Raw genomic sequence first — 133,030 nt, 5'->3', positions numbered from 1 at the left:
ACCTCTATGAATATTATAGGGAAGGTTATGAGTTCACATCCTGGTTGCATTTGACTCGGCTTATGAGTCTCCTCTTAGGATTGATAAACAGAGCACAGGTTTGTGCTGTCAACAGTGGTTCAATCAAGAGCCTGCCTGCCTCCATTGAAACGTGGAATTTCCACAGCTGGCTTGGAGCTATGAGACGCGTAATGCACCGCTCATAGAAATGGGGGAATGGTGTTCATGGCCATGTTGATTTTGGCTCATTTCTGAGAAAAGGGCACAAGTCTGTTTACATCTGGTCTGGATCTTGATAAAAAAAAGATCAAGTTGGCTGTGCATAACTTACACGTCTGTTAATAAAATAAGTAAATTCCGAAATCTATGCGGCCATAACACAATCAATGCAACTAATTATAACACAGCCTAGCGTAAGCACGTTCTGGCGCTTGTTACAAGAGAAGGCCATTGCGCTGTTGTCATGGTCCAACGTTGAAACATTACCTACGAGTTAGTCTCTTGGAATATATACATGAGGAATAATCACGTGCTTGAGTAAAACTAAACAGAAACCCTCCTGAAAAAAAGAGTCATGAGACTCAGTGAGGCGTTCCTTGGTTAAGAAGTGCAATAAATCGCAATCATATTTTTAAGACATTACCCACTGCCTCGATGATGAAGCCCATCAAGTTAAAACATGCGTATTGATAATTGTTTTAAAGCATTACCAATGCTCTGTTCTCAAAACAGAATGCCTGTCATTGGTATCGCAACTGCAAAAAGTCGGCAAACTTTCTGCGGAAGGATACGCTTCGGTAAGTGTGACTACGCGAGTAACTATGAATACAAGCGATAGTGTGTAGTACTCGTTATTGTAAATATCTGTTTCCTTAACACTCGGTGGACTTGCAGCCTGGGTGGCAGGCTGGCGCAGTGGTAACGCTGATGCCTCACAGGAAAAATATATTGAATTCGATTCCCAACTTGGGTGCCTTTCTGCGTGGTGTTTGTATATTCTATCCCTGTTCTGCAGAGTGTGTGTGAGTGAGTGAATGCGAGCGTGTACATGTGTCTAAAAAATAAGAATAGGTTTTACTCTTTCTGGCAATAAAACAGGTGTTTAGTCGTTCCAACACCAAATAAAAACCTTTTGCAAGGGATCAAGTCTGCATTAACCACACGTACTTGTGGTGAACATGCAAACAAAAATACTCTGATAATATATGGCATTTTCTATGGAAATTATTGGCCTACACAAGAGACAGCCTTCTTTAGGGCCTAGTCTCACCAGTATCAGACCAGAGAACGCCAAAAGGCGAACAGTGCAAAGACAATGCACTATCAGAGCATTTATTGCTCGGGGTGAGCAGCTACAAAACATGACCTTTTTGCCAGCATCAAAGTATGAAAAAATAAGATTAGGTTTTACCTTATCTGGTAATAAACCAGGTGTTAAGATGTTGTTTGAACATCTTATTCATATGCTGTGGGTCGGTAAAGTCACATAGATAAGTTCAAAGAAAATAACAAAAACAGCCAAGAATGGTAGCTTGCCATCCTTTTTCACCTCCATGGTGAATTTGATGGCTGGGTGTATGGAATTGATGTGGTTGAGGAATTGGTTCAGAGCTGGTCGGCCATGTGGCCAGATGACGAACGTGTCATCTATGTCCGTCCTTGTGGAAGACGTACACCGCTCTCATGATAGTAGTTCTCTGCAGACGTAGCAAAATCGGAAATCGCTACAATCCTCAAAAACGCCAAGACACCAAATCTGCAACATCAGTAAGGATGAATGTTCCCCCTCTTTTTTCCTCCTGATGATGATCACTTGTGTTATGATCGAAATGTCGTACTTTTTTGTTTACTTATTTATATTAATTTGAAACTATCTATGTGACTTTACCAAAAGACCCAAATAATATGAATTCCTGCAGTGACGAAAGCTTTAAGTCAAGATATTATTCATACTTTTGTAATAAAACACTTCGACGATGATCTTGGATTCGTGTCTGCTTATTTATTTATTTCTTGACGGCTGGATAGCTCCTCGGTTTTTCCACGTAAACACCGCTCGCCCCTTAGTTCGCGGTGTAAGTTGTTGCTGTCCCGCGCACGGCTCGCTCACGCTCCCCGCTCCCGCGCACCGCTGGCAGACGGCACGCAAGGAGTTCCCGAGGCGCGAGACGTGTTCCCGCTTCCAGACTCTACACACTGACCCCGAGCCCCTTTCTGCTTTCCCTTATAACACCTCTCACACGTCACCAAGCCTCGCATATAGCCATGCCCCCTCACAAACTCTTTAGATGGTTACCCAGGAGCCTCCTTGAGCTCTGCCCTTGAACTTTGGCCCAATTGGATATGGTGGGACAATAGCAATGTGTGACCAAAATCAAAATCGTCTTTGCTAAAAACGTCAGCGTAGTCAGACAGCAGCGCCCGTAGTGCGCTACGATGTTCAATGGCCAATGATGAATTTTCCTGGCACAATTTCGCGATCCACCAATTGTCGGATTTAGGACTGTAATAATGCGCCCCAGCCATTTTTTGTGGACGGCCCTCATCGTGATCCGTAAAAGCGGTAGTGGCATGAGCCTAAACTGTGCCGGCCAGGACCAAAATACCTTCCGGACCCCTGTTCAAAACCTGCAAAAATGGGGCCTGACCAGCCCGGACAATCGTCTAAGCACCCACAAGAGCAAGACTCTTGGTAGCAGTGTTTGACGGGGACAACAGAACCCCTGCTGCCGCGTCTACATCGTCGAAACGTTTCTGGTATCATAATGGAACGAGCATTTGGGAGCCCGGAGGAAGCTCCACCGTGACATCCGCAAGCGCCTGCATGGCAACACATGGTGAGGGACTACTCAACAGGGATGGCAAAAAAAAACATCTTACACCCTTCTGGCAACTCCAGACAGCCCTGATTGACAATAATTTTAACCCGCATTCTACGAAGGAAGTCGGTGCCCAACAAGCAGGGCACCACCAAGGACCTGGAAATCAAGACCGTCCCCGACGCGGCCACATTACCAATGGCGACATGGACTTCCACTTGTCCGATAATGCCCATACTTCCCCCATTAGCAGCAATACACGCATCGAAAGCCGGCCGCACACGCGAAGCAGGAATAAACAGGAGGTGGAAGATGACGTCAGAGATAATAATGGCCGACGCACCGGTGTCCACTAATATCCGAACGTCCACCCCCTGTATAGAACCCGGTACCATGGAGGATCCCGCCGCAGCTGCCACAACCCAGCGTGCCAATTTCCTACATTGCGTAATTGTTCGTGGCGAACCCTCAACGGCACCGTGTGAGTCGCGAATCGGTGGAACAATACGCGCGTCGGAAGATGCATGAGGTGTGAATATATGCCGGGTGTCTGATGTGTGCCAACTTGCCTGGCGGGGGTCACGATCTGTCCATGGAATCGACGCCGGAGATGGAGTCCCGGGATGCTGAGGAGGACAGGGATGACTCTGACAGTCACGCGCGAAGTGGCCCAAGTGGCCACACTTGAAGCACGTTGTGCCAGCCCGCCAGGCGGCCCATCGCCATCCCCGTGCGGTGCCGAGGACCCACCCCGACGCACCCCAGGTCTCCGTCGCGGATCCCAGCGAGGCGCAGCGGCGGCCAGGTCACCGGACCCCTAGTTGTCGAGATGGCGCCTATCCAATCGGCTCACCATCCTTAGCAGGGTCTCCCGTCCAGGCGGCCATCTGCGCCCAATGGCGCAAGTTGTCTTGGGCGTCGAGGCACCTGGCGGCCCACCGGGATGTCAGCGGCACATGACCGCACACAGGTAGGGAAACACCCATCTCTTTGGACAACTCCAACATCTTTCCCAAGATGAGAAGATCAAGCACATCAGGTCTGGCGTCGGGGTAAGCCGCCATCGCGAGTGCCAACAGAGTGGCAGTTCATAAACCTCCGCCATCTCGGCAAATGCGCCCTTCAACATCTTTTTTTTCTCAGAGGAAATGGAGCGGAACACCGCTAGTGATACATCGTCGAGGAGAGTAGGCAAGGCATCCAACGCCTCCTACTCCGTCCACCACACTGAATAAAATGCCGACTCGAACCGCCAAGTAAAAGCACTCCAGTCGCCGCCCGCGACAAATTCTTTGATGTGAGGAAGACGATGGCTGCGCCCCGCGCCGCTATCACTGGGTGAAACTGTCCCCGCCGGCCGCGTGCCACGCGGCTCTGGTGAAATTGCGGGCTCCGACTGCGCACCCGCAGCTGCGCCAAAGATGGCGGCTTCGTGCCACGTGGCGGCCGCCGTGGTCATAATGGTGGACGGCCCCTCCGAGGCCGTAATGGCGGCTGATTCTTGCACGAGGGGACCCTCCGAGACCCCCCGAAGGGAGCCCTGCTCGTCTCCACTCGGCAGCGTTTCCTGCGGCCGTCCCGGCGTTGCGGACGACGCGACCAGCGCCATTAGGTTGAGCAGGACCGTGCGGAGAGAATCTATCTGGTCCGCCACACGCCGCCAGCCGTCGTCCGTGCCCAGAGACGAAGACGGCTCCGCTCCGACGTCTTTGCCTGGCGCCGGGTCTGCGGCACCCGGGGTCGATAGGTCTGGATTGAGAGAGTCGTCATCGTCGTTGGAAGACGGCGCAGATGGGTTCTTTTCTTGAGATGCTTGGACATTCTCGCAGCACCTTATTCGCTCGATTTCAAGAATCGAACGATTCTTGAAATCACTGTTACAACGCTGTGTGTGATCACGATATAGTTTTCTCCGATACCAAGGTTCTCTGCAAACGTACCGTTTTTTATTAGAGATTTGTCCACGAGGAAATTCAGATTTACAAACACAGACACAATTTCAACCGAGAGGATGGTTTCAAATTAAGCAATCACTGGAAAGATGTTCTAAATCAAACCAAACATTAAACTAATTTTCAATGGTACAATATATTTTTTTCAAGTAGTGGTATCCCAAACTTTCACAGCTGCTTATTTTCCCTTCACACCAACATTATATAAACTCACCCCCCCCCCCCTCGCCGGTCTGAACATGTGCCCTCTACGTGCATCATGATAATCTCCCAATTACATGCTAATTTTTATGCTAACTCCTTTGTCAAGGCGCTTTGTTTCCTCCCACACAGCTTGAAGGACGCGGTCTGGGCCTAGCTGTGTTCACTCCAGCGCTGTCCTCTGGACAGTCCGGTCCCTTCACCTGATGAAGGCCACTTGTGTTGTGGCCGAAACGTCGTGATTTTTTGTTATTTTATTTTTCACCTACGTGACTTTACCGAATAAAACCAAAAACATAATAAAGGGTGTTTTGGGTTAGATCGCGTAAATATAAATGTGTCATTAAACCTGCCACCACCCGACACAGCCAATTAGTAAGGTGTGTCACATAAACAGAACATGCAAATTTGTTACTAGTAGAGCATACCGGTGTGTTGGAGAGCAAAGCCACAACATTTAGAACCTGAGTACGACGTTTCACCAGTAATTACAACTAGCATCATAAGGCAACAGACAGATTATTGGAGAAATCCTCCTGTTTCGTTCCTTAAATATAGGGGTAGATGTGATGACGTCACGTGTGTGCCTTTCTTGCGCAAAGTGGGGGGGGATTAATGAATGAATATAAATGACAATGGGTAACCATTGCCGTTTGGGTTATTTATATGGTAATCAACTTACATTATGCATGCGCATTATGCGAGCCCATTGCTCTTGTACCTCCTGTCGATTGTGTGCACTAAAACAGCCGCACCAACGGTAATCCTTATTACAGTATGTCGGGTAGTGGTGGGTTTAACGACACATTTATATATTTACGCGATCTAACCCAAAAACACCTGTATTATGGATAACAATGTGAATACGTGTGTAGCGACGCCGACATATGTTCTTGCTTTGCTAAGAGCCTTTATTTTGAACACAACGCTATTCCTAGGCCCAGGCTTCGGTTCTTGATGCTTGAACTTCGTCCTCTCTCCAACTGTCTCTTCCCCTCGTGCTCTCCCCTTTTATATCCTTTCAGCCTCCTTTTCTCAAAGGTTTGCTCACCCCCATTTCCCTCAGCCAATCATCGTCCTCCTTTTCTAATGGTTGTCAACTGTCTCCTCTACAGTCCACCTCTGTTTTCCCACCTTTTACGTTTCTTTCCCGAACCAATCCCATTTGAGGCCTCTCTGCACCAATCAGAGGGTTGACACACCTCCTGACTATCCATTTGTTTATGTACCGTGTCAAGTAAGTCGTCTGTTGTTTTCGGTCTTTACACGTGTATAAGCCCGATCCCGCCATGTGCAATTCATGAACAGCCTTTCCCATCACCAGAGGATCACATTCCAGGCTTCTCCCTGTTACGCGGCCGAGGGGACAGGGCTCGACTACAGTTGAGTGCATGGTCGTGCAGTCGGTGTCATCTAAGAGCTCTCTGTGAATACATACACCCTGTGGAGACTGATCAAGCAGTTTTTTTGAGATTCATCAGCTGTGGCAAGAGTCCTTCACTGAGCCAATTTCACAACTCTAGGTTTTAAACTGGGCCATTTTAAAAACAAAAGTAACAATCCGTCAATATGTCAAAACGTGCATTTCCTGGGTGCAGAAGTGTTAAATAAAAGTAGCAATCACATTTTGGAAAATTGACCCGTTTTACTGGTGGGTTGCTTCTGCAGCTGAAAGCTGAGAGAATGTAGCAGAAAAATTAATATAACAAGATATCTAAGAAAGGGAGATTTGTAGACAAAATTGATAACAAGACGAACAGAAAATCGAGATAGACAGATATGTTAACATTTCTAAACAGTCACAGGGAGAGATACAGAGGCATTATTGGAGTTGAATATGAACAACTCATTAATTAAGTTTGGCTGCACAACCTCTCCCATGGTTTGTCCAAAGCCCCACCTGGTAGCCTTGATGCCAGACCCGTGCGCATTTCATAACTCCACTTGGATGCCGCCTCACCCTGTGATTGGTCACTAGGATGCCGTCTCACCCTGTGATTGGTCAGAGCCACTTTGATATCTGTCTGTTGGATTTGCAGTAAGTGTTCATTACCTCTAAGATGTGAACGGGGGGGGGGGGGGGTAGGGGGGGTGGGGGGGGCAGACTGAGCAGAAATCAACAGTTTTTGCCAAGTGCTTATGAGGATGCAACAAAGAGCGGATGTGTCGCCCAGATGATAGGAATCTGTATGACACAGAAGAGCTCTCTTGGCACTGGAAAACTGCTGGTAGCGTTACACACATGACATATCGGTGCTAGTCCTTTACATTCGCCTATCTTGTGGTCTATGTACGTTGTAAGGAATGTAATAGCGGGGGGATTACAGTCACACCTGGAGGTCGTAACGGTAACGAGCAGCCAAGTGGGATCTGTGTGTGTGTGAGTTACGGCTGTAACCACACGCGGTGTGACTTGTCTCCTCCTGTGCCAGGATGCAGGGGAGGAGCCCCATTACTGCCCACTCCGATGGAAAGGGCACAACTCGGAGGTCTGCAGTTCTCTATCTCACCAGTAATTGGACCGTCTCCGCTTGGACGAGCATAACTTGTCTAATGAAACACGTGCTTTTCATATATTCGAGTCTCTGTAATTCATGTTTGAATATCCAGGAAAATGCAATTGTTATATGATGGCAGTATATCAGGTATAACGAATGAGTTTAGATTTGGTCTCAAGATATTTAGTAATTACACCTAACTGTACAAAAACGTAGATACATGTGACATTTCAACATGCCCCCGTGCTAAGAGTGATGTCCTCGTGCTAATGAAATATGGGAATACAATTGGGGCTACAAGACGAGGGTTACGGGTCATTGGGGCCTACGGCTGTGAAATAGAAGCAGGAAAAACATAGGTCATTATATGGGGCACAGCTACACACCCAGACAAATGGAGCAAAACGCCGTGTTTCCTTTTATGGAAGGCAAGACTTATTTTAAAGGTGGCTTAAAATGCAGAAACAAGCCTACAATACAATTATATGTCAAAAGATTATTCATAACTGATAAATAGCATACATTATTTGATAAATACGGATAATTAGGTAAATTATGTATCCATGGGATAACAATTTAATTTTGTATTGTGGATCATTTTGAGCTTACCAAGTCAACAATATTAGCACTTTGTAAAATATAATCTCATCTTTTGGTCAAAAACTCACAAAGTCGAATTCAACATGGAAGCAATACACTTTGTGAAAAAGATGTTTGCGTCACGGAAGATATCATTTGGTTGCCCAGTGCTCCCGAGTGTTCCCGTTATGCAATTTCCTCTTGGTCATGTGCTTTTGGTTGATTTGTGTGCGTTGTTTGATATAATAAAAATATGGCCTTATCAACTGGTGTTCGTTGCTTGTATTGAATCATAAAGTGTGCTCACTCTGTAAAAATGCATTTTCGTGATTTTGTGTTAAATAGTGTGATTGTGAGCTTGTGTAGATACTCTTAACCGGGGCTCGAAATGGGAATAAATTACTGAGGGAACTCATAAATGATTCCCTCAGATCAAGTAGACCATACACTAGATCTGGGGAGGAGGTGGAGTTTCGCTCCGTGTGTGGATCTCTGTGTGTGTCTGTGGTCCGCCAAAACAATCCCCTGCCTCCTCGTTGGTGCTGGACGGCAACGCTGTGGTGAGCAGTGCCGTGGGAGGAGGGACAATTTCGATTGGCCATTCCCCTCATGGCGTGTGTAGTCATCAGAGGCCAAATGGGAGCTCTGCACGGGTGCGAGGGGCTGGTAACCCCAAATAAATTACCACAATATCATGGAAAAAATATCAAACGAAGCTTTTGCCGGCAGCCCTGGGGGGACAGGCGTCTATGACGTCTGTTGGTCAAACCCCATTTTAGCGGAGACAGGAGACTGACTCCTTACCCTCGGGGTTCCTCCAGTAGCAGCAAAAAGCCACTGCGGGTGGCCACATGGAATGTTCGAATGCTCACTACGGAGGAGAGGCTGCCACTCTGCCGGGAGCTGGACCGGTACCCCCTGGATTTCTATGGTATTCAGGAGGTCCAGTGGACCGGCTCTGACTCCTGCCACCATCAGCAGTGGACAGTCCTCTACTCGGGGCAGGAGGCTGCCAAACAACAGGGAGTGGCTCTTCTTCTGAAAAAAATAATGAAGGGGGCATCGGGGCGTGGCAGTGAGGTGTGGGAAGCTGTAAGCCCTAGACTACTTTGGGCTCGCCTTCCCATCAACCAGAGGTGAGGAGTGGTGGTAATGGTTACTTATGCCCCCACCAAATATGAACATCAGTGGAGGGATGTCACAGGTGCTAGCTAAAGTGCCCCCTCGAGATAGAGTCAACCTGTTGGGTGACTTTAATGCCCGAGTTGGTCATGATGCTGGCACCTGGTCTGGAGTGATTGGAAGGCATGGGCCAGATCAGCTAAATAACAATGGTAGGAGGCTGCTAGACTTTTGTGCAGCCCATGGGCTTGTCTTTACCATCATGCTGTTCCGGCACCGGCCGATCCACGCAACATCATGGATGCATGCTGGGTCCAAGCGCAAACAACTGCTGGACTATATAGTGACGGAACAGCGGATGCGAGCCCATGTCCTTCACACCAGGACCTACCGTGGAGCTGATATGCCCACTGACCATCGATTTGTCATTTGTAAGATGCGCCTGCCATTCTTCCACTCCAGTGGTAGGTGTACACCCAGGACCCCATTCAAACCCATAGTGGCCTGGTTTCAGCTAACTGATGAAAGTTACAAGCGAAAAATTAATCATGGCTTGCAGCTAGTGTTGGCACTTCTCCTGATGTCGAGGGAAAATGGGTGAGGTTTAGGTCTGTGGCTCATGCAACTGCAATGGCTGCCTTGGGTACACGGTCCAGACCTCCCCAGAGACCCTGGCTGACAGAGGAGGTGTTCAGGCTGGCTGAGAAAAAGCGACAGGCCCATTATCATCGTCTAGAGCATCCTACAGAGAATTGAGAGGCTTGCTGCAGCCTTCACTCTGAAGTTCGGAGAGCCGTGAGGTGCAGAAATAATGGGTGGTGGTAGCGGGTTGCTGAGGAGATGGAATCTGCCTCAGTGGCCCGCGATCACAAATCACTCTTTAATTCCATCAAAAAATTAAGTTGTAGTGCCACAACTATCAACATCATTAGGGGAAACAATGGTGATCCAATCTCTGACCTCCAGAAACAGGTTTGCAGATTTGCTGAGCATTTCTGTGAGGTCTTGGGGGAGGGGAAATCCCTCAGCCTAGAAAACATCATGGGGCAACGTGGGGATGACCCTGCTGAAGCTGCGGTGCTTCAAATATTGGAAGAAGTAGTCACCCCCTGTGAGTGGCTGGCTGGGGTGCCATTTGTTGAGGAAGTACTGAAGGCGATCCAGAGTCTGAGACAAGGAAAAGCACCGGGCAGAGATGATCTCCCCAGCGAAATGCTGAAGAAGGGTGGCATTTGTGCACAGACTGCCCTACATGACATAATAACAGTCTGGACCACTGGACCGGTTCTGCAGGATTGGAAGGATGCCCTGGTGGTCCTCCTCTTTAAGAAGACGGACTACACAGATTGTAACAACTCCAGGGGAATCTCACTCCTCAGTGAGCCGGGAAAGGTCCGAGCAAGAATTATTCAACATCGCCTTGCCAGGCACGCTGAGGAGAGGCTTGTGGAGCCCCAATGTGGTTTCAGGAAAGGGCGGTGCTGCATAGATGCCACATTTTCTGTCCATCTGCTACAGCAGAGGTGTAGGGAATTCCAACAGGACCGACATCTCTGCTTCATTGACCTGGTCAAGGCCTATGATACCATAAGAAGGCCTGGGCTCTGGGTTGTTCTTCGTGCTTTCGGAGCCCCAGACTCTCTGCTCACGATCATTAAGGACCTTCATGATGGTGAGCGGGCCTGGGTATAACGACGTGGCGGGGAGTCGGAGCCATTCCTTGTTCACCTTGGAGTGCGACAGGGATGTCCTCTGGATCCCACATTATTTAACATCTATTTCAACCACGCAGTTCGTGAAGCCTTCTATGGCTGTACCAGAGGAATTTCCATCTGGTACAGATACAATGCCCGGGTGCAGTCAAGAGATGGCTCCCTATTGGTCAACCATGTTATGTATGCTGATGATCTGGTAATGGCTGTTCACTCAGAGGAGGAGTTGGAGGCGCTGCTGCTGAACGTGGAGCATGCCACTAAGAGGTGGGGCCTTACTATCAGCCCCACTAAAACTAAGCACCTGCCTGGGTATTTTGTACCATCAGACACTCCACCTCCACAACTCCCAATTGGTGATGGGGTAGTTGTGGAGAGAGTGGGGAGTTTCCTATACAGTGTGCTCATGACCGGTTCCGGTTTGATAGCAGAGGTCTCACTCCGAATCAGTCGAGTGGCATTATCTTTTCATCGGTTGTGTAATGCTGTGTGGAGGCTGCCTGATCTGTCACTCCACACGAGGCTTCGGTTCTTCTAGGCCACAGTCATGCCTTTCCTTCTCTACACCTGCGAAATGTGGACCCCCCTGGTGGAACATCTTCGCCGGTTGGGAACATTTGGGCTGACCTGCCTACGATCCATCCTGGGTTTAACCGGGCTGGATTGTGTGAGGATCTCACAAATCCTTGAAAGATCTGAACAGGGTCCCATCGGTGAGCTCCTCCGGCAGGCAGGGCTGCATTGGCTGGGTCGTGTAGCCCGCATGCCCAGCCACTGCATGCCTAGGCAGCTTTTGCTCGGCCAAATAGAGGGGCTGGGTGGGCATGGCGCAGGCTGGAGAGGAGATGGAGTCATGTATTCCAGGGGAACGTGGAGCTAGGTGGACTTGCCGATGACTGGTGCCAACGGTGTCAGGATCAGCCTCTGTGGAGGAGGCTCGTGAGGAACGCTACTGGGCTGTTGAAGACGGTCACCCTCCAGCAACAGTGGAGGGTGGAGGAGTAACAACGAGCCGAGCGCCGGGTGGCTAAAGCACAGCAGGTTGGCACAGTCAGGGGTACAGGTGGTCCGTCGGCCAGTCATCTCAGTCAGTCGACCCATGGCACCTGGGTCTGCCCCGTGACCTCCTGCCAACGGGCGTTCGACACTTCACGTGGCCTCAACGTGTACATAGCCTGGCACAAGCACCGTAGTGACGTCATCGCCACTTCGTGGTAAATGGTGGTTGTTGTGTCTGTGGGTCAGTGGGGAGCGGCAGTGTAGCAGTTAGCGTGCTGCGTTACTGAGCCAGCAACCCGGATTCAATTCCCGCTCACGGCTAACACCAGTGACGAATATCTGAACCGGTCCCGGTCCTAGGTCTCCCCTAGGTCGACTCAGCCTCAAATGAGTACCTGGTGTGGTGTGTGAATATCGTCACTGGCGAGACAAAGGCGGTCGGGCGTGGTGCTGGCCACCCACTCCCTCATATACCGTGCCGGCCTTCATAGGTGCTCGCTAACAGTACTTGCCCAAACAGTCTCTAAAGGCTATATGGGAGATCTTTGTCTTTGTCCTCCATGTCTGTGTGTCTGCCATACCGCACCGCGACCAATGGAGAGGGGAGGTCAGTTAACCCATCGCACCACCTGGATCTGTCCTGTGACCTCCTGCCCACGGGCGTTCGACACTTCACTTAGCCTCAAAGTGCGCCTCGCCTGGCACAAGCGCCGTTGTGACGTCACCGCGACTGAGTGACGAATGGCGGTTGTTGTGTGTCTGTATCTCTGCGTGTCTGATTTGAAACTAAGAATTGGGCTATTGTAAGTGGTGTCGTTGTTTGATGCAGTTCCCTGCCGTGCCCGGCACGCCGATGCAGCGAAGACTCCCCCTGGCAGTCTGTGGGCTTCTTTGCATGTCTGTGCGTTTTTTCTGTTAGTCTAGAGGACTATCTGGTAGTCAAATGAAAGAAAAAAAGAGACAAATCTTTGATTGCTTTCAGAACGCAGTCACAGGGTTCAAAATTTCACTCACACCACGGCGTTCTGGCCCATTTACACCACTGCTTTTTACATCCCTCTACAGGGTGCTTCAACAAAATGTTAACACTTATATTGGACTGTCGTTTTTAATGGAAAAAGAACGGATAAGTCAAAATGTAACATGAAAACAAATGTATGTTAATAGCCTCAAAAAGTCAAAGCGTTTCCACTTATTCGCCATCATTGTCAACACATGCCTGGGATCTTCTCCAGGTGGCCTCCAGAGCCCAGAGGCACATTTTTCGTGGTATTGTTGCAAATTCTCGGAAGTGTTAACATATTTTTGAAGCGCCCTGTATTTTACTGTGCCCATCTCCCACCTCCCCTCCACGTATACGCTGGCAAAGATCTACAGTATTTGTTGTATTTACTTACCATCATAATGACATTCATAATTGTGTAGAGTAGTAGTTAGTGACGTCATGTCACGCTCGCCCTCTAGTATGATGACGTCACGGATGGTGACGTCATGCACAGGGGGCGGGACGGCGACGTCATGTCCCCCTGGGGAATTTAAGCTGGAACCCGTCACGTGTTCAGGGTCATCTGGAGAGTCCGAGAACGTGAAGAGTGAAAGTCGGGACCCAGGGTAGGGGGAAATTGGCACCAGGCTAGAGTAGCCTGTGAGTGTGCTAGGGACCTCCCCAGTAACCTTCCCCAGGGGGAGCGATGGGACCCAGGTGTAGGGGGAAATTAGCACGAGGCTAGGGTAGCCTGCGGGTGTGCTAGGGACCTCCCCAGTACCCTTCCCCAGGGGGAGCGATGGGACCCCGGGGTAGGGGGAAATTGGCACCAGGCTAGGGTAGACTGCAGGTGTGCTAGGGACCTCCCCAGTAGCTTTCCCCTGGGGTGTGGAGTGTAGGCAGTGAGTGTGCAGTACACGGAGTCGTGTGTAAAGAGAGGTCTTTAATAAAACAACTGGCGCAAGCCCCTACATAAAGATCTGCCTCCGAGTCATCATTTACACCTCAACAATTGTATGAAAATTATAATACTGATACAATTTTTGATCTGGAGCACCTTTTTTCAGGGTGGCTGACCGTTATGTGTAATGAGCAACACAACATGTAGAGGGCTTCTTATTTATTCTCACACTTCAGGTACAATCACTGGGCGACAAATGTACATACATGGCTACGCATAGCCGAAGGGGGCATGGCCAGGCCCCGCCTCTGGCCATGCCCCCTTCTAGAACCTTCGAGCAGGTTCCCGGAGCTTCCCGACTGACCCCGCCTTTTACTTTTAACCCAGTTTCGCCCCTCTTCTAGTTGGTTATTATATAACGGACCCATACTCGTGATTACCACTCCTGGTCAACAGATGGCACCCTGTCATTACATATGTACTGCATGTTGACCTTTTGCACCATACGTAGCCAACTGTGCCAATCGGAGGTGTAGGGGAAGGACAACAAACTAAACACAAAAACACAGTTTTAAAGAAATGAGTTTTACAATCTAGATTTAAAAGTGCACAGGTGGACTGTTGGGGGCGTGCTGTGGCGTGGGCTCGCGTCAAACCGACTCGGGAGACCCGACTCGTAGGGAGGGACGCCAGCTTTTATCTTCGATACTAGCTCAGCCACCCAGTGTGCAGAGCAGCAAATAGCCAGTCCAGGTGGCGACTGCAAAGGTGGTGTACAAATAGAACACCCCTCCCAACTGCCAAACACAAAAAGACTGTCCCTTCTCCACAGCTGAATCCCCACACATCACAGCCTATGGCACACCTTTGATGATATAAACCAGTGGTGGTTCTTAACCAGAGGTGCGCACAGCCCTGGGGATGCGAGATGCCCATTCTGAGGGTGCGAGACATGCCAGATTTCTGAGAAGGTAAAAAATTGAAGAGACAAATTAAGCATAGGCACGTAAGTACAACTACTTTGTTTAATCAAACCTTAAGTATTTTTTTTACATAATTTGTTTAACGATTGAGAACCGAAGGGGTGCAGGCTGCAGTACATTTTAAGAACCACAAATAATATCAAGTATAACGAGTATATAATTGTAAGTCAATTATACATTTACGTTATTTCATATGATTAAATTTTATAAAATACACATCGTATATGTGCTTGTTTTTGCTGCCATTTCAATTTGTTCTGCATACGTTTATTGCTCTACGTATATTTGCTCTTGTTGATAAAAAAAACAACACCACTCAAGAGACAATGGTAATTGCCGTGTTCCATGATAACCACAACGGCATGAAGCATTTTCCACGGCCGTCTTTGGATGATGTTCAGCCCCGCAATGCTTCACCATTGCGCGCGGTGGCTATTCGAATCACCAATGCTCTCTACATATACCATGCGGTACATGGAGGGGGCGGCCGGACGATGGATGAACTGGTTGTCACTGGCTTTGTACAGTCCGAAAGAAGTTCAACTTATGTAGTGAAACACAATCCTTATGTATGAAGACATTGAGAGGCTATATCTATTGTATGATTTACATATATAATTAAAGCCTATCTGTTCCGAATACAAATCCACACCGTTAAAGCTATCGCCACCAAACTTGACAGGATTATATTTTAAAACCCCGCAAAAAATCTGACTTACATGGCGAGCCGACATTTTATATGGGGGGGGGGGGTAGAGCCCCCCAAACGGCACCCCAAACGCTCCCAGTGACGTGACCATCCCTAACCCAGCACACATTCACCTGGCCCCGCACATCTAACCGTCACACAATAACCCCCTCCTCCTCATCAAAGTAATCTCACAATTGCCGTTTATTGCATCACCCAAACCCCCGTTGGTGATTACAATTAATGGGAAACCTCCGTGAGCACCCTAGCCGTCTTCCCGTGGCGGGAAAAACAAAGCGGCATCATTAACGCTTCAAAACAAAGCTTCGCTATATTATTTCGCAACTCCATAGTGGTCACGTTATATTACATTTTATTACAGGCCCCATGGCACAGCAAAATCTTAACAGTTGCTGTAACCCCATGGACCCCCTCCTTCTGAACATAGAGATTGAGCCACTCTACATTCACAAAAGATAGCTGCAAGTACCCGGGCAACGCCGGGTAATTCCTTATAGTATATGATAAATGGAGGTGACACCACAACGCAGAACTGCAGGGATGAGACTCCCGACTCGTGGTTGCTGAACATGGACGGTATGAGCACCACTCAGTGGACAGAGCCCCGCTCCTACAGCTCGTGATTGTTAGATGGAGAGGAATCGGCGGGCAGCTACGAGGCCGTTAGTTGGGGTAGTTAACTGGCAGCCACGAGGCCGTTAGTTGGGGCAGTTAACGGGCAGCCACGAGGCTGTCAGTTGGGGCAGTTAACGGGCTGCCACGAGGCTGTCGGCTGGCGCAGTTAATGGGCAGCCACGAAGCTGTCAGTTGGGGCAGTTAACGGGCTGCCACGAGACTGTCCTTTGGGGCAGTTAACGGGCTGCCACGAGGCTGTCGGCTGGCGCAGTTAATGGGCAGCCACGAAGCTGTCAGTTGGGGCAGTTAACGGGCTGCCACGAGGCTGTCCTTTGGGGCAGTTAACGGGCTGCCACGAGTCTGTCGGCTGGCGCAGTTAACGGGCAGCCACGAGGCTGTCCGTTGGGGCAGTTAACGGGCAGCCACGAGGCTGTCGGCTGGCGCAGTTAACGGACAGCCACAAGGCTGTCAGTTGGGGCAGTTAACGAGCAGCCACGAGGCCGTCAGTTGGGGCAATTAACCGACAGCCACGAGGCCGTTAGTTGGGGGCAGTTAACGGGCAGCCACGAGGTTGTCAGTTGGGGCAGTTAACTGGCAGCCACGAGGCTGTCCGTTGGGGCAGTTAACGGGCAGCCACGAGGCTGTCATTTGGGGTAGTTACCGGGCAGCCACGAGGCCGTCAATTGGGGCAATTAACCGGCAGGCACGAGGCCGTTAGTTGAGGCAGTTAACAGGCAGCCACGAGGTTGTCAGTTGGGGCAGTTAACGGCAGCCACGAGGTTGTCAGTTGGGGTAGTTACCGGGCAGCCACGAGGCCGTCAATTGGGGCAATTAACCGGCAGGCACGAGGCCGTTAGTTGGGGCAGTTAACGGGCAGCCACGAGGTTGTCAGTTGGGGCAGTTAACGGCAGCCACGAGGTTGTCAGTTGGGGTAGTTACCGGGCAGCCAGGAGGCCGTCAATTGGGGCAATTAACCAGCAGGCACGAGGCCGTTAGTTGGGGCAGTTAACGGCAGCCACGAGGTTGTCAGTTGGGGCAGTTAACGGCAGCCACGAGGCTGTCGGTTGGGGCAGTTAACGGACAGCCACAAGGCTGTCAGTTGGGGCAGTTAAAGGGCAGCCACGAGACTGTCACTTGGGGCAATTAACCGGCAGGCACGAGGCTGCCGCTGGGGCAGTTAAATGACGTCACGAAGCAGTCCTTAACGAGCCGCATGTGGCTCCGGAGCCGCAGGTTGCCGACCCCTGCCGCTACATTCATTTAACAATTTAACAATTTTACATTCAGGTGGTCAAGCTAGACAAACCGCGTCAGGAGTAGTGGAGTGTTAATCGCTGTGATGTTTCCTTCGTATTTGCGGATCGGGCATTGCGTCGTTATATGTTGTACAGTCTGTTCTGGATGACCGCAGTCGCACCCTGGGGAGTTTTACGTTTTCCATTTTTGGATCAAATATACGCATCTGCCATGATTTGTGTAGTGGATGCGATTTAGCGTGGACCATAAGCTTTGTAGAAGATAAAATGCAGGGATCTTCTGCGTTGGGTCTTTCACAAGGTGTGTGCTTGTGAGTTCTTTTGAACTCCAGCTCTCCAAGCTTGTGGCTTAAGATCAGTGATGAGGGCAATTTATCTGGAGCACCGCTGGAGTGACCACTGGGGGTGCTACTGGGATTGCTTGTTGCACCAGGCTGGTGCAGCCACCTCCAGCCAGCGACGGAGGCGGTGAGAATACGATGGTGACCAGCAGTGGTCGACTGGAGCCGCTGTGGTACAACTGACTCTCCTGGGGTTAGGCACGCATGGGAATCAGTGTACTACGGTCAGTGATGGGAGGGGGGGGGGGTCTTCCACCTGTCCTTCCCCCATAACTAGTGGCGCAGTGAACGAAATTATCAGCTCAGGGGGTGCGGAAATCGGTCAGCTGGGGCCCTTAATATTTGATTTGCGCAAATTGAGGCCAGACGTTAATTGCTCTAAATGCATAAAATAAAACGTGGAACGTAACTGAAGGCATTTAAAAAAAAATCTCAAATAGAACCGCGTTTTAAATAAGTATTTGTGTTCTCTAACACTGGTGGTTTTTAACCTTTACTGCAGCCTTGCACCTCTTTGGTTCTCAATCATAAAAAATGTATACTAAAGAATTAAAGCTTTCGTGACTGCATAAATTACTCAATGTTTTTTTCGGTAAAGTAATGTATGTGGAAATATCCCAAAATTATATTAAAATAAAACAATCACGACGTTTCGACCGCAATACAAGCGATCCTCATCAGGTGTAAAAAAACGAATCGACATCAACACAACACATAGAGAGCGCCAAACTGTACGGAGGTAAATACAACAAGAAGATGAGAGACGAGAATTCAACAAATAAAAGAAAAGATGTGATTCACAACCACTCAGGCCAACAACACAGTTAGACACTTATCTGGCAGACCACGAATTTCAGAAGAGTGCTAAATTTCGAGTTCACCTCTGGGTTGGACATACCAGCATAGAAAGACACCAAGAGACAAGGAGAAGGAAGACGGACAGAGAAGCAAGGAAAATGAAAGAAGAGCCGGAGTGATGAACAGACAGAGGCCTTAAATACGAAATAGAGGTGGCGGGAAGGGGGAGGGGAGCCGAAGAGATTAGGGCGGCAAGACAGAATTGCAAAGGTAACTTCCCCGTAGAAGTGTGTTAATAAAGAATTAAAGCTTTCGTGATTGCATAAATTACTCAATGGTACGTGTAAATATCCCAAAATTATCTTAAAATAAAACAATCACGACGTTTCGACCGCAATACAAGGCCTCTGTCCCTTCGTGCGGGAGTTCGCCGCTGCTGGCGGTGATTGGGAGGCCTTCCGCCGTCGCTTCTCCGCCGCCTGCAAATTGGCGGGGTGGACGGAGGAGGAGGGGCTGCAGGCTCTCCCTACAGCACTCGATGACGACGCGCTGGCAGCGTTTGATGCTATACTCCACGGCGAAAAGGCGATGCTCACCCAAGCGATCACGCAGATGGGGGAGATTTTTGCCCCTCCGTCAACAAAACGCCACAAGTTTCCTACACATGGGTGAGGGGAGGCCGAAAAGCCCCTTGCTTATCGCATAGCACTCCTGGCTTTGGAAAAATCGGCATTTCCCGGGATAGACCAGGTGGGGAGAGACTCGCTCATCCTGGCAAAGATGCTGCTGCTGGCCCAGGATCTCCAGGTCGTCTTTCCAGCCATGTAGTACCACGACCTGACGTCTCTTCAAGTTGCGTGGTGCCTTGAAGCCCATACTAACACCCGTTGGCATGCCGGCGCGGTCGTGAGCACAAGACCGGCCATGGAGGAGGGAGCACCCACAGCAGAGCAGCTTCTACAGGCCATTGTTTCCCGTCCCGGGGCACAGCGGAAGGTGTCAGAGGAACACCACCTGGGCATACGAGACCGGCCGAGGGGGGGCTTTCCCTTGCCCGAGGGATGGCCCGATCGTGTGTTTCAAATGCAGGCTGCCAGGACATGTGTCCATTGGGTGCCGCGCTCGATGGGGAGCACCCTCCATGCCGACGTCGTTTTCGGATCGTCACCCCTTCTGTCCGCTGGGTCCTCAGGCGAGTTGTGGTGCACCTCACACGCAGCCCTTTGTCTGACCTCAGGCATCTGTTTTGGAGTCGCGGGTCGCGGAGTTGTGTCGTGATGCATCGAGGGCCCATCGGGGTTTTGCGGGCGAGGGTTGGCCACAACACTCCGCTCAATTGCTGGCCCTGACATGCCGTATTGTCGCGGCGGCGGATTCGTCTGTGGTTGTCAGGACCGTTGAGGGTGTTGAGGTACGGGTCCTTGTCGACACCGGCGCGTCTGCGACCATCATTTCAGAATTGATTTTCGAGTGCTTACCGCCAAAATTGCGGGCCATTATGCCCGTTTCGATTCCCTGTTTTTGCCGCGAATGGACAGCCATTGGGAATTATTGGGAAGATTTCAGCTACAATTTGCGTAGGTGACATTCGTTTGACGGGGCCGGTGCTCGTTTCGCAATCCCTAGCCATACCCTGCCTGTTAGGGACGAATTTTCTAGGTAGATCAGGGCTGCATTGAGTTACCGTCGGACCGCCGAATGGCGTTATCATTGCTGACTCTGTTCCGCACAACGAATGTTTAGGTCCCTGCGATGGCCAACAAATGGTCAAAATTCCTCCCGGTGCGCACAAGCTAAATCCCTTGCATCTGAGGAAACATCTTGATCTCCAATCATTTCTGCAAGGTTTGTTGCTGGTCCCCTCCACCAGGGCGATTCGCACCCAAAATTTAATCTACGCACAGACGTTGGTGGCAAGCGATCGACAACCTTTAATTCAGGTTATGAACGTCGGTCCGGGTGCGTCAGTGATCCAGGAGGGCACTGTCTTGGCTCATGCGTTGGCTGCATATTGCGAGGGGGAAAACGGCGGGAATATGGGTGTTGCAGCGGCTGCGGGGCAGGGTGAGGACTGTGACAAAGCATGGTTGGATTCGCTCTGTTCCGAGAGCAGAGATTTGTCAATGGCACAGAGGCTCGATCTGCATGCACTCTTAACGGAATTCTCTGATGTCTTTAGCAAATCCAAATTCGATATTGGCTGCACGCCTCTGTTGCGCCATCACATTTATATGGGTGATTCCGCCCCTATGCGTCAAAACCCTTATCGCCTGAGTCCCAAGGAAAAGGACCATGTGCACCAGACGGTTGACGAGATGTTGGCTGCCGACATTATCTCTCCTTCCAACACTCCATGGGGGCGCCTATCGTCCTTGTTAAAAAACCAAGATGACAGTTTGAGTTTCTGCGTAGATTTCCGCAGACTCAACAAGGTTTCCGTGGCAGATGCGTACCCACTCCAGCAAATAGACAACTCATTGGACACTCTGTCGGGGGTGTGGTTCTTCTCCACTGTTGATTTACTGTCGGGATTTTGGCAGTTGCCTTTAGATGATGCACGCCCCAGGGCCTTTTTGAGTTCAACCGGCTTCCGATGGGACTTCACTCAGCCCCGGCCACATTCCAACAGCTGATGGAGCTGATGTTGGCAGGCCTACAATGGGACGCTTGTTTGATTTATCTCGACGACGTCGTCGTGTTTGGACGTACGTTCGAGGAGCACCTGCAGAGGTTGTGGTCTGTTTTCCTCAAAATGCGAGCTGCTAAATTGAAGTTTAAACCTTTTGCAGAGATCGGTCAAGTACCTAGGACACATCATAGGCGAATCCGGGATATCCACGGACCCTGACAAAACTACGTCAGGTTAAGCTCTTATCAACGTTTCGTCCCCGGGTTCGCCACGATCGCTAAACCGTTCCACATCCTCACGGCCAAGGGTCATAAATTTCGGTGGGGGGAGGAGGCTGCATTTGCTGCGCTGCATGATGGCCTGGTCAACGCACCTCCCCTTCATGACCCCGATTTCACTTTGCCTTTCATCCTTGATACAGACGCTAGCAATACGGGTATAAGCACCATTTTGTCCCAGGTTGTAGAGCGGTGGTTGCGTACGGGAGTAGAGTGCTATCTCCGGTGCAGCAACGCTACTGCGTTACACGTTGTGAGTTGCTAGTGATTGTTTCTTTCATCCAGCAGTACCAGCCGTACCTCTATGGGTGCAAGTTCGAGGTGTGCTCGGATCACGCGGCCCTGCAGTACGCGCTGCGTGTTGGACAGCCGTCCGGCCAGCTGTCTCATTGGCTTGAGGTCCTTCAGTACTTGCGTTCATAGTTTCTTATAAGAAAGGTGTCCGCCACATGAATGCTGACGTATTGTCACGTTTACCACCCGGTGACAAGTGCGTGCGCATTTCGGGCGTGGGATGGTGCAGGCCCGCTGATTCAGTTCTGCCCCGTACGGTTGTAGCTGCAGCCGATGTCGCGCACACGGACGCAGCTAACATGCATGACCACATGCTCGGTCTCACACACACACACACGGCACCATTAGGTGCCGTGTGTGTGTGTGTTTGTGACTCCGCGGATGACGAGAGCCGACGGGCGTTGTCCACAGTGATCCTGCGAGGGGGCCTCCTAATGCAATGGGACACTGAATAATTAAAGTACAACGTGGTTTTTCCCGCCATCCTGCAGCAGAAAGTGGATTTGGGCAACGCACAAACGCGTTAAGCATTTAGGGATCAAAAAGACCCTGTCTACCCTTCGCCTTAACTTTTTCTGGCCTGGCATGGTTGCTGACGTTCAGAATGTGCTGCGAGGGTGCTGTTGTATATATAGGTCTTTTCCCATTTTTGTATTTGATATTAATAATGATTTTGCCAATATATATTTTATATATAATCACTCGCGGGGTCGCTGGGAGCACAAACAAATGAAACCAACCCCCGCCCCCCCCTTTTCGAGCAGCTGTCTTGTCACTCTCGCAAAGATAATGACACCCTCCCCTCCCACCAACGGAAAGGGTCACTCATAAAGTCAAATAAAAAAACCACACACATACGCCCCCCCCCCCCCCCAGACGAAGGATAACAAACAGGCATTTAGTTTTGGTTAACTTTTTCATGCTTCTGCTAACAAATGGTAAAAATTCCAAAACTTAGTGACCAAAAATAAAGCTAACATTATCGATCCTCACACTCACTCCAATTAAAAACCAGGCCACAATCTACATCAGTGTATCATGACTCATTTATTAATTCAATACTAATGCTATTTTCGCCTTTAATAATTTTCTACACGACCTGACCGAAGCATCAAAAATAATTCTCTAACCTCGGGATATCAGATAATGACAATAACTCGAGAACAAACAGCACAAACCCAGGATACAGGCAGTGGAACGAAAATTAATACACCCTAAGAAATACGTGGTGATGATAATGTTAAATCACAAATCTTGGGAAACATAAACCAAATAATAATTATGCAGTATTAAACTAAGTGTTATCCAGAAGAGATGAGGCAAACCAACCAAGATAAACTGTATCCCATAGGAAAAGAGCCTCCCAACCGTCTTTGTCTTCCCACAGCACGGGATAGCAAAGAATGTAACGCCCAGAGTGAGGAAAATTACTCTTACAGAGAGCTTTTATTGCAGGTGGGGCATCCGTGTTCCACGGATGAAAAAAATGCTTGAGGAGGGCAACAGTAATCAAGCCAGGGAGAGACACAGATGGCTTAATAAATGACACACGCACACACACGGACACAGGTAGAAACCCCCCCCCCCCCCCCCCCCCCCCCACACAACACAGCATGAGATCAAAGGAAGTTCCGGTCCTTTGTGAGAAGGCGAGCAGAGAAATACATTTTGGCATAAAAAGAGAGACACAGGCCATACACAATCGCAGCTACCAGCGGCAGAAGACAGCGACCATCAGCTCGACAAGAAGACACACAGCAGCTCAGAAGAGGACAGCAATCCAGCTCCGGGGCATGGCCTCGAGATCAACAATGCGTGTGATGCATTGCAGAGAAGAGGGGCGAGGTGATGCTCTGTGCTGAGTTCGGCATTGACCGACAGAGTATCGCTGAAAGTTATTCTCAGCGTCACAGCAATCATCCTCGAGAAAGGGCAGAGAGGGCCAAGCATTGACCAAGCCAGCATTGCAGAAAACCAGCTGCATGCGCAATTGGCACCGCCGGAGAGAGATGGAGCAAAAGTGAGTGCGCACCAGCGCCACCAGCGCCACCAAGCAAGGGTGCCAGCTGCCAGCGGACAAGAGTTGTGCCGACTCGGCTCATCCAGCAGGGGAAAGAGCCTGACCAGCCGCCTGTGAGCAAGAGTGTCAGCGCCAGCGAGAGCGCCGTGGGTTCGACCCACACACACACCGACCAGCACTAGCTGTGAACCAAGACAAGAGAGAGGGAACCAGCTGTCGTTCGTATACCCTTCCCCACACTCAGAAACCCACGACGCTCCCGGCGTCTGCTCACACAAGAATTTACGAAGAGACAATCCAAGCATCCACACAATAAGAAGACTAATTATAAAGTGCATGAACCATCAGCTGGCCGTGAAGGCATCGCGGCTCATCGAGTGATAAGAATACGTCGTTTATAAGTACATTAATTTTTTTTCTAATTTTGTTTTATGTGATTTTACTTCCAATCGCATAAATTACCAATAGATTCATCGATACAAACTAAACTTTTGAAACCTTCGTCACGAATCTACATGCTCACAGAGAGAATATTGTGTCAAACCTGTTTCTTTATCATGTAATTTTGTCCACGAATTAAAACTTAGCCAAAGATAAGAATCTCCCGTAGGAGGGCACGCACCCCGTCGCACACCCTTATTCCAAGACATTTTGCTAATTATATAATCTTGCCGATGAATCTATTGACGTATACTCTTGCCTTTGGGGTATAATTATTTGCTTTTATTGCCTTTCGTATGAATATCGTTGCATGAATTTTTAAGGACTTTTTCCTCTCGCCGTGTATGCTCGCGTACTCTGAGGAAGTAATCAATTATAGTAATAGGTTTTACCCTTTTAACTGGCACAAAAACTGACACCTTTATTCAAGGCATCATGTTTGCAATAACCACAACACAAGCAGTCAAAATGCAAACAAAAGAGACAACTCTGATAATAATATGCACTGTCCTTGAATTTGATTGGTCCACACCCGAGACGGCTTTTCTTAGAGCCTAGTCTCCACTGGTGTTGGACCAGATGACACCTTTTTTATCAAGTACATGAGGGAGCAAGATCTGCCTATTGATGTCCAGCTGAATCTGGATCTGGCTCGAAAGAAAATGCCCAATCCTGTACGTTTTACCCTCCAGCACTTGTCAGAGGATAGGGAGGCCTCCTGAGTAAATTCGGGAGGCCGAGAGCGGTGGGTGGGGACCTGGGAAATGGGGACCAAGTGGGCTGTCGGGAATATGGCGTGGCTTCACTTCTCAGGGTGGACAGCCTCTTCTTTCTCCACCTCGGGAGGGGCAGCGGCCGTGCGGCAACTGTCAACCCAGCGCGGGATCCTCCGAGGAGGCCTCCCTCACCCCGTCCGGGGGCCCAGCGACGAGGACCCGCTCAAGAACTGTGCGGCTCAAGTGACTCGTTTCAGCACGGGATACTGTCCAATTCCACCTGCCTGGTTGCGGGGTTTGCATGGGCGTGTTCAGTGCCCCATGTGTGGTGACTGGTCCCCCCCCCCCCACCCCGTGTATTTGCAGCTGCATTGTTCTTCGTTGCCGTTAATATCGCCGTTGGTTGTCACTTGCGGGGAGGGGTTCGTGATCTACCACCACTGGGTGGGCACGTTCGACGTGCCAACAGGTCGCTGGGAGCACAAACAAATGAAACCCCCCCCCCCCCCTTTTCGAGCAGCTGTCTTGTCACTCTCGCAAAGATAATGACACCCTCCCCTCCCACCAACGGAAAGGGTCACTCATAAAGTCAACTAAAAAAAACACACACATACGCCCCCCCCCCCCCCCCCCCCAGACGAAGGATAACAAACAGGCATTTAGTTTTGGTTAACTTTTTCATGCTTCTGCTAACAAATGGTAAAAATTCCAAAACTTAGTGACCAAAGATAAAGCTAACATTATCGATCCTCACACTCACTCCAATTAAAAACCAGGCCACAATCTACATCAGTGGATCATTACTCATTTATTAATTCAATACTAATGCTATTTTCGCCTTTAATAATTTTCTACACGACCTGACCGAAGCATCAAAAATAATTCTCTAACCTCGGGATATCAGATAATGACAATAACTCGAGAACAAACAGCACAAACCCAGGATACAGGCAGTGGAACGAAAATTAATAAACCCTAAGAAATACGTGGTGATGATAATGTTAAATCACAAATCTTGGGAAACATAAACCAAATAATAATTATGCAGTATTAAACTAAGTGTTATCCAGAAGAGATGAGGCAAACCAACCAAGATAAACTGTATCCCATAGGAAAAGAGCCTCCCAACCGCCTTTGTCTTCCCACAGCACGGGATAGCAAAGAATGTAACGCCCAGAGTGAGGAAAATTACTCTTACAGAGAGCTTTTATTGCAGGTGGGGCATCTGTGTTCCACGGATGAAAAGATTGCTTGAGGAGGGCGACAGTAATCAAGCCAGGGAGAGACACAGGTGGCTTAATAAATGACACACGCACACACACGGACACACGTACAACCCCCCCCCCCCCCCTCACAGCATGAGATCAAAGGAAGATCCGGTCCTTTGTGAGAAGGCAAGCAGAGAATTACATTTTGGCATAAAAAGAGAGACACAGGCCATACACAATCGCAGCTACCAGCGGCAGAAGACAGCGACCATCAGCTCGACAAAAAGACACACAGCAGCTCAGAAGAGGACAGCAATCCAGCTCCGGGGCATGGCCTCGAGATCAACAATGCGTGTGATGCATTGCAGAGAAGAGGGGCGAGGTGATGCTCTGTGCTGAGTTCGGCATTGACCGACAGAGTATCGCTGAAAGTTATTCTCAGCGTCACAGCAATCAACCTCGAGAAAGGGCAGAGAGGGCCAAGCATTGACCAAGCCAGCATTGCAGAAAACCAGCTGCATGCGCAATCGGCTCCGCCAGAGAGAGATGGAGCAAAAGTGAGTGCGCACCAGCGCCACCAGCGCCACCAAGCAAGGGTGCCAGCTGCCAGCGGACAAGGGTTGTGCCGACTCGGCTCATCCAGCAGGGGAAGAGCCTGACCAGCCGCCTGTGAGCAAGAGTGTCAGCGCCAGCGAGAGCGCCGTGGGTTCGACCCACACGCACACCGACCAGCACCAGCTGTGAACCAAGACAAGAGAGAGGGAACCAGCAGTCGTTCGTATACCCTCCCCCACACTCAGAAACCCACGACGATCCCGGCGTCTGCTCACACAAGAATTTACGAAGAGACAATCCAAGCATCCACACAATAAGAAGACTAATTATAATGTGCATGAGCCATCAGCTGGCCGTGAAGGCATCGCGGCTCATCGAGTGATAAGAATACGTCGTTTATAAGTACATTAATTTTTTTTCTAATTTTGTTTTACGTGATTTTACTTCCAATCGCAAAAATTACCAATAGATTAATCGATACAAACTAAACTTTTGAAACCTTTGTCACAAATCTACATGCTCACAGAGAGAATATTGTGTCAAACCTGTTTCTTTATCATCTAATCTTGTCCACGAATTAAAACTTAGCCAAAGATAAGAATCTCCCGTAGGAGGGCACGGACCCCGTCGCACACCCTTATTCCAAGACATTTTGCTAATTATATAATCTTGCCGATGAATCTATTGACGTATACTCTTGCCTTTGGGGTATAATAATTTGCTTTTATTGCCTTTCGTATGCATATCGTTGCATTCATTTTAAGGACTTTTTCCTCTCGCCGTGTATGCTCGCGTACTCTGAGGAAGTAATCAATTACAGTAATAGGTTTTACCCTTTTAACTGGCACAAAAACTGACACCTTTATTCAAGGCATCATGTTTGCAATAACCACAACACAAGCAGTCAAAATGCAAACAAAAGAGACAACTCTGATAATAATTTGCACTGTCCTTGAATTTGATTGGTCCACACCCGAGACGGCTTTTCTTAGAGCCTAGTCTCCACTGGTGTTGGACCAGATGACGCATTTTTTATCAAGTACATGAGGGAGCAAGATCTGCCTATTGATGTCCAGCTGAATCTGGATCTGGCTCGAAAGAAAATGCCCAATCCTGTACGTTTTACCCTCCAGCGCTTGTCAGAGGCTAGGGAGGCCTCCTGAGTAAATTCGGGAGGCCGAGAGCGGTGGGTGGGGACCTGGGAAATGGGGACCAAGTGGGCTGTCGGGAATAGGGCGTGGCTTCACTTCTCAGGGTGGACAGCCTCCTCTTTCTCCACCCCGGGAGGGGCAGCGGCCGTGCGGCAACTGTCAACCCGGCGCGGGATCCTCCGAGGAGGCCTCCCTCACCCCGTCCGGGGGCCCAGCGACGAGGACCCGCTCAAGAACTGTGCAGCTCAAGTGACTCGTTTCAGCACGGGATACTGTCCAATTCCACCTGCCTGGTTGCGGGGTTTGCATGGGCGTGTTCAGTGCCTCATGCGTGGTGACTGGTCCCACCCCCCCCCCCCCCCCGTGTATTTGCGGCTGCATTGTTCTTCGTTGCCGTTGATATCGCCGTTGGTTGTCACTTGCGGGGAGGGGTTCACGGTCTACCACCACTGGGTGGGCACGTTCGACGTGCCAACAGGTAATTTGGGTTTTTTTTAGTTGGTGCTCTCGTCGCGCCTTGTGTTTATTGGCACGCTCGCAGTGCCTGGTTATCGCCCCTTTCAACGTTTTGGTGGGCGACGCCACAATAGGCATTTGGCGCTCTTAAAGTGCCAGGCTTTACAGCCCCCACCAACCCCCTTTCACAGCCTGGTATGTTCAGCTGGGCTGGCTGTCCACAAAATTGAGTTTTTTTCTTGACAATTTTTTCTCCTCTGCTATAACCTAGGGAGTTTTTTTTGGTGAATTTTTCTCCTCTCCACCTCGAATATCCGGATTTTCCAGCAGGGTCAGCTGAATTTTTATAAAGGGGGGGGGGTAGTTTAGTGACATACACTGTCACTAGACTGTAGCACCGGGTACTGGAGGGACACGTGACCGAGCGCCGAGAGCCCTGCCCTCATACAGTAGGGGGCAGGGCCAAGGGCGGGGCGAAGTCATGGCCAGGCAGATCGGGGCTCGTTCTGCGGGATTCAACTGGAAGCTCTTCGCTCTTCGTTATTCACTCCTCGTTCTTTCTGAAGCCTGGACTGGGATTCGTGGGTCAAGCAGCATGTGTGCTGCTGACCCGTTCGTTTAGTTAACGCGCACGCACATAGCGATAGAAAGCCACACCTAGCAAGTGGACTCAGAGTGTTCATAGACGTTTATTAAACGTGTTGCCTCCAACTTATAGTGTGTGCACCTTCGTGTATGTCACACACTACACATGTATAATGACATGGTGACACCTGCTGGCTGGGAAAGGGAAGCACGGGTACGGGCATCGCTTAGACAACATCGAATCTGAAAGGGAGCGGTATCTGGGGCAAAGGTAACAGGAGGGGTTAGCCGAGATGCTCCGGGAACCTGCTCGAAGATTCCACGATAGGGCGTGGCCTGGAGGCGGAGCCTAGCCGCGCCTGGGGAGATAAAAGGGCGAGCGGACCCAGGGCTCGGGGTTCGTGGGTGGATTCTTGGTTGCGGACTGCGTCGCTGCTCGCCGTCATCACTCTCTGTCGTCCGGCCACGTTGGAAGATCTCCTGCGGGGTTTCGACCGCCATCCTCGTCACGCCGCCAGCCAGTGGCGTAGCCGAGTGAGGGCGGTGGGACCACGCCGAGTGATCAGCCGTGTGTAGCCAGTAGAGGCGTTAATATCTAAGTGTTGTGCTCAGAGTAAGATGGATAAGGTTGGCCTGTGTTATGCCCGTGTGAAAAATAAAAGAAGAAGTACCCTCTCCACGACGTGTCGTGGAAGTCGCTCATTACACATGCAAGTGGTAAAACTACTTGAAGATGGACTTATATGGAGAAGAGCCTTTTTGTTTATTGTAGGTGTTTGGACCATACCTCGAATAATGAATTACTACATTTTGACTTAAAACTTTCGTGACTGCAGGAATTCATATTCTTTGGTTCTTTCGGTAAAGTCACGTAGATAGAGAAAATAATAAAAGTAAATAAAACTACGACATTCCGATCACAACACAAGCGATCGTCTTCCTCTATCTACGTGAACCAAAGAATATTAATTACTACATTACTACATTTAAATTCACATTCCCGCTTCTACAAACCCGATCATCAATGGGGTCAGGCCAATCGTCAATTCTTCCAACTTTGTAAACTGGCTCTTCAAATTGTTCACAATCCCACGGTAAAAAAGGAAGGTGACAGTAGCATTGAAAGAGTGATGTAACCTCCCTATCATCATGTGGCGGCCACTCATTAAAGGGAGGCTGCAGGCAACATCACAGACAAGATGCAGTCACATTAGGAGGCAGCATCCTATCTGCTGTGGACAAATATAGCTGGGAAGAGCCATTCATCTTACTCGTGGAGATTCACAAGATGCAAGTTTGCTGGTTAATCTATTACGTTATATGGGTAATAAGAGGATAAACGTGGAGCAGAATATATGGGTACAAATAGGAGTTCCTTTACTACAAAGTCACACAATGTGCATTCCTCAAGTTATCATCAGACACACATTCCTGCGATGCATCAATACATCTAACATTATTTAAGATGTCACAGAAAGAATTTGGAGAACAATGATTATATAGGGATATTATTTGGGTTTTTCGGTAAAGTCACGTAGATACGTAGGTTGAAAGAAAATAACAAAAAACTACGACGTTTCGATAGCAATGCAAGCGGTCGTCAAGAATATTTTTTCCTCCTGATGATGGCCGCTTGCGTTGCGATCGAAAAGTCGTAGTTTTTTGTTTTTATTTCAACCTATCTACGTGACTTCACCGAAAGACCCAAAGAATATGCATTCCTGCAGTCACGAAAGCTTTAAGTCATGATTACATAGGGACTTCACAAATGGGAACTCAGAGAAAAAGAGACAACTTCAACCGAGAAGATGGGTTTAAGCTGAGCAACCACTGGAAGGACGTGATTAACCAGTGCAGCGACCAGCTCCGCAAGCCTGGTCTGACCAGTCTTCCTCTCGCAGCGCAGCAGCCGGCACCGCAGTAGCAGCAAGCACCGTGGCAGCCAGCTCCGCAACAGCGAATCTCCGTAGCGACGAGCTCCACAACCTAACGCGTTAGCACGGCCATCTGTTGGATCGCTAACATGGCTGCTTTTATCACACATGTGTAGTGGGTTCGCATTAGGTGCACACACACACACAGCTTGGAGGCAACACTATTTATTAGAACGTTAATATAACACTGTACATAAGGTGGTGACCACCTTCCTCAACTCACTAACACTCTGGAACACTATACAGCGTGACCCAGGCAGGAAACGGGCTGCCTGGTCCCAGACGATGACCCGGGACTTGAGGACCGATGATGTCGTCTTCACTTCGGGGTTCAACAGCCTCGCTCTGCATTCACACACCGCTTATAACCGCTCCGGCGTGGCCGGCTCTGCCCAGGCCATGCCTCCCTTCCCCCACCTCTGGGAATGTCCGGGTCCTCCACCACATGACCCCCCAGGCACCCCCTTGGGGCCCCCTGCCCTCGTACGGGCCGACACAGTAGTAACATCCTATGTCACTACACATGGACATGCAACCACCGGCATGATTGCATCGACTTGCTCATCTCTCATTGCCTTTAACATGATATTCTCATTGCCTTCGCTCATGTACTTTGACATGCTTTTCTCTTTAACTTTAACATGTTATTATTACTCTTTGGTTCTTTCGGTAAAGTCACGTAGGTTTAAAATAAATTAAATCACGACGTTTCGGACGCAACACAAGCGTCCGTCAGCAGGTGTGACAACCACAGCAGGAAACAATTGCTGAAGTGGGAAAAAGGGGTGCTTGTATCAAGATGCTATTTAGGTAAGAGGGGGGGGGGGGGTGGAGCCAGGGAGAGAGATAGAGAGGGTGGGGGGTGTGGGGTAGGGGGAATGGGGTGCTGCAAGACGTGAATGCCGGGGCTGGGAAGTAAGCGGGGCTGGTTGAAAAAAAATGGAGATGCGGATATGAAGGCAAACTATAAGGAAGTTAAGGTTTTACCTGGTTAATAACATCCTTCCAATGATTGCTCAATTTGTATCCATCTTCTCGGTTGAAGTTATGTCTGTGTTTATATATCTGGATGGCTTCATGATAGTAGCCAGAAGGTTTGCAGAGCCCCTTGGTCTCGGAAAAAACAATATCACGAGAGCCCACAGCATTATAGCGTTGGTCAGCTACGCGGAGGTATTATTCCTGCCGTGTTTCAGATCTGCCTTGTGCTCGCGAACACGGTCCGGCACATGCCGTTTCGTTTCCCCAATGTAATAATCACCACAGGAGCAACTTAGTTTGTAGACTCCCGGATATTGCATGTCAGGAAAGACATCCTTCACAGATGGGATTAGATCACGGATTTTGCATACTGTACTGAATCGGACCTGGATCTTGTGTTTGTTTAAGATTTTGGCAATCTTTTTGGTAACGCCTGCTATGTATGGCAACGTGATGCTATTCTTGGTTACACATAGGCTGACATCCACTTGCTCATCTCTCATTGACTTTAACATGATATTCTCATTAACTTCGCTCATTGACTTTGACATGCTTTTCTCATCAACTTTAACATGCTATTATGAATTATTATGAATTATGAATGCTATTCTTGGTTACACATAGACTGACATTAACTTGCTAATTTTTTCATTAACTTTTGCATGCTCCTCTCATCCAAATACATATGCTAATCCTACATGCTAATCTGAGCTCTTATGCGCTATGGAAGCTCATTAACATTGCACTATAATCCATCATGCTAATCTAAGTTCATTTCCTTTAACATGGCACGCTATTTATTACCTTTACACTATAATACCCCATTAACACTACTTCGGCTACCTTTGTTCTCAAAAACTTATGTAAACTCTTGCTGGTAACAGCTTCTCTTCACAAGGCAGCAGACATCGTGCTGCTCACAGCAGACATCGCGGCTGTCGCAATTTTCACCTGAAGACGACGGCTTGTGTTGCTATCGAAACGTCGTGATTTATTTTGTTTAATTTCTACCTACGTGATTTTACTGAAAGAACCAAAGAGTAAAGATTTAACCTTAACGTATTACAGAAAATATTAAAATTAGTAGCAGAGTTGTATGCAGATCGCCTATAGCAAGAAAATAAGATCCAAATAATTAAATCGGTTTTTTTTTAGGTGAAGAGTAGGAGGTCACACTTGAAGAAGTAAACTCTGCCCGGATGTAATATATAATAAACGATGTGAGTGATGATGGTAATTATCATGATGATTAGGATTACTGTAAGCGCAAGAATGATGATGCTAATTGTAGACATTTTATGTAGATCTGTCATCATCTGTCAAGGTCTATCCCCTGCTAGACAAAGGCCTCCCAAAGTCACTGTCATCTCTCATGATCCTGCCATGTAAGAATCCACCTAGCAACTGCGCACAAACTGATGTCATCGCTCTATCTGAACAGAAGACGGCCTCTTGGACGCGTTCTATTCCTTGGCTGCCACTCCATCCTGAGTCTTGACCATCATCCATCATCCCTTCGGGTGACATATCCGGCCTGAGCCCGCTTACATTTATAAATACTGCTGTGTGAATGCCACCATTGCTCGTTTGAGTAGTGGGGCATACAGAGGGAATGTGTTTGTGAAGAAGTTGAATAAATTACTCATATAATCATGATTTAAACAATTAGGATGACGATGTAGATCACGTTCGGAATATAAAGTACTAGATATCACGTGGTAGGAACATGACAACTAAGAGGTGTTCAGAGCAAATTGGAATGAACAAAATATAACCATTAAACCAGGGCGTTGGGAAGGAGTGGGACTCCACGTGGATAAGACGAATTTCTCTGTGCTGATACCCAGTCGGGAAACTGCTCTCGGCTTGACTGGGGAAAATATATTTTAGCTTTAAATGTTAAAGTACGAGTCTGTTTCTCACATATTTCAACAAAATGTAATTGATACAGAGCAATGCATGTGTAAATAACTTCTGTATTATAAATGTATGTTCCCATCATCATAATTACTGTTCATGGCTAAAGCTAAACTAAAAAAATCAAGGAGTCCATCACTAACCAAATTAATTTACACACGTTCTTCAAATCAATTCCTATAATGGTGTAATGCTAAGCTTACAAAACAAAACTTTTAAGTCTTATAATATATTTTGACAAACAGGGCTGTTTTGGATTTGAATTATACGTTTACTTTGCCTTGTTCATCATAGCTGGGGCCATGGCCATTTGTTTAAAGGAGGAAACATTCCATAAGAGAATGGGTCAGTGGGTAGCATCATGTCATATCACGTGAACATTCCCATTAAGGCGTCAACAGTGTTACTGATAGGACCACACCTAGCACTCCTCTTCCTTCCTTCTGCTAGATCTGGAAAATGTTGCAAAGTCAGAACCCCACCTCAAAAATCTGCTCTTACAATATCCCACAATTTGGCTTCAGAGTATAGCTTCTTGCCATATTTGAATAAGACAACATTCTGAGATGTCGAAAAGCATTTGTCCCACGAGGTGGGTCTATTTTACAAAAATAAATATTTGCATTTTTCAGTGAATACGTGTTACTTTGGAGAATGGTGTGTGCCATGAACTGTGTAGTACATGAGCTTTGTTCATTGGGCCAAGTATATGCCCATCCCCCGAAGAACACAAGCTGAAGTGCATGCAGAAAATAACTTTGAGAGACGCATGCTTGGAATTACATTAAGAGACAGAAAGAGGAACACATGGATTACATAACATATGCATGTTTTTGACATCATTCAAACTGTGAAGAAAAGTAAGTGGGCTGGGACAAGATTCGTCGCTTTAAGGGATGATGGCTGATGGTCAAGAGGAATGATGGAGTGGCTTTTAAGAAATAGGACGCATCTGTGATGACCTACAATAAGGTGGCCACCTATCCAGGGGATGGGCATCTGTGTTTTGATTTCTACCACGATCTGGTGGTAATGTCTTGAACTTCATTACAGTGTATGCAATATTAACCTATATACTTTATCTATTTTTCGTATTATTTGTTTTGCCTTCCTTTCCTAAACAGCTAGTCCCCGATTAACGCGAGTCCGTTCAAGCACGAATCCGTTTTTTATACGATGTACAAAGTGGGGGACAGACACCGATTAACGCGCTCGATTTCACGCGATTTCAGTGGAATATTCCAGAAGCGAAATTTTCTGCCACGGTCCCACGTAGAGCAACAGTGCCCAAGCGTTAGAAGGCAGCACGAGCACCGTGGGCAGTGGGCAGCAGCAGCAGTGGGCAGCAGCAGCAGCAGCGAGCCACCTCACTCAGTCTTTGTTCCGCCTCGTGCTAGCTCAGACGCGTTGCGCGTTTAATCTCACAAGTATATACCTTTGCACTTTAATATAAAAAAAATTGTATATTCATAATTCGTGGTATGGATAAGAAGCATGGTGGTGATGCTTCTAGCGGTGGTCCAAGTAAGGAAAGTCGTAACATTAGAGCAAACATTTGATGTGATTAAGCGCTATGAGAACGAGTGCACACGTGATATTGTCCGTGCTTGAACATTCTAAATGTGTTATTTATGTAAAAAAAAAGTGTTAGAAGTTGTTGAAAGTGTAAGAAAATCGTATCGGTGAAATCCACCCCCTCTGCACTTATCCATTTTCTAAACATTTATTATCTCTGTCTCTCCACTGCACCCATTACAGCTCATATACGCAGACTGCAGTATTGTTTCCTTTAGGTTACCTTTATAATTGTTTATTTTATTTTTAAATGTTATTCATGCATGACATATACATTAAAAGGCAACAATAAAAAGCATTAACCAAAATATAGTCCGATTAAATGCGTAATAATTATACATTTCTCGATCGAGTTGGCAGTTTGGAATGCAACCCCACCCATTTACATTATTTCTTACGGGAAATTTGTGTTAGATTTACACGATTTCACCTTTCACGAAGATTTTCAAGAATGCATCTCACATGTCAATCAGGGACTATCTTTACTTTGCATTCGGATTGTTTTTTGTATTGTTTGTTGTTGTAACTTTTTAACCCTCCCCAACTGAACATCGGTGAAAAAGAGCTTCACAACTCATCAGGTTTCTCCAACATAAAGATTATGATGTATGCTAGTATACCACACAGTTGTGATAGACTGAGGCCAACTGAGAAATGTGTCCACGTTTGGTCTGTGGAATAGGTGGTAAATATAACCTACACCGAGAAGATGTACACCAGCTGATAGCATCAGCTGGTGTACAGGAGCTAAGTGTATTTATTATACATGGCAGGACCATGATAGCGTGGGAATAACTTCATCTAATCGTGGATTGGCCAAGGTTGATGATGTCGAATTCGAACCTCTGCCACATTTGGTTTCCTGGATGCTAATGTTGGAGCCGTCATTGAGTGCACCTCGCTGAGTGCACCTCACTGATCGACCAGGACCTCATCTCTATCCAGCAGATGAAGGGGATATCTTCTTTTAATCAAGGTTACTAAGCACAGGAGGCACAAAGGCCCAAAATGCCAAACAGCCTGGAACAAGCAGCACTATAGGTGTAAAATAGATAAGAGGTAACGCATTTCTTGAGTTGATCAAGGTTAACATAAGAGCTTCAGAAATAGACAAAATGACAAAAAAACTCAATAGTTGTCAATAACATTGCCTTCAAAATAAAGTCTTATTTCATGTGATCACTTTTTTGTTGTTTTGCACTTTCTGCTTTTGTACCATTTCTTAATTTGTTAATAATTTTAGATTTTGCTTGGTAGTAGTAGGGTTTTTATTTGATTGGTAGTGGCTCTATATGGGATTTGGTCCTTTTACTGTATATAATTAATCTATGGCGTTATGGGATTGCATTAGCATGAATGACGCTATATAAAATAAAGTATTATTATATAAAATCATTGTAGGGTGAGCTAAATGAAACGGAGACCAATGAAATTTGGTGAGAGTTCATTGCTGTGCACTTTTTGGCTTGAGATTGAACGGTTAGGCTATTATATTGTTGCCAAAATAATAATGTGTCATGCATTTTATATATAGTTTTGTATAGAACTAGGACCCATATTTAACAGAGACGGTACTTGCCTATGAACATCTGTCAATTCACCAGCATTGGTTTAAGCAAGCCTGATTGATTTATCTATGGTTTTAACATCCATTCATCATTTTGTCTCTTAGAACGTTCATCTATTGCTACAATAAGTCTCCTTCATCAACTATATTACAAAATATATATATCAATATAAAATGTGTGTAAAACAAGTATGGCAAACTAAATAAAATATTTTGCGAGAGACGACTACGAACACTTGAGAAAATGTACTCCGAGGGCAACTAACGAAGGTGGATTGGGATACAAATTATGAAACGAGCGAACAAAAGCAGAATGAAATGCTTTTGGGAAAACTGAATTTGATCGAAAAAACAACAGCACAGTGCCTGAACCAAGGTTTCATTCAGCGCACAATACAGACGATGACATGGGTTAGAAGCAAGGGCATTTCTAAATAAGAGGGAGCTAAAGCTGAATAGTGGGCATAAAGTGATGCATGCTGGGAATTGCACGAGATGGAAAATGGAACGTGGGGTCATAAAAAGACAAATTCGAGACGCCACGTCGACTGTTAAGTCAGTGGGCTGGAACAATTCAGATCACTCGAAGGGACGATGGCTGATGGACGAGACTGGTTATGGAATGGCAGTCAAAGGGGACACACGCGCACAAAACAATGGCTACAATTGAAGGTGGAGCAAGGAGACAGGTTCATGTGCAGGAGTGAAGTGGATTGCGGCATCACAGGATCATGAGGGATGATGATTGTGTCAGTCGGCCTTCATCCATCCGTTGATAGAGCATGGGTGACGATGACTGTGATGTACGCTTACGTATGAAGATGCTTAACGGTGAAAAGGTAAATGGACGTATTGGTGGTACACCGGTCCCTATAAAAAAAGTATAAAATCTAAATTGTAATCAGCAAATCTGTTTTATCAGTGTTTAACTGACTCTGTCGCCAAGTTTGATGCGATTCAAAGGTTTATTCAGTTTACTAAGACTTAAAAAGGTGAACATTAACCATTGATTTTGGATCCGTTGAATCGAGGAATCGTCCAACCAAGTCAAGGGCACGAAGAGTCAAATCTGTCCTTGCAAAACGGAGCCAGCCAATCTTCATCAGGTTGGGTGCTGCTCCACGGCAGCAGACTGTGAAGCTTCGTGTTCAGCCGCTCATAACATTCGTCTTCCGACTGCTTCGACATCACGAGAACTGATTTTCACGCACCACCTGGCAAGATTTCCTGACCGGAGTTGCGAATATCAGGAAAATAAAAAAAATAAAGAATGCTTGCAAAAACGTTTATATATACCGTGCACTGGTGTACTGCCAATACGTTCAAATGTACATTTTAAGTAGTCGAAATGTGTTAATGCATTGACAAAAAACGAAGTGCGCAAAATCCTGACATTGAGCCAGTTAAAACACTCTTCAATCACAGTTATTTGACATTCTTCATGTTTATTTTTAAATAAAATGTTACTGAAATTAAAACTGTGCAACACTGGAAAGTTTGAATCACAAAATGGAAAAAAAAGACTGCGGTTAGCTTTATCAAAGTTTCCATGGGCTTATAAAATGCCACACGAATTAGCATCAGTCGCTTTATCTCGAGTCAACAACGGCCACCTGCCGGGCTGGATGCGAGCGGTGCCGAGTTTGGGGGGGGGGGGGGGTCCACGTGTGGAGGAGTCGTGAGCCGCGCTGCTCGCAAGCAGATAACAGAAGCTGCCGTTGTTCTCACTTCGTCTCGGCTCCTCCAAGCTGAGAGCCTCGCCACTTACCCCGTTCCCTCCTCTTGACGTTGACCGTCGTCAACGCACTCGTTTGTTGTTATTGTGCTTTCATCGCGTCGACGATTGCAAGTAGGAGGTGAGCTTTGTGAATTGTGTTGTCGCGGTGTTTGCTTGCTCTTGTTAAACTATGCATTTTGGCTGCACAGTACGATACCACAGGTTTGGTGGTATCGTGAATGCTTAAAAGCCCTTCATATGTCGCCTTATCCAAGCCGTGTAACATAGATATATTAATTTGTACAGCAGAATATTGCGGTGAGATTAGTTGGTGAGGATTGTAGTTGGCAAGAGGGATAGAGTCAGTGGTGGGGGAGGGAGGGGGAAGGAGAGTTTGGGTAAGCGAGGGATAATCATATTCTTGGTTCTTTCGGTAAAGTCACGTAGAAGGGAAACAGTAAAATAATACAAATATAAAACAATAAAATTCTCACGACGTTTCGACTGCAACACAAGCAATCATCATCAGGTGTGAAAACCACAGCAAGAAAATTTGAAAAAAGTGGCGGTTATTTTTAACGTTAGCACCACGGAGAGCGATTTGACAGTTTGTTCAGATGGACGAGTCCATCTATGTTCGGCGGTCTGAAAGCCACCGTAAGCGTGAACAATCAATTAAGACCCGAAATGGTTTATCAAATCCTTCCAATGATTGCTAAGCCAGAATCCATCTTCTCGGTTGAAATTGTCTCTGTGTTTGTATATGTGGATAGCCTCATGAACGAATCTCTCATGGTAGCCAGATGGCTTGCAAAGAACCTCTGTCTTGGAGAAGTCAATGTCATGTGAGCCTACTGAATTGATCTGCCACGGCCGAGGTGTTGGTCCTACCGTGTTTTAGGTCTGCTTTGTGTTCACGAATGCGGTCCGAGGGATAATCAGTGAGGGATTTAAGGGAAGAATGATTGATTCGTGAGTGAGGCTGATTGTTTGACGTGGAGGGGCAGTTTCAGTTTAATATATTTGGTATAGCCTTGTGAGCCATTCGGCTCTTGAATCGGGTCCAACCGCAACAAACAAAAACATGAACAAGAAACATCTTAAAGTGACTACGTGCAACAGAAAAAATCCAAGAAAAAACAGCAAAGTCTTCTAGAAAAAGCATCAAATGTCAATGCTGTGTGCAAAAATCCCAGTGGGATGCAAGTAAAACAATAACAACCATGAGACAGGAATGTGAAGCTGGTAAATGAGCGAAGACCTGAGGTCACATTTGATCTTCGAAACAGTGAGGAGATCCAGCAGGTAGTTTTGGGATTTTTTTGTAAGTACATCGTGAATAAATAAGATCTGATGCACAAGCCGTCGATCATTAAGAGATGTTAAGTTTGACCCAATAAAGAGATCACAGTGATGGGTCCTATATGGGCAGTTCAATGCAAATCTTAAGGCCAAGTGATAAATTGAGTCAAGCTTCTTCAGTACAGTACTGGGGCTGATTTATACACGATGTCACAGTAATCAAGTAAGGGCAGTATGGTAGCTTTTATCAATTCCAAACGGAAAACAGGGGGGGAAGCAGTGCTTGTGTCGATACAAAAACAATTTTAATTTTTGTCTTTTTACCAATATAATCAATGTTTGTTCCAGTGTAATGATGACGATCGTTTGTGTTGTGATCGAAACGTCATAGTTTTTTGTTTCTTTTATATTTATTACTTTTATTAAGTTGTACCTATCTGTGACTTTGCCGAAAGACCCAAAGAATATGAAAGGGAATGATTATTGGGCACAGGGAGGAGGGGGAACAGAGACAGCTGGGATTGTGAACGGAGAGGGCGAGGGGTGTCGAATGAAATGAGGGAAGCGAGATACGCTGGGGCGAGACCATGGAGAGATTTGTAAAATCGGGCGAAGAATTTGAAAAGGCAACGATAACAGACGGGAAGCCAGTGTAGCTGGACGAGGAGAGGTGATCTACTGGGACTCTATGAAAAAAATAGCTTCATAGCTCATCGGATTCCTCCAGGATAAATAAAGATTCTGATTCTGATGTGTGGGAGTGGTAGGGGAGATTAAAGATGATCCGGGCAGCGGAATTTTAAATTTGTTGATGTGGTTTAACTGTGTTGGAAGGACGACCGAGCATGACGGAGTTGCAGTAATCGAGTCGAGTGAAGATGAGGCAGTGGATTATAAGTTGTGTCGTCGTAGTTGAGATGAGGGGGCGGACTTTGCGATAGTTTTACAGGTGAAAGCTGCAGGAACGGGTAGTGGCAAATAATGTGATCGGATAGATAGAGAGAGAAAGAGAGGAGTCAAAGATGACGCCAAAATTACGGCCAGACGATACAGGGGTAAGGGAGACAAGATGAAAGGAGATAGTAGGACAGGGAAGCAGGGAAGAAAATTATTTAGGTTTTGGAAGGATTGATGGAGAGAAAGTGCTGGGACATTCAAGACTGGATCAGGCAGGTAGAAATGTGAGAACCAAGGGCGGGAATGACAGATGGCAAGGCTGAAAAAAATATTAACGTCATCAGCAAATTAATGATGGCGAAGGTTGAATGATGAGAGGAGGGATTCGAGTGGAGAGTCGTAGAGACAGAAAAGGTAGCAGACCACCTTGGTGGACACCAACAGTAACGGGGGGGCGGGGGGGGGTTGGGGAGAGGTGACGTGGTTTGATGACATTGGTTGAGGTGCGTCAGGGGAGATAATAATGAAACCAGAAAGAGGGATACACTAGATACCGAGAGAGGTCAGGGTAGAGGAGAGAGGGGGATGGTCAACTGTAGAATGAGAATAGAAGACTGACATGAGCAGAGTTTTGACAAATGGTTCTGACAAATATCGCAAGTAGGACCATGTCCAGGGACAGAACCTGGATTTGAATTGTGGGTATAGAGAGTAAAAATAAATGTACTGAGTGAGGCGGGAATGGACCAGGCATTCAAGAAGTTTAGCAAAGAAAGGGAGAAGGGGAAAAGGCCGATCGTTCTCAGGGCGAGAAGTATCCAGAGATAGTTTTTTTTAAGAGAGGAGCAATGATGGCATTTTTGATGTCTACAGGGAAAGGGAGAGGTCGGGGAGAATCAGAGGGAGATGGGGTATGAGGGAGAAGCAGGTAGGGCCGAGTGGACAGGAAGTTGGGTGGGCTTTAGAGATTATGGAGGATAGTTCAGAAGTGATGGTTGGAGTAAAATACGATAAAGTAGAGTCGGATTGAGGTGCATGGGGGGAAAAAGATTGAAAGGATACGCCAGTGGGGGAGGGAGACGGAAAAGAGGAACGATGGAGTCGATTTTGGAAGTGAAAAAGTTATCAAAATCAATTGCGGAAGGGACAGACGATACGGGAGGTAGAACAGGAGAGTGGTGAAGGTTGACGTGGATGGGAAGCGAGAAAAGAGATGAGGGCTCTAAAATAATGTTATTTGGCTTGTTGAGGGCTAGGAAATAATCGTATCTGGTTTGTTGCAAGTCGGATAAAACGTGGGATAGGAGCGAATGATACGAAGCCATGTTGTTGGATAAGCGAGACGATTTCAGAATCCTTTCTGCTTTGTGCAAGAGCCGTCGTTTTCACTGGGGGAGGGGAGCAATTGATTTAGGGTTGACGAGGCTTGCGTGGAAAGGGGACCGAGGGAAAATGGGAGCCAGGGAATCAGGGAGCAAGACAATGCATAGGAGAGGGTGGTGGATGCTGAGTTTGGATGAAAGGAACTGAAACCAGATATAACGAACAGGAGAGAAGAAACGCTAGAGATTAGAGAACTTGTTGAGAGGCAGTGGGGATTACGAGAAGGCTGGGGGGGGGTTAATATGGGGGGGGGGGCAAAGGGAAGCGAGATGGTGAGATAAAGGTAGAAGTGAACGGAAGAGGGACAAGGGGATGCCGTGGTAGGGAATGCTTGACAACCGGAGGTGAAAATGAGGTCAAGAACATTACCAGAGGAATGAGTAGGGGTAGATGAAAGGTGGAGATTGAGTGAATTGACAAGAGGGAGGAAGGAAGCAATAAGGAGAGTGCTGAGATTAGGATTAAAATCACCCAGAAGAGTGAATGGGTGGGGTAGGTGGGGGAAGGAGGAAAAATGCATTCGAGATTATCAATGAACAAAGAAGATGGACCAGGAAGATGATAGATGATAAGCAGAGAGATGGAATGAGGGAAACGAATGAAGGGAACTGGGCTTCGAAAAATGGAAGGGGAGGAGGTGGAAAGGGGGGGGGGGGTGGAGGAGCCAAGTAGGACGAGTGAGGAGACCAATACCATCCGCCTTTTGCAGCTAACCGAGGTGTGTGGACAAAGGTGGAGGTGGTTAGAGCGGCAGGAGTGGCAAGGTTGAGTGGAAATATCCAAGTTTCGCTGAGTGCAAGAGCGTCGAGGTGGAGAGACCGAAAGGCGTCGAGGGTCGTGGCGGATTTATTACAGATAGAACGGCCATTCCACAGTCCGATTTCGATATGACAGTTAGGACGGTCTGGGTGGGAGGCGCCATGAAGGTGGCGAGTGGGGGAGAATTTGGTTGTAGGTGAGATGTACAGTAGATGACATTGGGGTAGGTGGGTTTAGAGTGCTTAACTGGCGTCGAGTAGGAGAGTGGGCAGGTGAGGGAGGGGATGGGATAGACAGGTAGGGGAATGGAAGGTGAAGCGGTCGTTGACTCGTGGCTCGTGGATGAGGTGTTTATGGTGGAGATGGTACATTGGAAATGCGAAGTGGTGATGATGACACTCCAGGAACGACTTCTGCATCCACGCGGACGAGGTCTGCGGTGGGGAAGGGACGAATAAGGATGCGCTATGCTTTTGACTGATAGTGGCTTCAGCCTCGAAGCGTCGAATGCATTTGTGTGTCAAGGCGGATAAGTTTGGGCTAAACAGGTAAAGGTGCAGTCCTACAATTGCTCGCTCAAGCCACTGCGCTGGGAAGGGCATCCCACTAGGAGATCTAGAGAGTATTTGGCCTACTCTTCCACGCTGACCACACGCGTTGGAAGAGGTTGGCGTATCCAAAATTTACCCCACCACACGCAACCTGTCAATCACTGACTGTCGTGTGTCCATTCATACTGCTAGATAGACAGAGGCGTCACGGTGGTGAGATGTTAACTACCTCGCTTGACCCTGACACCTGCTCAATATTTGGAGATTGCGTGTCTCTCTCCCAGTGTTCGCATAGATTTTTCTCCGGGTCCTCCGGGTTTTCCCTCCACATTTAGAAAGATGCTTTTAGATGATTTGGCTGCTATAAATGTCCACGTGATAAGCCAGTTCGTTGAGCTATAATTCGTGGCCGGGTCGCTTCTAAAAATCAGATATAGAGCTCAGTGGGCCTTACCTGCTAAATAGCAAAATAGTATCGTTTAAAGTTCCACCCCGAGAGATGGAATCGAACCAGCGACCGCTAGGATCGCAAGTCCAGTGCGCTCTCTACTGCAGCTACCTCGTGGCTAGCGGACTTCGTCATTGACATTTAGCTCGTGAACAAATTGCCATCATGCCCAAGAATAGAAGAGAGTGCTGACCACGACACCACTGTGGCAGCTCCGAGCCAGGGACCCTTCGCGATATTAAACCTTGCCGTCTGGATAAGAGCAGCTCCTGGAGGCATTTGCAGGAATACAAAGAAAAAAAACTCTAAAGTAAATTCATAATTGTTCGTTTATAATCATATATGATAACTTTAAATGTGTATGATAAATGTTTGTTGTAATATTCATTACATGTCAAGGTACTGTTTATTGCAATACTGTATTAACGTAATGTGCGCTACTGCTGCTACCATGCGTTTAGAGTATGTGGCTACTATAAATGCCCACATGATAAGCCACTTCGTGGAGCTATAATTTGTGGCCAGGTCGCTTTCCCAAATAAGAGCTATAGAGCTTAGTGGGACTTACCTGGTTAAATAAAAAAACAATTGTTGAATTTTAAATAGTTGTGTTATTTGAATTTAACTAACGTGCGTTTCTACTGTTTTCCGTACGTTAATTAATTAAATGAACAACATTTGTGCTGACGTTATTTTCAAAACGTCACTTGATTTATTTTCAGATTCATGAAATATGTTGTTCCTGGGATATGCTGCACTTGTGGCGTTTGTGTTCATTTCAAAAGGTAAGTTGTGCTTCCATACTTGCGTTTTAAGTTGGATGGTATTTAAAATGAATGCGTAATATCTAATGGATGACAGCGCGTGGATCGTTGCAAATAATTTAATTGCACGTGCAACAGCATTAATGTGTGTGTGTTGTCTGTGTCCTGGCGTGGTCTAGCTTTGAGTTTGACCTGCGTCACCTCCCATGTAGATGTCCTTCTCAAGGCATTGTGGCTCCTCTTGCAAGAGATGCAGAGCCACTTCAGGACTTGTCATTGTACAGAGTGACTTGAGATTCAATGGTACTGGACATCGTTATTGATTAGGACATCGCCATTGGCTAAATCAAGGATGCACAACTAAATCATCACTCGATCCATTTTCGTCATCGTAGTCTTGAACATTGTCTTCATTATTTCCTGGTGTCATATTTGCAGAAAAGGGAAATCTCCTGGACCGGATGGAATAACTTGACGCCATCAAAGAAGCAGCGAAATTAGCAGAGACCTGCTTACGAGAGATTTCCAGGCAGTCCTCGACTTACGAACTGGTTCTGTTCCTGAGACCCGTTCGTAAGTCGTAACACAATAATGTACTGTATTTAAATACACACACGGCCAGTTATAAAATGCGATATGGTTCAACAAAAAAGGGAAGCATTGTTAAACGCATAAATAATTTGTACATTTCCATGTAATGCTGTAAAAAATATGTATAGCAAATTAAATGTTAAATAAAATCACCGTGAGTCCTGATGCTGACTTGCTTGTCGGAAGGGGAGCAATAAGTCACCGCACGCGCGCACACCCAACAAAGATCCCATGTGTAGCCTTCACAGGTTGTTGGGGCAAGTGCTGTTAGCGAGCAGCGCCTATGAAGGCCCAGTGGCGATGTTTACACACCGCACCAGGTACTCGTTTGACGCTGAGTCGACCTAGGGGAGGCCCAGGACCCATTCAAATAATCGTCACTGGGGTTGGTTGTGAGAGCGGGAATCGAACTCGGGTAGCCGGGTTGGTAGTGCAGCGTGAAAACCATTGCACTACCGCTCCACACACAAGCATGAGGTAAGGGGGACACGCACAAAAAAAGACAAAGCTCCCCCTTATAGCCTTTACAGACTGTTGGGGCAAGTGCTGTTAGCGAGCACCTATGAAGGCCGGCACGGCACACGAGGGGGTCGGTGGCTAACTCCACGCCCGACCGCCTTTGTCTCCTCAACGGCGATGTTTTTACACACCACGTACTCATTTAATGCTGAGTCGACCTAGGGGAGGCCCAGGACCGGTTCCGATAATCGTCACTGGTGTTCGTGGCCGTGAGCGGGAATCGAACTCGGGTAGCCGGGTTCGTAGCGTAGTGCGCTAATTGCTACGCTACCGCTCTCCACACATGCGCACGCGCACACACACACACACAACCACACACACAACCACACACACACAACCACACACGCACACAACCACACACACACAACCACACACACACAACCACACACACAACCACACACACACATGTGCGTGCACGCAAACACACACACTGCGCGAGGCTGACTCATTACATCTCATGGAGGATCGGTCCGCTGGACAAGTCCGATTTCGCGTTTTAAGTCGATGTTACGGAACCTGGTTCGTAAGTGCGGAAGTACGTAAGGCAGGGTATTCGTAAGTCGAATACTGCCTGTACACATAAATGTAATGCCTCAAGAATAGAATGATGCCCAAATTATTATTCCATTTAGAAATGGAGAGAGAAAAATGTATTGATGAATTACAGGCCCAGGGTCGTCCTCGCACACACGTGAAAATTGTTCACCAATATCATGGGGAACACAATAATGGACAACGTTGAGGCCAACCAATCACTGGAGCAATCCAATTAGGGAAACCTGTTTCTACTCTCGATCACATACATCCTGGCAATCGGATTCCGTGAAAGACTTGGATATCAAAAAACACAATGCCTGGCCTTCACAGATTGCGAAAAGGCAATCGGTGCAGTGTAAATTGATGCATTCATCACAAACCAAGGCCTCAATAAGAAATGTTTAGAAATGCTAAAAGTAATTTAGAAGGATGGCGGTTGTTGTCAGACGAATTGGAACCTGAATGGTCACCGTCATGCGCTGGATAGGATTATGTCATGAAAGGACTGCTGAAACGGTGGCAATGTACAACTATGAATGTAATAATGATGGCGTTGTTTAACATTTGAATTGCCACAAAAAAGAAAACACGTGCAAAGCCAATTTTTACTCCAGCGATGGAGATTTTAATCACCATAAACCCTACTGGATATCTACATTGATTTCTCTTACACATCTATTTGCTTTTAAGCCTTTCAACAAAACTCTTGATAAGCACTCTCCCTGGAATGATTGATGAACGCATCCCTTTAAAGCAGCACGACGCCGATGCCCCCTTTGCTTTACGACGACATTTCCCTACTCGGCAACATTGTTAAGCAGTTCCTCTAACGCAGTGCTTCTTAACCTTTATTGCAGCCTTGCACCCCTTTGGGTCTCAATCGTGAACTATATATGTAACGTTAATACACACATAGGTTTTATGGTACAAGGTAGTTATACTTACGTGCCCGTGCTTAATTTGTGCTTTCGATTATTTACCTTCTTAAAAAGATCTGGCCATGTCTCGCACCCCCAGAAAGGGCATCTCGCACCCCCAGGCGGTGCGTGCACCCCAGGTTAAGAAGAACCACTACACTCACGTCTGTCAAACCTCTACACTAAATATATCACAGGTTTTTACTGTCCTTTATATTTTATTTGAAAATAACTTTACCACCGATGCCCGATATATTCTCAACGGCAAAGGGTCAACAAGTCGCAGACACAGCCTCCTCCGCCTAGATAATAACATGATAGATTGGTAATCACGCTATTCTTATAGCGGCAAGGCTATCACGAAGGAAGGTGCTATGTTTCACAGACATAGCAGTCGTTTGGCTGCAACGGGCGATGTCGCTATGTGTCATCCCAATTGAGTGACCTGCGGGTAACTTTTCGAAATTGACAACATTTGAACGATGATGCCGGCACACAATATGCCTCATCTCGAATGACGTCACGCGTCTCCCGACTCCCTTTGCAGTCGGGGTGGTGGTGCTCACTTCTTTCTGGCTGCCCCGAGCCACTGGTATAAATTACACATTCCCATGGCAGGGCCCCCAGTATATCCGGAGACGAAGCCCCAGTGAGGACATAACACGAAATCGCGCAGTAACCTTAAATATTCTCGCCGTAGTTGTACAAATCGATAACATCGCACGGCGTGGGCCTCTACTCTTAAGTTACTTTTTTTCCTGCATATAGCCCGCATACGCATATAACCCGCAGACGCATATACCCCACAAAAATAGCGTTTTGTGTAAAACAAATTTCAGATAGCCCGCACCTCCATATACCCCGCATGCATTCATATATTTGACGTCATTACCGCAGCTTAATTCCGTCATATCAATACGAAGTTTAAATTTGTAATACATTCCACTATAAATTTTGAACGTTAAAATCATAACGTGCACAAAGAAAACAAACTAACCGGAAACGAGTGAACTTAAAACAGCAAATAAGTAACAAAAGTAAATATACAGTAAATAAGTAACACATAACTGGTATATAAGTACAGTTTTATCACTGGTAGATTGCGCACTGTGCAATGGCACTACGGTAACGCCATTGCCCCCCCACCTCTCTCTCCCCCCAGCTGCCCCACCCCCCAACCCCCACCTCTCTCTCCCCCCAGCTGCCCCACCCCCCAACCCCCACCTCTCTCTCCCCCCAGCTGCCCCACCCCCCAACCGCCACCTCTCTCTCCCCCCAGCTGCCCCACCCCCCAACCCCCACCTCTCTCCCCCCAGCTGCCCCACCCCCCAACCCCCACCTCTCTCTCCCCCCAGCTGCCCCACCCCCCAACCCCCACCTCTCTCCCCCCCAGCTGCCCCACCCCCCACCCCCCACCTCTCTCTCCCCCCAGCTGCCCCACCCCCCAACCCCCACCTCTCTCTCCCCCCAGCTGCCCCACCCCCCAACCCCCACCTCTCTCCCCCCCAGCTGCCCCACCCCCCAACCGCCACCTCTCTCTCCCCCCCAGCTGCCCCACCCCCCCACCTCTCTCTCCCCCCAGCTGCCTCACCCCCCAACCCCCACCTCTCTCCCCCCAGCTCTCCCGTCGCCAGTAAACAGTGCGTGCACTTCAAACATTGTCGTTTCATTGTACAAACAATTCGAATAATTTAAAACGTGATAACATGTGCAATTTTAGTGTGAGTGGTTTATTCAGCAGAGCTTTAGTCAAAGGTAAGTGTTGCATAGTGGATAGTCCTATCATGACATTTTTTAACGAGTTATGACATGTCACACGTGTCAAATATTTTCGGGATAGCCCGCACCTCCATATACCCCGCAGGGTCTTGTTTTGTTTGTAAAAAGTGGTATACCCCGCGGGTAATATGCGGGAAAATACGGTACTTCCTGCCATCAAGAATGTTTGAATAACCAGGATCAATACCACACAATAAGTGTGTCGCAGCACGCAAATGAGCAGCCCTTTTGAGACCTGGTGCAGCCAGGGTTGTACTGCACGGCACCGAAATTGAGAATGACGTTTAGTAAAATAATTTGCCGACATTATTGTGGCACTGTGAGTCCACTCGTATTGCAAATGTCACGTGCAACTTGTATTATTTAACTGTCAAGTCTGGTTAATAATATCGCGTAATTACAGTTCTACTGATAATATTAATATGCACATCAGTTGCGTTTGTAATCGCATAAGCTGGAAATGTTACGGTGATTTCACATTGGACTCTCAATCACTCCATACGATGCCGTTTATCGCGAAAATGGAGCTAATAATTGCGTATTTGATTTGTCTTCGGACAAAGCACTAAATAAATAAATGTACACGTGTACATTTAGAAAAATGTACTATGTTAAAAAACAATTATATAAGCTTAAACATCAGCATGGTTCAAATATGGCTCACAAAACTTCCTAATGGTAGAGTGGTCTCAATATGGTAAGCTTTTAGAGCCCTACATTAATAATATATGCTAAATGTATGTTCTCTGCTAACCATCAATAAAATACCAGTTTTCGATCGCCACCCATTCGATCCACAACTGATATCCGCGCGTTGACTCGATGCTGTCAAGATAATGAATGTGGTTGTTATTGTGTTCCCCAACCCTTGCTGCCCCCAACTGTCCCCTTATCTATCTCTCCACCCCCTGTCCCGCCACTCCTAGGCACCGCAAACGAAACCCGGGACATATTGGTGACTGAAGGAGATCAGGTTGTGCTGCCCTGTGGTGTTGATGATGGCTCCTTGGAGAGGTGACGCGGAGGAGAGTCGTGGTGTACGATACACGGACGGTGACACGGAGCAAAAACAACTTCAGAGCGATTGCATAGACACCGGAGAATGCGCTTTTGGATATTTGGTGGAGAGCGTCTGGGTGAGACCGCGGGATCCTCGATTGCATGGCCAACACCTTTCTCGCTGCTGATACCCACGATACTCGCGGAAGATGCTGGGATATACTTCTGCCTGGTAGATAGTAACCACCTCCAACTCATGCAAAAACTAGAATTTCAACTCATCATAAGGGAAAAAGGTAAACAACAGTAGTAACCGGTCTAGCAAATACTAAAATAAGTTTTAACAATGGCTAATTATTTACCGTAATTGCGAATAATGTTGTCTCTATTGCATTGAAAAAAGCATTCGGCGCATGTGCCGCTGACAATAGACATTGCGTTACACGATGCAAGTAATTCGAATGTATTTTTTATATATATACTGTAGAATACTCATGTATACAGGAGTGTAAATGTGTAGTTAAAAAAATCATAAATATGAAGATTCAATTATTAAAATGTAACTATTTTCTAGATTTGTTTTTGATACGAAACGTTTCACGAGAGTTTACACATACAATATTTAAAACGAGTGACATATGTTCAGTTGGCCAAAGCCCTTCATAACTTTTATTCACATGACAATACACTTTAAACTCATCAGTGCCTCATCTGTTGACTTAGAATGATGAGGGTGGTGTGGAGTCACACGATCAGGCGGCCTTCATTGTTCCTAGTTCAGTGGTGTCATTAATGTTGTGACGAACGCTCACAGGGACCGAACCAGTTGGAAATGTCACCACGAATCCATCAAGATGCATCTCAGAGGTGGCCAGCTCAGGTCCTTCTGGCTGTGAGAACTCAAACACAACTCAAGGCACTGACCCTGGCAACATATTGAAGCAATACAAGATGCTATTTTTCATCTCTCTTGCAATGATGGCTGTTTTGATAACAGTGTTGGTCGTGGTAATCTTCCAACTGTTTAAGAAAAAATATGGTAAGAAAACTATTACATTGGCATCTCTATAAGTAGTCAATGGTTGGTGAATATATATATACATCATATACACATTGTAGGATTATTATGCACGTAAAATGTATGGCATAGGTAGTAGCGTGATAATAATGCTTGACAGAGAGACGAGTGTTGTGGGGATGGGATCCAGGATGATGGAGCACTTTTATTAATGTGGAAATGATGCTCGTGAAGTACGACATTCGGGGAGACTGGTGAGAGAATTGGGAAGACAAGTAGCAGAGATTTAGCAGAGATAAATTTCCATCTTCAATGTATAACCCAATTCCGTCCCAGTGTGCGGGCTTATCTTTTACTACAATCGTAAATTCTCCTTTGTTCAAGGTTGCTCTGACCAGCTCTATGGCACCGTAATGCCACCAAAGTGATCATTTATTGTGCGCATCGGCAATAACACAAGTGTTGGGGAATGCACATTAATATAATTACTTTTTAAAAAAAGAAAAATCACACACACCCTAAAAAAGTAACTTTTTACCAAAATATTGCTTTCAATTTGTAGTACTGAAACATGACAAAAATAAATGTCTGTTGCCCAAGCACACTAGAACCCTCTGCTTGGTTTAGATATGTGGATGACATCTTTGTGGTCTGGCCACACGACAAAGATACACTTAACGAATTTCTAAATAATCTCAAGTCGCAAAATCCATCCATCCAGTTCACCATGGAAGTGGAAGCTGACATAACTCTACCATTTCTGGATATTCTGCTCGGACGGGATCGAAATGGTAAAATAACACACAGTGTTTACCGAAAGAAAACGCATACTGACACCTATCTGAATGCAGAGTCACACCATCACCCCACACAAAAATCTGCTCTTATCAAGACGCTCATTCATCGAGCTAAGAAAGTGTCAGATTGTGACAGTCTGAGAAGTGAAATTCGACATGTTAAAGAAGCGCTGCAAATGAACGGTTATAATGATGCACAAATCAACAGGGCATGGAATGCCAAAACCAAATCAAATAACACGAGCATTGGACTGCCCAAGTAATTAAAACGATCAATAAACTAGTCAGATGTTTGGGAAAACAAAACATCCGAGTCAGATTTGGCACGGTACATAAAATACCGAAATTAATATCTGGTACAAAAAATGTATTACCGAAGCTATCAACAGAAGGTGTGCACTGCATTAACTGCACGTGTGGTAAATGTTATGTTGGGCAAACAGGACGAATGATCAGCACGAGTCTAAAAGAACATCAGAGAAATATTAAATTCTCCCAAAAACAACTGTCAGCAGTAGCAGCACACACGTGCCAACAAGGACATTCAATTGAATTTGATAATGTTGCAGTTCTGTGCAAGACTAGCTACTAATGGCCAATACTAATTAGAGAATCTATCGAAATTGAAAGAAATTAAAATAACATTAACCGTTCGGATAGCTACCGCCTTAGTGCTGCGTGGAAGCGAATAATCAAATAATACATTGTTTAAATGCATGCCTACAAAGGGCAGCGTACTTCAATAGGGATTACCGTTGGTAGGGCTATTTTAATAATAAACACAATAGACAGGAAGGACAAGTTCAAAGGGCACAAGAGCGCAAAAGCGTGGTCACCACATCTACGCCTCTATATAAGGAACGAAACAGTAAGACTTCTCCACAAATCTGGCTGTCGCCTGATGAAGCTAGTTGTAATTTCTGGCGAAACGTCGTACTCAGATTGTAAATGTTGTGGCTTGGCTCTCCAACACACCGGTGTGCTGTACTAGTGACGAATTGGCACGTTCTGTTTACGTGACAACCCTTACTATTTGGCTGTGTCGGGTGGTGACGGGTTTTAACGACACTTTTATATATTTACGCGATCTCACCCACAAAACCCTCTATTATGAGCTCTACAAGATGCTATTTATCATTGCCGTTGCAACGGTGGCTGTTGCTACCCGTGTTCGCATTGTTAATCTGCAAGCTGGTAAAGGTCAAGAAAGGCGAGGAAACGCAGAACGATGGCCATCCCTACAAGTGTTCAATTGTTCGAGGGTTCACGTGTACACTGTATGTAGAGGGGTAAAGGCGCAGCCCTGCAACTGCTCGCGCATGCCACCGCTAGCCGAGGGACCCTCCAATCTAGGGAGCTCTAGAGAGCAGCTACAGAGAGGTTGTGTGTCTCCTCTTCCGTGCCCCTCTAAACGATGGTACTCTAACCACTCGCGGTGACATAACCAGAGGTTAGAGGACCCACATTGTGTCCCACCACGCGCGTGACCTGTCGATCCACTCACTGTGGGGTCGTACCCATTTATATTGCTGGGTGGGCACAAGGTGGAGGGGCGCGATTTTAGGAAACTTTCCTCGTTGTTTCAACTGCCCACCCCTGGGAGGTGGAACCAGCGGCCTCTGAGTCACAAATCCATACACTGACCAACTACACCATGGCAGCAAACACATATATAAATACTGTGGCGTAATTATGCAAATACTGCAATAGTTATGGCACATATGTAATGTGTGATCAAGCCTTTGGGCCTTCTCCGAACATGTATGTAAAGCAACGATTAGTAAACAAAAACATCTCAATTAGCAAATGACATGCGTTTAAAAGGAAATTTTACCTCAAACAGAAGGTTATGAGTTCAAGTGCTGTTTGAAGTTGATTCGTTCTACCGGTCCCCTGAGCACCGGTCTGTAGTGTTAACAGTGGTTCTATCAAGCGCCTCACCACCTCCATATGAACGTGGGATTACCACAGCTGGCTTGGAGAGAGGATAAGCGTAGTGCGCAGCTCGTAGGGATTCGTGGCCAGTTTGCTTTTGGCCAACTTCTGAGAAAAGGGGCAAATTCTGTTTATATCTGGTGTGGCTTGTTGGATTCTTGATAAAATATACAGTTGACTCTGCATAATGACACATCGATTACAAAAATAATTTAAATTCACGAATCGACAAGGCCATGGAACTTATTATTAAAGCATCATCATCCACTGCCTGCATGACGGAAAAAAACTCTGCACGTTTAATTGTTCAGAGAAAACCAAAAGTAATTAACATTACTCTGAATGTTCTCAAAACAGAATGCCTGTCATTGGTATCGAAACTACAAGGACTCGGCAATCTCTCTGCACAGGGACACGCTTCGGTGAGTGCGACTTCTGCCCTGAATACAGATGCTGACCACAGGCCCAGAGGCCACCACGGCCGCAGAATCGCATTCCATGCCGCTCTGCACCGCACAAACCCAGGGGACAGATGCACCTGGGGGCCCGCCCCAACATTCCCAAGTAACTTCCATCTGCGCCCTGTCAATTCCCCTTCATCACCGTGTACCTCTGTCTCAACCTTAACAGGTTCCATACATGTCCTATCAATGGCTCTCTTGCCTTACCTCTAGCAGATCCCCCAATGATGCCATAGTGGAGAGGCGTCACAATCGATGAGCACTCTGCGCCATGCCTAAGATGTAAGTGTGTGGCAGAATTCATTCATTCACTCATTGTTCTGTCCGTAGACAGGTCTAAGGCACAATTATGTCCTCTATGTTCCTCTATCTTATGCTGATGTCTGTATCTGTCCGTACGTCCTTCCTTCTTAAACATTTTTCAAGCATCCCGCTTTGCTCCTTTCGGTAAGGTCACGTGTAGAAAGGAAGTAAATTAAATAGAGTACGACGTTTCGATTGCAACACAACCAGTCGTCATCAGGTAGAACTAAATTTGAGAGAGAGACAAAACACAGACACGGAGACACACAGGCAGACACACAAGCAGAGAGAGACAACACAGCTACACAAAGAGATAGACACAACATAGACACACAGAGACCCAATGCCTCTGTGTCGTGGCCTTAAATAGAGAGAGAGAGGTGGGTCTGCTGGAGCAGAGAAATTAGCATGTCAATGAGAGAGCTGTGTGGAAATCCACCCCGTGGCGGCAGGGGGAGAGAAAGACCCAGCGAGTCTGATATTGAGACACAAACTGAGCAAATTTTTGTAAATGTAATGCAATGCATCGCAGAGAGTTAACGCATAGCCTGGCTGATTACGTTCTCCAAAGCATCCTCATTATTTTCATTTCTCTTTGTTTTTTTCCCAAAGACTTTTCCCTCTTTATCTCGGCGGAATGACGCCAGCCGAACCTCTAATTAGCTGACGGAGGAGATGACGGAGATGGCATTCATATCGTACCCGGTGGAATTGACGCATATATCTCGAACACACTCGTATACGCTGTAGGTACATGCGTGTATGCGCCCAAGCGTTTACAAAGATGCAGCAAAGAAGCGGCTGGGTTATTGAATCACCCAGACAACAGGATTCACGAATAAGGGGAAGATCGAAAAAAGTTTGACTGGCAATGGGAAACTACAGATAAAATTACAAGTATTGGTGCTAGTGCTTTACATTCGCCTATCTTGTGGTACGTTGTAAGGAATGTAATAGCGGAGGGACTGCAGTCACAACTGCTGTCGTAACGGTTTCTAGCAGCCAAGTGAGGTCTGTGTGTGTGTGTGAGTGACGGCTGTCACCACACGCGGTGTGACTTGTCTCCTCCTGTGCCAGGATGCAGTGGAGGAGCCCCATTACTGCCCACTCCAGGGAAAAGGGGACAACCCTGAGCTCTACACTCATCTGGCTGGGCAATCATAATGCGCTTACACACACACATACTTATAATCTATATCATCATCATTATTAGGACGCTTTTTATGCTGGAAAGCCTCACTGCGTCCCAGGACTATTGTTCAGGAGGATTCTGCCAAGCTTACGAAGTAGGGGGCAAATTTTGTTTATGTGGGTTATTTGTAGGCCATTCTTCAGCATTGGGATGTTTGCCCAAAACAAGTTTAATTGCGTGCCTTCAGCTATTGGCAGGAAACCCACGCAGAACAGGGGGAGAACGGACCAACTCCACACAGAAATGTGCCCGAGATGGGAATCGAACCGAGACCCTTCTTGCTGTTAGACACAAGTGTGCGTAACACCCTGCCACCCAAAAATTAATTAAAGTAGAATTTTTGTACAATGTTACTTAAGTGTAGCGGGTATAACACGATTCCAAATCTTGTCTTAAAATGTGTAGTGTTTGCAATGAGCTACTGTTAGACAACTTTAATAAGTGCAACTTATAATTGCAGTACAGTATATGCATACTGTGTCCTTGACATGTGCTTTTGACAACACCGTCAACATCCATTTTGGAGGCTTTTATGTCGAAAACGTCTCTGGCATGCATTGCGAGCTTGCACATTGGAGGATAACCGTCGGATATCCGACTCCTTGGGGGCTCAGGTTCAGACGGATTGTGTGTAAAGGTGGGATTTGCAAGCATCTACAGAAAGGGACAATTTATCATCGTTCACAGATACATGCGCTTCATTGCTATAAGCTCACAAACAAATGCATCTGCCGTGATCACTCTGATTGTATCACGTTGTTTGATCTGGGGCATCTGTTGTAAATGTATGCATGTTGAACTTCTTTTGCATCGTACGTAGCCGACCGTGTAATTATACGTTTCAAACATTGCATACTCTGACTTCCACTTTACTAAATAAACATTGCATTTGTGCTTATTTTGGTGCCGTTTTCTTTTAATTGTTTTACACAAGTTGATTGGTCTATAGGTTGTGTTGTTTTATTTATATAGAACTATTTAATAAAACATGGATAATGTCTGTGTTCCGTGATGACCACGACTGAATCGAGCAATTCAATGAAATCACAGACAGAGCCACCATGCACTCTGCCCAGTCACTGTACGCATAAATCATAGCTGCTGTGAAGGAGACATCGTCACAGCGATGATGATTCACCACTCCGCTACTCCTGATGCAATCAGAACCAGAATCTGTATTTACATTGGAGAAATTCGATTAGCTATACGGTTCTTGTTCAGAGTTATTTTTTTAGGAGCAGGTCAGAACGTTATAACAACAAACAGTAAAAAAAACACGATAGGAGTGCAAAATTTAGGAAAGATAAACTAATCACATTAAAAACAATATACAAATAAAGGTAAACTATGTTTTATCTTACCAGCTAAAGCCCACTGAGCTTTTAGCTTCTTTTTCAGAAGGGGCATGGCCACAAATGATATGACAACGAAGCGGTTTAATAATAGGGGTTTTCCCCTTTTTTCTGGCAACAAAACTGAAGGATTAATGTTGCTGCATTAACCACAATACCTGCAGTCAAAATGCAAACAGAAAACATACTATGATAATATATGCATTGTCCTTGAAACTGATTGGTCCACACCAATCCTTGTAAAAAAAAGGTTTCAGTTTTGTTGCCAGAAAAAAGGGGAAAACCCTATTATTACATTTTGGTACTGGCAAAGGAGGTCTAATAACGAAGCGGTTTATTATGTGGACATCCATAGCAGCAAAATAATCGTGCTGGCTCATCAACCACCTCGATGTACAATCACAGCTGTTGCTCTCCATCAACATCAGCCACGCGGAGGAGAAGCACAATGGCAACTATGGTGGTTGTAGAGAAGCAGCCACGGCCCGAGCCCGCTGAGCCTGTGGGTCCTCAGAAAGTGCAACGAGAGCCGTGAGTGACGCGTGTCTGGCAACAGCTGAGCGGCCACAGCCGCTCTCGCATCGAGTGGCACAGCCATCTACCCTGCAGGGGTGGGGGCAGATTTGGCACAGCCGAGCGACAGCCAACACCAATTTAAGGCACTTTAGCTGAAGTAGGCGATTCAATAGCCACACACAAATCACGCGCAGGCCAAACACGTGATGTTAAAAAATAAAGGGCTCATTCGACACCCAAATATCGCAACATCTCCTAGCTTTGATTTTCCTCCTGGAAGACGCCGGTGGAACCATCAACAACATCAGTGTGCACTTCCCCTTTATGAACAGGACATTAAAGACAAGCCACGGTCGTGCAATTGCGGGGTCCATAGTTTGGGTATACAACCCAAACTATGGACCATATAGTAAACCCATAGATACTCATAAAGATAGAAGGAGACGCATAGAGAGACACAGAGATACATTAAAGGTAACCCACAATAGTGCCAATTGTGGCCATGTACACCATCCTACAGTAAACCCCACTGTAGGCCGCGCTCCTTCAACGGAGAATGAGAAACAGTAAAATTACACGGACTCTCTCCTGAAGCCCTCTCGTCGTGGCCAGCAGACCTCGACATTGGCATCTAGCTCCTGAGCATATTGCTGCTGCCATCATACGCAAGAACGTAATATGTGAAACGGTGTATGTATGAAACAGCAAACACAAGAGCAATCTCAGCATCGTTTGAATGTCGTGGTGACTTGATTATTTGCGTGCATGTTCTGCACATAGCCGTATAACAACTACTATATTTAAAAAAAAAATTACATTTTTTTGACAAACATTCCACCTGAAACAAATTCAGAATAAAGGGTGATTGTCAAACCATGATTTGATCCAAAGATTTAGGAATTTATTAAAACTAGAGATATAGCCTGGAATAATGCAAAAACAACAAACATCTCCGATTGGAGTACCTATACACCACTAAGAAATAGATGTACTCGCCAAATAAGAAACGCCAAATGTTCATTTTATCATAAAACTATTCTCAATTCACAAACAAATCCAAGACTCTTCGGGCAAACGTTTATTTAAGAAAACTAAAATGTTCTACAAAAAAAGCTCTGACCTAATGGCAAAGAACTGCTCACAAACAAGTCATTGTGAATTGATTTAATGCTCGTTTAGGATCAGCATGACATATCTTTGACAAACTCACATCAGAGTAAAAAGTCTACAAATACACAACCGTTCACATCACTCACTTCTTCCTCCTCCCCTAAGCACCAACGCTAAACATGTCAGTGAAAGTCTTCGGTTCTACTTCTAGTTTAGTCCCATATCTGCACTGGATGTACCGCATACGCTTGTGTAGTGTTGTAAGGACGAGCAGACTTCTTTAGGAGGCACACTCTGTTTATTGTATTATTTCCTTATACAACGCTTAACACACACAGAGGGATATTCGGTCCCCTCACCCGATACCCTAGGGAGGTACAGCCTCCGGACCTGGCGGGACTCTCACGTCTACCGCTAACCTCCTTGATACCTAAGCAGGTACAACCTCCGGACTTGGCGGGACTCACACGTCTACCGCTATCCTAGTCCTCCGGCTAGGACCTAGGGGAGGCTATCTGACCCACCGCTGGCCCGGTGGGTCCTGACCACTGGGTATGCCGAGCCTTAGCCCTTAGAAGGGCTGAAAGGCTGGTCCAGGGTCCTATCTAGGCTTCAGCCCAGTCTTCTGTCTTCGTGCAGGGAGAGAACTCCCCGAGGTCCGTTGGGTCACCCGTCTTATACCCCTTCGTGGCCAGGTAGAACCAATCATACATTCCCACGTGGAACCGTCTGATTGGTTCGCACCAAACCCTGGCCACGATCCGTTTCACCTCGACTGACCCCAACCGTTGTACCCAGGGGTAATGCTGCACTGCCCTGGTGGCAACGCAGGTTATGCAACAGCGCGTAGTTAACACCTCTACACTTGCATCAATTACGACATCGTCATCCACGGGAGAAGATGATTTACCTGCATTTGTATTTGCGGCTGTGGCAGATCTCCCCTCGCACACATTTTCAACCTCTCACTCACTGACGGTATATTCCCACTAATTGAATTCGCTATTATTCATCCAGTATATAAAATGGCTCCAAAGAAGATCCTAATAATTATAGACCAATCTCTATCCTTTCACCAATTACTAAAATATTTGAAAAAATGACAAAACTCACAAATAAACTGCTACCTCAAAAGTCACAATCTCATTCACAGAGAAAATTACTGCACCACCACAGCTATGATGGATTTATGAGATTTTCTGTTCAGTAACCTTGATAGAGGCCACTACTGCTGTGCCCTATTATTTGACTTGTCAAAAGCCTTTGACACTATTAACAATTATATTCAATTCACAAGACATAACGATAACATCTCGTCCACAAATAATAAAATAACAAAGGGTCTTCCACAAGGTTCTGTGCTGAGTTCAATTATGTTCTCCTTACATTTAAACAATCTTGGACTAACCTTAAATCATTGGGAATTACCAGTAAATACCTTTGCTGATGACACTGTCATGCTTGTGTTGGGTACATCTCCAAACGAAGTCAAACAGAATCTCCAACACGATTTTTACTTAATTCGTTGATTGTTATCACTAAAACTGCTCCAAAATCCCCAAAAAGCGAAGATCATGCTATTTTCTTCAAACAATAATCTAGTTTCATTCCCTTTACTTATTACAGATATCAGAACATCATGATTAAAAATTTAGATTACAACCCCATATCCATCATATTGATCATATCTTAAAGAAAATGAAATAAAACAGGGTATTTATACAGAACATTAATTTCCCATTCGATTGCGCTTGCAAATTGTTGAAGTTATAATTCTACCACTTTTTGACTGCTCGAAGACTATCTTCGTGACTTTATCGAAAGAACCAAAGTGTATGAATTCCTGCTGTCATGAAAGCTTCAAATCAAGAATGCTCTAAGACTGTTTATAGATCAGCTACTAATAAAACACTAAACAGACTAACCCACTTCATCATTCTACTCTTCGATTTGCACTAGATGTACCATACAGGACCCACCATTGTGATATCTTCTTAAAATTCAATCGCACGTGACTTGATGCAAGAAATCTACATCGGGCCCTGTTTATCTATAACATCTTTATTGGCAAATCTGTGCTATACTTAGTTCATTAACCCTATTGTCAAGGACAATAAACTTAAGATGTTCATCTAATTGCCTTTAAAATATCCCAAGAACAAGAATTGGAATAGATTACAATTAATTTGCCATTGCAATACCAACGTTTTGAAACGACCTCGTTTCCTCTCTTTACAACGTAAATCTTCCTTTTAAAATCCTGAAGCAATTTAGTGCTAGATACAAATCGAATGTGCAAATGTGATTTGTAACTTTGATCCATACCCATGTATCGACAGTTCAATGTTAATATGCAATTTCGAGGGACTGTGTTGTTGTCTTGGTGTGGTCTGGCACTGTTCTTGCTGTTGTTTAGCTGCTTTGCCCAAGCTTGGGAATCGGTGTACTTATGAAATTTGAACGTATATACTTTATATATTTATATTTATTTTAGTGATTTGCTTACGATTCCTATACTTTGCACGCCTATCGTTTTTTGTATTGTTTGTTGTTGTAACTTTCTCACCCACCCCTACTACATATCTGAGAAAAAGAGCTTCATAGCTCATCGGATTTCTCCATGATAAATACAGATTCTGATTCTGCGATCTCGAAAGAGCTGACAACATTCTGCCCATTTTCTTTATTTAGGCAGCACAAAGGGGAAAAAACAAACAAAAAAACATGCGTGGACTTGTGACCCGTTCCCAATGTCTCGTTCTTCTTGGCCGGTGAACATCAAGGACACAGGGGTGGTCATTAATGATTGCATGTCAAAAGCATTGACAGTACTCATGCGTTGTCTGTTTGTTTCTGCTCTGCGATCCTCTATTGTCTAATGCAGTGGGTCTTATAACCTTTTAATGCAGCCTTGCACCCCTTTGGTTCTCAATCGTAAAAAAATATATGTTAATAAATACATAGGTTTGATGAAACAAAGTAGTTGTACTTATGTGCCCGTGCTTAATTTATGTTTGTGATGATTTACCTTTTAAAAAGTGTCTGGCATTTCTCGCACCCCAGAAAGGGCATCTCGCACCCCAGGTTAAGAACCACTGCTCTATTGTCTAATGACTGTGTTAGGGTCGGCGGCCCCCGGGATCTCTCCCGCCTGCGACCCTGTCCGCGAAGGACCGACGCTCCCAGACTCCCCACAAGTGTGGGGGCTGCCGCTGCTGCACTCCTCACCGGGCGGGGAAAGGTCGCTGCGCTCCTGTTCCCCCCCCTGTGCTGTCCCCCCCCGAGTCCGGGTTTCCTGCCGGTGAGGCATCACCCTCAACCGCCCTGGGACCCGCTAGCGCTTCGCCGGCACCCGAATGCGACGCTCCCCGCCCGCGCAGTCCCACGCACCAATCACACGCGGGTAACAGGGGGTTAAAGGTCGGAGGGTAAGCGACGTCGTTCGTACTCACTCCGGCGATTGGGGGGATTGGATTAAACGGGTTTAAAGGGCTATGCGATGGGCATGCGTGCGAGATGGGTATCCGCTCGCAACGTGGGAGTCCGCAGCCGACGGTTTGTAGCGCACACACTTCACGCGGCGCCGCTCCACACACGCGGCGACCACCGCGACAGCAAGCGCACCCACGCTTCCACTCTCTTTCCACACCCTCGCAAAAACCACACCAGTCCGTTATGTAATCGCCGACGATTTATTCCACCAGGTCGGCGAGCCCTTATTTAACCGAGTCAGTCGGGATCAGCGGGGCAGGACCAATCTATCTCTCGATAGTCGGCACTACACTCTACCTGTCCTTCTCCCCTTTACCCTCTCCGGTTTTCCTCTTAAGCTGAGTCCCAACTCCCTCTTTCTCTCCCTCTCTTACTCACGGTTCGTCGTCACTGCCGGCTGGTCCTCGCGGCGCGTCGATACGTCCCACGGACGTTCGCGCGGCTGGACTCGGGAGTTGACGGGCCTGGGGTTGACTCGAGTAGCCAGAGACCCTTTTTCCCTCGCCCTGACTCGCTTTATTCTTTCTACATCAAAAGAGCTACCTGGTGCCGACTCGCGGGCCAATCAGCTCGCTGGGATCACCCGCCAATCGGTAGGCCCATCTGTATCCCAGCATCCCCCGGGTCGTTGCTTTCAGCGACGTCCGCATCTAAATTTACCTGCTCAGCGGCCATCCACCCAGAGGGCGACCCTGCTTTCCCGCCGCTCGTGGCTCTGCCCTCCTCCCTACCTGCCCTGCTGACCCGTGTGCGTGAGGTGCGTACTAACCACGGTGGCGGGGCAGCCCCGCCGTGAACATGTCATTTCTACTCAAGTCACGGCGCCACGGTGTGTGTTAGCGTCGGAGGAGACCGTCCAATTCCCTGGCCGCAGGAAACCGTGAAGATTATCCCTTTACGAGGGCTTCTGGGTGAAAATCTGTCGGCCAGGGTGTCTCCCCACGCGCTCTAATGGTGGGGGGAGTGCGTGCGTGTGTGTTCCGGTGGGGGGGGGTGGGGAGGTGGTGGGGTGGAGCAATGTCGGCCTCGTCGCTCGGGGCGGCGAGATTGCAGGTGGGCCACCCGCCGATCGGCTCCGTGGCGGCGGCATCAAATAGCCCCCCGAGGTGCCAGTCCCCGTCCCGGGTTGACTGGAGCACCTCGCCTGGGCCGCGCCCACGAGGTAGCGCTGCGGGGTCCGGGGGATCCGCCCGGACCTCGTGGCTGGCCTCGGGGGAGGTGGCTCCGTCCTCGGGGTTTCCTGCGGCGGTCTCCTTCTCCACTCCAGTGGCTCCTTCTGTCCCTCGGCACCTGGGGGCCGGGGGACAAACTCCGCGGCAGCGGGGTTTAAGGGGCGGCGTCCCCGCCGTCCTCTGGTGGGGCCGGGACGCCTCGGGGCTGGGGGCCCGGCGGGGCCCATGTAGTGCGCGAGGCCCCCGAGCACGGGTGGCGCAGGGGCACCGGGATTTCGCGGTACTCGGGCGGCGAGGTTCTCCCCCGCCGGGGCTGCCCTCCATGGTTTTAAGCGGCGGACGTTAACCACCGTTTCTCGGCCCCTCTCTCCACCCTGGATTAATACCGTCCAGGGAGAGATCTGCCGTACCACGGTCCAGGGTCCCCGCCAGTAGGTGGTCAGCTTCCCCACCTGTCCGGCCCCGACGCGAGGGGTGTGTAGCCACACCTTGGTGCCTGTCAAGAAAAGGGGGGGCTCCACGCGGGGGTCGGGTGCTCTGCTCCTGTCGCCGATGCACGGCCTCCCCTTGCGGGTAGGCCCGGTCCCGGGCCCCTCGTAGGGTCTCCATCAGATGCTCCACGGGGCGACTCCCTTCCTCCGTTTGGGGTGGAGGAATGCCAAACAGCAAGTCTGCGGGTAGACGAGACTCACGACCAAACATCATTAGGAACGGGGTTTGTCCCGTCGATGTGTGCACCGTGGTGGCGTAGGCGAACAGGGCGTAGGGGAGGTGTTCGTCCCAATCCCGTTGGTTTGCGGCCGCCATACGCTTAAGCTTTCCGGCCAGAGTTTGATTCATACGCTCAACCATACCGTTCGCCTGGGGATGGTACGCCGTGGTTCGGTCTTTCTGGATTCCGAACTCCCGGCACAGCGCCTGAAACAACTCGGCCTCGAACTCGCTACCCTGGTCGGTAAGGACTCGCTCCGGGATCCCGTGCTTAAGTACATAGTGCTCCACGAACGCCCGGGCCACTACCAGGGCCGTTTTATCGGGGATGGCCACCGCCACGGGGTAGCGGGTGAAGTATTCCACCGCTACGAGGATATAGCGGTTGCCCCGGTGGGATCGTGGAAACGGCCCCTGGAGATCGGTGCCGACCAGCTGGTTCGTCCGACTGACACGGAACGGCCTTAGGGGTACCTGGTATCGTGCCGGTTTGGGTCCGCACTGCTGACAAGCGCGGCAGCCCTGTACCCAGGCGGCCACATCTTGCGTCAATTTGGGCCAGAGATACTGGCGACGCAGAGTCTCCCGAGTGCGCCGTTCCCCGTCATGGCCCCCAAGCGGGTGGTCGTGTACCAGCCGTAGCAGCTGGGGTCGCCCCTGGGCGGGAACACAGATGCACCCCGGCTGGCCGGCCTCGGTTAACTCCCGTACCACCCCGTTCTGCACACACAACCGGGCATACAAACTGCTCCAGGGCCCTGGTAGGGTGCTTTTCTCCTCCCGCAGGGCCGCTTCCACCGCCGCCAGATCCGGATCCCGCTGCTGGGTCTGCCTCAGCTGCTCGTCGTTCAGGCCTGGGAAGGCGCAGCCGACGTCCTCCTGGATCCGTCCGATCGGGGCGGGGTGGTCCGCTGGGTCCCGAGTCGTGGGCCCTGCGCTCGCCGGGCGGTCGACTGGGTCCGCGCCTCCACCTGTGGGGGTCTCTGTGGCGCATACCGCACTCTCTCTCGCCGGGGGGGGGTTAGGTTCAGCGGGTTCCCGGGGGTCCGTTGCCTGTCGGCAATGTCCCCCCGTGAAGCACGGGCAGGCCTCCTCCGCCCTCGTCTCAGCACACACCGCGGGTCGCCGTGATAATGCGTCCGCGTTTGCATGCGTCCGCCCCGCCCGGTACGCAATCTGCAGGTTGTACTCCTGCAGCTGCGCCAGCCATCGGGCCATCTGCCCCCGCGGTTCCTTGAAGGTGAGGAGGAACTGCAGAGCATAATGGTCCGTGCGCACCCGACATTTCCTGCCGTACAAATACGGCCGAAACTGTTTACACGCGAAGATCACCGCGTACAATTCCTGACGGGTCACACAGTAGTTCAGCTCGGCCCCGCTCAGGGTCCGGCTGGCGTACGCAATCACCCGTTCCATTCCTTCCTGCACCTGCGACAACACCGCACCCAGCCCGCTGCTGCAGGCGTCGGTGTCCAAAATAAAGTCGGTGGTAAAATCGGGGAAAGCCAGTGTGGGGGTGTGTGTGAGGTGGTCTTTGAGGGTGGTGAAGGCCGTCTGGCAGGCCTCCGTCCACTGATAGGGGTTCTTGGGGGAAGTGAGTTGGGTGAGGGGGCGTGCAATCTCGCTGAATCCCTTTACAAATCGACGATAATAGGTGGCGAGCCCCAAAAATGATCTTATCTCCGTCAGGTTTCTTGGCTGTGGCCAATCCACTACGGCGCGTACCTTGTCCGGATCGGTGCGCACCCCCGCCTCGCTGACGCGATGTCCGAGGTACCCCACCTCGCGCTGTGCGATGTAACACTTACGCGGCTTGAGCTTGAGATGAGCCGCTCGCAGTCGCTGGAACACCTCCCGTAACCTGGATCAGTGCTCAGACAGAGATCTACTGAACACTATCACATCATCCAGGTAAATCAGGCATTGCTCCCACTGCAAGCCCCGCATCACCAACTCCATCAGCCGCTGGAACGTCACGGGCGCGTTGGTGAGCCCGAACGGGAGTACTCGAAACTCGAATAGTCCCATCGGGGTGGTGAATGCGGTTTTTGGCCGATCCTCCTCTGTCATCTCCACCTGCCAGTACCCGGACGCGAGATCGAGGGTGGAAAAATACCGCGCTCCGGCGAGGCTGTCAAAGGTGTCGTCGATACGCGGTATGGGAAAGGCGTCGCCGAGGGTGACTGCGTTTAGTTTGCGGTAATCGACGCAAAAACGGGTTGACCCGTCCTTTTTCGTTACTAGTACCACCGGGGCAGACCAGGGGCTCGCCGAGGGCTGAATTATGTTATCGCGGAGCATGTCCCTGACCGCCTCTTTGATCTGGGCGCGTTCGGGTGCGCCCACGCGGTACGCGGGGAGCTTTATGGGTCGGGCGGCCCCGGCGTCGATTTGGTGCTTAACGAGATCTGTGCGACCCACGTCTGAATCGTGTTCGCTGAACACGTCGGTGTACTCCCGCAGTAACCCGCGTAGCTGATCGGCCTCTCCCTTGGGGAAATCTGCCCAAGGTACGTGTACCGCGTCAAGAAGGGGGACGACCTCGGCGTGGGGAGTCGGGCCGACTCGCCAGGCCAGGTCCTGGTGGTCCTCGGGGCGACCGGGGTCCTCCGCCCAGAGTGCGAATACCGAGTCGCTGGAGTGGCGCGCGTGTAGGGGGTGCACGGTGGCTACTGTGGTGCGCCGTCGTAGTATTGCTGGGGTGCCGTGGGGGTTAAACACACGCATAAACAATCGGCCCCCATCGGCGTTTACCAATGTAGCTGACCCCACAACCCCGTATCGTTTTGCCAACTCCGGGTGAGGAGTTAGCATTACCTCCCCCGATGGTCGGTGCGCGGGGTCGGTCGAGGGTGTCGCCACAGGCACCAGCATCTCGGCGAGCGGCCCGATGGTGACGGCCGTCGTCAGGGTAGCGGCCACGGGTGTGAAGCGGGGGCGATTCGGCTCCCGTCCCAGGAATGGAATCCGTTCCCCGCTGCCTTCCACGGTGGCGCACCGCTGTCGGGGCTGCACGTTGAGCCCCAGCTTTTCCAGGAGGTCGGTACCTGCGATACACTCGTGGCACAGCACACTCGAGACGTAGAACTCCTGAGTGCACACCTGGTTTCCGAGACGGACCTCGAGGGAGATCCTTCCCAGCAACCCCATCCCGGCTCCGCTCGCTGTGTGCAGCGCGCAATCCGGGGCCTGCAGGCGGCTCACGTCAACCCCGAGCACGCTGCAGTGCGGGGCGCTCACGAGTGAGGCTACGGCCCCCGTGTCCAGTAGGATCCGGGTGCGCTGCCCGTTCACCTGTCCTTCCACCAGTGACGTGGCCCCCGTGATTCCTGCCACCAGCTCCCGTAGCCAGTCGCCCGTCCTCACCGCGTCCTTGGGTGTTGTGGCCGGGACCTGTGTGGGTGTCACTTGCTTACCATTATTATTATCGTCGTTTTGTTTCGGGACCTCGTTGATTGCACCCCTAGGTGGTCCACCCTCTAGGGGGCGTTGGCGTTTAACCCCGGCGCCTTTCTAGCGCGGGCGATCTGGGGACAGTCCCTCACCAGGTGCCCTCGCTGGTCGCACAGGTAGCATGCTCGGGGAAGGGCGGCGGCCCCGTAGGAGCCTCCCCGCCCGCTCCCTCTTTCCCCTCCCGTACGCCGCTGCCCAGACTCCGCCTCTAGTCGGGCTACCCTCCCGGCCAGCCCTCCCAACTCGGTCTGAACCGTCTCTACCGTAGTCTGCAGCGTAGTCATATGTGCCCGTACTTGGGTTACCTTCTTGTCCACTTGGGTTACTCTCTCACCCACTTGGGTTACTCTCTCACCCACTTGGGTTACCTTGTTGTCGATCCCCCCGATGCCCGCCTGTATCCCCGCTACCCATCCCGGGGTGGTCTCGCGGGATACCGGAGGCCCCCTTTCCCGACCCCCTACCGTCCTGGCGAGCTCCTGTTCCTCCTCTTCCTCCTCGGTGGACAGACTTTCGATGGTGCGCTCCCGTCCCAGTCCTCGGAGCTGTGTGCGTTCGCTATAAATTCTTTCACATTTGCGCGCACGCTCGACAAGGGCATCAAAGGGGAGGCGCGTACAGTTCACGTCTGGCTGCCACCACGCCGTGCGCGTTAAGTATCGCTGGATTTTCTCTGCGGCCAGCTCCTCAATCGCTTCCGTGGTGTACCTCGGGCGTGCGATCTTTGTTAGCTCACGCACATCCTCGGCATAATCACGTAGGTCCTCGCCGGGTTGGCGACGGCGTGCCTCTAAGGCCGCTTTTGCCTCCTCCTCATCGCGCGTACCGAAACGCAGATCAAGTCGGCGCATCAGCTCCTCTAGCTGTGTCTGCGCGCTTGTGGGTAGGGCTTCCACAAAATCGGCTGCCCGCCCATCCAGATTCATATTAAGTTGACGTAGCGTCTGCGCGTCCGTCCACCCATTAATTTCCTTAGCCCCTAGGACGTTGCGGGCAAATGCTTTCCACGAAGGTGTACCCCGGCCAGTGAATATATGCCTGATTTTCGCGTGGGGTAACGCGGGGGTTCGTACCGCTTCTGACGCCAAATTGTTAGGGTCGCCGGCCCCCGGGATCTCTCCCGCCTGCGACCCTGTCCGCGAAGGACCGACGCTCCCAGACTCCCCACAAGTGTGGGAGCTGCCGCCGCTGCACTCCTCACCGGGCGGGGAAAGGTCGCCACGCTCCTGTTCCCCCCCCCTGTGCTGTCCCCCCCCGAGTCCGGGTTTCCTGCCGGTGAGGCATCACCCTCAACCGCCCTGGGACCCGCTAGCGCTTCGCCGGCACCCGAACGCGACGCTCCCCGCCCGCGCAGTCCCACGCACCAATCACACGCGGGTAACAGGGGGTTAAAGGTCGGAGGGTAAGCGACGTCGTTCGTACTCACTCCGGCGATTGGGGGGATTGAATTAAACGGGTTAAAGGGCTATGCGATGGGCATGCGTGCGAGATGGGTATCCGCTCGCAACGTGGGAGTCCGCAGCCGACGGTTTGTAGCGCACACACTCCACGCGGCGCCGCTCCACACACGCGGCGACCACCGCGACAGCAAGCGCACCCACGCTTCCACTCTCTTTCCACACCCTCGCAAAAACCACACCAGTCCGTTATGTAATCGCCAACGATTTATTCCACCGGGTCGGCGAGCCCTTATTTAACCGAGTCAGTCGGGATCAGCGGGGCAGGACCAATCTATCTCTCAATAGTCGGCACTACACTCTACCTGTCCTTCTCCCCTTTACCCTCTCCGGTTTTCCTCTTAAGCTGAGTCCCAACTCCCTCTTTCTCTCCCTCTCTTACTCACGGTTCGTCGTCACTGCCGGCTGGTCCTCGCGGCGCGTCGATACGTCCCACGGACGTTCGCGCGGCTGGACTCGGGAGTTGACGGGCCTGGGGTTGACTCGAGTAGCCAGAGACCCTTTTTCCCTCGCCCTGACTCGCTTTATTCTTTCTACATCAAAAGGGCTACCTGGTGCCGACTCGCGGGCCAATCAGCTCGCTGGGATCACCCGCCAATCGGTAGGCCCATCTGTATCCCAGCATCCCCCGGGCCGTTGCTTTCAGCGACGTCCGCATCTAAATTTACCTGCTCAGCGGCCATCCAGCCAGAGGGCGACCCTGCTTTCCCGCCGCTCGTGGCTCTGCCCTCCTCCCTACCTGCCCTGCCGACCCGTGTGCGTGAGGTGCGTACTAACCGCGGTGGTGGGGCAGCCCCGCCGTGAACATGTCATTTCTACTCAAGTCACGGCGCCACGGTGTGTGTTAGCGTCGGAGGAGACCGTCCAATTCCCTGGCCGCAGGAAACCGTGAAGATTATCCCTTTACGAGGGCTTCTGGGTGAAAATCTGTCGGCCAGGGTGTCTCCCCACGCGCTCTAATGGTGGGGGGAGTGCGTGCGTGTGTGTTCCGGTGGGGGGGGGTGGGGAGGTGGTGGGGTGGAGCAATGTCGGCCTCGTCGCTCGGGGCGGCGAGATTGCAGGTGGGCCACCCGCCGATCGGCTCCGTGGCGGCGGCATCACAACTGCGACACAACTCGATCAACTTGCTCTCACACCGGCCACTGCACAAGGATCCAAAATTGCGCCTGTTTATTCAGACAGCTCCCAAGCACCCACACACCGGTACGCCAACAGACCTGCAGCGCGCTCCGCCTTGGCCACGCCCCCTTTCTGGAACCTACTAGCGGGTTCCCGGGGGTCCCCGATGGGCCCCTTCTGTGACCTTTCCCCTAAATGTCCCCCTCTTGTATATCATGGCCTGCTGACGCGAGTACTGCCATACAGTTTCCCTTTTCTGGCAGCAGCCAGCGCTCTACCACTACATCACCCCATACCCCCCGTGAAAAAAAAATAACAGCTATCTCGGCTGACAGCAATCACGTAACAAGAGCGGGAAAGGGCTTACAAGAATTTGTGCTAACACAATTAGCATAACAGGGAGGGTAAGCAGACATCAGTAAAAAAACCCTGTAACTATTAACCCCGAACCGCGAGGGTAGCGTAAAAATTCCCAACGTCCGCTGGCGCGCCGCAGCCCACGAGCATCAGAAAAGACCCCAGGTCAACCGGAAACCATAGCCCGGCTCGTGGCGATGGCTATCCGCCCGACGACGTCGGAACACAATTGAACGATGAAAAGGGAGCGGTTCTGCGGAAAGAAGCGCTCTTGGAGCAAGTCCTCAATGCCGGTCCCCCATCTCGAGCAGGAACCTGCGTGCTGGGGACCACCGGGACATCACAAAAACGGCCTAAAGGGCGCGGCCCCTCCTTGGGCTTCCACACACAGTCCATCACACGGATTGCACTGTCGGGGGATCTCCGGACTTCAGGTGCTGGGGTCCTGCGGGTGGCATAACGCAATCCTTCCGTAGCGCAACTTCCGGGCTCATTCGCCCCGGCTCGTCGGACACATCAGACACCCGCCGCCATGGAGATGGAGATGAACTGTCTGCATAGGGTGGAACATAGGGTTTTAACCATGACGGGTGCGCAAGCCAGTGATGGAAACCGACCTGCATACGCACGCGCTGCGGCCTCTTGAGCTCGATGAGCTCAATAGGGCCCTGCCACGGCCGGTGTAGTTTAGGGGACGTACCCAGGGGCACCGGGGGACAATGCAGCCACGCCTTGTCCCCAGTGGTCCATGGGGTCCCGGACTCCCGTTGTCCCACAAGCTTCTCATTTGCGGCCTGCCGTTGGGCCGAATTCCGCCGCGACGCCTCCCGCGCCTCCGTCAAACGTCTGTGACCTGCATGGGCATGGCGGCTCTTTTCTTTCGCAAATCGATGCCCAAGCTGAGCTTCCATGGGGGGATCACTCTCCCTCCCATACATGAGGTAAAACGGGGAGAATCCTGTTGATGCATGAGGGGCCATCCTATATGCGGCTGGGACACTGGGAATGTGCAAATCCCAGTCTGACTGCGCCTGATTAACTCGTTGGCACAACATGGACATAAGGGTCCTGTGCAAGTGTTACACCATCCCAGCAGCCAGCGCTATACCACTACACATGCATAGTACGGTTGGCTACGTACGGTGCGAAAGAAGTTCAACACACATACATAGCTGAGTGGGCTACGTACAGTGCAAAAAAGTTCAACACACATACATAGCACTGTTGACTATTTAGGGTGCGAAATAAGTTAAACACACATACATAGCACGGTTGGCTACATAAGGTGCGAAAGAAGTTGAACACACATTCATAAAACGGTTCACTATGTGCGGTGCGAAAGAAGTTCAACAAACATACATCGCACTGTTAACTAAGTAAGGTGCAAATAAATGTAACACACACACATAGCACGGTTGGCTACATACAGTGCGAAACAAGTTCAATACGAATACATAGCACGGGTGGCTACGTATGGTGTGAAAGAAGTTCAACACACATTCATAGCATGGTTGGCCATGTAGGGTGCGAAAGTAATTCCACACACATACATAGCACGGTTGGCTACGTATGGAGCAAAACAAGTTCAACACGAATACATTTTTACGGATGGCTATGTACTGTGCGAAAGAAGTTCAACACACACACAAAGCACGGTGGCTTACGTACGGTGCGAAATAAGTTCAACACATACATAGCACGGTTGGCTACGTGCGGTGGAAAAAAAGTTCAACACGCATACATAGCATGGTTAGAAATCTAAGGTGCGAAAGAAGTTCTACACCCATACATAGCATGGTGGGCTATGTAGGGTGCATAAGAAGTTCAACACACAAACATATGTAGTGACATAGCGCTGACTGTTATACAGCAGTTGCAACTGCAAGTGGGCACTTAGCGCACACACCGTTGAGCATATACACGGGTGTGATAGCAGGGCGGAGAAACTGGGGCAAGGGTCACGGTATACCTCGTGGGAAAGCCCCTGGAACCCTCTGGTGGGTTCAAGAAGGGAGGCACGGCTAGGGCGGGGGTGACCGGCGCCATGCACAGGATCACGTGAGCTTTGTCTCAGAATGGGGGGATTCTCCCTTGCACTGAGAGGGGATCTGAGGTTGAAGGGGTGTTGGGGATAATGGCCTGGGTTAAGGGTGAAGGGGTGTTGGGGATAATGGCCTGGGTTAAAGGGAGATTGAGGTGGTATGTTGGTTGCGGGGGGGTGCCGCTTTGTGTATGGGGTGTCACCGATTAGAGTGTTGGTTTGCTATCGAGGGGGGGCACCGGGGATGAGTGGAATGGTGGAATGTGTTGTTGATTGCAGGGGATGCCGCAGTTGTGACGGGATTGTGGGGAAGTTGGTTTTTGTCGTTGGTGTTCCTCGAGTTGGGGAAGTTGCCCTGCCTACTTGCCGGTTGCAACTGCAGGTGGGCACTTAGCGCACACGCCGTTGAGCGTATACACGGGCGTGCCGGCAGGGCGGAGGAACCGGGGCAAGAGTCACGGTAGACTTCGTGGGGAAGCCCCTGGAACCCCCTGGTGGGATCGAGAAGGGAGGCGTGACTCGGACCGAGCCAAGCCGCGCCGAGGGGAATAAAAGCAGTGGAGAGTGAGAGCTCCGGGCTGCCGGTTCTGGGATTGGACTCGTCTTGTCGTGGCTGTCGTCGTTGCCGCCCTCATCGCTGCCGCCTTCGCCCGATCATTGCACGGCCAGAGGGTACTTGGCTGTCCCGGTCGATGCCGTTGGTGTGAATATATGCACTGTTTATTGCAAACAAAACCACACTCGTTACGCACTCTTACACATGCGTACGCACGTCACAAAACACTACGTTAATGCGGCAACTGAACGTCCATTCCATCAATGCTTCTGGTAACAACAGTACAAGAGACATTCAAATTCAAGAGTGTGGACAGGACGTGTTCAGGGCCAATGTTATCCAACCATCAATACGCCCTTGGGATGCTCTCATGGTCTTGAGTACTGGACTTGAAATCGCAGGAGGGAGTACGCGGTTTTGAATTGGCTATAGCTACTTAAATAAATGCCCACAGGCGGACGCAAGCCACCCCCCTGAATTTATTGATGTGTTTTATGTCAGAAGCCATCATGTCAGTGCTATGCACGTTTTGAGTGGACACTTGCAGCTGAAACTTAATGAAGAGGTCACGACCCTAAACGGCATCAGAAAACGATTCTCACAAATTGGTTGTTAGGGGTTGTTGTTCATCACAGCGGTGAGCTGAAACACCAATTGGCGTGTTTTAACCGCTCGTACTGTGACAATTTAATTTTTGTGGCGATAATCAGGTGGCAGAAGGTTTTAAATCACAATTTGAGCAGATAATTAAGTAGCTCAGCACAAAGATCAATTATGAATCGAGGCGTGAATGCATGGCCTGGAGGAACACGTGTGGCAATATCGAGTGCTGAATGGGTGCTTGCGAGCGTTTCTCTCATCGTAAGCAGCTGCGATCAATTTTTATTTCGCGTTTTAATGACATTGTGGTTATACATATTCTCTATTGCCCATCCCCTTTCTCTTCCCTGCCCTCGCCCCTCCACTCCTTCCTGGCTCTCCCCTGCCCTTCCGTGACCCCTAAGTGCCCTGTGTTGTGGTCACTCGCTCATTGGCCCTTGCACGCCCCTGCCGCCTAAATCACTCTATTTGTGTTACGTTTTTTTAAACTTTGCCTTGAGATTATGCGCTCTATAAGGTTTGAACATCCCGGAACCCTTGAACAGGGCAGATTGGGGAAACAAAAATATATTTAAACCTGACAGCTGTGGAATATCTGACAAGGTGGCCGCAATCATGACTTCTGGCGGGGGCACGTCTTCGACAAGAGCGCCCTGGAGAAGCTGTCGATAGATCAGGGGGGTGGCGGGCACTTGGAATCTCTCGCGTTGCCACAGCTTCTTCTGGATGTTGCTAATGCGTGGGCATAAAGCATGCCCCCCCCCCCCCCCTAATGCGTGGGCATAAAACATGTTTAAAGCTTTCGTGACTGCAGGGATTCATATTCTTGGTTCTTTCGGTAAAGTCACGTAGAAGGGAAACAATAAAATAATACAATTTTTTTTATTTTTATTATTTTATTGTTTCCCTTCTACGTAACTTTACCGAAAGAACCAAGAATATAAAATATTTTTTTATGAAAACAAAAATGTTACCTCAACAAATGATTGTTCAATAGCGTGTCACTATGTACGAATCCAAAAGAGATTCAGGTAATAATCAAGCTATGCTTTAAATTGATGCGATGTGTCCGTTTAGCCCTGCCTGCTGAACGGTATCGTGCTTCTGGTCTCGTTACCACCGTCATAAATCAACACACGGCACTCCTGGGGCCGCTGAAGTTGCGAGTTCTGCCCGGTGGGATGGCAAAAGATGTTGGGAAAATCTGTCTTCAAGGCATGAAAATAATAACACACGTTATAAAAAGACACCCATATTATCATGATTCCCCCTGGAATGTTAACCTATTGATTGTTAGATGATACTCTTTGGTTTTATTCGGTAAAGTCACGTAGATAAAAGAAAACAAAATAAAAGAAAACAATTAAATCACGACGTTTCGGAGGCAACACAAGCTTAATGAAAATGTTGATATAAGTTATCAAAAACAGTAATTCTTTAAAAAAAACTCACTAATTGGCTTTGTCGGGTGGTGGTGTGTTCACGACACATTTAAATTCACGCGATCTAACCCAAAAAACGTATTGTAAACAATATTGATCGCAAAAGCCCACGTGTGAAAACAACCGTTGTTGGATCACAACTGGAAAAGACAGCAGAATATGCATGCCGAGAGTAGCGATTGAGCATGTTGGGGTGCTTTTCGAAAACTGCATTTGTGATCGTGAACACAGCCTGCAGCAGCGGTCAATTGAGTGAAGGTTACCTGCGATGACTTGGGTCAGCACCAAGGACACTTCGAAAGAATTGGGAGCTAAAGCTGAAGAATGATCGTTGAGTGATGCATGCTGGGAATTACACGTGATGTAAACAAAAAGGAACGCGGGGTCAGGAAAAGGCCAATGAGAAACGCCTCATGGAATGGGAAGGAGAGGAAGTGGACCGGACACATCACGAGGCAGAGGTGGACGAGACTGGTGATGGAATGGCAGCCAAAGGAGAGGACGACCCAGCGTGAGAGGTGGAGAGAATCTCTCCAATCGATTCAGATGAGACCGTTCTTGAGGAGATGGATTGTGTCACTGCAGGATTGTGAGGGCTGGCTGGCACTTTGGGTGGGGAAGGCTTCATCCAGCAGTTGACAGATAATATAATGAGCACGGCGATGTATGCTTTGATATATTGGCGGATCTACGGGTGGGGGGATGAGGGCGTTCTTGAGATGCTGAATATTTGGTATTGATATTTACATAGAAAATGTAAGTGTATTATTAATATAGGGCCCTATTTAAATTATTTAATTTGGGGGTCGCCCCCCTTTCCTACCTCCAACTTGGGAAGCTCACAGATCACGTTCAATAATTTAAAATGTATAAATATATGTAATGTTCAACTTATTCAAAGTTTTTTTTGCTAAGAGCGTGCGGTTCCTTGCTTTAGAGCCACGGAACGTTCATCTGAATTCCGATCATTGCTGCGCTGCAAAAAAAAACGTTGCCCATTATCCCATAATGTTGTTGAATTGCAATGGAAACTATGGAGCGCTGGAAAAATTCCACCACACTGGGCGGGGGTGTGTGGAGGTGGGGGAATGGAAAACGTGCGGGCAACTTATCGACATTTCCACGAGATGTTTAAATACAACCGAAACACCACACGAATGAGCACCCCTCTCACTTTATCATGGGTTCAACCACAGCACACCTGCTCGGCGGTGGTGGCGGCGGTGGTGGCGAGCGGTGCAGAATAAGCCTTGGTAGCGCCGCGCGTGAAAGGAGTCGTGGGCGCGCTGCTGCTGGCACGCGGACTCGCATCAGCTGCCGTTGTTCTCACTTCGCCGTCGGCTCCGCCAACGGTGAGAGGCTCGCCACTTCCCCCGTTCACCCCCTCGTGACGCCGACCGTCGTCAACGCAGCCGTTTGTTGTCGTCGTTGTGTTCTGCTGAGCGTGTTCGGCGATTACAGGTAGCAGGTGAGCTTCGTGTTGTCGCGGTATTTGCTCGCTCTTTGCTAAGCTATACATTTTGCCGACACCAATCCTGTACCGCATTTCACACACTCAGATTTGGTGGTAATCATGTAATGCTGAAAAAACCCTTGAGCAAAGTGGAAAACATGCTTTAACAACGCAGGATTCCGACAAATCGTGAAACGATGTGGATTACTGTCCCAAACACACCGGTTATTCAGAAGTACTAATAGCTAGACACGTTTGCTCATCAGCGTGACAACTTTATTTTAATTGGCTGCGACGATATTACCCAAACGTCAATTAGGAATCGGTAAAGATTCACTGGCAGCGAGATAGCGCTCCCGTTGGAGGTGTGTGTGTGTGTTTCGCTGTGCCACAGGATGTGCTGCCGTACGTTTGGCAACACATTGCAGCAAAATGTCTCCAAAGACTCAGTCCACAAAATACCAGCCTCAATTTCTCCTCGAATTAGATTAATTTCATGACATTTCTTTTTTATATATATAATATTTTAAACGATATCACGCATTATGGTTTTTTTTTTGCACTGGGCAGGTCCCTACCGTGTTACTGCAGCTTCCTCTCTGTAACATCTGGCGGTCGGGTGGTATTATTTTGTTCAATGAGCCAGGTTTTTGTTGATAACACCCAGGTGGGGTAGAAACTTGTCCAACATGTGTGTACCTTAATGCCGCTGGATAATCACTGCAGTCCTGAAGGCTGATCGGCTGATGGACCAAACAAATGCTGATGTACAAGAGCAATGAGCAGTTCAAACTAGATTCGAAGCTTTCGTGACAGCAGGAATTACTATTTGGTTCTTTCGGTAAAGTCACGTAGAAAGAAATTAAATTATATAACAATAGAATACGACGTTTCGATTGCAACACAAGCAGCCACCATCAGGTACAAATGAATGAGAAAATAAACATAGTAAACTTGGAAATATAATGCAATCTTTGGAAGAACGTAATCAACCAGGCTATGCGTTAACTGTGTGCTAACCGACTCTCTGTGTTGTATTGCATTACACTGCTTAATTTTACTAAATTTGTTTTCTACCGTGCTTGTTTATGGGTCCATTCTCTCCTCCGGCCGCTATGGGGGCAGGAATTTCACACAACGCTCCGTGTGTATTTGTTTAGATGTCCAGTGTCCAGCTCGTCCGTCCCCTATGGGCAGGAATTCCACACAACTCCCCCTCTGTCGACCTCCTTCTCTCTATTTAAGCCCTCGACACAGAGACGTCTTTCTGTTTGTCTCTGTGTGAGTCTCTCTCTGCTTGTGTGTCTGCCTGTGTGACTCCGTGTCTATGTTTTGTCTCTCTCTCAAATTTAGCAATCTTTGGTAGAACGTAATCAACCAGGTGGGGTGTTCACTGTTTTGTTGGCCGACTCTCTGTGTTGAATTGCATTATATTTCCAAGTATACTAGGTTTGTTTTCTTATTAATTTGTACCTGATGATGGTTGCTTGTGTTGCAATCGAAAACGTCGTATTCTATTATTATTTTACTTAATTTCTTTCTACGTGACTTTACCGAAAGAACCAAAGAGCAATGAGCAGTTGTTTATTCAAGTCTATAGTTGTACCTTCCCTGGAAATCCACATGTTATCACAACCACCGATGTTGATGCCAGCACACCTGTCCGTTCCATGGCCAGTGTCCAGCCAGCAGGATAAATCGATGCGCCACAGTGAGTCAATCAATGGGTCGCGTGAGAAGATGTAAAGTGTGGGTACTCTTGGCTTATTTTTACAAAATGTCTGGCCATAGTGGAAGAGTATGCCAAATACCCTCTGGAGAAGATCTATTGAGATCCCCCTAATGGAGAACAGTTTACCAGCAGTGGCGATAGCAAGTAGTATCGGCGCTGCGCCTTTACCTTACATGTCCACTGTTGTAAACTAGACACCGTTGTTTTTGGAGTGTGTGAAAGTGCGTCCATATATTAATTAATAAAAGATCAAACTGTCATGTTGATTTTAACAAAATGACTTTATTTATTTTCAGATTCATGAACAAAAATGCTTTTCCTGGGATATTCAATTGTGGCATTCATGGTATTTTCACACGGTAAGTGGTGCTGTCATGTTTACGACTCAAGTTGGATAGTAGTCAGTGAAGCGAGTTGATGGTCTCAGGCTGGTCATCAATGACCAGCGCATTCAATTAGACACTGCACTTAATTTGGTAAAATTCCACCTGAGAATTCAAATCGTGGCTTGACAGCCATGGCGCGAATCTCACTCTCGAATGTCCAGCGAGTAGGACCAGAGCGTCACCTGAGGAGGATCTCAGAGCTAGCTCTGTGATATCCACGTCTGTGGACCATTCTCTGAAAGTGTGGGTTATGCACTTCTCTGTGAGATTTCCGTCGGGAGGCTTTGACTTATGACGTGACGCTTATAGGACAATCTCTATACAATTTGGGAAATTAAAAAATGTTTATTTGCAGTTAGATGGTATTCATAATTAATTAAAAATACATACACACATTTAGATCTTAACCACGGTGTATGCAGTACAATCAAATTGTATATATCTTCCATCGGAATGAAATGCAATCCAATTAATACAACAGTGATTGTGTAACGTTATTCACTTGACATTATTTACGTAATTGCGTAACGTTATTCACGTTACATAATTAACGTTATTCAAGTTACACAAAGTGCTTGCCACAAATTAACCACAATACATACTCTTTGGTTCTTTCGGTAAAATCACGTAGGTAAAAAAATAAAAAAAAATTGAATCACGACGTTTCGGACACAACACAAGCGTCCGTCATCAGGTGGGACAACCACAGCAAAAAGCAGTTGCTGAAGTAGGCACAATACCACAATAGTAACCACAATACCTTGCTGATCTCGTCAAGGAATATTCACCACCACGCAAACTCCGGTCATCCTCTCAGCAGCTTTTGGATAGCCATCGAACATTGATGGTCACTGCATTGTGCACTTTCAGATGCGCTTCAGCGGCCGTCTGGAACACTCTTCCTTGCGATATGCGATATGCACTTTTAAATCCGGATTGAAAACTAATTTCTTTAGAACTGCGTTTTGTATTTAGTTTGTTGTCCTTGCCCCGTACTTTTAATTGGCTCTGTTGGCTACGTACAGTACGAAATAGTTTCAAGATACAGTCACAAATCGCGAGTGAAGGGCAACGGCACGGTGAGAGAATCGGCAGACGGCAGAGTTGACGCGAAGGCCGCTCTGACCAGGGAGGACTGCGGTCAGCGTTTGGTGGATGCGCCTTCTGCTGTAGCCTCACACTGCACACTTTGGTGGTGCACCTCACCGTAGGGCGAGCGATCCTTGTACTGCAACTGTAACCCGTGTAGCAAACGTTGCTGATTCACAGTCGCCCAGATGCAGTCGTTGGCTTTGCGTTACCCGTCACGATTGGACGCCACATGAAGGGGAGCCGCGGTGGCGAGATGTTAACTACCTCGCCTGGTATGCAAAAGGTCGTCGGTTCGATCCCGACCCTGACGCCTGCTATATATTTCGAGTTTGCATGTTATCCCCGTGGTGACATGGATTTTTCTCCAGGTCCTCCGATGTTTCCCTTCACTTTTCGAAACATGCGTTTAGAGTATTTGGCTGTTAAAGTATTAAAGCTTTCGTGACTGCATAAAATTACTCATTGGTTTTTTCGGTAAAGTCACGTATGTAGAAATACAATAAAATTATATTTTTAAAAACAATCACGATGTTTCAATCACAACGCCAGCGATCTTCATCAGGTGTCAAGAACAAATCACGGAGGTAAATACAACAAAAAGATGAGAGAAGAGAATTCAACAAACCTGAAAAAACATTATGTCAAGCACATCCAGTCAGGCCAACAACACAGTTAGACACTTCATGGCAGACCACGAATTTCAGAAGAGTGTTAAATTTCGTGTTCAACCTTTGGATTGCACATACCAGCATAGATATAATGAAAAATGCGAGATACACGGTCAGTAGAAATACATATACAAGTCCACCAAGAGGTAAGGAGGGAGGAAAGACGGACAGGGAGGCAGAGAGAGAGGGGGGGGGGCAGAGGGATGAACAGAAGCTTAAATAGGAAATACGGTTGGAGGGGGGGAGGGGCCAGAGCGAGAGCGGCAGCTCAAACACGCACATCTTACACATACAAAACGGCAGCTCAAAAAGGACCACCTCTTGTAAATACAAAACGGCAGCTCAAAAAATGACCACCTCTTGTAAATACAAAACGGCAGCTCAAAAAAGGGCACATCTTACACATAATTACAACGGTAACTTCCCCGTAGAAGTGTGATAATAAAGTATTAAAGCTTTCGTGACTGCATAAAATTACTCATTGTTTTTTTCGGTAAAGTCATGTATGTAGAAATACAATAAAATTTTATTTAAAAAAAACAATCACGACGTTTCGATCACAACGCAAGCGATCATCAACAGGTATCAAGAACAAATCACGGAGGTTTAATATAATTTTATTGTATTTCTACATATGTGACTTTACCGAAAAAAACAATGAGTAATTTTATGCAGTCACGAAAGCTTTAATACTTTATTATCACACTTCTACGGGGAAGTTACCGTTGTAATTATGTGTAAGATGTGCCCTTTTTGAGCTGCCATTTTGTATGTGTAAGATGTGCGTGTTTGAACTGCCGCTCTCGCTCTGGCCCCTCCCCCCCTCCAACCGTATTTCCTATTTAAGCTTCTGTTCATCCATCCGCCCCCCGCCCCTCTCTCTGCCTCCCTGTCCGTCTTTCCTCCCTCCTTACCTCTTGGTGGACTTGTATATGTATTTCTACTGACCGTGTACCTCGTATTTTTTCATTCTATCTATGCTGGTATGTGCAATCCAAAGGTTGAACACGAAATTTAACACTCTTCTGAAATTCGTGGTCCGCCAGGAAGTGTCTAACTGTGTTGTTGGCCTGACTGGATGTGCTTGACATAATGTTTTTTCAGGTTTGTTGAATTCTCGTCTCTCATCTTTTTGTTGTATTTACCTCCGTGATTTGTTCTTGACACCTGATGAAGATCACTTGCGTTGTGATAGAAACATCGTGACTGTTTTTTTATATATATAATTTTATTGTATTTCTACATACGTGACTTTACCGAAAAAACCAATGAGTATTTGGCTGTTGTAAATTTCCACATGATAAGGCACTTCATTGGGCTGTTATTTGTGGCCAGGTCGCTTCTGAAAAAGAGCTATAGAGCTCAGGGGGCCTTACCTGGTAAAATATTTATATTAGTATTAAGAAGCTCGTTTCATGAATGTGTGCAGGCTGCCTGCCTGCTTAGTGGCAATTTTCCCAAGAAACTAACTCTTATTTGTCGAAAAGACTCACTTCTCATATCCCATGTCTTTCTGTAGTTGTGCTTTACTAACATTTATAACATCACACAAGTACAATTCTGCATACGTCTACTATTAAATTACATTGTGGTGTTAAGGATCATTACTAATAGTTATGCTCAAACTTTACATGAGTTTCTGATTCGAAAAACCCTATCTGACCAAATCTGGATGTTTATTGCTCGAGTTTACAAACCATAAAAATTAAACAAATAAGAATGTGCACTCATTTATTATATTGCTGATTTAAGAGGGTCGTCATGAAGCTGCGCCACCCCTCCTGTCCTCACCCACCCCTGCTGTGCACAACCCCCACCACCAGGTAAATGAGCCTGACCCTGAGTCCTGAGAGTCAGGGCCAAAACAGACAGAGTTGGGGCATAAATCAGAAGGGGCGGGTTCTAAAAGGGAAAGACACGTGTTCTATAAAGTCGAAATAGTAAGGGGTGGGGCCTAATTGGGAAGAGGTGGGGCCTTAGAAGTAATAAACAGGAAGGAGGTGGCCCTAAAGAGGAAGGTGCAGGGCCTACAGAGGATGAATATCCCTTTTGGTTTAAAGCAGGGGTCGTAAACCAAAATAACAATAAGAGACTGAATATATTATGAGCAACAACGCATGTGAATAATGTGGCAAAGCAGTCCTTAAAGAGCCGCATGCGACCCCGGAGCCGCAGGTTGTCGACCCCTCGTTTAAGGTAATAAAGGCTTAAAAACAAATACGTACAGCAGGCAGAATGTATTTAGTGCTGCAGATGCGAGTTTATTTACGTTATGATAATTCGACTAACAACCGTGAGTAAGAATTGCAACTGCACGTGCGACTACTGAGGGGTGGCCTTGGTGTGGCTCAGGTGCAATGTTACTTTTCGTATTCAAGAGTGGGATTGGAACCCAGGAGCAGGAATCTCAGAGTATTGTCCTGACTACTAATTGATCAATCTAAACAGTTTTCGTTGAAACCTTCTGCTGCCAGGCCACCAAGATTATACGGCTTACCAAAAATACATAAAGTAGATACATCCCTTCGTCCCATCGTCTCTACTATCAACTCCCCCACCTACAAACTGGCTCGTTTTTTGTCTGAAATCCTGCGTCCTTTCACTGGAAAAACCACCTCTGTGGTACAAAATTCTACTCACCTGGTATCGACAATCAAGGGTATTTCCTTGTCCCCAGACGACCTGCTTGTCAGTTTTGATGTAGTTTCCTTATTCACCAAGGTTCCTGTACCTGACACCATCGCAATCATTGAAGACTTGGTTCATCAAGGACTAAACACTGAGGTACCCCCCCTGGTGAGACACTGTTTAACCAATGCATACTTCACTTGGAATGGAACTTTCTACAAACAAACTGAGGGCACCCCAATGGGCTCCCACCTATCTCCGGTTATAGCTAACATTTTCATTTTCACTCTGCGCCCAACCTTATGGAAGAGGTACGTGGATGACACTTTCGTCATCTGGCCACATGGCCGGCCTGACCAATTCATCGACCACATCAATTCCATACACCCAGCCATCAGATTTACCATGGAAGTCGAAAAAGATGGCAAGCTACCTTTTTTGGATGTCCTAATAAAAAAGAGACCTGATGGTTCAATGAGCCACTCTGTCTACAGGAAAGCTACCCATACGGATGCTTATCTGAAACCGGATTCCCACCACCATCCATCACAGAAGAATTATCTCATCAAGACTCTGTACCATAGAGCCCAATGCATATCCGACCAGGAACACATAGGCAGTGAACTCAAGCACGTACACCAAGCTCTTAAGGCTAATGGTTGCTCCGACTATACAATCCGCAAAGCTATCACTCAAACCATGAAGAAGGACCCTCTTGAGGAGCCTTTCAAAACCATCACTTTACCCTACATTGCAGGGATCCCAAAAAAGATCTCCAAAATCTTGAATAAACACAAGATCCAGGTCGGTTTCAACACATTACATAAAATCTGTGATCTGGTTCCGTCTGTCAAAGATGTGATTCCGGACATACAATACCCTGGTGTCTACAAACTAAGTTGCCTCTGTGGTAGTAGTTACATTGGAGAAACCAAACGCCATGTCTTGGACCGCATTCGTGAACACAAAGCAGACCTTAAACACGGTAGGACCAACACCTCGGGCGTGGCAGATCATTGTTATAATTCGGTAGGCTCACATGACATTGACTTTTCCAAGACAGAGGTTCTTTGTAAGCCATCTGGCTACCATGAGAGATTCGTTCATGAGCACAGAGACAATTTCAACCGAAAAGATGGATTCTGACTTAGCAATCATTGGAAAAACTTGATAAACCATTTCAGGTCTTAATTGATTGTTCACGCTTATATTGGCTTTCAGACAGCATACATTAATTTTTCGTCTCCCCCCTCCTCTTTTCAGAACATAGATGGACTAGTCCTTCTAAATAAACTGCCAAATCGCTGCGCGTGGCACTGACGTTTTTTTATAAATAAATACACCGTTTAAAAATAAATAAATTAATGCAAACCGACACACCTGATGACGACCGTTTGTGTTATGGTCGAAACGTCGTGAGACTTTTTATTGTTTTATATATATTTTATTATTTTATTGTTTCCCTTCAACGTGCCTTTACCGAAAGAGCTAAGAATATGAATTACTGCAGTCACGAAAGCTTTAAATCAAAATTTAATGGTAACTGCTGTTAACCCTCACGCCGTGGCAGCTGTGTTCAACTCTCACAACATAGTAACTGTTAACTCTCACACCATGGTAACTGTTAACTCTCACACCATGGTAACTCTGTTTAACTCTAACATTGTCATTACTGTTAACTATTACACCAAGGTGACCGTGATTAATTTGGGCACCATAGCAATGGTGTTTAACGCTCACACAATGGTAACTGTTAAATCTCACTATGGTAACTGTACTTTACTCTCATACCATGGCAACTGGTTTAATTCTTACACCATGGTACCTATTCTTTGGTTATTTCGGTAAAGTCACGTAGATAGCAAATAAAATAAAACAATAATAAAAATTTAAATGAAAACCAAAAACTCACGACGTTTCGATCGCAACACAAGCGGTCATCAGTCATCAGCAGGCGGAGAGAAAAGGGTGGTCAAGCCTCTAAATGAAACTGTTTATATAGGTTTAAAATGGGCGTAGCCCAAGTGTCAGAAGGAGTGGGGGACAAGAGCGTGGAGCAGCATGACTGGACAAGCTAAAGTTGTGAGTGGGCGGGGCATAAGAGCGGCGGAGCAGCATGAACGTACGAGCTAGAGCTGAGCGGCGTAGTCCAAATGTGTCAGCAGCATGGGCGGGGCAGCTAATGTTAATGTAGGAGAAGACAACGGGGGAGAGAGAAGGGGTTGAGATAGGGGGAGAGAGAGGGGGTAGAGATAGGGAGAGAGAGAGGGGGTAGAGATGGGGGGCATTGCACCTCGCTTCACACATCCACACGGTGGAGGTTGACAAGAAATCACAAATAAAATCATGACCCAAAGTGGTTGATGGAATCTTTCCAATGATTGCTGCGTTACATTGGGGAAACTAAGCGACATGTCTCGGACCGTGTTCGTGAACATAAGGCAGATTTGAAACACGGTAGGACCAATACTTCTGCCGTAGCTGATCATTATTTTAATGTGGCTGGCTCACACGAAATTGATTTCTCTAAGACGATGCTACTTTGCAAGCCTAATGGCTATCAACAAAGATTCGTTCATGAAGCCATCCATATATACAGACACGGACACAATTTCAACTGAGAAAACGGTTATAAACTAAGCAATCATTGGAAAGATGTCACCAACCACTTTGGGTCATGACTTGATTTGAAATTTCTTGTCAACCTCCACCGTCAGCAGTGTGGATGTGTGGAGTGAGGTACAATGCCCCATATCTCTACCCCCTCTCTCTCCCCCTATCTCTACCCCTATCTCTCCCCCTATCTCTACCCCCTCCCACTCCCCCTATCTCTACCCCCCTTCTCTCTCCCCCTATCTCTACCCCCTCTCTCTCCCCCCTCTCTCTCCCCCTATCTCTACGCCCTCTCTCCCTATCTTTACCCCTTCTCTCTCCCCCTATCTCTACCCCCTTTCTCTCCCCCTATCTCTACGCCCTCTCTCTCCCTATCTCTACCCCTTCTCTCTTCCCCTATCTCTACCCCCTCTCTCTCCCCCCTATCTCTCCCCCTATCTCTGCGCCCTCTCTCCCTATCTTTACCCCTTCTCTCTCCCCCTATCTCTACCCCCTCTCTCTCCCCCCCATCTCTACGCCCTCTCTCTCCCTATCTCTACCCCTTCTCTCTCCCCCTATCTCTACCCCCTCTCTCTCCCCCCTATCTCTCCCCCTATCTCTGCGCCCTCTCTCCCTATCTTTACCCCTTCTCTCTCCCCCTATCTCTACCCCCTCTCTCTCCCCCCCATCTCTACGCCCTCTCTCTCCCTATCTCTACCCCTTCTCTCTCCCCCTATCTCTACCCCCTCTCTCTCCCCCGTTGTCTCCTACATTAACATTAGCTGCCCCGCCCATGCTGCTGACACACTTTGACGCTGATGCTCGCCGCTCAGCTCTAGCTCCGTGGCTCTTGGTCTCTTTTTGATTTTGACATCCAAGAAAGGTAGCATGCCATCATTTTCTACCTCGATGGTGAATTTTATGGCTGGGTGTATGGAATTTATGTGGTTGAGGAATTGGTTCAGAGCCGGTCGGCCATGTGGCCAAATGACAAACGTGTCATCCACGTACCTCTTCCACAAGGACGGGCGTAGAGTGGATGCCTGGATGGCGTCCATCTCAAATTTTCCCATGAAAATGTAAGCTACAACCGGAGATAAGGGAGAACCCATTTAGGTGCCTCCAGGTTTCTTGTAGAATGTTACATTCCAGGTGAGGTATGTATTGGTGAGGCAGTGTCTCACCAGGGCTGATACATCAGGATTCAATCTTTGATAAGCTGCTGTCGCAGTCGTATCTGTGGCAGCAGTTACATTGGAGAAACTAAGTGACATGTCTCGGATCGTGTTAGTGAACATAAGGCAGATTTGAAACACGGTAGGACCAATACTTCTGCCGTAGCTGATCATTATTTTTATGCGGCTGGCTCACACGAAATTTATTTTTCTAAGACGATGCTACTTTGCAAGCCTACTGGCTATCAACAAAGATTCGTTCATGAACCCATCCATATATGCAGACACAGACAATTTCAACTGAGAAGACGGTTATAAACTAAGCAATCATTGGAAAGATGTCACCAACCACTTTGGGTCATGACTTGATTTGAAATTTCTTGTCAACCTCCACCCTCAGCAGTGTGGGTGTGTGGAGTGAGGTGCAATGCCCCATATCTCTACCCCCTCTCTCTCCCCCTATCTCTACCCCTATCTCTCCCCCTATCTCTACCCCCTCCCACTCCCCCTATCTCTACCCCCCTTCTCTCTCCCCCTATCTCTACCCCCTCTCTCTCCCCCCTCTCTCTCCCCCTATCTCTACGCCCTCTCTCCCTATCTTTACCCCTTCTCTCTCCCCCTATCTCTACCCCCTTTCTCTCCCCCTATCTCTACGCCCTCTCTCTCCCTATCTCTACCCCCTCTCTCTCCCCCCTATCTCTCCCCCTATCTCTGCGCCCTCTCTCCCTATCTTTACCCCTTCTCTCTCCCCCTATCTCTACCCCCTCTCTCTCCCCCCCATCTCTACGCCCTCTCTCTTCCTATCTCTACCCCTTCTCTCTCCCCCTATCTCTACCCCCTCTCTCTCCCCCGTTGTCTCCTACATTAACATTAGCTGCCCCGCCCATGCTGCTGACACACTTTGACGCTGATGCTCGCTGCTCAGCTCTAGCTCCGTGGCTCTTGGTCTCTTTTTTATTTTGACATCCAAGAAAGGTAGCATGCCATCATTTTCTACCTCGATGGTGAATTTTATGGCTGGGTGTATGGAATTTATGTGGTTGAGGAATTGGTTCAGAGCCGGTCGGCCATGTGGCCAAATGACAAACGTGTCATCCACGTACCTCTTCCACAAGGACGGGCGTAGAGTGGATGCCTGGATGGCGTCCATCTCAAATTTTCCCATGAAAATGTAAGCTACAACCGGAGATAAGGGAGAACCCATTTAGGTGCCTCCAGGTTTCTTGTAGAATGTTACATTCCAGGTGAGGTATGTATTGGTGAGGCAGTGTCTCACCAGGGCTGATACATCAGGATTCAATCTTTGATAAGCTGCTGTCGCAGTCGTATCTGTGGCAGCAGTTACATTGGAGAAACTAAGTGACATGTCTCGGATCGTGTTAGTGAACATAAGGCAGATTTGAAACACGGTAGGACCAATACTTCTGCCGTAGCTGATCATTATTTTTATGCGGCTGGCTCACACGAAATTTATTTTTCTAAGACGATGCTACTTTGCAAGCCTACTGGCTATCAACAAAGATTCGTTCATGAACCCATCCATATATGCAGACACAGACAATTTCAACTGAGAAGACGGTTATAAACTAAGCAATCATTGGAAAGATGTCACCAACCACTTTGGGTCATGACTTGATTTGTAATTTCTTGTCAACCTCCACCGTCAGCAGTGTGGATGTGTGGAGCGAGGTGCAATGCCCCACATCTCTACCCCCTCTCTCTCCCCCTATCTCTACCCCCTATCTCTCCCCCTATCTCCACTTCCTCCCTCTCCCCCTATCTCTACCCCCCTTCTCTCTCCCCCTATCTCCACCCCCTCCCTCTCCCCCTATCTCTACCCCCCTTCTCTCTCCCCCTATCTCTACCCCCTCTCTCTCCCCCTATCTCTACCCCCTCTCTCTCCCCCGTTGTCTCCTACATTAACATTAGCTGCCCCGCCCATGCTGCTGACACACTTTGTCTCTGCTGCTCGCCGCTCAGCTCTAGCTCCGTGGCTCTTGATCTCTTTTTGATTTTGACATCCAAGAAAGGTAGCATGCCATCCTTTTCTACCTCCATGGTGAATTTTATGGCTGGGTGTATGATGTCACCAACCACTTTGGGTCATGACTTGATTTGTAATTTCTCGTCAACCTCCACCGTCAGCAGTGTGGATGTGTGGAGCGAGGTGCAATTCCCCCCATCTCTACCCCCTCTCTCTTCCCCTATCTCTACCTCCTCTCTCCCCCCTTTCTCTCTCCCCTATCTCTACCCTCCCTCTCCCCCTATCTCTACCCCCCTTCTCTCTCTCCCTATCTCTACCCCTTCTCTCTCCCCCTCTCTCTCCCCCTATCTCTACCCCCTCTCTCTCCACCGCTTGTGTGTTGCGATCGAAATGTTGTGGGGTTTTATTTATTTTTATTTTACTTTCTATCTACGTGAATTTACCGACAGAACCAAAGAATATGAATTCCTGCAGTCACGAAAGTTTTAAGTCAAAATTTAACCATGGTACCTGTTAGACCTAATTTCATGCTAACTGTTTAACTCTCACACCATGGTAGCTGTGTTAACTCTCACAATGGAAACTCTGTTTAACGCTCACACCATGGTAGCTGTGTTAACTCTCACAATGGAAACTCTTTTGATTTAAAGCTTTCGTGACTGCAGTAATTCATATTCTTAGTTTTTTCGGTAAAGTCACGTTGAAGAGAACAACAAAATAACAAAATATATATAAAACAATAAAAAATTCTCACGACGTTTCGACCATAACTCAAACGGTCATCATCAGGTGTGTCGGTTTGCATAAATTTATTTAGAAAACGGCATATTTATTTATTTATATAAAAATAACGTTTGCGTCACGCGCAACGATTGGCTGTTTGCCAGGACTAGTCCATCTATTTTTTGAAAAGAGGAGGGGGGAGACGAAATTTGTTTTTATGTATGCTGTCTGAAAGCCACTGTAAGCGTGAACAATCAATCAAGAACTGAAATGATTTATCAAATCTTTCCAATGATTGCTAAGATAGAATCCATCTTCTCGGTTGAAATTGTCTCTGTGTTTGTATATGTGGATAGCCTCATGAACGAATCTCTCATGGAAGCCAGATGGCTTACAAAGAACCTCCGTCTTGGAAAAGTCAATGGCATGTGAGCCTACTGAATTAGAACAATGATCTGCTACGGCCGAGGTGTTGGTCCTACCGTGTTTAAGGTCTGCTTTATGTTCACGAATGCGGTCCGAGATATGGCGTTTGGTTTCTCCAATGTAACTACTACCACAGAGGCAACTTAGTTTGTAGACACCAGGGTATTGTATGTCCGGAATCACATCTTTTACAGACGGAACCAGATCACGGATTTTATGTAATGTGTTGAAACGGACCTGGATCTTGTGTTTATTCAAGATTTTGGAGATCTTTTTTGTGATCCCAGCAATGTAGGGTAAAGTGATGGTTTTGAAAGGCTCCTCAAGAGGGTTCTTCTTCATGGTTTGAGTGATAGCTTTGCGGATTGTATAGTCGGAGTAACCATTAGCCCTAAGAGCTTGGTGTACGTGCTTGAGTTCACTGCTTATGTGTTCCTGGTCGGATATGCATTGGGCTCTATGATACAGAGTCTTGATGAGAGAATTCTTCTGTGATGGATGGTGGTGGGAATCCGGTTTCAGATAAGCATCCGTATGGGTAGCTTTCCTGTAGACAGAGTGGCTCATTGAACCATCAGGTCTCTTTTTAATTAGGACATCCAAAAAAGGTATCTTGCCATCTATTTCGACTTCCATGGTAAATCTGATGGCTGGGTGTATGGAATTGATGTGGTCGAAGAATTGGTCTAGAGCAGGCCGGCCATGTGGCCAGATGACAAAAGTGTCATCCACGTACCTCTTCCATAAAGTTGGGCGCAGAGTGGCAGTCTGGATGGCGTCAGTCTCAAATTTCTCCATGAAAATGTTAGCTATAACTGGAGAAAGGGGGGAGCCCATTGGGGTGCCCTCAGTTTGTTTGTAGAAAGTTCCATTCCAAGTGAAGTATGTATTGGTTAAACAGTGTCTCACCAGGGGGGGTACCTCAGTGTTTAGTCCTTGATGAACCAAGTCTTCAATGATTGCAATGGTGTCAGGTACAGGAACCTTGGTGAATAAGGAAACTACATCAAAACTGACAAGCAGGTCGTCTGGGGACAGGGAAATACCCTTGATTGTTGATACCAGGTGAGTAGAATTTTGTACCGCAGAGGTGGTCTTTCCAGTGAAAGGACGCAGGATTTCAGACAAAAAAAACGAGCTAGTTTGTAGGTGGGGGAGCTGATAGTAGAGACTATGGGACGAAGAGGTGTATCAACTTTATGTATTTTTGGTAAGCCGTATAATCTTGGTGGCCTGGCAGCAGAAGGTTTCAATGAAAACTGTTTAGATTGATCAATTAATGCGGTTGAATCAGAAATTATTTTGTTGGTTTGTGTGACGAGGCTGTTGGTGGGATCTCTTTTTATTTTTGTATAACTACCATCGTCGAGTAATTCTTTAATTTTGTTGTTGTATTCTATTTTATCCATGATAACAGTAGCATTGCCTTTGTCAGCTGAGAGAACTACAATATCATTCCTCTTTTTTAATTTATATAATTCAAAACGCTCATTTTTGCTGAGGTTGCTAGCTGGCATCTTAGCGTTTTTGAGGGTTGCAGCGATTTCAGATCTTGCTACGTCTGCAGCGATGTGACCCAGGCCCCTGAGAGCAACGTCTACTTGGGCAATTATATCATTAACTGGTATATGTTTAGGTGTGACTGCAAAGTTTAGACCTTTAGCTAAAACGGATTTCAGACCATCGGAAATAGAACTGTTACTGCGATTAATTACGACTTTATTAACGTCTAACTTTTTGGTGTGTGGGTCCGGTCTTTTGTTGAATAGGAGGTTAAATTTGGAAATCAGGTTTTCCTTACATTTGGTCGACATAGTAGCAGCTGAAGAGGCAGTCATATTGTCTACATGTTCCCAATCCGATGTGGACATTATTGCCGTCAATGATAAGTGTGATTTGTAGAGTGTCTTGTCTAACTGATCTAGTTCTGTGCGTATAAGTCTGATTTTTTCTGAGATAAGAGCTAAGCTAGTTTTGAAAAGAATTCGTTTCGCATTAGAAGAAGTTACAGTAGCAGAGGTGAGTGTAAATGCGATTGGTATTACCCCAGAGTCGCGGCATCTCTTCAGGAAGGTGAGAGACTCGATCAGCTGAGCTTTCTTATCCCGGAGTTTGTTGAAGGATCTTAAAGTTATGTGAAAACCCTCCCCGTAGAGGCGATTAAATTTTGATTTAAAGCTTTCGTGACTGCAGTAATTCATATTCTTAGTTTTTTCGGTAAAGTCACGTTGAAGAGAACAACAAAATAACAAAATATATATAAAACAATAAAAAATTCTCACGACGTTTCGACCATAACTCAAACGGTCATCATCAGGTGTGTCGGTTTGCATAAATTTATTTAGAAAACGGCATATTTATTTATTTATATAAAAATAACGTTTGCGTCACGCGCAACGATTGGCTGTTTGCCAGGACTAGTCCATCTATTTTTTGAAAAGAGGAGGGGGGAGACGAAATTTGTTTTTATGTATGCTGTCTGAAAGCCACTGTAAGCGTGAACAATCAATCAAGAACTGAAATGATTTATCAAATCTTTCCAATGATTGCTAAGATAGAATCCATCTTCTCGGTTGAAATTGTCTCTGTGTTTGTATATGTGGATAGCCTCATGAACGAATCTCTCATGGAAGCCAGATGGCTTACAAAGAACCTCCGTCTTGGAAAAGTCAATGGCATGTGAGCCTACTGAATTAGAACAATGATCTGCTACGGCCGAGGTGTTGGTCCTACCGTGTTTAAGGTCTGCTTTATGTTCACGAATGCGGTCCGAGATATGGCGTTTGGTTTCTCCAATGTAACTACTACCACAGAGGCAACTTAGTTTGTAGACACCAGGGTATTGTATGTCCGGAATCACATCTTTTACAGACGGAACCAGATCACGGATTTTATGTAATGTGTTGAAACGGACCTGGATCTTGTGTTTATTCAAGATTTTGGAGATCTTTTTTGTGATCCCAGCAATGTAGGGTAAAGTGATGGTTTTGAAAGGCTCCTCAAGAGGGTTCTTCTTCATGGTTTGAGTGATAGCTTTGCGGATTGTATAGTCGGAGTAACCATTAGCCCTAAGAGCTTGGTGTACGTGCTTGAGTTCACTGCTTATGTGTTCCTGGTCGGATATGCATTGGGCTCTATGATACAGAGTCTTGATGAGAGAATTCTTCTGTGATGGATGGTGGTGGGAATCCGGTTTCAGATAAGCATCCGTATGGGTAGCTTTCCTGTAGACAGAGTGGCTCATTGAACCATCAGGTCTCTTTTTAATTAGGACATCCAAAAAAGGTATCTTGCCATCTATTTCGACTTCCATGGTAAATCTGATGGCTGGGTGTATGGAATTGATGTGGTCGAAGAATTGGTCTAGAGCAGGCCGGCCATGTGGCCAGATGACAAAAGTGTCATCCACGTACCTCTTCCATAAGGTTGGGCGCAGAGTGGCAGTCTGGATGGTGTCAGTCTCAAATTTCTCCATGAAAATGTTAGCTATAACTGGAGAAAGGGGGGAGCCCATTGGGGTGCCCTCAGTTTGTTTGTAGAAAGTTCCATTCCAAGTGAAGTATGTATTGGTTAAACAGTGTCTCACCAGGGGGGGTACCTCAGTGTTTAGTCCTTGATGAACCAAGTCTTCAATGATTGCAATGGTGTCAGGTACAGGAACCTTGGTGAATAAGGAAACTACATCAAAACTGACAAGCAGGTCGTCTGGGGACAGGGAAATACCCTTGATTGTTGATACCAGGTGAGTAGAATTTTGTACCGCAGAGGTGGTCTTTCCAGTGAAAGGACGCAGGATTTCAGACAAAAAAAACGAGCTAGTTTGTAGGTGGGGGAGCTGATAGTAGAGACTATGGGACGAAGAGGTGTATCAACTTTATGTATTTTTGGTAAGCCGTATAATCTTGGTGGCCTGGCAGCAGAAGGTTTCAATGAAAACTGTTTAGATTGATCAATTAATGCGGTTGAATCAGAAATTATTTTGTTGGTTTGTGTGACGAGGCTGTTGGTGGGATCTCTTTTTATTTTTGTATAACTACCATCGTCGAGTAATTCTTTAATTTTGTTGTTGTATTCTATTTTATCCATGATAACAGTAGCATTGCCTTTGTCAGCTGAGAGAACTACAATATCATTCCTCTTTTTTAATTTATATAATTCTTGAATAAACACAAGATCCAGGTCCGTTTCAACACATTACATAAAATCCGTGATCTGGTTCCGTCTGTAAAAGATGTGATTCCGGACATACAATACCCTGGTGTCTACAAACTAAGTTGCCTCTGTGGTAGTAGTTACATTGGAGAAACCAAACGCCATATCTCGGACCGCATTCGTGAACATAAAGCAGACCTTAAACACGGTAGGACCAACACCTCGGCCGTAGCAGATCATTGTTCTAATTCAGTAGGCTCACATGCCATTGACTTTTCCAAGACGGAGGTTCTTTGTAAGCCATCTGGCTTCCATGAGAGATTCGTTCATGAGGCTATCCACATATACAAACACAGAGACAATTTCAACCGAGAAGATGGATTCTATCTTAGCAATCATTGGAAAGATTTGATAAATCATTTCAGTTCTTGATTGATTGTTCACGCTTACAGTGGCTTTCAGACAGCATACATAAAAACAAATTTCGTCTCCCCCCTCCTCTTTTCAAAAAATAGATGGACTAGTCCTGGCAAACAGCCAATCGTTGCGCGTGACGCAAACGTTATTTTTATATAAATAAATAAATATGCCGTTTTCTAAATAAATTTATGCAAACCGACACACCTGATGATGACCGTTTGAGTTATGGTCGAAACGTCGTGAGAATTTTTTATTGTTTTATATATATTTTGTTATTTTGTTGTTCTCTTCAACGTGACTTTACCGAAAAAACTAAGAATATAATGGAAACTCTGTTTAACTCTCACACCATGGTAGCTGTGTTAACTCTCACAATGGAAACTATGTTTAACTCTCACACCATGGTAGCTGTGTTAACTCTCACAATGGAAACTCTGTTTAACTCTCACACCATGGTAGCTGTGTTAACTCTCACAATGGAAACTCTGTTTAACTCTCACACCATGGTAGCTGTGTTAACTCTCACAATGGAAACTCTGTTTAACTCTCACACCATGGTAGCTGTGTTAACTCTCACAATGGAAACTGTGTTTAACTCTCACACCATGGTAGCTGTTGACTCCCCCACCATATTAACCGATGTTACCTCTCACACCATGGTAAATTTTCACTCTGATATCATGACAACTATAACCTCTGACACCACAGTAATTGTTTTCAAGCCTCACACCATAGTAACTGTCACCATGGTAATTGCAATATGACTATTCATTAACCCAAAAGTAGCAGAGGATTAAATGCATCGCTACAATTAACTCGCTGGCTGCCATTCTGTCATTGGCCTTGACCATCCGCCTTCATCCCGGGCAGCAGCATGACCTCTCCAAGCCAACCTATTAGCCTTAACGGTCAATAAGATGTCTCTCACGTGAACTGAGATCCATATTTATACGGAGTAAAAACTATTGCAGCGCAATATAATTTACAATTATTTATTAGGTTGGATTGCGTAAGTAGATTGCCAAATGGTACCAATTAGTTCTCCTCCACCCTTTACACCCTTCCACCCAACACAGCTATCTCACCCAAACACCAATGAATAATGATACAAGTAATCTATTATAATAGCAACACCAATAACAATCTTTATTTTCAGAGGGCCTTTCATACCACAAGATTCAAGGCCACTCCACACAATTTAAGATGAAACAAAACCTTTACAAAGACATATGTTCTCAAAGAAGGCGCTCGTAAAACAATAAAAACAGATAATGAAAAGAGAAATTATTAAAACAGTAAAATAATCACAAGATACCATGATACAGTCAGAAAGCAAAATCATACAAATTGGCCTGAAGCCTTGATTTAAATGTAGCCACTATGGTAGAATTGGGAGTTTCCCGGTCGCAAACACCTACCTGCGTGTTCGCTCAGGCCTGCATTAATTACATATCGCGATTTGACATGATTTTTTCCAACTTGCTTATCACTATTATACATTATTTACGTTACAATACAAAATACTTGTTCATTCCATTCATACACATGCATGTCTATCATCATCAGCCATGATCAATCCACTGCTGGATGAAGGCCTCCCCAAGCTATCACTACCTTGAACGATCCTACGATGCAATAATCCACCCAGCACCTGCGCATGAACTAACCTTATCACTCCATCTCCTCGGTTGACGTCCTCTCTTCAAATCATATACGTACGCAACATTTATGAATTTTGTTCGCTTAAATAAAACCACACGTGGTAAAATGTGCGTGTTGATTTGATGTTGTTGTGTGTCCCAATGCTTGCTCTCTCTCTCCCTGACTTCCCCCATCCCGCCATTCCTAGGTGCGGCGAATGAAACCCGGGCATTAACAGCGATTTCAGGAGATCAGGTGGTGCTGTCCTGTGGTATTGCTGATGGCTCCGTAAAGAGGTGACACGGAGGAGAATCATGGTGCACAGAACACGGACGCTGGCACGGAGCAACTCCAAATTGCACGGCAAAGTAGAGAATGCAACGTGGGTTTTGGATATTTTGGGTTGTTAACATGAGGATGGGAATTGCGTGTCGTCAATCATTGGCGTGGCACGAACCCCTTCCTCTCTGCTGATACCTGCAGCGCGTGCGGAGGATAAAGCAACGTACCGCTGCCTATTCGGCATTCATGCAAACAAACTTGTGCAGAAGCTCGAATATCAACTGACCGTGATCGAGAGAGAAAGAGGTAACCACCAATGGGCATGCGTATGGCCGAGAGCACAAGCCTCCTGTTTCAGACTGGCTTCGCGTCACGTGTTAATTTTAATCCAAACCTTTTTTTAATTACTACTAAATTGTAAAACGTCTGCTGTATTTAAATGAGTCATATATGTTCAGTTGGACAACATCTTTCATCGCTTTTGTTGAATAATTAAATACAATTTCGACTTGTCAGCGTGTTAGGTGTTCAGTGCTACAGGTGTTCATTTTAATGCAACATTTTTTTTATTAATACGAAATTGTGAAACGTGTGCTGTATTTAAATGAGTGATATATGTTCAGTTGAACAACATCTTTCATCGCTTTTGTTGGATAATTAAAATACAATTTAGACTTGCCGGCGTCTCATCTGGCAAATGAGAATGGTTAGCGTCGTGCGGAGTAGTGGTGATATGAGCGAAATATTTATCGGTCTTGGCAGAGCAGTGCGACTGGTGTTGTGGCTGATATTCACAGGGGAAGAAACTGACGGAATCGTTCTCCCAAAAGGATGCATCTCAGGGTTGGCCACCCCCAGTACCCATGGCTGTCAGAACTCAAGTGCGGTTCAGGAATCTCAGGCCAACAAATTACCAGACAGGCCCTACGAGACGCTGTTTTTCATCGCCGTCGTAACGGTGGCTGTGCTGCTGCCAGTGTCCATGTTGTTAATATACAAACTGGTGAAGGTGAAAGAAGGTAAGGGCGGTAAATATAGCATTGGCATTCTGGTAAAAATGTTCAGTGGTTTGTGGATTTACATGTTGTATAATATCTCTTCCATCTACGTTTCTGCCTGTTACTGATTACGCCGAAGTTTTTTACACATCTGCTTCCGGCTTAGCGTTGGACAATTTTAATTCCAATTTTCATTACGCCTTACAATTTCATCCTTGACACGAACTACTCTATTCTCTATTCTAAGTTTAGTCTTCGGCCTATCTCCAGACAGGAGGAGAAAGCATTGGGCCAATTTTGTCTTCAACGCATTCACAAATAAATAAGTTAATCTTACAGCTGTGATTTCGCTTTCCAGATCCAACTCTTTGGAGCCTAAGACATACCTAGTGTGAATATAAGGTTGTGTCTGGCATCAATTCTCGAAACTAAACTATACATTTAAAAAAATGTATTTTATCATGTAAGGCCAATTGAGCTATTATATAGCTCTTTTTCAGAAGCGACCTGGCATTCCATTCTACAATCACTCCCAACTCCATGTTAATACAATTTCAACCAAAGCAGAGTATGAATAAAAACTATGAAATTGTTTTGATAAAACCTCTGTGAATGTGTTTGATTGGACCGCAGTTATTTTAATGTTTGCCGGCTGCTCGTACCCATTTTTTTATATGTTATCACAAATTGTACAATTTTATCCATTGCATATATTTGCATAATATAATAATTTTCATTTCCAGAAATTGTATATTTTTGGTATATGAACACTTTCAAGTACAATGTACTTGCTTTAGGTACTTTTTGTATGTATCCTTATTCACTTTTTTATGCAATCATTGTTAAATGTAGTCTACATTTATTGCAAAATGTAGTCCATATTTTCTTTCGGTTGTTTTTTGGACGTGGGCAAAATCTGGTCTGAATCAATTCATGATGACATTTTCGGTCTGAATTCTTCATAAAAAGGGTAAAGTTGGCAGTCCATCCTCACACATCGACTCATAAAACACAAAGCCAACACTCGCGCCGACGTAGAGAATACAAGTAACAACATAAGGAAGCAGACAACACGCCTGCTTTGCATATCCGTCCCTCCACGTAAAAATCCATAACTTTACTTTATACACATCCCATTAGCCACACGGCACACTATTATGTTTTAAGTGGGGGGACGGATATATGAAGGAGACTCCACGGGCTCCTTATTTACTTGGCAAATTCATAGAATAAGTAAATTTAGAAAGCGACGCGGCTGAAACGCGATCATGCATGGAACTTGTTTTTTTATTAAAGCAACGTCACTGACTGCCTCTGTGATGAAGCCCATCAGCTTAAAACGCATTCGTTGATAATTATTGTTTGAAAACAACCAAATTAATACATGTTTTTTATGTTCTCAAAACAGAATGCCTGTCATTGAAATCAAAATTGCAAGGACTTGGCACACTTGCTGCGCAAGGACACGCTTCGGTAAGTGTGACTTTTACACTTTAAAATTAACAGGAAACTATAAACACGAACGATTGTGTGCCGCGTTGTATATCGTAAATATCTTGCTTATTTACCGCTCGGTGAACCTTCAGATTATGTTGGCCCGAACCTTCCATTCATATTTCGCTCAAGAGTCGAGAAGGGACCATTGGAGAGAGCACAGAGGTGAAAACGGATTATTGGACAGAAAAATACATCGAAAATCTATCGATATGGAAGAATAGAGAGATTTCAAGCATTGTTAGGGAGGGAGAGAGAAAGAGAGACACGCAGCACGACCATGGCCTATTTTTGGCTGCACAATCTCTCCCATGGATTGTCCAAAGCCCCACCAGGCAGCCTTGACCCGTGCCGATTTCATGACACCACTGGGATGCTTCCTCACCCTGTGATTGGTCAGAGCCACGTTTACATCTGTCTGGTGGATTTGCGCACTTCGGAGGCGTGGAAACTCATTTCTTTAGAACTGCTTTTTGTTTTAGTTTGTTATCCTTCCCCCGCACCTCCGATTAGCATGTCTGGTTACGTAAGGTGCGAAAGAATTTCAAGATACGTACATATAGGTGTGAACAGCGGGGAGCAGACTTAGCAGAAATCAACACAGTTTTGTCAAGCTTTATGAAGATGCAGCAAAGAGCGGCTGCATTATTAAGTCACCCAGACAACATGATTCACGAATAAAGGAGATAGAACAAAAACTCGACTGGCATGTGAAACTGTTGATAGCATTACACACATGATACGTATTGCTTTACATTCGCCTATCTTGTGGTCGATGTACGTTGTAAGAGGCCGTCCATAAATGACGTCACGTGATTTTGGACGATTTTTGACCCCCCCCCCCCTCCTTCGTCACACGGCGTCACAAATAGTCAGACCCCCCTTCAAATATGACGTCACAAAGCTCTGCCCCCCCCCCCCAAAACAAAAACATTCTTCAAATCGCCTTAAACTATTGTCATTGTAGTGCGTATTTAATGTGGCGCTGCACTTTGATGTTGTAGGAGAAACATTTATTTAAAAGTCTATTTAATTAAGTAGAACGTATTGTCTATATTTATTTAAAGTTGCGCATTTTGACGTGACGTCAGATTTATCAACCCCCCCCCCCTCGTCACACATCGTCACAAATGTCTGACCCCTCCCCCGCCTAGGTGCGTGACGTCATTCATGGACGGCCTCTAAGGAATGTAATAGCGGGGGGACTGCGGTCACAACTGCTGTCGTAACGGTTTCCAGCAGCCAAGTGGGATCTGTGTGTGTGTGTGAGTGACGGCTGTCACCGCACGCGGTGTGACTTGTCTCCTCCTGTGCCAGGATGCAGTGGAGGAGCCCTATTACTGTCCACTCCGGGGGAAAGGGGGCAACTCCGAGATCTACACTCATCTGCCTGGACAAACATAATGCACCTACACCTTCATTCGACACGCATGCTCTAGGTCAGGGAAAAGCTAAAGGCTGACCTAGAATTCCCAGGTTATTGCCATGCATTGTGATAGCAAAATAAAAACTACGAAACTATCAACTATTTTTATTTTACCAGGTAAGGCCCACTGAGCTATATAGCCCTTTTTCAGAAGCGACCTGCCCACAAATGATAGCTCAACAAAGTGGCTTATCACGGGAATTTTTTTTAGCAGCCAAATAATCGAAAAGAATGTTTCTAAATGAGGAGAGAAAACCCGGAGGACCCGGAGAAAAATCCACGTGGGGAAATATGTAAACTCCAAATATACGGGCATCATGAGGGTCCGGGGCCGAATCCACGACCCCCTGTATACTAGTCAAGGTAGTTAATATCTCGCCACCGTGGTGCCCCAAATATCAGAGACCGAACCATGAATTTCCCAAGGAGGACGGGGGAGTTGGTCTGAAAGCGCGCAATGCAGTGACCACCGTCGTTATTCGATGGCCATACAAAAGCTTCTGCGATGATGGCCAGAATTTGCGTGGCGATGTATGCTCCTTGACGAGAAATCGAGCTTGGATAAACCTGGAATGTGTATTTTTAATTTATTAAGTGCAGTGAAACTGTATGGACGTTTTAATTTCGTGGATTTTACATGGAAATAAAATATGCTTAACACCCATTTCTCAAAGAAGTTGACGCTTAATATGAGCTGGCAATGAAATGTATTTGCTGCGATTATTCTCATGCTATATGTAGTTGTGTGTACATAATAAGACTCGTACATTTCTGTTCTCGTGCACCTTTTATTGACCATATGCGGTGTAAATACTGGCTAAAATCCAATTATACGTTTCAAACTCTGCATATTATCAGTTCCATTATATAAAATAAACATTGTATTTGTTTCAACGTTTCAAGTTTCATTTATTAGGTATAGCCCTGTGAGCCATGTGGCTCTTAAGTCGGGTGCAACCACAACAAACAAAATATGAACAGAGAACATCTGAAAGCGACGACGCGCAACAGACACATCCTGGATAAACCAGCAAATCTTCCCCCCAAAAAACCACCATATTACAACGCTGTGTGCAAAAATCCCAGTGGGATGCAAGTCAAACAATAACAACCATAAGACTTAAATTTCTACAAACAAACTGAGGGCACCCCAATGGGCTCCCCACTATCTCCGGTTGTAGCCAACGTATTCATGGAAAAATTTGAAACTGACGCCATCCAGACTGCCACTCTACGCCCGACCTTATGGAAGAGGTACGTTGATGACACCTTTGTCATCTGGCCACATGGCCAGCCTGCTCTAGACCAATTCCGCGACCACATCAATTCCATACACCCAGCCATCAGATTTGCCATGGAGGTCGAAAAAGATGGCAAACTACCCTTTTTGGATGTCTTAATTAAAAGGAGACATGATGGTTCAATGAGCCACTCTGTCTACAGGAAAGCTACCCATACAGATGCTTACTTGAAACCGGATTCCCACCACCATCCATCCCAGAAGAACTCCCTCATCAAGACTCTATACCATAGAGCCCAATGCATTTCCGACCAGGAACACATTACCAGTGAACTCAAGCATGTACACCAGGCTCTCAGGGCTAATGGTTACTCCGACTACACAATCCGCAAAGCCATCACTCCAGTCGTGAAGAAGGATCCTCTTGTGGAGCCACTCAAAACCATCACCTTACCCTACATTGCAGGGGTCACTAAAAAGATCTCCAAAATCCTGAATAAACACAAGATCCAGGTCCGATTCAACACAGTATATAAAATCCGTGATTTAGTTCCATCTGTAAAATATGCTGTTCCAGACATACAGTACCCGGGCGTTTACAAACTAAAGTGCCTCTGTGGTAGTAGCTACATTGGAGAAACCAAACGACATATCTCGGACCGCATCCGCGAACATAAAGCAGACTTGAAACACGGTAGAACGAACTCCTCTGCCGTGGCAGATCACTGTCATAATTCAGTGGGCTCACATGACATTGACTTCTCCAAGACGGAGGTTCTTTGCAAACCCACCGGCTACCATGAGAGATTCGTTCATGAGGCCATTCACATATACAAGCACAGAGACAATTTCAACCGAGAAGATGGATTCTGGCTTAGTAACCATTGGAAAGATGGTTTAAACCATTTCTGTTCTTAATTAATTGTATTTTACGATGACCTTCAGACCGCAGCTCTTTTGCCAGCATTGACTCTTAATACCTCTCACACCACAGTTAATGGTATGGTTTACAACATGGAGTATAATAGCGCCTCGGAGCTGTCTCTCTCCCCCTCCTCTGTTCCGACCATGGATGAACTCGTCCGTCTGAACGGGGCCCGTAGCTATCCGTGTTGCTAAAGTTGAGGGTAAGAATCCACCCATTTTTTCGCCATATAGCATTGTGATATATAACGACTTATTGTTGGTAGCTTAGCTGATTGGAGAATATAGAGTTTATTGATAACATTAAGGTAATTTATATTTTAGTTTTTTATTGGTTCACTATATAGTACTGTGAACAGCTCAGATGTGTAGGCCTTGACTTCAACATAGCCATTTCTGTGACCAGTCACTAGCTAATCACTCAGTTATTTCAATGCTAAATTCGCCTAGTTATTTCAATGCTAAATTCTCCTGTTTGATTTGTACTAAGTGCCTCGGTGAATGTGTATGCTCTGACTTTAACATAGCTATTTCTGTGACCAGTTACAAGCTAATCACTCAGCTATTTCAATGCTAAATTCTATGCTAATTCCTTTGTCAAGGGGTGCCTCTGCGGATGTGTATGCTTTAACTTAGCTATTTCAATGCTAAATTCTATGCTAATTCCTTTGTCAAGGGGTGCCTCTGCGGATGTGTATGCTTTAACTTTTAACATAGCCATTTCTGTGACCAGTCACAAGCTAATCACTCAGCCATTTCAATGCTAAACTATATGCTAATTCCTTTGTCAAGGCGCTTTGTTTCCTCTCACACAGCTTAAAGGTCGTGATCTGAACGTGGCTTTTTCACTCCAGCGCTGTCCTACCAGACAGTCTCGTCCCTTCACCTGATGAAGGCCGCTTGTGTTGTGGCCGAAACGTCGTGAGAATATTATTGTGTTATTTTATTTTATCAATTTATTATTTTATTCTCATTCTACGTGACTTTACCGAAAGAACCAAAGAAGATGAACCATAAGACTATTTAGATTAAGGTTACCAGGCCAACTCCGCACTTCCGCAAGAAACATGGCTTAACCATATGTTTTTGAAATCACCAAAATAAAGCTATAAAAGCAATGTAACAACAGTAATCATAAGAACTATGATTCAAATTTAACAATAAACGATATACATAACATGTCCAATCAAACTTGCAGTCATAGCTGGCAGCATAACACTCCCAGTGTATGATGTGTGAGTGAGTCAGTGGTAGTGTGAGTGAGTGTATGATGTGTGAGTCTGCGTATGATGAGGGAGTCCGTGTATGATGTGTGAGTGAGTCAGTGATAATGTGAGTGAGTGTATGATGTGTGAGTGAGTCAGCGTATGATGAGTGCGTGTATAATGAGTGAATCAGTGTATGATAAGTGAATAGATCAGTGGTCATGGGTCAGTGGTTGTGTGAGTGAGTGTGTTTAGTCGGTTGCTTTTTCATTCGTTTAATTGTTTCACGTAAGTTCTATTGGCCTATGTATGGTATTTTATATGATATAAAGAACACCACTAAATAAACACACTGAATAACTGCTGTTTTCCTTTATAACCACAACAGCGTCAAGTTATGAAACGTAACCACACACTGGGCCCCTCCCCCATGCACTCTGCCCACAGCCCTCAAATTCACGGCAGTTGTCGCGGCAGTTGAAGAGAAGCTGCCTTGGTTGGTGGCACCGAGCCTCCTTCGGCGCAATCTTGTGGCAACTGTTGATGTTAACCCTGCCCTAGGTAAGGGCCTCTACACCCCTACCTGGTGACCTTTTTGAGAATATTTTGGGAGTCACCCCTGCTCATGCAATTTCCTACACCCCTGTCCAAACATTAAACGAATATAGTTTCCAGCCTATCCACGAAAGTAATGTTCTGAAACAACTGTCCTACCTCAAAGGGTCCTCCTCTACCAGAGCGGATAGTATTCCCGTCTTTGCTCTGCTAACTGTTGGTCACCTAATAGATAAACCTATAGCCCATATTTTCAACCTGTCCATCAAGGAAGTATCAGTACCTCTAGAATGGAAACATTCCTATGTTCGTCCACTTCATAAAGGAGGCCCTAAAGATGATCCAAATAACTACCGACCTATCTCAATTTTGTCCCCGTTGATGATTTTTTTAAAAAAATTATTGAACTACCAAATTAGCAGTATCCTGTCCGACAACAATCTATTACATCGAAACCAATCTGGGTTCCGAAAAAAAGTACAGCACCACATCTTCTGCATTAGACTTTCTGAATCACATTTACAGTAGCCTTGATAATCAGCAGTACTGCACCAGTCTTTTTCTTGACTTGTCCAAAGCCTTTGATACAGTCGACCACAACACCCTGCTTCGTAAACTAAATTGCCTCCGTTTCTCCAAGCATGCAGTAGAATGGTTATAAAATTACCTCTCTTCTCGCACCCAAACTGTATTCATAGATGGTTGGAGGTCAAACAGTGTCAAGATAACAAAAGGGGTTCCACAGGGTTCCATCCTCGGTCCCCTCTTGTTCTCTCTTTATGTCAATGACTTGGGCACTGACCTGAATCATTCCAGGGTAAATATGTTTGCAGATGACACGATACTGATTACTGCTGGCCGCTCGCCAGATGACGTGATTGCTAAGCTCCAGCGTGATTTCAACAAATTACAACATCAGGTTATTTTTTTTCCGAAATTATATTCCTTAAATAATCATCACATAGAGCAAGTCAAGATCTATAAGTATCTTGGGGTCATCTTTAATTCAAAACTGAATTTTCAAGATCACATTGATTATATTGGTAAAAAGACAAAATAAAAATTGGTTTTCTGTATCGACACAAGCACTGCTTCCCCCCAATGTTCCGTTTGGAATTGATAAAAGCTACCATACTGCCTCTACTTGACTACTGTGACATCGTGTATAAATCAGCCCCAAGTACTGTACTGAAGAAGCTTGATTCCATATTTCACTCGGCCTTAAGATTTACATTGAAGTGCCCATATAGGACTCACCACTGTGATCTCTACATTGGGTCAAACTTAACATCTCTTAATGTTCGACGGCTTGTGCACCAGATCTTATTTATTCACGATGTACTTACAAAAAAAATCCGCAGACTACCTGCTGGATCTCCTCACTGTTTCGAAGATCAAATGTGACCTCAGGTCTTCGCTCATTTACCAGCTTCACATTCCTTATTGCCATACAAATACTGGAGGAAGGGCCTTTGCTATTTTGGCCCCCAGGGTCTGCAATGCTATCGCCAATAAACTGCAAATTGGATCACTACCTGTGAGATCTTCACTCAAAACTGCTCTCGAGGAGTTGTACACCCCTAGCTGCCACTGCTATTCAGAATGGCCTGAAATCAAATGTATCGTTCCGGATGACTACTGCAAAGTATGATCTTTAGTTTTGATTATAGTGTGGTGATCTTTAAAGGTGTATTGGAAATTTTTGATACTCCTACTGATACTCCTGCTGCTATGGAGTGACTCATGCAGCCAGCTATGGCTGCAAAGTTTGGTCGTACATGTTATGAATATCGTTTATTGTTAAATTTGAATCACAGTTCCTATCATCACTGTTACATTGTTTTATTAGCTTTATTTTGTTGATTTTGAAAACGTTTTGGTTAAGCCATGTTTGTTTGTTGTAGTACAGAGTTAGTCTGATAACTTTAATCTAAATTGTCTTATGGTTAAATTTCGATTTAAAGCTTTCGTGACTGCAATGATTCATCTTCTTTGGTTCTTTCGGTAAAGTCACGTAGAATGAGAATAAAATAATAAATTGATAAAATAAAATAACACAATAATATTCTCAAGTGAGAATTCTCAAGTGAGAATATTATTGTGTTATTTTATTTTATCAATTTATTATTTTATTCTCATTCTACGTGACTTTACCGAAAGAACCAAAGAAGATGTCTTATGGTTGTTATTGTTTGACTTGCATCCCACTGGGATTTTTGCACACAGTGTTGAAATACGGTGTTTTTTCTGGAAGACTTTGCTGTTTTTTCCTGGATTTTTCTGTTGCGTGTAGTCACTTTAAGATGTTTCTTGTTCACGTTTTTGTTTGTTGCGGTTGCACCCGAGTCAAGAGCCGCATGGCTCAAAGGGTTATACCTAATAAATGAAACTGAAAACCTGGTGCCACGGTGGCGAGATGTTAACTACCTCGCCTGGTATACAGGAGGTCATAGGTTCGATCCCGACCCTGACGTTCGATACAGACCCTTGTATATTTGAAGTTTGTGTGTTCCCCGTGTGGATTCTTCTCCGGGTCCTCTGGTGTTTCCCTCCACATTTAGAAACATGCATTTGGAATATTTGGCTGCTATACATTTCCACACGATAAGCTATGTCGTTGCGCTTTCATTTGTGGCCAGGTCACTGATTAAAAAAAGCTATATAGCTCTTACAAGGTATAAAAATGTAGTTTAGGATAGTTTAGTTTACTGATGACAGCAGCCAAAACGATTCCACCTGACCATTCCTGGAACCACGGACAAAACAGCCAGTAGTACCAGTCTGGCTCATGACATAGGAATGGCAGCCTTTTCTCCTCAGCGAGCGTTCAGACATTGCATGTGGCCAAACGTAGAAATTGCGTGTTATCTCTGTAGAGCGGTGTTTCTCAAAATTTTTGGCCAGCAAACCACTCAGCCGAGGCGAACATTTCCACAGACCACCCAGCCCCTCAGCCCCGATGACAAAACGCATTCACTTATCTCTCAATACCAGGCATAGAGAATGATTCACAACAGAACCACTTCTGTAGACTGTCCAGGGGGAAACGGAGCTTTAGTCTCTGGGCTATTGTGAAGTTTGCCCACGAAACGACATGGAAACCCGTTCCTATGGAGCCTTCAGCATCGTACTTAATTTTAAACTGTGTGGAAGTGAGAATTTACGGTGACAGGGTTTCCAGCCGCTCACACCGCCCAGGGCCTCTACTTTGCCACTGTGGTGGATGTTGTCAACCCGTGAGGGTAATCAGTTCACAATCGGAAGCCTTTTCCCTCCAAAAGGCATTGCTAACCTCACCAGCACCAGTACCACCACACCACAGTGTTGCTATCTGGTGCCACAGAGAAAGGTAGGGGGGGGGGGTTATAAATCATTAAATAATTTTCCCATATGGAGCCTTTCGAAATCTAAGATATATATGAATGCCACGGAAGCTGTTGGTCATGACCAGGCGTCGGTAACCTGCATGCGGATTTCTAAAGACTGCTCCTCGACGTTATTCATTAAGGACCAATGTCTCATATTCAAACGCATTGCTGCTCTTAGACTATTGAGGTTTTTACCAAATTTGAAAAGAAATAAGCTCTTATTATATTATTTTGGTTGCCAACCCGTGGTCGTGGCTGACGATGGTGGCAGCTATGTATATGTATTATATCACAGAAGATGCATGACCGTATTAATAATAGAGGCGACGCATTTATTATAACGCACTACAGCAACAGACCTTCGTATGCTGACTAGGGACTCAGTCTACGTCTAGCGTGTCTGACACCGGCTACGCTCTCAGGTCCTCCGGCTACGCATTACCTAGGGGAGGCTATCTTACCCGACCCAGCGAAGGTGCGGGTCTAGACCACTGGCTTCCTCGGACCTGGCCCTTACAAGGACGTCAGGCCGGGAGTCCCAGGGTCTCACCACTGGCCCGCACAGAGCCCCGGCCCTTACAAGGACAGCGGGGCTAGGGGGTCCAGGGTCCTAAGCTGGCTGGTCTTCTGGCTTCTGTCTTGGACTAGCCCCGAACCTCTGGAGAGGTCCGCTTATATACACCTTCCCCACCGAGGGGCGGGGCTGCGTGGGATCCTGGAACACCCCGCAGCCCCCTCCCGTGAGGAGGGGCAGCGGGGGATCCCAGAACACCCCGCAGCCCCTCCTGCCTTTGGGCTGGGCAATGCAGCAACTCCCCTGCCGGTACGAGGTACCGCCCTTGATGGGCTCTGTCGTCCACTGCAGGTAAGTGTGGCCCATCTCCGACGCTACATATATATTATATCACAGAAGTTGCATGACTGTATTAATAAATCACTCAATTGTGCACTATTTATGACAATATTCAAACTTTACATGTGTAAGGACAGTACGGGGTGATGTAAGGACAATACGGGGTGATGTAAGGACAGTACGACTCCCCGTGACCATGGTTACTAATTAACGTGACGGGAACAGACAGGGTCACGTAAGGGTAATATGGGACCTAAGTAGTCGTTAATAATGAGTGATGCAACGGGCACTGACAGGGTCGCGTGAGGATAAGCTTGGGACCTAAATGGTCGTAAATAGGAATTGGGACAGAGACAGACAGGGACAGGTGCGGTGAGAGAGTTCAGGAAAAGGGGCGTGGCCGGGTCGTGAGGGGGATAAAAGCCGGCATGGAACAGGGCTCTGGGCTGCTGTTATGGGGGAACCAAGGAGCTGTCGTCGTCATCTTGAAGTGGGTCATCTTTATTGTCTTGCAGTGGGAACCTTGTAGGCTTGGAAGGCTAGAGTTATATTGATTTGAACCTTTCGTGACTGCAGGAATCCATACTCTTTGGTTCTTTCGGTAAAGTCACGTAGGTAGAATTTTTTTTCTAAAACATTCAATCTATTTGTTTTTTTGTATATACCTACGTGACTTTACCGAAAGAACCAAAGAGTATAGCGTTATATTGTCTCCGTGAATACTGCGTGTCCGCTCCTGTGTAGCCAGCCAACAACACAGTGAGCGTAGCGTAGAGTCACAGAAGTTACCGGGTGTATATAGTCACTCGCGGTTACTTGTTAAGTCATCAGTGAGTTGGTGGACTTTATGCACAATAAACATACATTTCACAGAACAAGACGGTGTCTCTGAGAGCTACATTACACAGGTAAAACAGCATTACTACTGTACTTGAAAGAAACTGTTAAAGCAGCAAAAGCTTCTGCATTGCCTTGTAATCTTTTCCTTTGAAGCGACAATGCTCTATAGAAATATCCATTTTATTACGGAACTTTATCTATATGTATATATAAACTTGCATGTCTAATCTGAAGCAAAATTTACTTCAAGGGCACACATTTTTGCGATAATTGGTGTGGTCTTGGATTGTTGTTGTTGTTTTGCGGCCTTGCCCACATTCGCATTTGTTGATGCTTTACTGCATCAAAACTACTTTATATTGATTTACGTATTTATTTTAGTTACTTTCTTAACCTTCATCTATCTTACTTTCGTATCGTCTCTTGTATTTGTTTTATTGTTGATGTAACTTAATGGTCCACCCCTACCGAACATCTTTGAAAAAGAGTTTATAGCTCATCGGATCCATCCAGATTAAATGAAAGATTCCGATTATGATTATGACTTCAATTAACACTGCCCTCGAGTGCATTGCCAAATTGGTAGCACAAGACTATGGCAACGCTGTGCAAGCTGGCACCAGCAGCCATCTGCTCGGTCCCTACTTTCTCTCTGCCATCCCTTACCTCCCCTAACTTTCTCCTTCTCTCTTCCTCTTCTTCTTCCCGTCCGCCACCACTACTACTTGTTTTATTTACTTTTTTGGCAACGCCCTTGTTTTTGGAGGCGCTGCTCCCCTCCCGCGTCTCCTGCCTGCTCCCGCGCCCATTGGGCGTTCTCTTGGTGGCCCGGCGGCTGGCGGTTGCCCTCCGAGCCACGCCGATGCCGTGCGACTTCCATGCCATCCAAGCCACGTGGCCCCCGAGGCATCGGAAGCCCCAGGACATTGGTGCTTAGTGCGGTCCCAAGGATGGGAGGTCGAGCTCCTGCTGGGGGAGTCTTTACCATATCAGCATGCCGGGCATGGAGGTTACGCATTCGTCCTCATCATGGGCCTGGCTGGGACTCCTCTGCTGCACTGCATGGACGTTGCCGATGTCGTTGGTGGTGCGGGGGACTCTATCGCGGTGGCCCCCTTCTCCCTCCTGGCTCCAGCCCCTCCCCGCCCCGCTTTGTCTTCCCAATGCAATGTTGCCTGATTACCTTTAAGCCGCCCAGCTTTCTGTCGCCCCCCAACTACGACCAGGCCTATCCCAACGCCTCCTCATCAATCCATCCTGATTTACCACATCAAAACTACACCACGTAAAATAACCCAATTCATTTCAAATTATTATCATGCTATGTACAATTGTACAATTGCTGTAAAGCGCCTTGGTAAAGACGCTATATAAATCTCATTAAGATTAAGAATTGGCACCAAAATGTACGGCGCAACACGCACGAAGTAGAACACGCGTGCAGTTTTTCCTGCGTGCTCCACTCGGGAAACTGATTGGGCGCATGCTAATGATCTCGTTATGACATCACGGGGTCACTGATCCATGCTCTGCAGATTCCAAAGATATGGAAAAGCGTTTTTTATTCGCAAAAGCAGCGCAAGTGATGTTTTTTTTTTTGGCGAGCGAACGGAAGTGTTGCTCAAAAAAAGAGCGAAAAAAGGTGAATGATAATTATTTTTGTGTGTGTGTGTGTGACATTACGCCCTACATACCATGTGCACCTAGTCTGGCACAGCAACTGTGGTAACTTCAACCAACATTAAAACAAATATATTTTTTTTATTTTAGCAGGTAAGGCTCTCTGAGCTATATAGTTTTTTTTCATAAGGGACGTGGCCACAAATGATAGTTCAACAAAGTGGCTTATCACGTCGAATTTTTGTTAGCAGCCAAATAATTTTAAAGCCTGTTTCTTAATGTGGAGGGAAAACCGGAGGAAAATTCACACGGGGAAACATGTAAACTCTAGCTATACCGGCATCGTGAGGGTTGGGATAGATCCCACGACCTCCTGTATAATGGGCAAGGTAGTTAATAGCTCGCCACCGTGGCGCCCCAAATATCAGAGGCAGATCGAGGGATTTTCCAAGGAGGACGGGGGAAGCGGGTTGTCCTGAAACGTTAAGCTTGTAATTACAGCCCGACATTCCTAATGATAACATTCCATGTATTTTCTGAAAAATGTCAATAAATACTCTACCAATGTTTGGGATCTCAAGGAGGGAGGGTTGCCCCATTGCTCATCCCCCGGACCCCCGCCCCCTTGGATCCACTATGGATATAGATACAGTATACTCTACTGTATTTAACATTTGTTTTTGGTGGCTTTGTCTGAATTATGTATGTATATTGAACTTGTTTTCCCACCGTACACAGCCAACAGTGCTAATTGTAAGCACAGGGGAAGGACAACAAACTGAACACAAAAATACGTTCTAAAGAAATTGAGTTTTCAACCAAGATTTTAAAGTGCATAGCTCTAGTGGCTTCCAAATATCGGAAGGAAGAGCGTTCCAGACGGCCGCCGAAGCGCATCTGAAAGCTCGCGATACTAGTGACCGTCTTTGTTTGATGGTTAGCGAAAAGCTGCTGCGAGGATTGCCAGAATTTGCGTGACGATTTTTGCTCCTTGACGAGAAATCAAGCTTGGACAAACCTGGAATGCGTATTTTTAATCATTAAGTGCAGTGAAACTGTATTAATGTTTTAATTTCGTGGATTTTACGTGGAAATAAAATATGCTTAACACCCATTTCTCAAAGAAGTTGACCCTTAATATGAGCTGGAAATGAAATGTATTTGCTGCGATTATTCTCATGCTATATGTGGTTGTGTGTACATAATAAGACTCGCACATTTATGATCTCGTGCACGTTTTATTGACCATACACGGTGTAAAGACGGGATAATGTGGTAAGTCCAATTATACGTTTCTAACGCTGCATATTATCAGTTCCATTATATAAAAGAAACATTGTATTTGTGTTTAGTCTGTTGCCTTTTTCATTTGTTTAATTGTTTCACATAAGTTCTATTGGCCTATGTATGGTATTTTATATGATATAAAAAACACCACTGAATAAACACACTGAATAACTGCTGTTTCCTTGATAACCACAACAGCGTTAAGTAATGAACCGTAACCACACACTGGGCCCCTCCCTCATGCACCTTGCCCACAGCCCTCAGCCCTCAAATCCACGGCAGCTGTCGCGGCATTTGTAGAGAAGCTGCCTTGGTCGGTGCCACCAAGCCTCCTTTGGCGCCATCTTGTGGCAACTGTTGATGTAGGTAGGGGCCTCGACACCCCGACCTGGTGCCACGGTGGCGAGATGCTAACTACCTTGCCTGGTATACAGGAGGTCAAATGTTCGATCCCGACCCTGACGCCTGTTGAATATTTGGAGTTTGTGTGTTCCCCCGTGTGGATTCTTCTCCGAGTCCCCCGGTGTTTCCCTCCACATTTAGAAACATGCATTTCGAATATTTGGCTGCTATACATTTCCACACGATAAGCTACTTTAATTGCGCTATCATTTGCGGCCAGGTCGCTTATTAAAAAAACTATATAGCTCAGTGGACCTTACCGGGTAAAAAAATATAGTTTAGGATCGTTTAGTTTACTGATTACAGCAGCCAAAACGATTCCACCTGACCATTCCTGTAACCACGGACAAAACAGCCAGTAGTACCAGTCTGGCTCATGACATAGGAATGGCAGCCTCTTCTCTTCAGCGAGCGTTCAGACATTGCATGTGGCCAAACGTAGAAATTGTGTGTTATCTCTGTAGAGCAGTGTTTCTCAAACTTTTTGGTCAGCAGACCACTCTGCCGAGGCAAACATTTTCACAGACCACCCAGCCCTCTCACCCCCGATGACAAAACGCATTCACTTCTCTCTCTCTAAATACCAGGCATAGAGACTGATTCATATTACCACAACATAATCACTTCTTTTACACAGCAATAAGGGTATTTTTTAGGTGGGGGAATTTTGATCTTAGGGTTAGAGGAGTTAATCAGGGTAGTTTACGTAACTTCATTTTTTAAATTAAATATACGTAAAATATTAATTAATGTCTCAAACAATTGGAAAAAACATAGGAATTATTGTCCGGATTAACCTGCGTTTTGCATCACGGCCCCGCACTCTGAGAACCACTTCTGTAGACTGTCCAGGGGGGAACGGAGCTTTAGTCTACGGGCTATTGTGAAGTTTGCCCGTGAAATGCCATGGAAACCCGTTCATATGGAGCCTTCAGCATCGTACTTAATTTGAACCTGTGTGGAAGTGAGAATTTACGGTTACAGGGTTTCCAGCCGCTCACACCGCCCAGGGCCTCTACTTTGCCACTGTGGTGGATGTGGTCAAACCGTGAGGGTTATCAGTTCACAATCGGAAGCCTTTTTCCTCCAAAAGGCATTGCTAACCTCACCAGCACCAGCACCACCACACCACAGTGTTGCTATCTGGTGCCACAGAGAAAGGCGGGGGGGTCGTTAGAAATAATTTAAAACATTTGCCATATGGAGCCTTTCGAAATCTTAGATATATATGCTACGGAAGCAATTTGTCATGACCAGGGGTCGGCAATCTGCGTTCGGATTTCGAAAGACCGCTCCTCGATGTTATTCATTAAGGACCAATGTCTCGTATTCAAATGCATTGCTGCTCTTAGACTATTGAGGATTTTACCAAATTCGAAAAGAAATTGGCTCTTATTATTATTTTGGTTGCTAACCCGTGGTCATGGCTGACGATGGTGGCAGCTATGCATACGTAGTCACTCGCGGTTACTCGTTAAGTCATCAGTGAGTCGGTGGACTTTATGCACAATAAATATACATTTCACAGAACAAGACGGTGTCTCTGAGAGCTACATTACACATGTAAAACAGCATTACTACTGTACTTGAAAAAAACTGTTATTGCCTTGTAATCTTTTTTTTTACCTCCCCTAACTCTTTCTCCTTCTCTCTTCATCTTCTTCTTCCCGTCGCCCACCACTGATATTTGTTTTTTTTACTATTTTGGCGACGCTCTTGTTTTTGGAGGCGCCGCTCCCCTCCCACGTCTCCTGCCTGCTCCTGCGCCCATTGGGCGTTCTCTTGGTGGCCCGGCGGCTGGCGGTTGCCCTCCGAGCCACGCAGGTGCCGTGCGACTTCCATGCCATCCAAGCCACGTGGCCGCCGAGGCATCGGAAGCCCCAGGATATTGGGGCTTAGTGCGGTCCCAAGAATGGGAGGTAGAGCTCCTGCCTGGGGATTCTTCACCGTATCAGCATACCGGGCAAGCGAGCCGAGCCGAGGCTGCGCATTCGTCCTCATCATCGGCCTGACCGGGATTCCGCTGCTGCACTGCACGGACGTTGCGAACGTCGTTGGTGTTGCAGGTAACTCAATCGTGGTGGCCCCCTTCTCCCTCCTGGCTCCAGCCCCTCGCCGCCCCGCTTTATCTTCCCAATGCAATGTTGACAAAGAAATGATCAGTCTATAATTTTAATGGGAGGTTTATTTGAACAGTGAAAGACAGAATAACAACAACAAAATCCAGAAAAACGCATGTCAAAAATGTTATAAATTGATTTACATTTTAATGAGGGAAATAAGTATTTGACCCCTCTGCAAAACATGACTTAGTACTTGGTGGCAAAACCCTTGTTGGCAATCACAGAGGTCAGACGTTTCTTGTAGTTGGCCACCAGGTTTACACACATCTCAGAAGGGATTTTGTCACACTCCTCTTTGCAGATCTTCTCCAAGTCATTAAGGTTTCGAGGCTGACGTTTGGCAACTCGAACCTTCAGCTCCCTCCACAGATTTTCTATGGGATTAAGGTCTGGAGACTGGCTAGGCCACTCCAGGACCTTAATGTGTTTCTTCTTGAGCCACTCCTTTGTTGCCTTGACCGTGTGTTTTGGGTCATTGTCATTCTGGAATACCCATCCACGACCCATTTTCAATGCCCTGGCTGAGGGAAGGAGGTTTTCACCCAAGATTTGGCGGTACATGGCCCCGTCCATCGTCCCTTTGATGCGGTGAAGTTGTCCTGTCCCCTTAGCAAAAAAACACCCCCAAAGCATAATGTTTCCACCTCCATGTTTGACGGTGGGGATGGTGTTCTTGGGGTCATAGGCAGCATTCCTCCTCCTCCAAACACGGCGAGTTGAGTTGATGCCAAAGAGCTCCATTTTGGTCTCATCTGACCACAACACTTTCACCCAGTTGTCCTCTGAATCATTCAGATGTTCATTGGCAAACTTCAGACGGGCATGTATATGTGCTTTCTTGAGCAGGGGGACCTTGCGGGCGCTGCAGGATTTCAGTCCTTCACGGCATAGTGTGTTACCAATTGTTTTCTTGGTGACTATGGTCCCAGCTGCCTTGAAATCATTGACAAGATCCTCCCCTGTAGTTCTGGGCTGATTCTACACCGTTTTCATGATCATTACAACTCCACGAGGTGAGATCTTGCATGGAGCCCCAGGCCGAGGGAGATTGACAGTTCTTTTGTGTTTCTTCCATTTGCGAATAATCGCACCAACTGTTGACACCTTCTCACCAAGCTGCTTGACAATGGTCTTGTAGCCTATTCCAGCCTTGTGTAGGTCTACAATCTTGTCCCTGACATCCTTGGAGAGCTCTTTCGTCTTGGCCATGGGGGAGAGTTTGAAATCTGATTGATTGATTGCTTCTGTGGACAGGTGTCTTTTATACAGGTAACAAGCTGAGATTAGGAGCACTCCCTTTAAGAGTGTGCTCCTAATCTCAGCTCGTTACCTGTATAAAAGACACCTGGGAGCCAGAAATCTTTCTGATTAAGAGGGGGTCAAATACTTATTTCCCTCATTAAAATACAAATCAATTTATAACATTTTTGACATGCGTTTTTTTGGATTTTTGTTGTTGTTAGTCTGTCTCTCACTGTTCAAATAAACCTACCATTAAAAATATAGACTGATCATTTCTTTGTCAGTGGGCAAACGTACAAAATCAGTAGGGGATCAAATACTTTTTTCCTCAGACTATATATGCTAGGTGCACCTAGTCTGGCACAGGAACCTTGTTAACTTCTCCAACATAAAAAACACTTTTTTTATTTGACCAGGTAAGGCTCACTGAGCTATATAGCTCCTTTTCAGAAGCGATCTGGCCAGAAATCATAGCTCAACGAAGTGGCTTATCATTTGGAAATGTATAGCAGCCAAATACTCTAAACGCATGTTTCTAAATGTGGAGGAAAACACTGAAGAACCCGGAGAAGAATATACACTGGGGGAACATACAAACGCCAAATATACAACAGGCATCAGGGTCGGGATCGGGATCGGGATCGAACCCATGACCTCCTGTATACCAGGCGAGGAAGTTACCATCTCACCACCGTAGCGCCAGGAGGAGTGCACAGGCTTCTACCTAGGGCAGGGTTAACATCAACAGTTGCCACAAGATGGCGCCGAAGGAGGAGGAAAATCCACTCGACCACGGAGAGAATATGCAAACTCCAATATACAGGGTCATTTAGTGGCGAATGCCAGCTGTTGTTGTATATGCCAGGGTGTCTCAAAGCTCTTCACGTCACACCTCATCTCAACACGTTTGAAAATGCTAACGATAATCTCCCAGGAGGACGTCAGGGATGCCAGGTATCGTCCCAATAAAGTAATTTGCGGATAATTTCCGCATTTCACAAATTTGGATCCGAACGCAAGCACACAATGGCCTCCTCTTGCAAACGAAGTCAGGGGACTTTTTAAGTTCACGGTAAAGCAAACAACGTGTAGTATTTTGATCACATCTGCAGTATTAACCAGGACGAACGATTGATTGGAACCGTGAACCTATGCAACTATTGGCGAACATTTATCTTGGAAATGTAGCTTCCGTTAGTTTGACAGAGTATATTTGTCGTCCATAATATAAGTTTTTTTGGGTTAGATCGTGTAAATATGTCGTTAAACCCACCACCACCCGATACAGCTAAATAGTAAGGGTTGTCCCGTAAACAGAACGTGCCTATTCGTCACTAGCACAGCACACCGGTGTGTTGGAGAGCCAAGCCACAACATTTACAATCTGAGTACGACATTTCGCCAGTAATTACAACTATAGCTTCAACAGGTGACAGCCAGATTTGTGGAGAAGTCCACCTGTTTTGTTCCTTATATAGAGGTGTAGATGTGGTTACCAGATTTGTGCGCTCTTCTTGCTCAAAATGGGGGGGGGGGGGGGGGGGTTAATGAGTCAATGTACATTATGCATGCGAATTATGCGAGACCATTGGTCTTGTCCTTCTTGTGCATTGTGTGTACTAAAATATCCCTACCAATGGTAATCCCTATTGAAGTATGGTGGCCTGTATAGGCATGCATTTAAACAATGTATTATTTGATTATTAGCTTCAACGCAGCACTAAGCCTGTAGGTATCTGAACGGTTAAAATGATGCAAACATTTCTTGCAATTTCGATAGATTCTCTACTTAGTCTTGGCCAGTAGTAACTAAATTTTGATTTAAAGCTTTCGTGACTGCAGTAATTCATATTCTTAGTTTTTTCAGTAAAGTCACGTTGAAGAGAAACAACAAAATAATAAAAAATATATAAAACAATAAAAAATTCTCACGACGTTTCGACCATAACTCAAACGGTCATCTTCAGGTGTGTTGGTTTGCATAAATTTATTTTTAAACGGCGCATTTATTTATTTATAAAAAACGTTAGCGCCACGCGCAGCGATTTGGCAGTTTACCCAGGACTAGTCCATCTATATTTTGGAAAGAGGAGGGGGGAGACGAAAGTTTTTATAATGTATGCTGTCTGAAAGCCACTGTAAGCGTGAACAATCAATTAAGAACTGAAATGGTCTATCAAATCTTTCCAATGATTGCTAAGATAGAATCCATCTTCTCGGTTGAAATTGTCTCTGTGCTTGTATATGTGGATAGCCTCATGAACGAATCTCTCATGGAAGCCAGATGGCTTACAAAGAACCTCTGTCTTGGAAAAGTCAATGGCATGTGAGCCTACTGAATTATAACAGTGATCTGCCACGGCCGAGGTGTTGGTCCTACCATGTTAAGGTCTGCTTTGTGTTCATGCATGCGGTCCGAGACATGTCGTTTCGTTTCTCCAATGTAACTACTACCACATAGACAACTTAGTTTGTAGACGCCAGGGTACTGTATGTCCGGAATCACATCTTTTACACACAGAACCAGATCACGGATTTTATGTAATGTGTTGAATCGGACCTGGATCTAGAGTTTATTCAAGATTTTGGAGATATTTTTTGTGATCTCCGCAATGTAGGGTAAAGTGATGGTTTTGAAAGGCTCCTCAAGAGGGTCCTTCTTCATGGTTGGAGTGATAGCTTTGCGGATTGTGTAGTCGGAGAAACCATTAGCCTTAAGAGCTTGGTGTACGTGCTTGAGTTCACTGGCTATGTATTCCTGGTCGGATATGGATTGGGCTCTATGGTGCAGAGTCTTGATGAGGGAATTCTTCTGGGATGGATGGTGGTGGGAATCCGGTTTCAGGTAAGCATCAGTATGGGTAGCTTTCCTGTAGACAGAGTGGCTCATTGAACCATCAGGTCTCTTTTTTATTAGGACATCCAAAAAAGGTAGCTTGCCATCTTTTTCGACTTCCATGGTAAATCTGATGGCTGGGTGTATGGAATGGATGTGGTCGAGGAATTGGACTAGAGCAGGCCGGCCATGTGGCCAGATGACAAAAGTGTCATCCACATACCTCTTCCATAAGGTTGGGCGCAGAGTGGCAGGCGTCAGTTTCAAGTTTTTCCATGAACACGTTGGCTACAACCGGAAATAGGGGGGATCCCATTGGGGTGCCCTCAGTTTGTTTGTAGAAAGTTCCATTCCAAGTGACATATGTCTATGTTAAGCAGTGTCTCACCAGGGGGGGTACCTCAGTGTTTAGTCCTTGATGAACCAAGTCTTCAATGATTGCGATGGTGTCAGGTACAGGAACTTTGGTGAATAAGGAAACTACATCAAAACTGACAAGCAGGTCGTCTGGGGACAGGGAAATACCCGTGATTGTCGATACCAGGTGAGTAGAATCTTGTACCGCAGAGGTGGTTTTTCCAGTGAAAGGCCGCAGGATTTCAGATAGAAAACGAGCTAGTTTGTAGGTGGGGGAGTTGATAGTAGAGACCATGGGACGAAGGGGGTGTATCTAGTTAATGTATTTTTGGTAAGCCGTTTAATGTTGGTGGCCTGGCAGCAGAAGGTTTCAACGAGAACTGTTTGGTTTGATCAATTAATGCGGTTGAATCAGAAATGATTTTGTTGGTTTGTATGACGAGGCTGTTGGTGAGATATCTTTTTATATTTGTATAGACCAACACCTCGGCCGTGGCAGATCACTGTTATAATTCAGTAGGCTCACATGACATTGACTTCTCCAAGACAGAGGTTATTTGCAAGCCATCTGGCTACCATGAAAGATTCGTTCATGAGGCTATCCACATATACAAACACAGAGACAATTTCAACCGAGAAGATGAATTCTGGCTTAGCAATCATTGGAAGGATTTGATAAACCATTTCGGGTCTTAATTGATTCCATACACCCAGCCATCAGATTTACATGGAAGTCGAAAAAGATGGCAAGCTACCTATTTTGGATGTCCTAAGAAAAAAGAGACCTGATGGTTCAATGAGCCACTGTATACAGGAAAGCTACCCATACGGATGCTTATCTGAAACCGGATTCCCATCACCATCCATCCCAGAAGAATTCCCTCATCAAGACTCTGCACCATAGAGCCCAATGCATATCCGACCAGGAGCACATAGCCAGTGAACTCAAGCACGTACACCAAGCTCTTAAGGCTAATGGTTACTCCGACTACACAATCTGCAAAGCTATCACTCCAACCATGAAGAAGTACCCTCTTGAGGTGCCTTTCAAAACCATCACTTTACCCTACATTGCGGGGATTACAAAAAAGATCTCCAAAATCTGGAATAAACACAAGATCCAGGTCCGATTCAACACATTACATAAAATCCGTGATCTGGTTCTGTGTGTAAAAGATGTGATTCCGGACATACAGTACCCTGACGTCTACAAACTAAGTTGCCTCTGTTGTAGTAGTTACATTGGATAAACGAAACAACATGTCTCGGGCCGCATTCGTGAACACAAAGCAGACCTAAAACACGGTAGGACCAACACCTCGGCCGTTGCAGATCACTGTTATAATTCAGTAGGCTCACATGAGATTGACTTCTCCAAGACAGAGGTTCTTTGCAAGCCATCTAGCTACCATGAAAGATTCGTTCATGAGGCTATCCACATTTACAAACACACAGACAATTTAAACCGAGAAGATGGATTCTGGCTTAGCAATCATTGGAAGGATTTGATAAACCATTTCGGGTTTTAATTGATTGTTCATCTGACGGTGACTTTCAGACCGCATCCATTATTTTCGTCTCCCCCCTCCTCTTTTTCGAACATAGATTGATTCGTCCATCTGAATAACTGCCAAATCGCTCTCCGTGGTGCTAATGTGAAAAAAACGCCACTTTTTCAAATTTGCTTGCAGTGGTTTTCACACCTGATGATGATTGCTTGTGTTTCAATCGAAACGTCGTGATAATTTTATTGTTTTATATTTTTATTATTTTATTGTTTCCCTTCTACGTGACTTTACCGAAAGAACCAAGACTACTACTGTCGTGTCGGTAGATACCACTTCAGCCAGTAGATACTACAATACAGTCAATAGTTACAACTATAGAGTCCATAGATACTACTATAGAGTCCATAAATACTACTGTAGCGTCAGTAGATACTACTATAGAGTCAGTAGATAGTACTATAGAGTCAGTAGATACTACTACAGTCCGTAGATACTACTGTAGCCTCAGTAGATACTACTGTGGCCTCAGTAGATACTACTATAGAGTAAATAAATACTACTGTAGCCTCAGTAGATACTACTATAGAGTTAATAAATACTACTGTAGCCTCAGTAGATACTACTGTAGCCTCAGTAGATACTACTGTAGCCTCAGTAGATGCTACTATAGAGTCAGTAGATACTACTGTAGCCTCAGTATATACTACTATAGAGTCAATAAATACTACTGTAGCATCAGTAGATACTACTATAGAGTCAGTAGATACTACTACAGTCCGTAGATACTACTGTAGCCTCAGCAGATACTACTGTAGCCTCAGTAGACACTACTATAGAATCAATAAATACTACTGTAGCCTCAGTAGATTCTACTATAGAGTCAATAAATACTATTGTAGCCTCAGTAGATACTACTATAGAGTCAACAATAACTACTGTAGAGTCGGTAGATACTACTACAGTCCGTAGATACTACTGTAGCCTCAGTAGATACTACTATAGAGTCAATAAATACTACTGTAGCCTCAGTAGATACTACTGTAGATTCAGTAGATACTACTGTAGAGTCGGTAGATACTCCTATAGAGTCAGTAGATACTACTGTAGCCTCAGTAGATACTACTATAGAGTCAACAATTACTTCGAAAGAGTCGGAAGATACTACTACAGTCTGTAGATACTACTGTAGCCTCATTAGATACTATTATAGAGTCAACAATTACTACTGTAGAGTCGGTAGATACCACTACAGTGAGTAGATACTACTATATAGTCAAAAAATACTACTGTAGCATCAGTATATACTACTATAGAGTCAACAATTACTACTGTAGAGTCGGTAGATACTACTACAGTCCATAGATCTACTGTAGCCTCAGTAGATACGACTATAGAGTCAACAATTACTACTGTAGGGTCGGTAGATACTACTGTAGGGTCGGTAGATACTACTATAGAGTCAACAATTACTACTGTAGAGTCGGTAGATACTCCTACAGTCCGTAGATACTACTGTAGACTCAATATATACTACTATAGAGTCAATAAATACTACTGTAGGGTCGGGAGATACTACTACAGTCTGTAGATACTAGTGTAGACTCAGTAGATACTACTATAGAGTCACAATTACTACTGTAGAGTCGGTAGACACTACTGCAGTCCATAGATACTACTGTAGACTCAGTAGATACTACTATAGCGTCAACAATTACTACTGTAGAGTCGGTAGACACTACTACAGTCCGTAGATACTACTGTAGCCTCAGTAGATACTACTGTAGTGGATTAACACGCACATACAGGGGGAAATGGTAAAGATGCACGAGTTATGGACAGTGGGGTTACGTCGCGCCGGCCAGGTGTGGCGGCCGGAAACTGTGCAGTAATGACGGGCCAATTAAGCTGGAGAGTAATGTACGGCTGTGATTGGCTGGAGTTGTTGTCAAGGGCGGAGTGGCGCAGGGGTGTCTGGGAATAGAGGGGGCAAGTAACAGGTGCGGGGGGAAGTGGGGCGTTGGTGGCACGCGGCCTAATTAATTGGTTGGTAATGAGAACGGGGATATATTCGGGAGATGGGAAGACAGAGGGGAGTTGTGGTTGGGACTAGAACGACGCAGGTGTGAGAGAAACGGGGAGAAGACATAGGAGACAGAACAGCTAGCAGTGGAGCAGAGACAAGCAGAGACAAGGAGTGACTGAAAGGGATAGAGACAAGCAGAGACAAGGAGCGGCTGAGAGTGAGAGAGAGAAGCAGAGACAGAGGGAGACAAAGAAAGAGACATAGATACGGAGAGGGTACGGAGAGAGACAGGGAGAGATAAACAGAGTGAGACACAGATAGACAGAGTGAGACAGAGGGAGACAGAGAGAGACATAGGTACGGAGAGAGACAGGGAGAGATAGATGGAGTGAGACTGAGAGACAGAGATGCAGAGTGGGAGAGAGACAAAGACAGCGAGCGACGGAGAGAGACAGAGACAGCGAGAGAGGGACAGAGATAGCGAGCGACGGAGAGAGGGACAGAGATAGCGAGCGATGGAGAGAGGGACAGAGACAGCGAGCGACGGAGAGAGGGACAGAGACAGCGAGCGACGGAGAGGGACAGAGACAGCGAGCGACGGAGAGACACAGAGACAGCGAGCGATGGATAGAGACAGTGGGAGGCAGGGGAGGAAGCGGAGCGAGCGAGATGGGCGGAGCGCGGCGAGCGAGCTGTGGCAAACAGATGAACTGTGAAGTTATAGACAATGTGGAAAGTTGTAATAAAAGTGGTGTCGGAGAAAATAATAAAGTTGTCCGCGTGAAGTCGACCACTACACTTCTGTAGAGTCGGTAGATACTACTGTAGACTTAGTAGACACTACTGTTGAGTCGGTAGATACCACTTCAGCCAGTAGATACTACTGTAGCCTCAGTAGATACTACTATAGAGTCAACAATTACTACTGTAGAGTCGGTAGATACTACTACAGTCCGTAGATACTACTGTAGACTCAGTATATACTATTATAGAGTCAATAAATACTACCGTAGGGTAGGGAGATACTACTGTTGAGTCGGTTGATGCTACTGTAGAGTCGGTAGCTACTACTGTAGGCTCAGTAGACACTACTATAGAGTCAATAGATACCACTGTAGAATCGATAGATGCTACTGTAGAGTAGTTATATACTACTACAGTCAGTATATATTACTGTCAACTCAGTAGACGCTACTAAGGAGTCAAGAGATACTACTGTAGAGTCATTATATTCTACTGTAGAGTCAGTAGTTACTTCTGTAGAGTCAGTACATACCTATGTAGAGTCAAAAGTTACTTCTGTAGAGTCAGTACATACCTATGTAGAGTCCATAGATACTACTATGCAGTCAGTAGATATTACTGTACAGGTGGTAGATACTACTATAAATTCAATAAATACTACTATAGTCATTAGATACTACTAGAGCCAGTAGTTACTACTATAGAGCCAGAAGAAACTACTATAGAATCGGTAGATACTACCGTAGGGTCGGTAGTTACTCCTACAGTCAGTAGATACTACTACAGTCAGTATAGACTGCAGCAGTCAGTAGATATGACTGTATAGAGTCGGTTGCTACTGGTATAGAGTCAGCAGATGCTGATATAGAGTCAACATATACTACTATAGAGTCAATAGATACTACTATAATCAGTAGATACTGCTATGGTCAGTCGTAGATACTACTAAAGTCATGAGACACTACTATAGTCAGTAGTTACTACTGTAGAGTCAGTAGATACTACGTCTGTCAGTCGATACTACTACGGTCAGTAAGTACTACTACACAGTCAGTATATACTACTGTAGAGTCAGTGGATACTACTGTAGAGTCAGTGGATACTACTGTAGAGTCAGTGGATACTACTGTAGAGTCAGTAGACACCACTACTGTAGAGTCAATGGAAATTACTATAGAGTCAATAGATACTACTGTGGAGCCATAATCTACTGTAGATTCAGTTGATGCTACTGTAGAGTTAGTAGACACTACTGTTAAATCAGTGGATACTAATATAGAGTCAATAAATACTACTGTAGAGTCAGAAGTTACTACTGTATAGTCGGTAGGTACTACTTAAGAGTCACTAGATACTACTGACTCTATTGTATGTAGGGTGTATAGGTATATATGCCTACAAAATAAAAATGAGCTGGGGGTGGGGGTAAAAACATTTTTGGAGGTGGAGGGGGGGTCGACAATTAGATAAACTATTTACCCCCCACTTTATAATACTTTTCATTCAGGACTCCTGCAAGCCTCTTATGATTTTGTTGATGGACACATGGACAGACAAACGGAATGCCGGGCTTTCACAATAGCTTAGTATTTGTGTATGTGAAGTAACATTACGCCGACTGCTGGTCCAGCAGCAGCAACTGTGGTGGACGGTTAGTGCACATGCTGTTCAGCTTATACATGGGTGTGCCGGCAGGGCGGAGGAACTGGGGCAAGGGTCACCGGAGACCTCATCGGGAAGCCCCTGGAACCCGCTAGTCAGTTCGAGAAGGGAGGCACGGCCAGGGCGAATCCAGGCCGCACCGAGTAGGATAAAAGCAGTGGAGAGCGAGAGATCTGGGCTGCCAGTTCTGGGAATGGACTCATCTCATCGTTGACGTCGTCTTCGCCATCTTCGGCACTGCCGTCTTCACTAGATCATTGTGCGGCTGTATAGTTGTTGGCTGTCTCGATCGGCGCCGTCAGTGTAACATGATCAGGGTTGCCTCTAGGATAGGCTATACGACATCGGAAGGAACCTGTGAACCTAAGAGTGTGAATAAAGAAGGTGCCTCCTCGCAACTACTTCGTCTCCGACTTGTGCTACACTACATATGTATATGTTATGTTTTAAAGAGAAGACAAATTTTGAAATAAATTTTTCCCTCGGGCAAAGCCGGGTACTTCCTGCTAGTATTTAATATTTCTTTGGTGTTATTTTATTCCCGTGCTGATCATTCGTCCTTTTTGCCCAACATAGCATTTGCCACAAGTGCAATTAATCTGGTACACACCTTCTATTGATAGCTTCAGTAATACATCTTTTGTAGCAGATACACATTTCTGTATTTTATGTACCATTCCAAATCTGACTCAGATGTTTTGTTTTCCAAACATCGGGTAAGTTTATCAGTTACTCCCACAAATTTACGGTATTATAATAGTTTTAATTACTTGGTCGGTTTCAATACGTGTGTAGGTACTGACTCAGAGACACTGAAAGTAGGAGGCACTCTGTTATCAACACAGCCAGAGAGTAACACTTAGTTATTACGTTTCCCACTCAGAACAACTGGTAGACTGCCTGACTGGCAACGCCGAGATGGTGAAGACGGAGATGATGGGGAAGACTCCATCAGCACGACGGGATCCCACTACAAACGACAGCCCCGAGGTCCCCTCCTGGGGCCCCTCTTATACTGTCAGCGTGGCCTGGCTCCGTCCCTGGCCACGCCCCCTTCTGGAACCTACTAGCAGGTTCTCGATGTGCCTCTTCCATGACCCTTCCCCTAGATCCCTCTCTGGTCTATCACCTGGCCTGCTGTCAGTCCGGGCTGCTGTAAACTGCAGATCCCCTTCCTTGTTAATTTGTTCATCATTGTAACCATTGAATTGCAGCACTTCCTTAACATCTTTCATTTCACTTCTCAGACTATCACCATCTGACACTTTCTTAGTCCGATGAATGAGCGTCTTGATGAGAGCAGATTTCTGCGCGGTGTGATGGTGTGACTGCATTCAGATAGGCGTCAGTGTGCGTTTTCTTTTGGTAAAGTGTATATTTGCCGTGTGGCCAGACCACCAATGTGTCATCTACATATCTAAACCAAGCAGAGGGTTCTAGTGTGCTTGGGCAACAGACATTTATATTTGTCATGTTTCAGTACTGCAAATTGAAAGCAATATTTTGGTAAGAAGTTAATTTTTTTGGGGGGGTGTGTGATTTTACTTTTTTTAAAGTAATTATATTCATGTACATTCTCCAACACTTGTGTTATTGCCGATGCGCACAATAAATTGTTATCACTTTGGTGGCATTACGGTGCCATAGAGCTGGTCAGAGCAACCTTGAACAAAGGAGAATTTACGATTGTAGTAAAAGATAAGCCAGCACACTGGGACGGAATTGGGTTATACATTAGAGACGGAGATTTCTCTCTGCTGATAACTGCAGGCGCTGTAAAGCAAACACAGTATGTTTGCTGGAAAGCTGCCTGTTCCATATCCAACGATGTGAGATGATGCTCTTAGTCATCAATAACCTTTTATTTAAGTCTGGTGAGGAATGCACTGAATAGCATTTTACTAATTGTCAAAATATGTTATATCTAATTAGGTATTCAGCCACATTCAGAGACAAATATCGATTTTTTTTTTATAAACTGGGAAGTTCCAATTGTTTTACTCTGCATTGATGTCTCCCTCTCTTTGTCTCTGTGTCCACCTCCCTCTGCCTGTCTCCGTCTTGCTGGCTTTGTCTTTGTCTCAAGTCTTTTCTGATTTCCTATTCATCTCTGCCTCTTTTTGTCTCCCTGTCTCTTGACTTTCACGCTCTTAGGGTTGAGACTCGTTGACATTCCCCTCACCTGTGCTCCACTCCTCACATCTCGCCCCCTGCGTTCTTCACCACAGCATTTATGGCCATGTGACTACAGTGGCTCACAGTGATCAAAATATTTGGATTCACATTTTGTTCCTGCTACAATTTAGCTGAACGCGAATACAAAAACTAAATGGAAAGACGAAGTGACTATTTACGGATTTATGATTCTGGCCAACATTGCAAAAGTCTTTGAATTCAACCAACAAAGACGCTGTTCATGTTCACAAGAGCTTGCCGAGATATTGAGCTGGAAAAAAACTCGTGTCGTTTGCAAGTGAGGATGAAGATTTTGAAACATTTTTTTTATGTTGGTCAGCGAAGCAGTACGAAAGAGCAGATGATTTGGCTGCTATAAATTTCCACATTATAAGCCACTTCGTTGAGCTATAATTTGCAGTCTGAAAAATAAGCTAATAGCTCAGTGGGCTTTACCTGGTAATATAAATTAGTTTGTATGTATTTGTATGTCTTTTTAATAGCGATGTGCTTGCCTTTCCTATACTTTGTATTCCTATCGTGATTTTTTGTATTGTTTGTTGTTTTAACGTAATGACCGTCCCTACTGAACTTTTACAAAAACGAGCTTGATAGTGCATCGGATTACTCTAGTATAAATAAATATTCTGGTTCTGGAACTACACAACACGCTGGGGGCAGGATTTACTAAGAGGCTGAACGTAGGGGTGTGATGTGAGGCAGTAATTCACTTGGGAATTAATCAACCCTGACATGTTCCTTGAGAGCTGCATTGTGGTCATTTTAATTCACCATTAATAGAAGTCACCTACAGGAAGGAATTACCGTTGCCATTTTTGCACTGCTGGGTCCGAATGGTGCAGTAGTGGGGTCTCTGCGTACTAAATGAGATTCCCAGAGGCACACTTGGCAGCAGTGAGCATTGGCGACTGTACTGGACTGATGAGTCCTCATAAGGGCCAACCTGGTCCATTGCTTAAGTTATTGAAGGTGATATTTAAGACAAGTTTAACACAATGCAGTGCTCCAGGAACTGGTGGTTTTGGCATAATAAAGGAGTTTGTATATGCAGATCACGTGTTTATGCTGTTGTATAACCTCAGGGGATCTTTAACGTCCACTGCAAAGCAGACGACATGTAGTGTTCATGGTTAAGACAGAGTGTAGGGGCAAGTACTGTTAGCGAGCACCTATGAAAACCAACACAGTGCACGAAGGGGTGGGTGGCCAGCAACACGTCCGACTGCCTTCATCTCCTTAGTGGCGATGTTTACACACCCCACCAGGCACTCATTTGAGGCTGGCTCGGCCTCGGGGAGACCCAGGACCAGTTGAGATAAGTGACTGGTATTGGCCATGAGCAGGAATCGAACTTGGGGAAACGGGTTCGTAGCGCAGCGCGCTAACCGCTGCGCGATGGTTAATGTACCCACAGTGATAACCAGGGCGGCCTTCGGGTTAGAACCGCGAATCTCTGCGACTCTCTGCAGATTCCAATCGATCAGCCAGCATTCACCTCGTGCAGGGGTTGGCAACCGAAATGACAAAAATGTTTTGTTCGAATTCGGGATATGTATATACAAAAATACCTAAATCTTCAATGCACGTGATGAATGAGGCCCGCGGTGGTCCTTAATCGATAACGTCACGAAGCTGTTCCTTTAAAAAGAGCCGGCATATGGCTCCGGAGCCGCAAGGTTGCCGACCCCCTATTCTCCTTGTCGTACGGCTGCTGATGTAGATGCAAAGCAACAACTACAATAAACATTCAGGTAGTTAAACTCAGACAGCCGCGTCAGGAGTAGCGGAGTTGTGTATCGCCGTGTTGCCTCCTTCGTATTACAGTATTGTGGATCAGGGCATTGCGTTGTTATACATTCATACCTGTCAACTCCCTTATCAGTGCCTACCTGATTACAGACCAATTCAGACCTTATTGGTCACCCTGTGCTTTTGTCGTGACATAGAATCGGTCACGTGCAGCATAGCGCTGGCTGCTGGCAGGGAAGGGGATTTGCAGCTTACAACATCCCTGACTGACAGCAGGCCAGGTGATAGCCCAGAGAGGGATGTAGGGGAAGGGTCACATCGAGAACCCGCGAGTAGGTTCCAGAAGGGGGCGTGGCCGGGGGCGGAGCCAAGCCACGCTGAGAGTATAAGAGGGGCCCCGAGAGGGGACCTCGGGACTGTCGTTTGGAGTGGGATCCCGTCGTGCTGCTGGAGTCTTCACTATCGTCTCCGTCTTCACCATCTCGGCGTCGCCAGTCAGGCAGTCTACCAGCTGTCCTGACTGGGAACCGTAGTTGCTAAGTGTGACCGTCAGGCTGTGTTAATAAACAGAGTGCCTCCTACTCTTAGTGTCTCCGAGTCAGTCACCACACTCCTATAAATCTCAACGGTCATCCTACAAAGTCCCATCACAAGGGAGAAAAACAAACAAAAATACAAAAAAGTGCTTTTGCCCGTCATGAAACGGCTGTACGCCATATGGACCTGAAAACTCAATATCCCTGTTCAAGAATAGGATAGAGGCCGTTCATAAATGACGTCACGCACCTGGGGGGGGCAGCCATTTGTGACGATGTGTGACGAGGGGGGGGGGGTTGAGAAATGTGACGTCACATTAAAATTCGCAACTTTAAATCAATATAAACACGTTCTACTTAATTAAATTGACTTTTTAATAAATGTTTTCTCCTACAGCGCCACATTAAATACGCACTACAATGACAATAGTTTCAAGCGATTTGAAGCATGTTTTATTTGGACGGGGGGAGAGCTTTGTGACGTCATATTTGAGGGGGGGTCTGACTTTTTGTGACGCCGTGTGACGAAGGGGGGAGGGTCAAAAATCGTCTTAAATCGCGTGACGTCATTTATGGACGGCCCCTAAACCGTATGGGTTGACAGCTGTGTACTTTGCACGGTCGCAGCGACTGCTGCCCACCCCTCACCCGCCCCCACTGCCAGTGACGCAGCGACTGTTGCCCCCCCCCACTCCCTCACCAGTGACGCAGCGACTGTTGCCCCCCTCACCCACCCCTCACCAGTGTTCATTATAGTTCCATTTATTTGGTATAGCCCTGTGAGCCATTCGGCTCTTGAATCGGGCGCAACCGCAACAAACAAAAAACAAAAACATGAACAAGAAAACATCTTAAAGTGATTATGTGTGACTCTGCAAACAGAACATCCAGGAAAAAAAACAGCAAAATATTCCTGAAATAGCACCGTACACCAACGCTGTGTGCAAAAGTCCCAGTGGGATGCAAGTCAAACAACAACAACAACCACAAGACAACTAAGATTAAGGCCATCAGTCTAACTCTGTACTACAATAAACAAAAACATGGCCAAACCAAAACAACTTTTCGAAATCACCAAAATAAAAGCCATAAATGCAATGTAACAGTGATCATAGGGACTGTGACCGAATTTTTAACAATAAACTACATAAATAAATTATAACACCAAACCCTAGAGCAGTGGTTCTTAACCTGGGTTCGATCGCACCCCAGGGGTTCGGTGAGTCGATCTCAGGGGTTCGGCAGAGCCCCCGCCACGGAGGTGATCATGCTACACTGCTTGGCCAATCAGCGCTGCGGGGAATTTAGTGCGTACTCAGTAGTCAACGTGTGACTGTTGTTGTCGTACGTCGTGTGATTTCTTTAATATTTTATCCATACTAACTATGTCGGGCAAAAGAAGAAAGTGGTCGGACGAATATGTACAACATGGATTCTCATGTATCACGGAACGTGATGGGAGTGAGCGTCCTATCTGCATGATTTGCAACGCCAAGTTGAGCAACTCTAGTCTTGCACCGGCAAAACTAAAGGAACACTTCTTGAAGCTGCATGGAGACGGGGAATACAAGAACACAACACTTGCTGAATTCAGGGTGAAGAGAGCCAGATTCGATGAAAGGGCCACTCTGCCTGCTCTTGGATTTGTACCTGTTAACAAACCGATCCTGACAGCATCGTACGAAGTTGCTTACCTGATCGCAAAGCAGGGCAAGCCACACACTATTGGTGAAACACTTGTGAAACCAGCTGCATTAAAGATGGCGAATCTGATACTCGGAACAGCGGCCGAAGGTAAATTATCCCAAATTCCCCTTTCAAATGACACCGTCAGTGACAGAATAGAAGACATGAGTAAAGACATCTTGGCTCAAGTAGTCGCGGATCTGATTTCAAGCCCGGCAAAATTCAGCCTTCAACTCGACGAAACCACAGACGTTTCTGATCTAAGCCAGCTTGCTGTTTTTGTACGCTATGTGAAAGACGACATGATAAAAGAAGAGTTTTTATTTTGTAAGCCTCTTACAACAACAACGAAGGCAGCCGATGTGAAGAAGCTTGTGGATGACTTCTTCAGAGACAACAATCTTTCATGGGATATGGTTTCTGCAGTTTGTACGGACGGAGCTCCAGTCATGCTGGGAAGAAAGTCTGGTTTTGGTGCGCTAGTAAAGGCCGATGCACCACACATCATTGTGACGCATTGTATTCTGCACAGGCATGCGTTGGCAACAAAAACCTTACCTCCAAAAATGGCAGAAGTATTAAAAACTGTGGTGGAATGTGTGAACTATGTGCGAAAAAGTGCTCTGAGGCACCGCATCTTCAGTGAGCTGTGTAAAGAAATGGGCTCTGAATTTGAGGTACTTCTGCTCCATTCTAATATTCGGTGGTTATCCCGGGGACAGGTGCTGAATCGTGTTTTTGCCATGCGTGTGGAATTAGCCCTGTTTTTGCAAGAGCACCAACACTGCCATGCAGATTGCTTCAAAAATCCTGAGTTCATTCTCATTTTAGCGTACATGGCTGATATATTCGCAGCTCTCAATCATCTCAATCAGCAGATGCAGGGTGGTGGAGTCAATATCATGGAAGCGGAAGAACACCTGAAGGCTTTTCAAAAAAAGCTACCGTTATGGAAACGACGAACAGAGAACAATAACTTCGCAAACTTCCCGCTTCTGGACGACTGTGCAAGTAAGATCGAAGATGTGTCTGGAATCGGAGATATTTCTGTATCCACGGAACTGAAGCAAACAATTGCCACGCACTTAGATGAGCTTGCAAAGTCTCTCGACGGATATTTCCCTACAAGAGAGTCATATCCAGCATGGGTGAGACAGCCGTTCACGTTTGCTGTTGAAACAGCAGATGTCAATGATGAATTCCTCGACGAAATCATTGAAATTCAGCAGAGCCAGGTTCAACAGCAACTCTTCAGAACAACAACGCTCTCAACGTTTTGGTGTCGACAAATGAACAAGTATCCAGTTATTGCTAAGAAAGCCCTGGATTTTTTTATACCATTTGTTACAACATATCTTTGTGAGCAATCCTTTTCGAGGATGCTGGACATAAAAACGAAGAAAAGGAACAGAATTTGCTGTGAAAATGACATGAGAGTGGCACTTGCCAAGGTGAAGCCACGCATATCTGAACTGATCTCTCAAAGGCAACAGCAGAAGTCACATTGATTTCCAGGTATGTAATTTGTTGTGAGTTTATGCATTGTGTTGGTTTTATTCTTTGAACAAGGTAATGTTCATGCACGGCTCATTTTGTGTACCAGTAAAAAACATATCTATGTCTTGAATTTGAAAAAATTCACATTTTATTTTTCACTAAAGAGGGGTTCGGTGAATGCGCATATGAAACTGGTAGGGTTCGGTACCTCCAACAAGGTTAAGAACCACTGCCCTAGAGCCATATTTTAGGCCACTGAATAGCAGTGGCAGCTAGGGGTG

General features: G+C 46.5%; 3 long non-coding RNA genes across 5 annotated transcripts in view; all 3 read left to right on the top strand.

The window, feature by feature from the left end:
• Window positions 1-8,530, top strand: part of LOC116952195 (uncharacterized) — a 16,895-nt gene extending 8,365 nt beyond the window's left edge. For both annotated transcript variants that reach the window (XR_012946885.1, XR_004404404.2), the window contains 2 exons: window positions 733-797; window positions 7,405-8,530. This is a non-coding gene — a long non-coding RNA (uncharacterized LOC116952195). The remainder of the gene's footprint in view (window positions 1-732; window positions 798-7,404) is intronic.
• A 29,905-nt stretch (window positions 8,531-38,435) lies between these two features.
• Window positions 38,436-56,542, top strand: LOC116952166 (uncharacterized). The gene is made up of 6 exons (XR_004404392.2): window positions 38,436-38,633; window positions 44,557-44,619; window positions 49,868-50,236; window positions 50,755-50,979; window positions 54,048-54,112; window positions 55,532-56,542. It is a non-coding gene; the product is annotated as an uncharacterized LOC116952166 (long non-coding RNA).
• A 21,470-nt stretch (window positions 56,543-78,012) lies between these two features.
• Window positions 78,013-102,582, top strand: LOC116952177 (uncharacterized). 2 transcript variants are annotated; one of them, XR_004404395.2, is made up of 5 exons: window positions 78,013-78,568; window positions 96,305-96,684; window positions 97,176-97,397; window positions 98,785-98,849; window positions 100,188-102,582. It is a non-coding gene; the product is annotated as an uncharacterized LOC116952177 (long non-coding RNA). The 2 variants fall into 2 exon arrangements; XR_012946884.1 differs by having other exon boundaries at window positions 96,305-97,397.
• Window positions 102,583-133,030: the final 30,448 nt, after the last annotated feature.

The sequence above is a fragment of the Petromyzon marinus genome, chromosome 45, assembly GCF_048934315.1.
Source record: "Petromyzon marinus isolate PM22_M1 ecotype Great Lakes invasive population chromosome 45, UKy_Petmar_22M1.pri1.0, whole genome shotgun sequence".
NCBI classification, from domain to species: Eukaryota; Metazoa; Chordata; class Hyperoartia; order Petromyzontiformes; family Petromyzontidae; genus Petromyzon; species Petromyzon marinus.
The sequence above is the reverse complement of the archived record's forward strand: the minus strand, read 5'-3'. Positions and strand labels throughout refer to the sequence as shown.